Consider the following 129,040-nt stretch of genomic DNA (forward strand, 5'->3'; position numbering starts at 1 on the left):
GTTGATAGTAAGAGGCAACAGAAAGATTAAGCTTGTTTAATCATTTGAAAAAGACATATCAACAATTGGAAAATATTGATTCTATTATGAATTACCTGAATATGGATGCATTGTAATTGCAACAGTAGTTCAATAAAGATCTATAAAAGTCTATGTTTCCCATGTTATTGTTTCTGCTTTCCTGTTAAGAGAAGGGAAACTCATGTTTATCACTGCCCTATTTAAAAATTGTTTTTCCTAATAAATTTACATCCCTGATAAAGACTGTCTATTACCATATTCAACTTTCAGTCTTACATCGCATGCACGCACACATACATACCTGTCACTAACACACTCACATTCTCCTTCCTGTTTAACTGTTTCCCCAATGCTGTTATAAGGTCACTCTTCCTCCTAACTTCTTCCTACCACCTCAACATGCAGCTGATGTGTTTCTCCTTTACGTCTCGTCTGCAAATTGGGGAGGGTGTCTCCTAATCTGGAGCCCTACACAGTCTTCTTAACCTACTATAACTGGGAGAGAAGATAGGGCACAAGCAAATTTCTATTAAGCCACCTGTTCATATGTGCATGTCTTTGCACTTCTTTAAATTGCCCTTAAAGGAGCACTTCATCTGCGTGTGAGCTGCATATAACTCTCTGTTAAAGGTTTTGTCTCTCCTGTCCTAAAAAAACAAAAAAAAATTCTGAAATGTTTATTATAGCACACTACTTGTTTTTACAACACATTTCACCTTGACATCTAAGCACAATAGTAAAAATGTATCAGAATACATTAAAAGTGTGAATGCTCTGCAATAAGCTGAAGGATATTTTGTTTTGCTTGCTCACTTCTCTCTCTCTCTCTCTCTCTGCAAAGGAACACATTTTTCAAAATACAAGCCTTTGGCCTCCATCCAGCATTACTCCTGACTGGATCTCTTCCAGCAAGAAATGCCATGAATAAGATGCTGTCATGATGGGACACTATAATATAAGCATCTTGGAGTTTGCAAACAATGTATTAATATAAATTAGTTAAAAAATAAAATTGGTATTTTAAAAATCAATTAAAAAACTCTGTACTGCATCATACTTTTATCTGAGGATAAAGACCCTATATATCTTCTCTGATATGCACATTTACTCAGAAGGAAGACACACTGTGTTCAATAAGCTTCCTCCATCAGTGTGTTTAGACCTTGCCTTGGATTTCTAGACTGCATTTAATGACTGTCTATATTATAGCGATCTTCTACAGTGCCTATTCCCTCAGGCATTTGATAAATACTGCACATGATTATTAACTCAAAGTGCTTCACAAACATTAACTAGTACTCACAAAAGGAAAAATTGTGGAAAAATTGTAAGTTAAACAAACTCTAAAAATGCTTATTCATATATTGAGAACCTTCCTTTTCGGAATTGTAACACTCACGTATAACACTGGTATATAAAAAATATTTGTAAGGAGTGATTATAAATCAGGCATCATAACACTTTGTTGGGACTGAGCCTACATATATATGACTAGAGGGTGTGTTATTATCTATTTATTACAGGTGGCATCAACTACTCTAGAGATATAGGACCTTACTTGCATCTGATTAAGTAGGCTCTGGTCCACAAAAGCTTATTAAATAATACATTTGTTAGTCATTTTTGCTGCAACAAACACAGCTACAGCTCTGGAATAAATTAGTATTATTGGTAATCTTTAGCCTGATCTATGAGACTGGCAAATTCATCTCTCTGTCCATTACATGAAGAAGTGTCAGAGACTGATTAGATGCAAAGGAGTAGTGGGAACCCCCAAGGGAAGAAGACTCAGAGCCTAGGGAGTGTTCATAGGACAAGACTGAGTGGTCAGAGAGAGAAGACTGGGGACAGGTGTTGGAAGCTAAAGAGGTAACAGGGCTCAGTGAATAGGGAGAGTCTGCGGCAGAGAACAGTCCAGACTCAGAGGGAGAAACTCAAACAGGAGAAGAGGGAGGCCAAGAGGCAGAGAAGAATCAGGCTGGTGAAGAAGCACAAGTATCTCTCTATCCTGTTGAGGTAAGCTCCTCTCACTCCTGGTCTCCCAGAACCAGGAGAGGCATAAAGTGGGAGAAGCAAAGTCAGGCATGAAGGCACAGTCTCAGATTGTTTGAAGATAACCCTGGAGAGGGGGGAACTTAGGCAGCTATGGGAGGGGGCAGGGATATTAAGTCTCCACAACTGCTTCATAGGGACAAGGACCTAGCAAAGAGTTGCTGTGCTCATTAGGGCTGGGCACTCCTGCACAGATTCCTTTTTTCCTAATAAAGAGTTATTTCCACCTCCTTGGTGTGCTTTACTGCTGGCTCGCTCCTGACAATGAGTTTTGGGATGGTTGGAGAGAATATGCATCAGATTCTCCAGTCATTTTTTAAAAAAAATATTTTATTTAGGATTTTCTTGTTTTACAGAAGTGTAATGCCTTGTATTTTTTCCCCCCATGTAACATTTTTACAAATCCGTTTCATTTGTTGAGGCATTAGGGGGAGAAGAAGAAAAAAAGGGGGGAAAGAAAGGGGGTGGAGGGAGGGAAGATGGATGGGGGTGGGGTCAGGTGGTGGTGTTTCTATTATGCTTAATGTATGTAGAGTTTGGTGTCAGCGTTGTTTGTGTTGTTCACTTGTGTTCCTTTGGTGGTGAGAGAGTTTGGGGTTGGCCTAGGGTGTGATTGTTTGTTTGTGATTGGCTGTGGTGATCTTTGTTTTCGTGTGTGAGTGGGGTGGGTGGGTGTTTTGCATCAGGTTAGCCATATTGATTTGTATGCTGTTGGTGGATTATTGTCATTGTCTTGTTGGGCTGTGTATGTGATAAAGGGGAGCCATACCGGGGTGAAGGTGTCTTCTTCTGTTTGTCCCCGTGTCAGTTTCAGTTTATTAGTTAATTTTTCTAGTAGGGCTGTTTCCCATACTATTTGGTACCATTGGTCCATGCTTACTCCTGACAGGTCTTTCCAGTGTCTGGTTATGGTGTTTCTGGCTGCTGAAAGTAGGTGGGTTATGAGTTCTTTGTGGTGTAAATGGGCGTTGTTGTCTTGGAAGATGTTTAGTAGGGCCAATTCTGGGGTGATATCTAATACTTGTTTAGTTATTTTACATATTTCTCGTATGGCTGTTGCCCAGAATAGTTGGATTTTGGGACACTCCCACCACATGTGGAGGTATGTGCCTGTGGAGGTGCACCCTCTCCAGCATTTTGGTGAGGTTCCTGGGCATATTAGCGCTAGTTTCCTTGGTGTTAGGTACCACCTGTAGGTGAGTTTCAGTGTGAGTTCTTTTCTTTTCGTTGATATGGATTTAAAGGGAGGTTTAGACCACATTCTGGTCCATTGCGTGGGGTTAATCTCATAGCCTATGTAATTCTTTCATTGTTTTTTGATTGCGTCTAGGGGGTTTGTGGGATTTTGGAGTAGTATTTTGTATATTGCGGGTACCGTCCCTTTACTGTTTCCCTTTGTTGTTAGGAGGAGGTTTTCGAAGGTTGTCAGGGGCCTAGTTGCTGCTAATTTTACTGTTGGGTTGTTTAAGAGGGCATGTAGTTGGTGTTGTGTTAACCAGGGCATTTGGGTGTCTTCTAGTTTGTCTTGTATTTCTTGTGTTGACAAAGGTTTGTTATTTTTATAAAAGTCTATTAGGCGATATAAGCCTTTGGTTCACCAGGTTTTTTATCTGGAGGTTTTGTGCTGCATGGTGGAATAATGGGTGGTACACCAGGGGGATTAGTGGGTATGGGGTTGGGGATAGTTTGCCTATTTGTGTTTTCCATGCTTTGAGCATGGTCTGTGTGTACCTGTTGAGTGTTGTGGGAATTTTCTTTAGTTTGTTTGGGAGGAGTGGGTATGCTGTGGTGCAGGTATTTTCAATTGTGTCCCTCTCTAGGTGTACCCATTGTTTTGTCTCATCTTTGAGTATATATGGGATTATATGTTGTATTTGGTTGGCAATGTAATATGCTTCTATGTTGGGGATTCCCCATCCTCCTTCTGAGGTGGGGAGGTGCAGGCATTTGGGGCTTATTCTTGGTTTTTTATGTGAGAAGATAAAAGAGTGTAGTTTTCTCTGCCAACTGCGGAGTTGGGTTGGGGGTTTGGAATAGGTAGGTTAGTTTTGGGAGTGTGATCATTTTGATCATGGCTATTTTGTCTGAGAGAGTGAAATTCATGTTATTCCATCTCTTTAGGTCTTTGTTAATTTGTCGCCACAGGGGCTTGTAGTTGTGGAGGTGCAATTTATTGAGGTTTCTGCTTATTTGTACCCCTAGGCATCTGAACCTGGTGTGGCAAAGTTTTATTTTGGTGACCTTCGTGAGTTCTTTTTGGGTGTGAGGAGGGGTGTTGAAGCACATAGCTTCTGACTTTGTGAAATTTACCTGTAGGCCCGACACCATTGCAAATGTGTTGAGTTCTCTGATTAGGGAGGTTGCTGTGCTTATGGGGTCTGGTGTTGTGACCATTAGGTCATCTGCAAAGAGCCCTAATTTATAGGTTCTGCCTTTTATTTACACTCCCTTGATGTCTGTGGCTGCTCGGATGCGGATTGCTAAGGGTTCCAGAGCCAGGATAAATAAGAAGGGAGACAGTGGGCATCCTTGTTTCGTGCCTCTTTGGATAGCTATAGTATTAGAATCCATATTATTAGTTCTGCATCTTGCTGAGGCTTGGGAGTATATTTGTTTGAGGATTTGTAGGAAGTCTCCAGTCATTTTTTTAATGTAACAAATACAGGGACTTTGCCACAGGCCATTGCTGTAATTATTTCTTGTCTTTCCTCAAGCCCCATCATTTTTTCAAAAGCAGCTGAAGAATCCAATGTAAGGGCATCTCCACCCCAGCTACATCTCCTCTTGTCACGCCCTTTTTGGACATTTATGCTGACATAGATAGCTGAACTACAAATTTGCTCATACAGATGTGAGCATCTTAGAGAATGTGTTATCAGAAGCATTTTACAGAGGAGTCCTATACATGTTTCTTTATAAGGAAGTCCCATTACAGTGGATGCTTGGGTTGCGAACGTGATCCTTGCAGGATGCACGTTCGCAACCCACAGCGTTCACAACCCGCAGCGGCGTGTCTGCACATGGGTGGGTTGCAATTCAATGCTTCTGCGCATGCGCGACTGCCGAAACCCGGAAGTAACCTGTTCCAGTACTTCTGGGTTGCGGCGGTCCGTAACCCGAAAAAACGGAACCTGAAGTGTCTGTAACCCAAGGTATGACTGTATGTCAGTGCAATGTATCCCCAAAGTCCCAGGTCAGTATTCTGCAACCTTATTCCCAAGTTAAGTGGGTAGCCTCAATGATCAACAAGGGGTATAGGGAAAACACATTGGTAACTCTGTGTGTGTGTGTGTGTGTGTGTGTGTGTGTGTGAATAAAAATAAGAAGTGTGCAATTAAAATGCTTGGCGTGTGCAATTCCTGCCTGGGAGCTGAATGCCTGGCACTGCTGTTGCCACTGCTGCCTCCCAAGTTGAGTTAGGTTCACCTTTGGCCAGTCTCTGTCAGACCACGAAGGCTGGGGGTAGCTTCTTCCCAGGCCCTTGTTTGGTGGTATAAGGAGGCACTTCTCTTTAGGATGGGGGCACTCAGAGACCAGGGGTGGTGGCAGCTGCTGCCCAAAGGACTCCCAACGAGAGAGGAGAGGAGAGGAGGCACAAAGAATGCAGTTGGTTACGGGAGCCTTGGACACAAAAAGGTTGAAAACCTCCAGGTTAAAGAGACACTTTGCAATCCAGAAAAAATGACAAAGATTTAACTTTTTTAAAAGGGCGCTAATCAAGCATCTGAAGAACTATGCAGTAACTGAATATTTGAGGATGATAATAATAAGAAAAATAAAGAACTATCAGTGCCCATTAAATGTACAGAGATACCACAGGTTAAGTACTTAATTCATTCCGGAGGTCCGTTCTTAACCTGAAACTGTTCTTAACCTGAAGCACCACTTTAGCTAATGGGGCCTCCTGCTGCCGCTGCGCCGCTGGAGCACGATTTCTGTTCTCATCCTGAAGCAAAGTTCTTAACCCGAGGTACCATTTCTGGGTTAGCAGAGTCGTAACCTGAAGCATATGGAACCTGAAGCGTATGGAACCCGAGGTACCACTCTAAATAGAAGTGAAATGCAGGCAGTTCTGTTTTTGTTTTCTGTTGAGCTGAGTAGTTGGGCTGTGTGTGTCAGTCAAATGTGACAACAAAGCTGGCTGTGGGTTTTGTAATTAGATAGGGCTGTGTATATAGGTTTTGACTGGTAGAGAGAATATATATAAAAAGCTGGGGGGGGGGGGAACCAGCAGAGCTTCTTGTATTCCCCTCTCTTCAGTGTTAACAGGAGAGATGCAAGTTATGGGAGCCTTGAGGGGGGATGGGGTAATGGAGGGGGCGGGGAAACCAGAGCAAGGCCTGAGAATTCTCATCAGTCCTCTGCTCTATTCAGCAGCTCTAACAGGAGGATGCGAAGCCTTTGTAGCTACAAATGGGATAAGAAAAACAGCAAGAATAAGCTTGAGAATACTTAGGATTTTGCCCTCTTTCTCAGGGTTAATAGGTACACTGGGTAACTGAGATGTAGAAATTGAATCAGTAGAAAACAAGTCTTCAGAATGATCACTGTTTTTGCCCCTGTCTCCCAGCTAGCTTAATTGGAGGATGCAAAGCTCTGGTAGAAATCCAGAGTGAGGATTTGCAGAGTGTACTGCAAAGTAAAATGTGCAAGAAGCCCGGCCAGATTCTGAATTTTCTTTATCTGGGAAAGAGACTCAGGATTATCATTCCATGTGGGTGGGAATAACATACCCAGTGGAAAGGGGTAATGAGAAAACTATTTCCTTTGGAAAGACAGATCATTTAAAACCCCATTTTAAAAAAATAAGCTGGTTTAAACTAAAGGCCGAAAAAGTGTGCTATATGCTGTAGTTCTGCCAGAATGTGATTTCCACAAAAGAAGGAACCTATGTAACTGTATACTTACTGTTTGACAAAGCAAGACTTCTCTGGATTTGATTTTGGTGGACAAAATGCCATAGAAGTAGAGCTCAGAACTTCTCTTTTGCAGAATCAACGGAAATGAAGGTGTAATAGGAACGATTCTCAGCTGCCCCATTAATCGCTCTGCGGCTCTGTTTAAAAACAATACTTTTAGAAATTGTAAACCACGTGTTAATTGACATATATTTTAGGAGGGGAAAGCCTGGGGGGCACAGTCATCCCCTAAAAGTTTTTCATCTGGTCTCCTGCATATCCTCTGATCCCAAGGACACTCACTGCTACTTACTCCCAAGTTGAGTCACAAGCAAAAGGCTTTCTAACCTACTCTCTGTCAGCATATACAGCAAAGAAGGCTTTGGCATGGCCCTCTCCTTATTATGCACCTTGGTGACTCTCTCCAGCGAGCAAGCCAAGATATTGGGAAATGGTAGTGAGCCTCCGAGATGCCTAAGGAAAGGGCTCTGCCAAAGCTGCTGTTGTAGTTTGTACTGTGGAGACATTTTTAAAAGAGCCCTTTGTCTCCATCTAAGCCAGGCCTGTCCAAAGTCCGTTTTGGGGGCTTAATCCGGCCCGCCGGTCGGTTTAATATGGCCCCTGTGGCAGTTTATATCTTGGGTTAAAATCCTAAAAAAACCTCAACATCTTCAATCCTAAAAGAAGCTCAACAGCTCCAACCCTTAGAAAAGCTCAACAACTTTGGTCGGCCCCCACGGCCCTTCACTTCATCAAATCTGGCACTCTTTGAAAAAAGTTTGGACACCACTGATAAGCCCTTGGGCATGAGTCTATGAGCAGAGCCAATGTCACTGGCTCTCTGTTGAAAGCTGGCCCAAGTTTTACAAATCTTGTTGCCCACCCAAGTTCTAGTTAGCACTTCCTCCTGAAATATCCACCAACTTTTCAAATCCCCCTTTCCCTTCAGCATTTCCTCTTAAATCCTTCACTCTTGTCAGAACGAGAGCTCAGAACCAGATGCAACACAGCGAGAAATGAATGTCTGAATTGGAAGCAGCACCACTAGCTTCTTCCTATGATTCCTGTGTCCTTCCTGTCCATATTTTCTGCAAATTAATCACCAAAGGCTGCTGATTCCTTTGTTCTTAACCCACCCACCCCTATCTCATCTACAAGCAGGGTCTTTCCCGCTTTCCAACTTTGCTCCCCATCTCCCTGCTTCACTCCAGTCCTGCTTTCAATTCTGCGACGTCATCACTATTTCAGAGGACAAATTTGCTGCTCTAGCTATATCTGTACACTTGAGGGAAAGATCCACAGAAATGAAGGAATATTTCCCCTAATCCTGAGGGTGTCTACAACGAAACGTTTTCTCTCTCTAAAAAATGTGACCGCAGGCACACTTCAGGGCTGTTGTCAGGGCAGGGCTTTGGAGCCAAAGTTTAGGGCAATGTGCAGGAGATGCCCCCCACAAATGGAGCAGGACTGGCTTATCACAGTTTTGAAGGTCTTATAGTCCAGTGTCTGCTGTTATTTATTTAATTTCTATATCACCCTTCATCTGAGGACCACAGGGTAGTTTACAGTATAAAAACCCAAGTGCACAGCTTCCAGGGAGCTCTGTACTTAACAGGATGGTTGTTTCATAGGTCAGAGAATGCTTTATAAAACATAAAGGGTCAATTCTTAACTCAGTTGGGCTCTTGATATTGCTGAGGTGTTTTATGAAGTGAATTCCAGGATTCACTGTGGGGTATGGGGGGGGGGTTGTTGCCTTATTTTCAAAAGCCACACTTTAAAGCTCTTGTGGTGCGGCAATAATTGGGGAAGGGGTCAAAACGTGTGTGTTTTCCCCCAGGTATTTATTTCGCCGCAAACGTCCGTGTTAGGTTGGGCAACAGAAATCTGAGGCGGATGCCCCGTGACTGAAAACTGGGGCGCCCTCAGTGTGTGCGTCGGGTGGAGTGGGGGGGTTGTCTGGCTGAAACTGGCACATACACATGGCTTACTAGGAGGACTAAATGAAAGGCAGGGAGCAGGCGCCCCCTTTACTCTGTGTAAAGAGGACAGGCTCGAAGCTCCCAGGCTCGGCAGAGCTTGGCGCCTCTGAAACTCAGTGAGAAGCGCCCCCGGCTAGGGAGTGGGGGTGGGGGAGGGAAAGGCTGTTCCCAGCTCCGAACCGCGTTTTCCCGCTCCCTCCCCTCCCCTCTCGCTAAACGAGATATTCGGCTCTCTCACTCCGTCGTTTGTCGACTGTATGCCACCGCCGCGGCCGGGACTCGTTCCCCCCGCCTCACACACAGCATATTTACACGCACAACTTCGTTTTTCACGCCGGCCGAAGCGTCCTTCAAATCCCAGAACGCGCCGGGCTTGTTTTTCGCTCGTCCTAACCCTCGCAAGGGGATGAGAAAGCGAAGGCTCGCGGCAGTGAGACCGGGGGGACTACTTGACGTGGTTGCCACAGTCTCGGCGGAGGGGTTTTAGCGAGAGAGAGCGGCTGAGCGATACTGCGGCTCTGCTCAGCGCTTCCTGGAAACTCCCGCTTAGGAGCGGGTGGGGCGGCCAGGAGGGGGGCGGGGAGCACGTCCTACACTGTGAGGGGAATGGGCGGTTAGTCAGTCAGTCAGGTAAAAAGCGAGCCTGAGCCCAGAGGGCAGCGCAAGAGTACAGAACTGAAAAGTAATCGTCACAGGGGCACCACATACAGCGCTCAGTGTCTGAACAACAAAAAAAAGACCACAAAACCCGCACATTTTAAAGGGAGTACAGATGTACACTTGACCTAAAAAGAGAGCAGAGGAGTTTGGTATCTGTCGTCCAAACAGGAACACAAAAGACACCCCCTTCATAAGGGGACAAAAAATCCGTTTACAGAACACAGCAGGGGGGAAGGGCAGAATGACCCCAATAACACTTTTTTTTAAAGTCAAGGGGCGCAGAAGCACTGCTCCCAAGCGGAACCCCAAACCCCGAAATTGGGGTGGGGCGAAACGAGGAACCTTTGTTGTCCACGGAAGAAAGCCCACTCCTGCCAATCACAATTTAAAAACAACCCCATGGGCGCGTGTAATTCTCACAACTCAAAAACGTGACGGGGGCAAGTGAGGGAGGGGTGAACCCCGAATCGTGAGATAGTGGAGCGCCTTCTCTGAAGGCGAGGGGGCGCCCAGACCACTAAAATCTAAGGCAGGTCGGCTTTTGCTTACTTCCAAACAAGGAAAATCTAACTTTTCCATGGGTGTGTGTGTGTGTGTGTGTATGTGTGTGTGTTTCAGAGTCTGCTGTAGCTTGCGCCACTATCCCAAATGGAGAGTTAATTAAACCCCCCCAAAGCTGGAAAGCGCACAGCAGCAGTCATCCCCACCTCTCCATACTCCTACAGATTTAGAAAGGGCTAGAATAAGGGGCAAACCCGGTTCGGTGTGTCCCCCCCCTCCCCGCTTTATCTCCCTTTATTTATTTATTTTGCTACTAGAGTGCCTCCCCCCCAACCCCCACACACTCCTCTTTCTCAGTCTCCTTTCTGAGACCTTCAATTTATCCCATCACCAAGCTGCATGTCAGCTGGGAGGTGGGGAACAGGCTCCATAGCAAGCTGCTGCTACAGCAGCATCGCAGAGGGTTAATGGCAGAGCAGAGCTGGAGGATGGGGGAGGGGAGGCAGGGTTTGTAAATGGAAACATTGGTACATAAGCATTTAGCACAATCAGGAGGAAAAACGGCCCAACTGCAGGGAAGAGAACAAAAACTCTCCCTGTGCTGCCCCCTGGCGCCGGTTCTTGCAAATTTCCCTTAGCAAAAGGGAGAAAATATGTATATGCGTGTGCATTACTCCAATTAAACTGCCTTCTTTCTTTTTGTTTGTTTAGCTACTTTTATTTGCATGTGAAACAGGCCAAGCACACAGACGAACTCCTAGATTGCAGGCAGGGTTATCTCAAGTTCAGATTCATGTTAATACTATTATGTGCACATTCCGTAGTCACAACAGGGGCTTATCTGGTCATAGGATCAAGGGTGTAAGTAGGGAAGGAGGAAGCAAGGGTGTGCGAACTTTGGGAAGAGAGGGTTTTTGGGGTGGGAGAGGGTGGTGCTGTTGTGAAAGCAAGAGAGATAAGAGTAGGAACCACTGGTTAATTTATCAATAAAAGACTATGTGTGGCTGGGGTGGGGAAAGCTTGTCTGCACCTTCTCTGGGCACTCCATTATTCATATGTAGCAGAGCACAATTATGGTATTTAAAATAGAAATAAAAAGAAATTGTTGTAGATGGACCATCCATCAGTTCCCATAGCACCTAGACCACTGTTTGCCTAAGCAAAGAGAATATTCCTCAGGAAATGCTTGCAGAGCAAATAGCTCTGCTACGCTTAGCAAATGATGCCAGCCATATCCTACACTTAGTGGCAAACAATCAAATCAAGAGCTTCCTTAACTTTGTCAGAGTGGACCTCTCCTAGTACTAAAAACAAACACCAACGAGGAGGACTCTTGTGTCACATTAGACTAACAGATTTATTGAGTAATAACAATGGTTTTTCACATTACATGTGTTAATCGACACCGACATGGTTGGCCCTACCATTAGGCAGACAGAGGCACCTGGTTTTGTGTGTTATGAAAGGGCAGCAAATTGTTAGTTTTAAAAAATTTATTATTCTGTTTTTACTGCCTGGGAAGGGAAAGAGGCACATGTGATTCTCTGCCTCGGGTGCCAAAATATATGCCTTGACTAGGGGAAGCAGTATTTGCTTTCTGCCTCAAGCAGCAAAATGCCTTGGGCAGCTCTGCTAACCAATGACAAGATGTCTGTGTTATCAGCAGCTATTTTTTTGTGAATGGCCCCTGTTAATTACATAATTATCACCACCTCTGTACTTTTTGCATTCAATTTCCCTCTGACTTCACTGTTTATAATCCCCTCCCCCAAACTTCAGTCTATGTATGTGTGTGTCTGTGTGTAATGTGTGTGTGTGTGTAAAACTCAAGATTTGTGCATCTGATAAAGTGGGCTGTAATCTATTAAAGTTTAAACCATAATAAATTTGTTAGCCTTTAAGATGTCACAATAGGCTCTTGCTTTTGCTGGAAAAGATTTTCGCAGCTATTGCTATGCAAACCTCTTCAAATGTACGACAGACAATTCAGGTAACAGTATAAGCTCAACCCAGACCTAGGGCCATACATCCAACCTCAGCCCTAAAAGAAAGGAAGCAGGGTTATACTTTTAATCCTGGACTTCCCTGGCAACTGTCCATGGCTTCCACATTGAGAAAGACTGATTAAAAGCAATTTCAAGGGCTTCTTACTTCTGTTACTGAAGGACAAACATGGTACAAGACACTCCCCCCCATACACATTGTTTTGTTTTGTTTTTACTTAAAATAGGATCATTATCAACCCTCTTCCATTTCTGCCAATGCTGACAAAGGGAGGCATTAAGCTAACACCAGTGCCAGCAGGGTTCCATGCATTTGCTTCAGCAGATTCCTGTTTAATAGAGCCTAGCACACTTTTGGTGCTAAGTAAATGTTAAAATTGTAGCAGTCATTCGTAGGTATAGTGTTTTCAGAGGTTGTCAATTGCTTGCATGTTCTGAATCTTACTAGAGTATATCTACAAGTGGTACCAATTTGTCTGGACATAATATTGCCTCACAAGAATAAGGATCTGCCTTGTATCATGTCAGTCCAACAGTCCATCTGGCTCCTTATTGTTTACGCTGACTAGAGGCAGCCCTCCAGGGTCTTAAGGGAGGGATCTCTCTCAGCCTCCAGAGTTGAGAAAATGTAACTGAAGATGCTGGAGGTTAAAACAGAGCTTTTACACATAGAAAGCACATGCTCTGGTACTAAGTTATCACCTCTCCCCTCTCTACTTAAAACCAGACAACTTTAGTAGTACAAATTTTCCCCTGTGGTCAGCGTTCCTTGCTTCTGCCAGGCCTTCTCCATGCCATTCTCCCTGGTTTTCTCCTACCCCCGAAAGTCAATTGGCATTCTGTGCCCACTGAGCATATTCAGCCCACACTGTTCTAGTTGGGAGTTTTATGTTTTTTGTTTTGGTCTCTCTCTTTTTCTTTTTGTATTTTTGCAAACCGTGAAGTTCTCCCAAGCCTGCGAATATCTCCCTTTTATACATGGGTGGTGCCGTTTTGACTACGTAAGGATCCAGAGAGAATGAATTTGCTATTAGCATAGTATAATGGATACAATTTTAAAATTCTGTACCCTTTTCTCATTTTCAAGCAGTCCCTCTCCATGCTCTCAAAATTGTTATGGCAATTCTGAAAGCAATAGAAAATGAATCTTGTACATCTCTTGTCCAGCTACTAGATCTTTTCATCCTGGACTCTCAAAATATGGACATGACAGTGACTTAGTACAGCTGCTGAGAGCAAGTAAAGGCATAAATAGGATGGAAATATGGAGTTTCTCTTTCAGATACTTGAAGCGCCCTTAAATCCGGGGAAAGGGATTCAGGGTAGGGGGAAGGCATGTGTCTGAAAACAGAACAAATCATATTTAAGTCACTTCTCTCTTCACATGTTAACAATTTCCTCTTCTTCCTTTTTTAACTAGACAAAATGAATCCAGAAATGATCAGCTGATAAGATCTCATAAGATGTAAGAAAGATTCTCTACTTTCTTTGTACTCACCCTTGCATTGTTGGATTTCCTTTGAATGTGGAGGGCACCACATAGACAATGATAATCCATGCTATAAGGAAAATTACTCATGCATTCTGTACCATTATTTAATAATTCACTATTACTTAATGTATATTAGAAGTTAATGCCTCATAAATGTAGCTACTTTTTTTTTTAAAAAAAAATCACTCTCCAAGTGATCTTTCCAAGATCTTGGGTATGCATGTAGAGGACAAACATTTTAAGGTTTTGACAAGTTTGGAGACTGATGAAAGGGCGGGTGGGGGGGGGGAGATGTGTCCTTGTTGTAATTGCAAGGTAAGTGTCTCTTCCTCTCTGCTTTCCTCTTCATGCTTTAATCATTTTGACACCAGGCTGTACAGAAGTAATTTAAAATTAATGTGATTGACACTCTGTGGATAGCAAGGCCCAATGCAGAGCTCCACCTCCTATACAGGATGGCTCCAGTGCAGCTTTCAATTGGCTGTCAAGCTTAAGGCAGCTGACACAACACCTAGCAAAAATACAGCAAACAATTAATTTGCTAATTTCGTTTTCTCTTTAATTTGAAACCAGAAAATTGTCAGCCATCAGGTCAGAAGCATAGTAGCTGTCTAGTCTCGGGATTCTGTGTTGAGAGAGCACTTGCCGTGTTAGTTGAAGCAGGAGAATGGAAGCCAGAAAAGTAGACAGCTCAGATATCCAGACAGATGAAGGGCAAGCTATAAACAGTTTTAATAGAAATAAATAACATTTAAGAAGTCTAAACCAGTTATGTACCCAAGTATTGAAAGCAAGGGAAGAGAGACAATTGAGAAGCTTGAAACTGGAGAGTTAGAGGTGGAAAGATGGGAGAGACAGAGAGAATTTTATACCAAAATCCAGGACAGACAAAAGGAAGGACTTCTTCACACAGCACACAGTTAAATTATGGAATGCTGGTTGGCTACTGTGAGAACAGGATGCTGGACTAGATGGGCCACTGGTCTGATCCAGCAGGGCTCTTATTATTGTCCTGTGTTCAAAGGGGCTGGCCTGATGTGGCATTGAGGCAGCCTTTCACGGAACAGGAAGCAAACTGATGGCTGTGTGTTTTATCGCAGGGACAAAAACCTTTTATCCTTTTACTTCACATTCCCTTCTAAGACTGGGAATAGGAGATACTCTGGCAGGTCTACCCTCTTCCATGCTAAACTTGGAGGACTTCAAAATAAGAAGTGTGAACACACTAAAACAATGTAGATCGCCCCAACACTACTAATTAAAAAGATACATTGGTAATTTTAGAAGTGGTGTATGGCATGCCTTGTTTATATACTGCCTTTTAGTCCAAAGCCCCATGAATACTGCTTTCTCAGTGAGCCATGAATGCTGGCTATGTTCTGTCTCTAACGCAGAGGCAGCGTGTCTCTGAATGCCATTTGCTGGGAATCACAGATGGAGAGAGTTCTGTTGCACTCACATCCTGCTTTGGGCTTCCCAGAGAAGGCACCTGGTGAGCGACTGTGAGAATAGGATGCTGGACTCTACTGCTATTTGCTCCTGCTTCACCACCCACAATACAGAATCCTCTGTGAGGTTGCACAACTAGCAGCTTCATCACCAATGTAAACATTAAAGTCCACACTTAAACCTTCCCCATTTTTTTCCAAATTCTGTCCGCACATTATTTGCATTCTGCAATTTGTCATTTACTTTGTTGGTAGACTTTATGACAATCAATGGCTGTGTCATAGCCTAGCAGTGAGGCTCAATAGTTAGAATACCAGTGAATATGTTGCCTTGGTTGATGAGGTAGGGTGGGATGGGAGGGCAGCAGGCTCACAGGTGAATAGATAAAAAAAAATTTAATACACACGATAATACTCACTGAAAACATTGTCTTCTTGTCCATCTAAGCACCAATTTGGAAAAAGACTGGGCAGGAGGCAAGCAGCATTACTACAACAGATGAATTAATAGTTGCATTAAATACTAGTGTGTCTGGGTCTTGAAAACCTCAGTGAAACTTCAAATATATTAGGAGCGGGGGAAACCAGTTCGTTATGTTTCAGCAACACTGTTTTCCACTGGGTCCATGGAAACTAATTTTCTAATCAGCAAACAATAAAAAAGCAGCCTGAGTGATTCCCATCCACAGTTTGGATTCCAATTCTATCAAGGGAGGAAAAGCCAGCTCAATTCAGTAAGGCAGCACTGAACCTCTAATTGACATAATTGAGACAGACCAGCCACTGGATTGATAGGGCAGAGAAAGGGAGCAGGTGTCCTGATCTGAGAAAGAAATGGAAATCCAGGACTGCAGCATCCCTCTTATTCCATACTCTTATAGCAACTGAAAACCCTAAGATGAGTTGATTCACAATGTAATGAAGTCAAAGGCAAACTGGCAAGAGTCACCTAGGCAAGGGTACTCATGTTGTCCCCAAAGCCTATTTCAACATTTGTGGGTGTTGCTGGAATAAATCCATATGCTGTGTGTGAATAATGCAGAGAACTTCCCCTGGCACATCTAAAGCACCAGGCGAATTTCTCACCATGTTTTATTTGCAACTAAGATAGTATTTATTCTGTATTAGCTTATATCGCCCTTGGCTCTCATTTGTCTCCCCAACTACCCTGCTATGTAAGTCCAGCGAGTGAATAGTCTTTAATTTTCCTACCCCAAGAGTCCATCTTTTGTCTCTTGCCTTATTTATAAAAATATTTGTACACCACTTTTAATTAAAATATCAAAGCAGTTTTCAAAAATCACATGTATGTACGGTAAATACCATGTAAAATTGGAGATCATATAACTATTACAGAAAAATATTTTCTGAATTTCTTAATAAGCTTGGTGGCACAGAAAAGCTTTCAGCATACGTCTGAAGGTTAAAACAGAAGGTGCCTGCTGAATTTCTACTGGCAGAGTGTTCAATGGGATTGGGCTGATTGTACTAATGGCTCAGTTTCTTGTTGCTGTCATGTGAGCCTCGCCAACTGGGGAAACTACTAACACTCCTGCAGATTATCTCAGTGAATGAGCTGGGATATAAAGGTTTAAGTGGTCCATAATGCACCCTGGACCGAAATTGCGTAAAGTTGTAGATTCATACAAGGACCTTGAACTTGGCTTAGTAATAAATGTGCAGCGAGATATTTTAACAATGGTTTCACTCCCTTCCAACTCTACAATTCTATGATTCTATGTTGAAAGCCGTGTGTCCTATCAGTAGTCTGGCCACAACATTCTGCACCAGCCATGCTCATAAGTCCATCAAGATAGGAAAAAAACATATTGTCCAGCTTGTGTCGCTCTTACATCACATTAAAGGAATTAGAGAGATGGTAGCGGTGCATTTTTTTTGTAAAACATCCCTGGTTAGTCAGTTGAAGGTGATTTCTTTTCACCAATGACAATCAGATTGGCAAATTCCAAGTTAAAAAAAAATCAAGTCAAATTTTGATCGGTTATGAATCAATTAATTACACCATGCAGCTCCTTCATTCATCTAATTGTCCTGGGCTTTGGGTAGAAGGAAGACTAATCTAAATATTTGCATAACATGGAGTGCTATTTACATAAGAGTTTTGGTATAATTTGCAACAAAAAGCTAGACATTTTACTCAGAAGTAATCCCCAGTGAGGTGAATTATGTTTTGTCAGACCAAAAGATCATTTCTCCCTTGTAGAAAGATTGAGAAGCAATCACAGTACAGAGATTGCAAGCTTTCAAGAGTTTTATCCAATGTGGCATTAAAATTTAAAACTCAAGGCTATTTTAAACAATTTAAAGTAAGCAAATGATTTAATACACAGCAAACTGAAGACAGCAGGTAGCTGGGAAAACAGTTCACTTAAAGGTCTACTAAAACAAGCAATGCTTTGACCACTAAAATAAAACTGTTTCCAGTATATGCTTATATGTGGCAATGAGGGCACCAGACTCCATTTTCTTTAGGTTTTTAAAAAATGTTTGTTTGCAATGCTCAAAGGATAAGAAGTGTGCAGAGAGGTGAAACCTACAAGCTGCAGCCCAATGTTAGCCAAGCCCTGCTCCTTGCATTGCTTTCTAAAAACAGTTACTTAGGGGAACACCCTGAAAGGTATGGTGGTGAAGCCCCTTCTAGCCCTCCTCTAATTCAAGCACTGAACATCGGTTGATCTAAAGAGACAGCTTGAATAAACAAACAGTACTGATGCATACTGCTAAAGAAACACATGATAGAAAGATCCAGGTAGAGGGGGCATGGAGGTCCTTCACATAGAAAAAGGGGTCAAATCATGCCCCCTTCCAGCCTTCTAAAGCTGCAGCAAAGGGAGCCATCCCCAAACATAGAGAATGATTCCCTTGCCTGCACTTCAAGCACTTGGAGATGGAATATTCTCATATCTATCTATCTATCTATCTATCTATCTATCTATCTATCTATCCACACACTGCAGAAGTCTCACAGAAGGACATGGTAAAATAATGGGGGAAATTCCTATTCTGGGTTAGCTTTGTTTCCAATGACCTGCACAGAGTCAGGGCACAATCTGGAACTTTGTTCTCATGCACCATGCTGATGCACCACCACTACCTTTGCAGGAATGCAGACAGCCAGATCAGACCTAGAAGATGTCAAAACGTACCTGACAACTAGAGAACTGCAAACCAACTACTTTCCTGGCTGCAAGTTTGGCATTTGCTCAGGCCCATCACAAGAGCATCACCCAGAGAACAGAGCCACAGGTTTGCAGTTCCTTTCAAGGAACTATTAAAATAGCTTCTCCCACCTCCACCGAAAGCACCCAGAGCCCAAGGTATAATAAACAAATCATGGGTACCAGCACAGTTTCCTCTGGTGCTCTGTTTACTCAAATGTTGTGGATAAGACAAATACCTGGATTTATGTGGATTATGCTATGTTCGAAATAGCACTGTAATCCAAGTAACATAGCCTCTTCTACTTTTTCTTCTACTATTCCAACTTGGGGTGCCTGGCCTGGTGCATCTTCCATCCATGTCTGAAAGCCCCACATTCATCAGCACAACTCCTCTTGCTGTAGAACAGTGGTGTGGAAGCCTTTGTAGCCTGAGGGCCACATTCCCTTCTGGACTACCTACTAGGGGCCACATTCTAGCAGGGCCAGAAGCAACAGCTGATAGAGCAATGAAGTTAAACTTTGCCTTTGTCCAGTAAGCTAGTTTCTACACACACTTGCACATTCCTCTTAAAGCTCCATCCAGACAAGCAGGAGGCATTAGAATTCAAGAATACATTTCAACCAAGCAAAAGCAAGGGTGTGATGTGGAGCAAGTGAAGGAAGAGTTCTGAGGACCAGGCAGAGAGGCTGTAGGCTCTCTACCCTTGCTGTGGAGCCTACTACTGTGTGGCATCTTCAACTGGCAAGAGTTAAATGTGGCTTGGCACCCCTACCCCTCCAAAAGAGCAAGAGAAACTAATTTTGGCTATCTATGATATTTACAGAGGGTAAATGTGTGTGTACCAGTAAGACAGGAGGATAAACTAGCCCCTAAATGGTGACATGCATTCTAATGAATTGGTGTTATCTGATATTTTAGAAACTCTGATGTGCCAGTTATGTTAGTTCTTTGATACTACTGTGGGAAAATAAATCACACACAAAAATGAGATTTTTGCCATTTTCTCCTCCTTACCCTGACCTCCATTTAGTCAAATCTAGGCTGGAACCATTCTGAACATGGGGATAATTTCGCTGGACTGGCAACTGCTATTACTTCAGAGCCACTGTACACAAAAAGTAGTCTGACTGCTAGCACTGGCCTAGATAACAATAGGAGGAATTAGGGCTTGGGGCTGCGTATAAAACAAGGCACAGTATTCTGACACTGCACTTTGTACGAGTGGAACTGGTGGTAAAAGGTTGCAGTGTATCCTTCTCCAAACAAGAGCGCTGCTGTTCAAGATTCCAACCAGCCATTCCCTCGGAGGGGAACTTAATTATACTCTTCCACACACCCCTGCTTATTTTCTACTTTGTTTTTAAAATTAATTATACAAAATTCTAGCACTAGAGATATAATACAGAAATACATGTAATTCATATATCAAATATTTATCTATCATAACGTTTACATCTCTAGATCATATATTAATAACTGAACCTCTATTTGACTTCTTTTCTAAGGAAGGCTGTGTACACACCATACAAAGAATCCTGGGAACTGTAGTTTACCCCTCAGAGAGCTACAGTTCCCAGGATTATTTGGGGCAAGTCATGTGCATAGTCTGTACACTGCCTAATACTCAGCATCTATATTGAAGCAGTGTTAGCAGCCACAGTGGCATATAACAGCATACATACAGTACGTTTTTATTATATGACCTCAGGGTTAACTGTAAGTAGAGGTTTCTTTTAGTTACAGGGTGTTCAGAACTAAAAATAATAATAAAACCTCTCTACCCCTACCAAAAATCTTCAGACATCTTTTAAAGTCTTCTGACTAATTAAAGAATCCTCACCCATTTTCTAATACCAGCCCTGCTTGAGTCTGATGTCACTGAAGTCTGCTTCTCCATCCACAGTTGTTCCAGGATAGACTGGTAATGTGGTTAAAGGATCTATACAATTATCAAATGCAGGTTGAGATACTGAACTCATGGACTGACATGAAAGGTCCTCCCATCTGCTGCTCAGTTGTTGCTGGCAGGGACTCCTATGCTTTTAAATGACTGACACAGGCAAAATTCGAGCAGGTGTTGTTTCCTTGCTGCATCCCAGTTAAAGCTCCATCTGTTGAATTTCTGCTCTGACAGCTGGTAAAAATACAGGAAACTTGGGGTAGGGTCAGGGGGAAGGATGTTAACACTCTCCAGTACATGAAGCTGATTTAGTAGGGTGATCTCAGATCAAGTTCTGCACAGGCCATCTTCAAAGCACAAACTCGAGTCTGGAAGCTCCTAGACACTGCATTGTTTTATTATTTAGATGAGCTCACCAGTCTGTTCTATGGGGAGTTAATCAGGGACAAGAGTGGGGTCCTCCTAATACTGTTATTTACAAGGAAGAGCTGCCAAGAAAAGATGCGAGACGCAGCAGCAGCATGTTATATATTAGTCCCAGAGGTGAAGAGAAAGCAACAAATGGAAGCATTCAATTCTTATTTGACCAAAAAGCTCTTCTGGGCACCAGTTTGTTCAAGGTGCTGGTTCTTTCCTTGAAAGCTTCAAGTCAAGATAAGGAACCTTTTCCAGCCCAGGAATGTCAGTGTGGCCAGAGGCAATGGTGGCTGGGGAAAGTAGATGAGATTCTTACTGGTGTATAGGCGGCTATATTCCAGCTATGCAGAAGTCAAAGGTTTCTACACACACACACACACACACACACACACACACACACACACTCCATCTCTGTCCAGGCAGAATTCAAGGACACATTCCAGCCAGGCAAAAGCAACTGAGGAGGGTGAGGAGCAGGCCCAGTGAGGGGCTACAGCTTGGGGAAGAGTTTAGAGATCTGGAAAGGGAGGACAGTTTTTGGCCTCTGGGACTGAGGTTCCCCATTCCTCCTCTAAAAGGTCTGCATTCAGGATAATAAGGACTATCTCCTCCCATATGAACCTGTTGGAAAGGATTTTACGCTCTGCTGAGTCAAAGGTCCCAGGGGGGAAGACCAGAGCTGCGCAAGAGAAGCGTGCCGGACCCCTGGACGTAATTGACCCCCACAACAGAACCTTCCTCTTAAAGATGTGGGGATAGGGATTCAACATTTCTATCGGTTTTGGAGGCATGAGTATTTGGAACATGGGAGAGGGTCTTCACCTATATTGTGGAACTGATGTGAGAAGTGAACCAGGCGGGAAAAAGCACAACCAAGCAGAGGGAGGCAAGGTATGGGACGGTTCAAGCTCTCCTGTTCTGTGCAGCCCTTTTAATCAAAGTGAATGGAATAGCCACCCATGGCAACCTGCTCTATGTTTAGTTTAGACTAAACTGCAAGAGGTCTTTGAAACATTCTCCAAGAAATTCTAGGTAGGAACAGCAACACGAACACACTACCCTCTCAGGCGTTCTCTAACACATTATGATTACTGGAGATTAAGAGTATGCAAACCATGCACAGGAACAATAAACTGGGATTACAATAATATTACCAATAAGGAATAAACTAGTTCGTCTTCACACTAGGTGCAATGTAGAAGAAACCCTACAGCACAACAAGGATGGACAGGGGAGTATGAAGTCAACCAGTAAAAAAACTTCAACTGCATGGTATGCTTTATTTGAAAATTCGGACAGAAACCCTGAGTTACCAGCCACAGAATCAGTTAAATAATAAAAAAGAAGCTGATTTTTTGCACTTTGCATCATGAGGCTCTGGATTGTGCTATTTGATAGAGAATTTTTAAAAACCAAAGACAACCCCCCCACCTAAAAAATGATATTTTCACAGTGGGAAAAGTTTTCTTACAAGCCCATTGCACGTTCAAAAGCTAGATATAATCCGGCAGAGGTCTAGGAGTCAACTGGATTCAAGGATATAGAAAAAGGAGTAATCCCAGAACCTTGCAAGTGGGAGAGTGTCCATGACATTGTGATATCCAAATGGGGAAGGGGGGGGACAGAAGAAGAGAGGAAAGTTTGAAATCTTCTTGGATAGCAGCCATGTGGCCTGGAGGATAGGAAGCATGAAGTTCAAGAAGCTCATGCACACAATAACTCATAGATTATGTAAAAGAGAGAGTCTGCACAAACAGAGCGGATCCTAAGAACAAACAAGCCACCCCATTAGAGTGACCTTGGCTGTACCAGGCTTGCGTTGCAGGGGCATCAACTTGGCCAAGGCGCCTTTTTTTGCAAGTGGAGGAGATTGCCTGTGTCACTAGCATCACACCACGGACTGCTGCAAGTTCAAATTCTGTCTTTCACCTATATAGATCCCTTTACAAATAGTCTCTCTGTACACTTAAAACAACAACAACAACAAAAAAGAAATCCACAGGGATAGCAAGAGCTAGTCTTCCCGAAGGCACTTGGCCCTGATGTGCATTTGAGGAAGTGCTTCAAAGTGGACTTCTAGCTGGGGTGATATTTTCCGGCTCCTTTCCAGAGCAGCTTGTGCAGAGTAAGGAAGCAGCACTGGCTATGCGTGTGTGTGTGAGAGAGAGAGAGAGCCCAACATTCCCATGTCACAGTGTGGTAGACGGGAGCTTCTTGACTCGCCTCTGAGCCAAGAAGGAAAACTCGATGGGTTTCAGCTGGGGTCCTGGCTTTGAGTTATTCAGTGCGGAGTACGTGGCAGCCATAGCGCCCTAGGAGAGAAGAGCCACAGGTGTTTGCTTAAGTGACACACACAGAGAAACCCTCCCCAATACCTCACCAGGAGCCTGAAACAAAGCCAAGCCAGTGCTACTTCGGTAAAGTATGAATGCGCCCAATAAGCTTGCAGACACATGCATTGTACCAGGTAGGCTTCCTCGGCAGCTGGAATTGGCTGCAGTCTCCATGTTGAACATACATTTGAAGCAAGCCCATGTAATGTGTGAAACAGCCTCCCGCAAAGGGGTTGCTGTTGTTGCTTCTGAGAGTAGTCCACAGTGCCTGTTCTTGAGAACGAGCTCCTTGGAGTGGTGCAACCTACCACCCATATGCATGACTCCTTGCTCTGCTTGACTGGCTACGTCTGCCAGGAGAGACTGGCTATGCCATTTACAATGCATTCCCCTTGTACTGTACAGCAGTGTGTTTCCACACCCAGTTCTAGGTGCTGGGATTTGACATAAAGCAGGGACAGTGGACCTGTGGCTCTCCCAATGTCATTGGGACCTACAACTTTCATCAGTTTTGGCCACTGGCTATGTTGCCTGGGGCTGATGGGCTTTGTGGTCCAACATCATGTGAAGGGCATCACATTGGCTAACCTTCACTTAAATGGTCTGGGTCCAGTATGCCTCAGGGAACATCACCTCCCATGTGATTTTGCATTCCTTCTTCCCCAAATTTTGAAATCTGCCAGGGAGTCCCATCCCTTAGCGTATCTACTAGGAGCAGGACCTGCTCACAGTTCCCATAACAATGTGGACCGACTTCCTCTTTGTCTTATTTCCTGGAGGATTTGGAGAGAATTGAGAGCTGCTCAATAGAAATCATAGTGACTGTTTATGATGCTGCTTTTAATGTAGTATATCTTCGATGCTTTTTCATGTCTAGCAGCTTTTTGGCTCTATTGGTTCCCTCTACTCCTCAGCTGACATCTAGCAGCTGCCATTCCAACAGCCTGCAGCAGACAAAGATGGAAGCTGAAAGAGCAGCTCCATTTGGCTCATCCTCTTCCTGTTTCCATTCCAGCTGGTCATTAAGAACTAATATGTACCTACTGGAATTGGTGCCTGAGTTTGCGTGGTTTCCTTTTCCCTCCTCACCTTCGTTCCTTTTGTGACATGTCTTTTAGATTGTAGGGACTGCTTTGTTTTTATTGTTATTATATAAGCAGCTGTGGGAACATTTTCAGCTAAAGAGCAGATAAACACCCTTCCAATATTTTAAATGAATAAATAAATATCAATATGACCAATGTGTTATATGTAAGGTGACAATGCAGGAAGCACACAAATCCCTCTCCCTCTGCCACCACCTCCCACTCAGATTTGTACCTTTACAAGCTGTACATCCTGGTGATTTAACTGGCTCTGGGGCAACTTGTCCTTCTGGGTTATCCACAAGTGCTGGAGGACTTGCTTGGCTGTCAGGCGCTGATGAGGATCAACGTGGAGCATCTTCGATACCAGGTCCTGCAACAAGCATTCAGAGAATATAGCTGCTGTATGCCTTTTTCACCTGGGTGACCTATAAATTCACAGATTTTTGACTGGCTGATTAGGCCCGCACTGCTATTTCTCAAGTTCCTGGCTATATTTATTTGATGCCTGTTCCCAGAATCTGACTTTGGTTGTCTTATAGAAGAAAGCGTACCCTTGATTGCCAGGTGTAGACCTCTGTCTTCTACAGAGAGTAAACTTTGTTTCTTGTGCATCTGGCGACTTTTAGAAGTACTTAGGGATGCCCCCCCATCTCCCTCTTTCCTCCTACCCTTCTTATTGTAATAGCTCTTCTATTTAATCTACACTCCTATACCATTCCAAGTACCCAGTGGTGGCAAGAGGACTGCATAGATTACTATCAATCCATAGGGGAAATTTCTGCATTCCAAAAAAGACTGATAACAAGATCCCAGTCCATTGTAGGAATAGGTAAGACAGAACTTCCTGAAGTGTGTGTGCTGCTTTGATTCAAGACCCCAGCGGCCAACAACCCAGCCACATTTTTGAGGGTGGACACAGATGACCTTCGCTAGGACCTCTTAACTTCCTGCCCCCATTGATATTGCCTTTGCTGTATTAATTTCAGTGCCTGCAACAAAAAAGCCCCTTCTCTGTTTAGGCAAGCCTATCTTGACATGTAATCTTATTTTATTATATGTATTTTAAAATAATGGCTGATTTTACGTATATTTTCATAAATTTCAAGTGAACTTGCTTTTAACTTTTGATTTTGTGAGTTTTTCTTAATAAACATTAAGCAGTTATGGGTGATTAAGTGGTTTATAAATCCTGTTGATTAAACAAATAATTTTAAAAGCCAAATAATGTCACCCTTTTTCATACCTTTAGAATCTAGTGCTGACTAGATTCCAGCCACCATCGGCCTTGGGAATCCAAAGGGTGTATAACTATATATTGTTTTAATTAATTTGGTTTTGCCATTAACATAAAAATGGGGATTTCAGGGAAGGGAATTGGGGCCGACCTTAGAAAAAGACTTTTAAGAATAAGTATTGACGTATAAAGATTGAGGTTTTTAAGTTAAAGTTGGTTAATTAAATTGATGGGGTGAAATTAGAAAAAGATTTTTAAGAATAAGTATTGATGTACAAAGATTGAGGTTTATAAGTTAAAATTGGTTAACTAAAATGAATTAGAGAAAATATGGTAAAGTTTGGGGACAAGAACTTGCTGAGCTAAAAATTGGAACTGGAATACAAGAAGGGGAGGTGTGGGGAAGTCAAGGAAATTGGTCATTGACAGTAAGAAATGTGAACTTTATGTGTTTTTAATTGTTGTTTTTCTTTTATTTTTTATGTTTTTTCTTTATTTTTTGAAAATTCCAATAAATATCTTTAAAAAAAAAGATTCCAGCCACCATCTCGCTTCACCCTTCAGTGCCCTGGATGTTCAATTATTCTGGGGCATCGTGAAGGAAAAAATGTCTGCCGCCCCCACAATGAAACATGGCAGTCACCAGGCCCAATATTTGGGGAAATACCAGAAGTCTAAATTTCTCTTATATGACACACTGAACATGTAGAAAATTATTGCCATTACCATGGATGTTGGTGGGGTTATTCATGCTCCAAGCCAAATTATAATAATTGAGGGATAGTCAACTAAGTTCTACTCAAGACTCATTGAAATGAATGAACATAAGTTAGCCATGTCTATCAACTTCAGTGGGTCTGCTCCAAGTAAGACTAGCATTGAATACCACACCCTAAGGTCTGGGCAATGAGGTCAAGAAACTCTGCAACCAGGACTGAACATCCAATACTATTTTGGTAGACCTGCCCATTTTATGTAAAAGCAGTCAGTATCAACATCTCACACACATCTCTGCCCATTTAAGATCCGCATGTTTTATTCTGAAAGGCAGGGAGGAAAAGATGGAGCAGAAGATGCAGGAACGAGGTCAGGATGTGTTACAGAATGGGAGCAAGAGAAGCAGAAGTCACGGAGAGCATTCAGGGAACAGGCACCACAGCCTTGCAAGCATTGCCTGAAAACCTTTCTAACCACAGAGTTTGAAACTAGAAAACAAAAGTGAGCAAGGAGATGTTCTCAGGAATTCAAGTGTTGCTCCACACAAAAATTCTGCAGAGAACTGAAAGGGACCAATAGCTCTCCAGATACCATGTTAATGACAAGAGCAAGGTGCAGGGGTCACTTCTCTGCAGGACAGGAATTCCTTCCTTTGGAGTCCAGGGATATAGCAAGCCCCTGCCCCAAGCCAGAAGAAGGATGGCAACACCCAAACTCCACTTTGAACACTGGCACTCAGGCTTACCTTGGCTGCGTCTGAAACTGTGTCCCAATTCCCCCCTTTGAGGGAGAACTTCCCCCCACCTATTCGCATGAGGATCTCCTCAGGGGTGTCGCCAGGCCCATTTGCAAATGGGGTGTACCTGCAAGAGAGGAAAAATAGTATTTTTATTTTTTTATTTTTAAAACTGCAACACTATGGTAGCAGATGGAAAGGAGGGGTGGTAATCCTGGAACAGTGGAAGGAAGGAGGTAAGGTTGGAGATGGGGGTGGGGTGGGGGGTGGAACTAGCAAGGGACAAAGAAGTGGTGCTAAACTCCTAGAAGACTTCAGCAGATATAAAGCTTTTCTGCACAAGTTGCTTTTTTGCAAAGAAAGGGGGTAAAAAAATACCTCCACGAAAGCTGGGATTCTCAGGAGAGACAGATAGACAGACACAGTCTCCACACTATAAGATGTCATAAATCATTGTAATTATGACCGTGCAATAAGTCAAGAGTGCCTTATTATAAGCTGAATTATATGCTCTAGTCTGTCAATGATTGGCTGGGTGTAGAAGATTTTGCCGCAGGGCAAAGGGTTGGCCAGACCAACCTTCAGGTTCATTATTGCTCTACAATGGTTAATAATATGCTCACATCAGTTTTTAAATGTACAATTCGTAGTAGCAGTAACAACAACAATAACAACAACAACACTATACCCACAGCAGTTTTTCTAAAGCTTAGAAGTATTGAAAAAGAATGGGTGGCACCATATAAAACTGTTTTAAGAGGTACCCACCAGCTGGAAACAAAGAATAATCTTTTAATGGGAGTGCCTCAAAAACAGTTCCAGGTAGGCCCAGTTCTGCGCCAGGTGATGGGAGCAGCGAAGCCAAGGCTGAGTGGAAGTGTACATGCTTGGAATGCAGAAGGTCCCAGTTCAGTTCCTGACTCTTTGCCAGAAACCCTGAAGACCTACACGGCCAGTCAATACTGAGCTAGTTTGGCCAATACTCCCACCTGGTATAAGGCACTTTCCTATGATCCTATGCAGTTCAACCTATTTATTATGTTACTAAGCAACCCCTTCCTGCACTGGGAGTGGTGGTGGGGCACTCATGGAAGCTCATGAGATCTCACTGGAACCCAGAAGCTGCTGCTGATGGTGTTTCTCTGCTGCTGGAGGCAGGTGATCTGTTGTGGGGTGGGGGTCAGATCTGCCACCCCCATGCACCTTGCTATAGAAACAGATTGCTTCATATTGCCTCATTAAAAGGATGGCACACTGGGGATCTCCACTGAGCACTGCCCAATCTCCATAGCTGCATCCAATTGCAGCCACTGAGCCATTATCTCATTCCTCCAGTGAACCCTGGGTAAAAGGGTCTTCACGATTTGGGATTCCTCACCCTCACCCCATTTAGTGTATTGCTCCCCCCAGCCCCATGCTCTTTGCCTCTTCCCAAAATCATTGGGATTCCCATCAGGCCCTACATTCTTCCTTCAACCACTGGGACTCCTGAGAAACACCAGAAGAGAAGGACACTTTGTGCATTCAAGGAAAACGCTGACACCTAGTGGTTAAGACCAGTTCTGGGACACCCAAGCTAAGGGTGTGGCGCACCTTCCATTATTTTTACAGACAGAAGAGAATATTATTCCACAGAAATCTTGGGGACCGCTTGGCTATCATCAGAAGGCACCTGATGAAGCAGCCTCACTAGGGCTAAACAGATCAGAGTGGTAAGTGCCTTGAGCCCTATCTACGTCACCAAGTCCCTCTGAAGGGAGGCAGGATACAGTCGTTGACATGCATCTAGTTGTAAGGTTAGGGCCAGCCAATGACATTTCACTGCCTCAGGTGGAGCAGCAAATGACATTCTCTTCCCCCACCCCAGTCAAGGTAGTCACACCCAACACTGATCAAGTTGTTTGGCACCTGAAGCAGAAAATCTCACATGCTCCTTTCCCTCCTAGGTGGTAAAACTGCAACAATAAATTAAATAACTAAACAGTTTGCTGCCATTTCATGACACCTGATGGGGGGAGGGAACACCTCACTCTGCAAAAAGGCAGTTTGTTGCTGGAAGTGGAAAAAAGATGGAGTCCCCACACCCCAATTCCAATCCCAAAAGCTGACCAGACTGGTAACTGATTCTAACTGCAGCACAGGTGACAAAGATAGCAATCCAAATACCCACATTTGAAAGCAGCAGGCTGCCAGGTGGACCAGGCTGAATGGTTGGTGTGTGCCACTACCGTCCGCCCTCCACACCCCATACCCAGCCTCTGTTCCACAAGGCAGCTGCCTCTCTTCACCTAATGTCTTACTCTGTAGGCTGGTCCTACTCTGTCCTGCTATTTGCTGGAGATCCAGGACAGTTAATAGGCATCCATCTAGAACCAATAAGAAACTTGGGGCTGCAATGTTTAATGGATCGATTTGATTAGAAACTCTTTAATCATCTGAAAATGTGCATCTGAGTAAAACTAAGTAGCATCTTTTTAAAAAATCATTCATACAAATGCTCATAAAAACTGCAGATGGCAAGCAGCACCCTAAAATAGGCATTTTATCTTCTTATAGAGGACAGAACAACTCTTATTAAGATGATGTCAGCTACACACGTGTGTATTCATGTAAAAATGATGAGTATATGCTTCTTGCTTTGGAAATACTGTTTTTACCTAAATCTTTAATGCTTAGCCTCTGACTCCCCTGCCACTTTCCCCAGGGTAACCCTTTCAACCTTCCTCCTTCCACCCAATGCAACTGCAAACCCCCCTTTTCACTTACCCAGCACTATTATGAAGGTGTTCCTCTCTCTTATTTTACCTCCATTTTTCACCTTCAGCTCCATTCCCATGCCTCCTCCTCTTGTTTCCCCCAGCCCTTCCAAGGAACCCGGTGTGATCCTTGCTCCCCACCACCACTTTCACCAGCCATCTCTGTTATCACATTGATCTCTCTCCCCACTTTCCCTCACATGCAAACACAGACTAATATTTGCCTCCCCCAGTCTCCTTCAAGAACCCCCCCTTTAACCCCCCCCTGCCCTCTTCCAGCAGCCCTATATCGGCTATCAACCCTCCTCCTGGACCTACCTTCTTCCCTCCTTGCCATATTCCCCCAAATGCTCCCATAGCTTGAAACGCCCCCTTCAACCCCAGGCACTGCCACCTGCCCTCTCCCCAATTCCTCCTCCTCCTCCTCAGCTTTCTTCCCCCCATCATTAGAGCCCTACAATTCTCTCTCACATACACCTTCACTCCTCCCCCCATATTCCCCCTCAGTCCTCCAAATACCACATTGAGCCCCATGCCAGTTCCACCTGTCTCAGCCTCTGCCCAGGCCTTATTTTGCCACCCCCCACAGTCATTCACCACCACAGACATGGCTCCCTCCTTTTTCCTTCTCCTTCCTGTGCCTCCTCTTCTCCTCCTTCCTGACCTCCACCACCATGGGTGATGCTGTCCTTGCTCTGCCAGGGAGCTTCTCTAAACAGATGGGATCCCAGCATGGCTGCTTACTCAGGCTGCCTACTCTTCTCAGTCCTCCACCTTCTGTCGTGGTGCCTGGCTGTCTCCCGTCTGCTTCTCCCTGCCCTGATATTAACCTGCCCCCACTTGCTTCTTGCTTCTCTTCCCCTGTCAACATGCTGTTTTCGCAGGGCAACCTCACCCTGCCCTGCCCCTAGAACCTTGGTAAACAGCCAATGAAAACATTGTGATGATGGACTAGTGCAAATATTATATAGAAATATGTGTGCATGTGCGCACATGTGCACGTGTGTGGTGTAAAAAATAATAATCATACAATTAAGCAATTAAATTTTTGCAGGGAGCTAGCATGGTGTAATGCTTAAGAGTGATGGATTAGAAATAGGAAGGACTCAAATCTCTTGCTCAGCCATTAGGTACACTGGGTGATCATGGTCCACTCATTCGCTTCTAGCTCAACCTACCTCACAGGGGTGTTGTGAAGGTAAAAGGCAGAGAGAGGACAACCATGTATGTCCCCACCCTCTTCAGCTCCTTGGTGGAAGGGTGGGATAAAACTGTAATAAATAAATAGGGCTGAAAACCTACTGTTAACCAAACACAATGGATGCTGGCACCTACCCTGCCAACATTGTGTAGAGGAGGATCCCTAAGCTCCAGATATCACAGGCTTCATCATAACCTTGTCGCTTCAATACCTAAATGAGATAAGGACCAAGAAAAATGAGAGAGAACATCAGGTCACATCCATACCACACATTTAAAGCACTATTATATTACTTAGAATGCTGGTAGCTGTTGCTTGTTAAGGATGCTGAGAGTTCGTAGGAGACCCCTTACAAAGCCACATTTCCAGCGTCATTAACAAGCTACAGTTCCCAGGATTCTTGGGAGAAAGCCAAGTGGCACAGGAGTGCTTTATCTCCCCAATAAGAATGAGAATGAATGCAATAAGAAGTGGGGACAACTTGAGCTGGTAGCCTCTTCCCTGTTCCTTTGGCTCTAAAAAGAAAGTAGTGAAGAGAAGAACACGAGTGGATTTTATCTGTTTTTAGGCCTGTAGCATAATGAACTAAAAAGACATTGCGTCAAACACACAAAAGCCAAAACTCAGATGTTTAGGGACATGTGTGTATGGTGTCTCACAGCTGAGTCTCGGAACACATTTTTGCCATACAGCATAGGTGGATCTAAGAAACCCAATTTTGCCTGCCAAAAGTTTAAAAGAAGCTATGGCAAAGCCAACAATTGGCCACCATAACTACTGTATAAAGAACAAGAAGATTTTTTTTCTGGAATAGTAGAGAGATAATCGATTATTTGCTGATGGGTGGAGATTAATACTCTGCATATTAGCTTTCTGTGTTTGCTTTAGCAGCCCAATGGATTAGACAAAATTTCACTGAACAACATGGGGTCCAGTGTGCTGGAGACGACTGATGCTAAATTGTACCTCAGTACTGTTTGCATTTTTTGTGATGGCCAATGTTTTTTAGCAGATAAATTTGACTGCCTGCCTGATGCATCTGCCAAGCAGAGCATACAACCACCAGGGGTCTATTAATCTACAGAATATAATTCTGTCATATTATAATCTGCAGCGCAGACATCTTGATATCATCTAGTTTGTTCTAGGCCTAAGATGATTTGGTGAAACTGGCTGTTTATTGGAAAGGCAATTCTGGTCTGTGTTGAGCAATCAAACTGTGTGTGAACCTGTTTAGCAACAGTTAGGCCAAGCGGGGAAGGGACAGCTAGCAGGTCAAAATGGAAGTGTCCACGTCAATCAATGTAAATGTCATATTTGTACAATAGCTAGCAAGAGGCACCATCAGTACAAGGACACATTCCTGCTAGACACAGTGGAAATCTGCTTGTTTGCACCTATATGCTGAAATGCTTGAGAACAGTAGAATGAGTGTATTTTGCAGACTATGGCAGCAATAGATGCAGTGAGGCTCATGAGCTACTCACCTCTGGAGCCACAAAATTGGCAGTATAGCAAGGGGTCATGAGGAGCCCATTGTCTGCCCTCAGCTGCTTGGCGAAGCCGAAGTCACAAATGCGAATAGACTCTGGGTTGCCAGATTCATCTACATAGAGGATGTTGCTAGGTTTCAAGTCTCTGTGGACCACCTGTGAAGGCAACAGTGGAAACCACAGGTTATTCCCTCCGGTCATGGCTGCCTTCCAATTTACAAACAATAGCTATGTATTCGCTTATACCTTGGTTTTTCTGTTCAAACACACTCTAAGTTTCATCCTTCTGACACCAGACAAATACCTTAATATCTACCAGGCGATTTAAGGCCCTAATTGGTTATGTTGCTTCTCCCCTGTTGACACACTTGCTTCTTTGCAACTGGATGAGAGAAGGAGAGATCTCTGCAGCATTGGCAGGCTTCTCCATATCTCCAACTTACGCCTTGCGAGTGAAGATATTCCACAGTCTTGCAGATCGTGTGCAGGACAGAGCTGGCCTCCCTTTCAGAGAAGCACTTCTGCTTGAGGATCCGATCCAGCAGCTCCCCTCCTCTCATTAAGTCCGTCACCAGGTAAACATGCTTGCCATCGTCATACACCTATCAGATGGACATGTTTTAAAGAAGTTACTATTTAACTACACTCCTGAATCCTTTTATAAGCATACAGAGTGGAATTTACGACCAAGTTATCCAGCTTCGCATAGAGTCCATTAAAGGGTAGGAAACTGCACAGGGCAAAGTGTGTCCTGCACACATTTGCTCCACGATGCACACAAAATTTGGTAACGGGGACAAAATTTGGCTTTGTGATGGGCTTTGGCGTTGTGATGCCCAGTCCATGAAACTAGAGAAACTGCTGCATCTGATCCAGCAAAGCACAGCTGGAAAAAATACAACCTGCATGAGGGCACAGTGACTAGTCTCTCAGAGAAAGTGTCCGTTTCATACTTGTTCCCAGGCATCCAGAAACATTGCCATTGCAAGGGCTGCAACAAAGGATATTCAAAGCTATATTGGAGTGAAACATCAGAATTCACTTGCACACGGCTATGTAGACACTATGAAACTTGCAAGGCCATTACTTTGCAAAAGGTTGGCTGCGTATCCAAACTGGATAGCACAGAGGGAGAGAAGGGACACAAATTTACATGTTTTTAATGGAAGAACTACAATTTTAGTTCCTGAGACACATGCAACCCACCAGCAAGCAAGGCCCTGAGTTTCCAATCAACCCTATTCTGTTATTACACTCACATCCTTCAGGGTGATGATATTTGGGTGCTGTCCATACCGTAGGAGTATCTCAATCTCCTCTGAGGGATCCTGCTTACTCTTGTCAATCACCTGCAAGAAGGTACCTCACTTATTGCAAAGCCACATCAATTTAGCATTTATATCACATGAGTGTTCAAAAACACTTCGCACACATTGGCTCAGTAATTGTTCCAACAGTCCTCTAGCATTCTTCCCATACTGCAGACTGAGGCTGAAGACATAAGACAGAGACAGAGAGGGCAGCAGCAGCAGCAGCAGCAGCACAAATGCCCGAAGCCACCTGGCAAATCCATGGTGGTACTGAGATTTGAAATCTGAGTTCCCTTAACTACTAGGCTGCACCAACTCAGGTCCAAGGTCTTGCTGTGCAAAGAGAAGGTTGGGACTCTGGAGTCTGATGCCACAAGGCTTAGGATTTAAGAGCTGGTTGCCAGCCTTGGCTCCTCCTCTCCGCTAAAAAAAAGCACCTGCAAATAAAAATCCCCTTCAACGATGTCACGAGATTTATTTTTTTAAAAAAGGTACAGCTATTCATGAGCAGGTTGACGAGAGAGGTTGTCTGACCTTGACAGCATACTCTGTTCCCGTTGCCTTGTGAATGCAGCGCTTGCACACCGAGTAGGAACCTACGCCAATGGCCTCCTTCACCACGTAGCCGTCACTAAACTGGTGGTTCTTACCATGCAGTTGCTGGAAGTCAGATTGAGTACAAAGAGAAGAGGAGGGGGAGAATTTAGGCTGCTTCAGTGGGCCAAGCTTCCTATGCTGACTGAGGCACACAAAGGGCTTCGGTCTCTTTAATTTTTTTACTTCAAAAAGAGGCTGTAGGCTGTGGGTGTGTGGAAGACCCAGACCGGGACTCCAGGTGAGGTTTTTTGGGGGGGAGGTTTAACCTTTGCTCTCCAGAATGATTTCCCCCATGAACATCCTTCCCCAAAACTGCTACTTTCCTCTGAAAGTCCCTGGTTCAATAGGGCTGGGAAAAGAGCCCGCCTGAATTCCTGGAGAGCCCCTAAGCTAGATGGATGGTGACTCTGTGTAAGGCAGTTCTGAAGAGACCATTTGCGTCTGACGAAAACTGCCTCTAGGCTGTGTAATGTCTAGCTTATCTTTTGAAATGCATGCCATTTTGTAATGTTATTTGCTTTGGAAATGGGGGGTGGGAGAGACCCAAGGCTATAATTTTGGGAAGGCAGCTTCAATTAAGTCCAGCTCTACTTCAACACACTGCAGGCCCACCCCACCAGCTCTCACGATGCTTGTCTGCGACCCCCCCCTTACCTGTACCATAGAATGCAAAGGCACTGGTGGGGATTTGGCCTTCTCATCCTCATTCAACCCCGTGGCCACAAAGCTGAACCCTCGGAAGAGCTGATGGGCCCCTGCACTAGGCGGAATCCCAGGGGAGTCTGCAAAAGGGGAGGGAGGGAGGGAGGAAAGAAGAAAACTAACTGTATTGAAACAGCAGCTTGTTGGCAGGCGGCTGTTTTATGCCCCCTCCGAACAATCAAGGCGGCCCCAAGGTAAGGACCATCAAGCGAGAGCAATCCAGGGACAATAAAGTTTTCCTTGATTCCACCCGCCATGTTGGAACAGAAACAAATGAGAAGGGCATTTCACATGGTTCCACTTTTGCTAGGCTGTAGCATTTGGGGAGAGGCAGAGGAGAGAGCTAGATGACAGAATACTCCCTTTTAGATAAGGTCTCTCTGTACATCCCAGGATGCTAATTTTATTAGACTTTCATTAGCACACAAGGAAGATTTTCATACTGGAAAAGCAAATGGGAAACTTCTGATCCTGCAGATGGGCATGAAACATCAAGCAAAACCCATCCACCAAGCTCCCAAGGGAGAAAATATGCAAAGTTCACTGCAAACAACATCCCAAACTGAACTTGGGCATTAAGCATTATCTTAAAATCAAATTCAGTGCTTCTTTTGTGTCCTATTAACAAGCAGTTGTATCAAATGGTAATTTTGATGGGTCTACACTGAGTAGAATTTAGTTGGGTATAACCCAACATGTCCAGACATCAGGGTTTAAAAGGCCAGGGATGGGAAATGTGTGGCCCTCCAGATGTTGCTGGACTACAACTCCCAACAGCCCCAGCCAGCATGGCCAGTGCACAGAGAAGATGGGAGTTGTAGTTCAGCAACATTTGGAGGGCACTGTATTTCCCATTCCCAGTTTAGGCTTAATGCAGCATCATGAGACACCTCTCTTACTGTGCCAAAGTCCAAAATACGAACCTTTTGGCGTTCGTGAGGTAAACTCTTTGTCAAAATAAAAGGTATCATCTGGTTGGCCAACGGCAGGTTTGAAAGGTGGCTTGATTTCTCGGCGAAAGAGTTTCTGCAGAGTGAAAAGGTATACACAAGGGGCAGCTGAATCCATTTCACCAAATAAGTCATTCCAAAAACTGAGACACAGATGCACCAAGAAAGCCAAAAGGAGGAGGAGCAAAGCAAAATTCGGATTAGAGGCCTTGTTCTCCCCCAGGTGCTAACCTGAATCTGGAGCACATCAGTTTGGAAAGGTGGGATCACATGATGAAATGCTCCTTCGTGCAAAAACATAATCTTTATGTGAAGCAGGGGTGGGGAACCTTTTTGGCTTTGTGGGCCTAATCTTTATCCCACCCCACTGCCGGGTCAACTGTGACAGGCAGGTCATCCTGCCCATTTGTCAATTACCTGACATCATGATGATAGCAAATCATCTGTCGAAGTTAACCTGTGGGGATGGGTCTTTGCCAGTGTGTTCCCTGCAGGGTATGTGCTGGCAAAGCAGCACCCAGCAGGATTGAACCCTGCCCATCAGCTGATGTCACATGGGCATGGTTTGGGGGAAATGGCATCACGGGACAACATGGACTGAAGTTGGCTGCCATTTTGTATACAGAGAACTGCATAGACCAGAGTTAGGATAGCAATTGGTTGGCTTTTTAAACTGAAAGGAGACCACCACCCGCAGCTGCTCTCCAGCTATCTGCATAATTTTGGGGAGCCACAGAAGTTGCTTTCAGGATCCAGAATTCTGGTTCCCTTCTCCGGAACAGCCAACATGTCCAAACTAGCACCTATCACAGCAAATCAAAAGCCATAGCTGTACTGTTTACCAGTTACAGATGTGAATTTTAAAGAACTTGCAAGACTGAAGAGAAAAACTGAGAGGAAAAGAGTGGTACTCACATTCCAGTCAATAGTGGAATAGAAAGGGTGGCGCTTTATTTCCTCAACACCATCTGAGCCAGAACCTGAAACAGAAAGACACTATTTTGTTTATTATGCTGCAAACTGTCCTGTGACTTTCTGGCAAAGGGTCGTCTATAAATTTCTAAATAAAAAAAAAGTAAACAGAGTATCTTGGTGGCTTGACTACATGGGCATTTGATCTGATTCAATAGGGGTCTCCTGACTGTATTGCTAACATTATCACAGCAGGAAGGGATAATCTGTGGCTGTCCAGATGTTGTTGAAGCCCAGCTCCTGCCAGAATAGTCAATGACAATGGAGTTGGTAGTCCAGCACTATCTATCTGGAGGGTCACAGGTGAGCCACCCCTGCACTGTAGCTCTCAGTTTTGAGCTAAAGCATGAAATAGGAATGGGGGAAGCATCCTTTGAGGATTTCACACCCCCCCCATTGATTTGCATCATACTGCTGATGCTAGGATAGCTAAGGTGCTATTTCCCCCCGTATATCCCTGCCTGGCAACTGTGCTCCACAGATGGAGCACTGCTGGGAGTGCTGCATGCCCCAGAGATGCACTTTGTACTAGAAACCAGGCTTTTAGTGTTGTGGTTCCAGCCCTGTGGAATTGGCCTAGCGTCTTGCTGTTTAGGTAGATACTGAATACATTTTTGTTTAAGAAGGCATTCCCTGGTGTGTGACCCACTCATTTTATGGAACTTTAACTGTACGACTGAAGAAACGGTTTCATTGTTTTTAGAGTCTGTATCATTTGTGTTTCATTTCATTATTGTACACTGCTTCTATAGCTTCTTGCTGCCAAGCAGCTTATAAATCTGCAAAACAAACAAACAAACCCCTCTGAACCCTAATAAAGTTTTAATTTCACAGGAGGATTTAAACTTTTTGTGCCAGTGAGTTCTAGCAGCATTGTGCCATGTCGCTGAAAAAACTCAATGTGCATCTGACTACCGATCTGTGGCAGACTTTTTTGTGTCAGGGATGTGGTTGGATATAAAGCAAGTCGGGACATCTTACCTAACCTATTGGCTGGGTTCCTCTTGAAAAGGGCTCGCAGGAGACTCTGCGCTTCAGAGCTCAGAAACTGGGGCATGCCCAGCTTTGCTCTAAACAAAAGGCAAAGAATTGTGCAACCAACCATGAGTCACAGAGAGAAAGAGAAGGCAGCAAACAGACTGTAGCATCTCCATCTCCCCAACACACCACTGCCCTCTGCTGTCTTTCCTCTCACAGCACAGAGCCAAAGGATACAGTGTGCTCTGTCATTTCCACATCACAAACCTGGGCTCTTGAAATGGCAGAGGGGACACAGAACTATGCTTCCAATGCCAGGGTGGGGAGCCTCCAGTCCATGGACTAAATGCGGCCCCCCAAATCTCTATATTTGGCTCTCAAGTCTCTTCAGAAGCCACACACCCCATTATGGCCCTGCCCCAAATCCTCCTCCAGTGTTTTCCCCTTGCCTGGAATGTGCCCTTCAACTGTGACATCACCTCTTCCTTGCCTGAATGGAGAGAGGTCTATAAAGAGCTGTAGAAACTGCAGACTTTTCATGGCTGGAATTTAGCCTGTTGTACGAAAGCTAAAAGCCATACCTGAGATTCTGCCTGCTTATGCCTCTGACCCTGTCTATCACTGGCATGCAGACCCTGAAAGGTTGGCCATGAAGGAATGCAGCCCTCAGGCTACAGAAAGGTTCTCCATCCTTGTTCCAATGGCATGGCTTCCAAGCGCATGCAGCAGAGATCGGCAACCGGCAGACCCTGGGTCCAAACCACCCCCTGCACTCCCTTTGGCCCACCCCAGGATCCACTCCAGGGAAGACCAAGGAACAGCCTCTGTGACACTATGCAGTAAATCATTTGGTTGTACTGGGCAAAGGAAGGCCTTCCTTGTAAACGAGTTGCTGGCTGAGTCTTTTAGCGCAAAGCAAACCCTCCGCAGCTGTGTGGTCTTACTTGAGAATGAGAGTCATTGTCTCCTTCCGGTCCTTCCCCTGGAACGGCAGGGCCCCCGTCAGCATCTCAAACTGCAAAGGAGAGCAAGCAAAAGTATCACACTCATGAACCAGGGGGCCCTGGAGACAACCTTCAGTGGTGCTTAATGTTACATATCCCATCATCCTTTTTCATGGGCCATGCTGGCTGGAGCTGGTGGAAGTTGTAGCCCAGCAGCAGCTGAAAGGTCCTATGTTGGCTACCCCTGGACTGGAGAGACCGAGTAGGAAAAGTGTTGGGGTAGGTTTAAATCTTTGCTCAGTCATGGGCCTCCCTGGGTAACCTTGGGCGTGTTGCCATCTCTCAGCACAACCAACCTCACAGTGTTGTTGCAAGCAGTATGCTCAGTTCCAAAAATAATTCCTCCTTGAGGAGAGGGATTCAGTGTTCAATAAAGAGGCTGATTCTGTTGGTGCTGGCTGGCCAGAAAGAGGGGTAAATGGTGGCAGCCACCTCTCACCTTCCTGGACAATGGCAGCAGCACCACCCACGGCTGCTCTTTACTCTGCCAACTGAAGATGAACAAAGGATGCATTTGATAAAGTGACCTCCATGACAGCTTAGACCAGCCTTTCTCAACCTGTGGGTCCCCAGATGTTGTTGAACTGCAACTCCCATCACCCCTAGCTAGCAAGGCCAGAGCTCAGGGATGATGGGAGTTGTAGTCCAACAACATCTGGGGACCCACAGGTTGAGAACCGCTGGCTTAGACCAAAGAAACCTGTTCCACAAGGCCCCCTGTGCTGTTTTCACCCCTTTTTAAAAAAACAAACAAAAACCTTAGCAAGGCCAGTTTTTACATTTAATTGCCACAAGATGGCAGCACTTCTTCAGCTAACTCCCACCCTCACTAGCAGCTTCCACACAGCCAAACAGTGATTTTCAAAATGCTTCCCTACACCCTCCATTCCTGAGCTGATGGAAGAGGTCTTGGGTGTGGTATTGAGGGTCCTTAGGGCGATTGTCCTACTGGACAACAAGGTCGATGCTACGGCTATCTTCTTGGGGGCATCCACAACGCCTTTTCAAGGGCCCAATACATCTGGCTAGTGGATCTGAGGTTCTCATCAAGAAGGCTGGCAATCTGGATGTGGAACATTCCTCTCCCGACTATTTATTTATATATGTGTTTATAAGGCTGCTTTAAAGAGCAAAGCTCTTTCAAGGTAGCTAATATAAAATATAAAATAATATTATCAAAAAACAACCCCCGAACAGTGGCAAAACTGCAGCATAAAATTAATACACAGGCCAGGGTCATTCTATACAGCAACCTTCCTCAAGTGGGGGCCCTCCAGATGTTTCAGACCAAAGCTATGTGCTGGCTGAGACCGATAGGGGTCATAGTCCTAAACATCTGTAGGTTGCTGAAGGTTTCAATAAAGACTAGGGAGGGACTCGTCTATTTAACTTCACATGCCTGTAACATTCCTGCTGTACCAGTCCCAATGGGCATTTACTGCGATAGCAGTAAATCAGCAACACTTTCCTGTCACAACTGCATCCTTGCAATGCCTGTCATGAGAACTCTTTCCAAGTGGTATGTGGCCTTCTTCAACTTAGGAAGCAAGCAGATGTCAAAAGAACCTTCAGAGGCCCGCTATGCCTTGTTCACTAAGCACTTAAGAGCCGTCTTTCCTAGCTTGCGTCCCTTCCAATGTTGTTGGGACTACAACTCCCATCATTCTTGGCCATTGGCCGTACTGGCTGGGTCTCAATGGGAGTTGCAGTCCAATACATCAGGTTGGGGAAGGCAATGTTAGCTGCCATGACAGCCTCTGGGCGGAAGAAAGAAAGAAAGAAAGAAAGAAAGAAAGAAAGAAGAAAGAAAGAAAGAAAGAAAGAAAACACTGTACCATTAAAATCCCGTACGACCACCAGTCAGCGCTCTGGGTGTGGCCTTGGCGATTCACCACTTCTGGTGCCATGTACTCCACTGTCCCACAGAAAGAGTAGGCTTTCTTCTCATGGTCAATGGCTTCCTTGCTCAGACCAAAGTCTGCAAAAGGGGTAAGAATTTGGGGACGGTAGGGGGGTTTGGGGATAGAGAGATAGAGCGATAGAGAGAGCAAAAAGTAAAATAAATGAGCTGCTTGCTTGACAAGACAGAGAGAAGCAGTTTATCATCACATTCAGGAATCAATCAACTTTTTAGGGCAGGCTGTACCTGTGAGTTTGATATGGCCTTCGTCATCCAGGAGGATACTGCGATGAAAAGAGGGAAATAACAAAAGGTGAAGAAACAAATAGAATAAAATCAGCAGAACACAAAACACTACATTAGATACATGCCTACGTAACCATCCTGTCAGTGCAAGGATTTCTGCTTGTGTGGTGGGACTCCCCCCACCCCTCCTGGGCTCTCCCCAAATCTGCTCTGGAGTGTTGGGGGGGTGAATCCAGAGCAGATTTAGGGGGGATGCAGGGGGAAGGAGGGGTAATACTTGCACTGGCAGGATGGTTACTTAGTGCAACACTGGGTACAAGCCTTATTGCAAAACAGCTTGCAAAACAGAATTCAACTGCATTCCATCTCCCACATGACCCATTAGCTAGGTGCTGGCTGGTTAATGCTCTTAAGTTCTTCTACAACTCAGCACCATTTTATGTTCACAAGCCAAGCTAGAAACAAGCTTGGCCCTCTCGCTCTGGAATTAGTCCCAGCTGCCTTCTTGGCCCTACAGAAGACAGAGCACTGGGGCAAGTTGTGACAGAGGGGAAGGCCAAAAATGATGCAGTACATGACATTTCATCCTGTCCTCCCCACCCCCACCCTCAAAGTGCCCTTGACAGAATGATGGTCTGCTTAGGAACAGTTGGCAGCCCCTGACGCCTGGTGTGGTGGGCTTCATCTCTGCTCAAACCAAGAATTTGGGGTCTCATTTGAAGAGGAAAAGCAGGATTCCAGGTGTCTCCACACCAGTCGTTGGGTTTCTGAATAGCTCTCAGATTCCACCCGTCACCCCCTGGACCAGAGTTGGTGGCAAGTCAGGTCAGAGTTGCAAGGTTTCTGGTGACGTGCCTGACAAGCTGTACATTCAGGAAAAGGGGAAGTGCATGTAAACACCAGCCTGGATCAGGGCCTGCCTGAGAGCCAGGAAGGGGTAGGGGCATACTTCTCTGGTTTGAGGTCCCGGTATACGATTCCCAAGCGGTGCAAGTGGCCGAGGCCAAGTGCCAGCTCTGCAAGGTAGAATTTCACGTCTTCCTCTGTGAACATTACCTGGGAGGAACAGAGAAGTCAGCTGAGGTCAGGAAATGCAGAACTAACACATCATGTGTCTGTTAAGACTGTTAGGCAAGCAAGTACTATTGATATTCCATGTCAAATTCTGTAACTTATAAAGCCTTACAAGGCTCATGACCCCAATACCTCAAGGGCCACCACTCTCCACATGAAGCAACCTAGACTCCGCAGTCTTCATCTGAGGCCCTTTGCCTTGTGCCCCCTGAGGGAGGGGTGACATGAGAACGGGCCTTCTTAGTGGTGGCTCCCCATGTATGGAACGCTTTCCCCAGAGAGGCATGTCTGGCACCATCACTAACTGTAGATGCCAGGTAAAAATAGTGGGGTTGTGTTAGATCAGTTTCTTACATATATTACTTGTGTGTTTTAGGTTGTTTATCCTTGTTCTTAATGTTCAATGCAGCTTTGAGTTTCCTTTTTCTGAAAAAAGTGACTAATAAATATCAATAATAATATTCTTTTTCTTTTTAAAAAAGAAAAAGAATTGCAAGTTTCTAGACCTCACTACTCATGTAGAGAAATGGCTAAAAAAATGCACAGATGTCGGTAAATCTCAAGAGAGGGCAGGCCAGGTTCCAAAGAAGTAATTGTGCTAAACTATCCCAACTTATTTTTTTGGAGGGATGAGGCTATTAAGCTCTTTGAAGCAGCATCTCTGAATCTGGATAGACATAGACAGATATAATTTATTCTTGCAGTAGAATCTGGGTTCCATTCCTGCACAGCTTTTTCTTAAGCCCCAGGAGTCACTCTTAGTGTGAATGTGATGAGCACATACAGCTCTGTCAAAGATCCTTTCCCATTCCTTTCCCACCGTATTAAAAATATACTTCATTGCTTCAATTCTACAAGCAATTCTAGTAAATGCATCAATTTTAAAAGCACATTTAGAAGTTGCTAAGCAGCAGTGGGTGGGGAGGGGGGGGAACAGATTTGGAATCTTTGTTTGAAGATCATCTAGTTGTTGTCCTCCTGGTGTCACATGCTTCCTTGTTCTCAGAGCAGTTTCCTGTTACCCCATTGGGGCCTCTTCTTCCCCACACTTCCTGCCAGCCTTTCCCCCTCCTACTCCAAGGTAACCAATCGCTTTGCTCAAGCAGCTATGGTGTAACAGGAGATAATGTGTTACTGTTTTGTAATCCTTTCTTGCTCTGCTTGACAAAGAAGAAAAAAGGGGTGGGGGGCGAGGCTTCTTGTCTTCTTCCAAAAGCCTGCTTCTTCAAATGCCAAAACTTACAGCATCCTTCCTCTCCCAGAAACTGGCTTTTGGAATTCCAAGCCCCTCCCCCCTTTAGTGCAGAGGAAATGGCAAATGGACCCACTGTCGTAGAAGCTCTGAAGACAGTTGGAAACCAGGGAACAAATTAAGCTGGAACAATATTGTCAAATCCACTGCTCTCTCCTTCCCCCTACTGCATTGCCTCCCAATGCTGACACACAGTCTCGCAATCTTCCTCCTACAGGTCTTAAAAACGTGACAGTCTGCATATTTTGAGGCAGCCTAAGTCGTCTGGAAACAGAATTGCTGTACCTTCTCCTTACTCTTCCCTCTATAGTCTCTCCACTTTGTGAGTTTGGAAACTAAATTGATCACTGCTGATCAGCAGCCATGAAATCACTGCCTATCAGCTGATGAGTAATGATTTCAGGCCTGCTTTCTGCAGGGATCTCCTATGTGATCAAGTCTCCCACATGGATCATGCGGCCAGTCCACTGCATCTCTGCCTGCCCACCCCCTACATTTAAAGCACCTCTATGCCACTTTAAACTGTCATACTTCCTTCCTCCGAAGAATCTTGGGAACTGTAATTTGCTAAGGGTGCGGAGGGCTGTTATGAGACCCCTCACAGCACCAATAACAAGCTACAGTTCCCAGGATTCATAGGAGGAAGTAATGATTGTCAGAGTGGTATAAGACTGCTTTAAACGTAAGGCATTGACGTGGCTTAGGTGAACAACACCTAAGCCCCACACCTGATCCTCTAACATTGTAGAGTCTGCAACATCCCCTACAAGGCCTTGGGGAGATTTGACCAGCACTGCCCACATGTTTTCATAGGACTGGCAGGACTGGCTAGGCATGGCAAGCATTTGCTTATGGCAAAACTATTTTTAGAGATAGAAATAAAGTAGCAGGCTATCCGAAAAGTTCAACTCAATGCAGTCTGCAAGCAATTCTGGATCTCTGATTGCTGCTTTGAGGCAGCAAAATGTATTTTTCATCTTTTGCCATCCTGAGGGTTAGAAACTTGCAGGTTGTTTTTCCTTCAAAGATGAAAGGCAAAATGAGGGTTGATGCATAAGAGAGTCTGCGTGCTTGTGTGATGAGGTTCTCAAGCTGCGGGATATACAGTGGTACCTCGGGTTACATACGCTTCAGGTTACAGATGCTTCAGGTTACAGACTCTGCTAACCCAGAAATAGTACCTTGGGTTAAGAACTTTGCTTCAGGATGAGAACAGAAATCGTGCTCCGGCGGTGCGGCAGCAGCAGGAGGCCCCATTAGCTAAAGTGGTGCTTCAGGTTAAGAACAGTTTCAGGTTAAGAACGGACCTCCGGAACGAATTAAGTACTTAACCCGAGGTACCACTGTACATGGGCTCAATTATATTTCTTCAGCATTTTACAGTTCCAAGAGAAGATCTGGCAGACTTACTGGGATCAGCATTATCCCCACTGCATAGATGGGCAACATACATCAATGACAGCAGTAGAGACTCTCATAACCACTTGCACACTACCCTATTGAAAGCCCTATTCTGGCATTAATGCTCCTGTACATGGGGGCAGGGACAGGGCCGCATGCTGAGACACCCCACCGCTGCCATTGCCCCCTCCCTTGTTGTCCACAAGTACAGTGTGAGCATCTGCGGAGATGGGTATTTTTGCACATGTACGGCCTCCCCTCCTGCAGATGCCAGTGTACTTCCCTGCAACATGTGGCAGAATGTATGTGCCGTTCTAAAGAGGGCTGATGTTTGCTCATTACTTCAGAAAACAGCCCATCTCCATTATATATGCATGCATTACTCCAAGGAGCTCAAAGTCGCTTTCATGGTTACCCCTAGTTTAGCCTCACAACTGCTCTCTGAGGTAGGTTAGGCTGAGAGACAGTTACTGGCCACCCACTGTGCTTCATGGCTCAGCAGGAGTTAGAGCTAGGATCTCCCCAGACCCAGTCCAACACTCTAACCTAGAAGGTAAGCCACACATCCCCACACCGCTGCACAATACCTGCACTGCACAATTTTTTTAATTCCCCAGCATCTAATCAGATACAGCCAAACTGCCCATGAGCCACATGGTGCATGCATGTACTCACCTCTTTGGAAAGGCGCATGAAGAGGTCTCCTCCTCTGAGGAAGTCGAGGATGAGGTACAGCTTCCCTTCCGTTTGGAAAGCTGAGATGTGAGATACAGAACAATCAGGATCCCCAGAGCTTGCCAGCGGCTGGAGGAGAACCTAGCCAGCCAAGCCTGAGCATAGCTGTCAACTTTCAGATGTGAAAATAAGGGATCAGCAGCCTCACATATCCCGGGGACAGTCTACAGGATATCTAACAATCTGGGATAGCAGCGGGAAGCAGCGGGAAACAGTGCTGGAATAAGGGAATTTCCCGCAAAAAAGGGAAGGTTGACAGCTATGAGCCTGAGCAATGTCTCAAGTGGTTAAAGGAGCCTTAGGCACACACAAGGACAGTTCCATGTTGACTGGGGCTGATGGGAGTTGTAGTCCAAAACATCTAGAGGGCACTAGGTTGGGGAAGGCAGCTGTTCCTTTGGCCCTCCCCCAGAAACAAAGTGCCCCACATGAACCATTTAACCAGGTTTCAAACAGGATTGAAGTGGGCTTCTGGTCCCAAGTTAAGGGGAATTACCGTATTTTTTGCACCATAACACTCACTTTTTTCCTCCTAAAAAGTAAGGGGAAATGTCTGTGCGTGTTATGGAGGGAAAGCCTACGGGTGGCATGCCTACGGATTTTCCTCCTCTAAAAACTACGTGCGTGTTATGGTCGGGTGCGTGTTATAGAGCGAAAAATACGTAGATAGAATCAGCGCCGACTAACAAATTGTTTAATAGGTGGGGATAACAGAGATTTGGTTCAGAAAGTGGAAGAATTTCAAGGGGTGGGGAGGGAGGGAGATGGAAAGAGACAGAGAATGCCAGAAGAAAGGTGAAGTTTTGCACTCACCATAGTGGAGTTTCACAATGAATGGGTGGTTGACTTCTACTAAAATGTCTCTTTCCATTTTTGTTCTTACACGATCACGCACTGTCAACACAGAAAGCTCAATTCAGACATATCACAACTGGAAAAAAAGCACCCAGCATCAGCTCTGAAGACTGAGTCTCAACCCAAAGCTAGTCTAGGTCCACATCAATCTGACATTTAGCAGGGGCAAGTGAGCACGAGGATAATGATGGCCAAGGATGACGTGCGCCTGAAATGTATACCCTGCACCACAACTTCCTGGTTCATTCAGGTTCCTATAACAAAGTGGGGCTCGTTACCTTTCAGGGTGGCTTTCTTTAGGACCTTCATGGCGTAAAGGTGGCCATTGTCCGGTGGGGTGATTTTTCTTACGAGGAAAACCTGCACAGAGAAAGGCCAGGACAGAAAGAAATAGAGAGAGAGAGAGTCACACTCAGTAAAAAATCAGTGAAAGGAGCACCTTGAAGTTTGGAGGTGGGGAGAAGTCAAATTGTAACTGTTCCCTAGTGTTTTCAAGCCAATAAATTAAGTTGACTGCAACTGCCAATTCCAACACTGGATGGGGCTGCTCTCATCTTAAAAACAAAAAAACAGAACCCAACAGGTCTGTCCTCTGCATTTTGCCATGCTGCACCCTTTCCGCAAAACCCCAAATTGTCTCTACCTGTCTACGCATAGAGATAGGATAAGTTGAGTGTGACAAGCCTTTCCTCAGATTCGAAGGCCTTTACCAGGAGTGGAGAACTGGGCTGGGTCCTTACCTCCTCCATTGCCTATGGGACACATTTGACAGGTGGGGCAGAGCCCCCAACCTGTCAGTCACTTGACATCACAGTGATGTCAGATGACCTGTTTTTACCCACACTGAACAACAGCTGATTGTTGGCGCTCTCAAACACTGCACACAGAGCAATGCAGGTGATAGGGCTTTGGCACTTGCGCAGGGAGCTATGCACAAGCCCTGACAATCAGCTGATCAACAGAGTCTGGGTGCTTTGTAGAAGCCGCAGCCCGTGCAGAATGTGTCAGCTTGCCACTGAATTTGGCAATGCCATCTCTGTGTTTGCTCCACACTTTTGGACTGTGTTATATGAATGCTGCAATGGAAGGTTAAGTACTCCATTTATAAGAACAAAATGGCCTCAGGCCTGACTGGGAACCCAGCTGCCTGCCCTGAAAGGAAGCACTGCTTCTAAGTGTGTGTGTGTAGCAGCTGAATGGCAAGGTGCTGTGTACATGATCAGAGGTATTACTACAGTGGTACCTTGCAAGACGAATGCCTCGGAAGACGAAAAACTCGCAAGACGAAAGAGTTTTTCGTTTTTTGAGTTGCTTCGCAAGACGATTTTCCCTATGGGCTTGCTTTGCAAGACGAAAACGTCTTGCGAGTTTGTTTCCTTTTTTCTTAAAACCACTTGAAGAGGTGCAGTTGCGACTGACCATGCTTCGCAAGACGAAAAACCGCGCAAAACGAAAAGACTCGCGGAACGAATTAATTTCGTCTTGCGAGGCACCACTGTACTTTACTTTAAAAGAAGGCATGAAATGTTGAGTATTTCTGCCACCACTGGCAGCCACCATTGAAATAAATGAAACTACATGGGCCAAGGGCTATAATCCTATACAACAGCCATTCTCAACCTGGTGCTCTTTAGGTGTGTTGGACTACAACTCCAATCAGCTCCAGCTAGCATGGCCAATGACAAGGGATAATGGGAGCTGGAGTTCTACATCTGGAAGGCATTGGCTCAGAGAAGGTTACTATCATCATCATCAAACCTTTTATAGGTATCACATACAAACATCCAAAACAAATCAATACAGAATTACCACTTCCCCAGTGGCACATTTGCTAAAAGAAAGGAGGCAGAGCAGTCTATCGTCACACCTCTAGGTCTCCAGGGAGATCAGATGTCTGCAGTGTATTTCGATGACAAAAAACCAAATAGAGATATTTAGCCAATAACTTGGTAAGCTCCTGATCATTCCCCAGTAATAGAAAATCTATGACCTCCAACTCTGGTTTCCATTTGGGGATACAGAGTTGATCTAGAAATTGCTGACGGAGATCAGCATAGTTTACAATTGAGAACCATATGTGTAAGGGTTCCCACCAGGTAGTCTTCACATGGGCAAGTTCTTTCTCCTTCCACCCTGCCTGAGAACCTTCCCCAAAGGAGATTTGATGGATTTGAATTAAACCTGGCCAGCAAAAATGCCAGGAGGTTACTAGATATATTACCTGGGAATAAGTCCACTGAACCGAATGCAGCCTACTTCCGGAAACACACATACTGCTGAAGACTTTGTAGAGCAGCCTTTCCCAACCAGATGCCCTCATACAACACTAACCACCCTTGACAATTGGTCACACTGTATGGGCCTGGTGGGAGTTGGAGTCCAACAGCATCTGGGGTGTACCAGGTTAGAGAAGGCCATAATAAAGCATGAAATGATGGGCTCACCACAACAGTCATTTTTGTGTTGGCAAATGTAACATGCAGGTCTAATCTGGGGCCCTGTTACTCCCAGGCAAATTTGTTCCACTACTAGACTCTGCACTTACAGGATCTTGTCTCAGATGAAGCCAGAAATCCTAAGCTTCTAGTCCACACAGAGGCAAAAGATCTACAAATGAGTAGGCAGTGCCTACTGACCAACTGGAAAGTAGAAGCCTTGGCCAGAGCTTCCAACAAATTAAAAAGCTAGGGTGTGTGCATAAATGTGCCCTTGTGTCTGCCTCCACTCTAGATTCCCTGCAAAAAGGACAAAGGCTGCACCCAGACTACTTCATCCAGAGTATCAAAAAAAGTTTGCACAATACTGTAGAGCACACATCCTTTTCATGAACTGGGTTGTAGTTCTCTTGAGAGTGCGAGACACACATTTTCCTCTTCATCAGCTCAGCTAACAGACGCCAAAAAGGTGAACTCACTTTGCCAAACGAACCCTGTCCCAGGACTTTAAGAAGCTCAAACTGTGATGGATCGGCCTTCTCAGACCCCTCTTTCACAAGGTATGTGATGGTATATTCTTGGACAGAGCCTTCATTCTAAAATTAAAGAGGAAAAAGAAAAAAGGAAAAAAAAGGTTAGCTGGTCCCACAGACCAGAAGACCGCTTGCTTTAAAAAGAACAATCAGACAATCAGAGACTATACAATACTTTTGGGCTTGCAGAAAGCAGCCTAATTCTCTCACCAATGTCAGAATCTCTTTACGTTTTGCTGCCACTGAATAGCATGAGAATCAAGGGTCAGTCTGTCTGTTAACTGCTTGCTTGATTCCAAGCAGAGGTACTGTCAAGGCAGGACTTTGGGTCAAGAAACCTGCCGGATTTAGCAGAATGCACAGCAGGGGTGGTTGAAGTTAAATCAAGTAATACACATTAACCATCTTTAAAAGCACCTGCTCTCCCTTCCCAGTAAAACCATTAAGTTCAGAGTCTAAAATTACTTAACTGCCCCATTGATTCCAAGCACAAAAATATGCTTGAGCCCATCATGCAAACTCAAGCCAACGAGATGTTGGTGGTTGTGCACAAAATCCATCTTTGTGCATTTGTACTGAATTGCCAGCACTCAGCAAGCAGTGCAAGTGTATGAAGTGCTATGAACTCTTACAGTGTTTGTATAGGGATTTTCCTATTATAATCAAGGGACATGCCAAGGTCACATTATATTTATAATACGTAGAAGACATTCAGGTGGGCAAGGTGCTGGCAGCTGCAACATGCATTCCTTTGGTGAACAGCAACACAATGGAGAGTGGCGGTCTTTGAAAGGAGCTCCTATTTAGCTGCCTCCAAGTGCGGTTGGACTCCAACTCCCATCAGCCCCTGTCAGCATGGCCAATTGTCAGGGCTGATGGGAGTTGGAGTCCAACAACATCTGGAGGGCTGCGGTGCTTAGCATTTATCTCACTTCCTGCAGTTGAGGAGACCAGCTGCACATCCTTTACGCAAATGCAGGTAGCTGCAAAGTGAGATTCGACAGCACACGAGTCTGAGTCACTCACAGCCTTGAGAAATCCAGAGTTCCATAAACAATGTCAAGACACTGCGGGATCTGTCAACTCATACATTACATGGACACTGCCCCACCCCAAGCATGGCCACAGTTTACAGTGAACAGGAGCAAAGGGCCTTGGCTCCAGGAAGCAGATCTGGGCACAAGTTCAGGAGGGGCAATGTTTGGACAGCTTTACGACTGGGGCCAAGTAAAGCTGTCCAAACATTTTGCATCAGTTAAGCAGATCACTGAGGATGGTGTGGGTGGAGAGAGAAGGGTCAGCAGCAGTTGCATGCACAGCTATCTTGTGAGATACCTAGGGATGTATCCAGGTTGGAAGGGACCTTGCCAGGGCACTGGAACCTAGCAGCTGCCAAAAGACAGCAGCTTTGGAGAAACTGCTGGGAGAAGTCAGATTGAAGGGAAGGGGAAGAGGGAACAGGGATGCATGTGTACAGGTGTGAAAACCTCCATTCAGGCAAGGAAGAGGCATTGTCCGAGTCCAAGGATGCAATCCAGCTAGGCAAAAACAATCAAGGAGGATGCACAACATGGCCTGTCAGGGGCATGGCTATGTAGGGGTTGTGGTCTGGGGAGAGACCAGAGGCCCAGATAGAGGCTTGAAAGGCCATATTTGGTCCCTAGGGCTCGAAGTTCCCCTTTCTATGATCTAAAGAAGCCACCAGACTCTGGCTTTTGCCTCAGTGTCGTGCTTCTGTCTGCAGGAAAGCTTTCAAGTCAGCAGCTTGGTGGCTTGCAAACACTTGCTGTTTCCCCACAATTAACATATGCACTCTCCCCCCCCCCCGCTTCCCCTCCCACGATATTAAGCACTGCAGTACATTTTGCCATCTACTCCCGTCGCTTTTTGGCGGGTGGCAACGAGTGCGAATGTTTGCGCCACCAGAATTACCCACCACCCTACAGCAAACAGGCTTGTTTGTTGCAAAACAGAGTCAGTGTGGCTGGCACATGGAGGAAGCAGACCCCCACCCCCAAAGCCATCTGCTTAGCTACATGAGCAGTTCTGGGGAAGAAAAAAAACCCAAGGAGTCTGTCTGCCTCTTGGCAGCCTTGCCCGCCCCCCTCAACTTTCCTCTTCACTTCAGGGGGAGACTGAGGAAATGCCAATGCTTGAAACTGGCACCGTCTTGAGACGGAAATATCAAACAAGAGACAGACTCTGTATCAGAAACAAGAAGACTGAGGAAGCAAACTCAGATGTCACATTTACAGAGGGCTGCAACCATGGCATGGTAACTGATTTGCTTGGCCCATGGCTCAGTGGTAGAGCACATGCATTGCATTTAAAAGACCCCAGGTTAAATCCTCAGCTTCTCAAGGCACAGCTGGGAAACACTCCCATCTGAAACTCTGGGGAGATTCTGGCAGTGTAGTCTATACTGAGCTAGATGGATCAATGGTCTAACTCAGAGGAGGGCTATGTTTCTATTTAATGCAGTTCTTTATGCAGAAGTATGAGGACTAGAATCTTAACTTTATTTTAAGGGGAAGGACCATAAGCTCATGGGAAGAGAGCACACGTTCCGCACGCAGAAGGTCTTAGGTTCAATCTCTGGCTACTCCAGGTAGAGCTGGGAATGTCCCCTGTCCTGAAACCCTGAAAACCCACTGCCAGTCAGTGTGGGAAATATTGAGCTAGATGGAACATAGATCTGAGTCATTTTAAGCAGCTTCCTATGTTTTGTTTACAAAAAGGAAAAATTGTGGGTGGTACTCAGTATAAAAAACGTAAAGGTACTCAGTATAGTCCTACCCAGAATAGACTCCCACAGCCCCAGCCAGCATAGCCGCAGATGATGGGAACTGTAGTCCAGGGACATCAGGAGGGCCACAAGCTCTCCACCTCGGCTTGTTCATTATTTATATTTGTGCAGCTCAGGGTAGATGGGGAGACATTTGACTCAGTTTGTATTCAAAGGCGAATCTATCGAATCTGCACTTTCCAAAACAATACGAGAACTGAAATGCAGCTATCCTTCGAAATCCACATCTTTCCAAATTTTGCAATGCAGCTCTCCAAATGACCAAAGTCTTTAAAAAATGCTGTATATCTGGGGAAATTGCTTGCAAAAATTTGAACATTAGTCAAAACTTCATATAATATGTGTTTGTTAGGATAAAGTTGCACAGACATGATGGTGAATCTTTAAAGATGAATAAACTTTTAAAAACAACAACTACTAACAAATTGCTGCAGAAATGTAAAGTGCTGAATTTACGACAGGAAAAAGTAAGAAACCGAGAGAACCGAAATGGAGAACCGAAATTTCCCTTTGTAGCGGTAGATAGCATCTGCTTTGCAATGAGAAAAATCCCAGGTTCAACCCACGGCATCTCTGGATAAGGTTGGGAAGGATCCCTGTCTGAAATGCCGTATAGTCACTGCCAGTCAGTGTGGACAATACTGAGCTAGAGGGACCAGTGGTCTGACTCAGTAGAAGGCAGCTTCCTGCATCCCTCCTTTCTTCAACAGGACTCATATGTACAGTTCCCATTCCTGGCACTAACCACACCCAGATCTGCTTTTTTCCAACAAGCTGGCATTTGGACCAGCCAGATGATGAGAGTACACCCAAAGGAGAAGAAAAAGCCATCATCCATGAAGCTGCCGCGCTGCTACGGCTTACAAAAGCAAATAAGCACAGCTAGAACAGACTGTCCGCCAGGCCAAGCCAAAGTACTGACCGGGTTGCTGAGGTTGCTTGCGGGAGGCAGCGGGAGGCTGCAAGGCTCGGGGCGGCGCTTCCCGTTGATCCATAGCGTTAGGAAGGCAAGGATGCGAGGGAGCCTGGGTTCCTTAGCCACACTCATCGTCCCACTCTGGCGAGAGCGGCACATCTCTCATGACAAGGTCCCCAAGGTCCCCTAAGGGAGCATGGCTGGTGGCTGCAGGCAGACCATCAGCTGGGGCGCACTCTGGGTCTCGCAGGGGACCAGCCGCTGATACATGTACTCAAAGCCAAGCCAATGGGAAGCAGGGAGGTAGGGCCGCCTTAAGAAGCAAAGCAGGTTAAAAACAGCACTTCCGGCCCTCCCTCAAACCAAAACACTTGTGGTTAGTTCACTTTAAACACCTTCAAGCTTCTTTCATGTTCCAGTTCCACTTTTTCCTGTTCAAATGGAAGCCTCTCCCCTTAATTCTTGTAGCAGGGGGCGTGGGGAGCCTTTTTTTCAGCACGAGGACCCCATTTCTTTCATGAACAGACTTCTGGAGGGCCACATGGTGATGGCAGGTGGGCCCAGAGGCAGAAGTAGGTGGGAAAATTGATAGGAATCTAACCTTTATCAGTAGGCTACATTCTAGGCAGGCAAAGGTCAGGTTGTTTTTCTCATTCTGTGTACATGTGTATCTATATTTGTGTTTGTTTATCCATATTTATTCATTTCGCAAAAATTATATGCCACTTGATTCTTAAAAAAAGACTCAAGGTAGTTTACAAAAGAGTAAAACAATGAAAATTGTCAATAAAAAGAGTAAAAAACCAACTTTTAAAAACATTATAATAATAGTCAAAATCAGCAATCAGCTAAAACCAGTTTTTACACACCTCAACGTTCAACTTGCCTGGATAGGCTTTCCTAAATGAAAAATATTTTTAGCAGGCACCTGCCTGATGTCAGTAGGCAGGAAATTCCAGAGCGTAGGTGCTCCCACACTAAAATATCAATTTCTTACAATGCGGAACAAGTTTTATGTGGCGCCTGTAACATATTACATATACACACCTTATCAAGTCATTAGCCTGTAATACTGTAGTGGATATAATTTAGAGATCCACTTTCTCTCTCTTGTTTTTTTCTAAGTGCATGAAAGTGATTGTACAAATAATAAAACCCAAAATAAATTGTTCACTAAAATCTCAGTTTTGGTCCACATCAAAAATTTTCGAGGGCTAAAACTTTATTTGTAATACTGTAATTTCAAGATGCAGAACCGTAAAACGGCCCCCAATTGTTGGTTTTCGCTACCTACTTCATTCATGAAAATGGAAATATGAATTGTTCGTAACAGGCAGCTGATGTTCGCTGTGACCCCTCAGTCTGGGTGTTAGCTGTAGCCCTTCAGTCTGCAAGAGACTGAAAAGTCCGCCATGTTTGATTTTGGGGATTGGGTCATATTGGTGAATTCGTTGTTATGTGACTAACAATGCCGTCCTATCATCCCTGCTTAGATAACCTATTTCCACCCTTTCAAACTTCCAAACTTCGGTTCACGCAGAGTTAAAAGCACAAAGACAGTATGACCTCAAAAGGAAAGAATGAGAAAGACAGCTTACATTAACTCAACTCAAATCTTGTACAGAAATAATCAGCCCATCTCCCAGTATCTGCTTGTGAAGTAAGGTGAGAACACAAATTAAGACATCTCTCCCAAACAGGTGTTCCGCAAGCATGCAGTTTTTACCTTATCTGCTGTGTTCACATTGTCTCTCTCTATCCAAGTGGTGTTCCGTTTTGCCTGCAAAACAAAATGAGAAAATAGTGTCTGAGCAGGAGGTCTATGGAACCTGAAACAACAGCAACACTTTCTAAATATGTTCATCTGAAGCATGGATATCAAATTGTGGACATAGCCAAATTGATGCTGTTCCTCTCAAGTGTCAAAAGTATAGCACAAACAAAAGGTTGTGACTTCCATGCTCATCAACACATAGTACAATTATCTACTGAACCTTAGGTTTCAATTTTTCCTGGTAAAATTCCCAGTTCATATTGATATAGTAGTAGTAGCAACAGCAGCAGCAGAAAAAGAATGGAAGAAAGAAAGTGAATCTTTCTTTCTTTGTGACAAAATCAGTTTGAATCATAGAAGCACCAGGCAGTGAGCAATGCTAATATGCCACAAAAAAGTTTTACATACATATTTGTGTTCGATGGCAGAATTTGGATACTTTTTGGTACAGTGGTACCTCTGGTTAAGAACATTCGTTCCAGAGGTCCATTCTTAACCTGAAACTGTTCTTAACCTGAGGTACCACTTTAGCTAGTGCTTAACCTGAGGTACTACTTCCGGGTTAGCAGAGTCTGTAACCTGAAGTGTATGTAACCTAAAGCGTTTGTAACCCACTGTTCTGGGTAAGGGCCAACAGGTTTGTATACTCTTTACAGAACAGTGGCAGACAAGTCATGGAGTAATTCCATAGTGACCAGTGTAAGATCCTTTACATAATGTTTTGTGCTTTAGTTAATATTATTTGAACTCCATTTAACAATAAATTATTCGTCTGTTAGCTGGCATGATTAACTCTACAAAAATAATCAACAAGAATACCACAGGTAGCTTAAATGTCTTCTTTTCATTGTGTTTTTAAAAGATGTGACCAATGTAACAGTTTTGCAACCTCAAGAATTCATTTGGAACTTGGATGAGTAACTTTTTCTGACCAACACAACACGCTCAACCAGCATAAGTTCCATTGTCCTAATCTCATCCAATTTTGTTCCTAACGTACAATTTCTTGTCAGTTCACCAAATGAGAAAGCAAACTATCAATACAATACAGTGGTACCTCGGGTTAAGTGCTTAATTTGTTCTGGAGGTCCGTTCTTAACCTGAAACTGTTGAAGCACCACTTTAGCTAATGGGGCCTCCTGCTGCTGCCGCCGCGCTGCCGGAGCACGATTTCTGTTTTCATCCTGAAGCAAAGTTCTTAACCCAAAGTACTTACTTACTTACTAAAGTACTCTTACTTCCGGGTCAGCGCCAACGATGAATGGCGGAGTTCCTCCAATCGGAGGAACGGGCTCTGTGGAAATTGGGTCTTCCCGCCGCGGCGAAGGCGGGGGCCTGCTAGAAATCCCAGGCGGAGAAGCCTGGGACATGGGGTTCGGCAGAGCACCAAGGGCGCCTCCTCTACTCAAGAGGAAACCCCTTTTCGGGGCTCCGGAGTGAAGTGGGGTGAGCAGCGCGGTGCTGCGAACCAATCGCTATTTCCATGGAGGGAAGCCGCGCAGCCATCGCCGGAGAGCGCTGACTTTTTCCTGATGACATTTGGACTCTAAATCAAGCACCCGTGAGTAAAAACGGAGAATTGGATTAAGAAATTTGCAAAATTTATGAATTAGGCACAAAGCGGGAAGGTTTAAACAGGAAGTCCGCCTTCCGCTTTTTGTATATAGACTGAAGCAAAGACCTTGCAACCTAATAGCCTGGAAAACTGCTTTAAAGTTGGAAATTTCCTGCATTTACAACCAATAAAACCCCCTTGAAAGCAGGAGAAAAGGGGGGGGGATTTGACTGTTTAATCCTGCAGAAGGAGAGTAAAGGAATTTAACTTTCCATCGTCCCAAACCTGGGGACGGGGTGTCGGGACAGAAACTGTTTGAGACGTCCATTGATTGAAAGTGGAGCATTTTGACAGATAGTTAAAAAAAAGAGAAACAAATTAACTTCAATGCTACTTTCTGCATTTCTGCTTCTTAAAGAAACAAAGTATTTGAAATCGAAAGGATTTGAAATCGAAAGTAATCTCCTTTGTTGGATATATTTTAAAAATGGATACAAATAGAAATTGTGTCCCCTAGAGGGAGCCTGTCAGTTTGTTGTTGCAGCTTACTTGGAGACTCTACAGATGTGAGATTTGGATCGTGGGACCAGCCGTTTGACCTTGACCTTGAACAGAAATGTGTTGGAAGGAAAGTTTGGTGTCTGCCCTTGGCATGACTAATACTTTGCTGGAGCAGCTGCATGAGAAAATGAACTTGATGCACGAAAAATTGGACTTGATGAGTGCTGTGGCCAGTGAATATGGTTTAACAGGGAATAAGGATAAAGAAGTTATACAGCGATCAATTCAGGAATCTGGTTTGACAAGGCAAGTCCAAGGGCAGATGGAGAAGGAAGAGGCAGTGATTACTCCTCAAACAACACAAATGGAAAGATCCAAAGTCCTGCAGGAACAAAAGTCACTGCGTTGGAAGATTGAACTTGGAGAGTGCTGGGAAGTATTTGAAGTCAAGGAAGCTTTTAACTCTAGTGGGACTATGAAACAGGTGAACAATTATCTTCTGGATAAATATTTTTTGGATTACAAAGATGAAGACAGGGAGTGGGACTTGGGGGAAGGGGCCAGTCTGATGAAGGAAAATGGAAACTATTACCGGATGGAACCCTCCGGAGACCCACTCTCCAAGAAACCAACAATAGATAAAGAAGTGCGTAAGCACAAGCAAGAACAAAAAAATTTGCAGAAGGGGCCTAGAAGAGATTTAAGGGCCTCGGACATTAGAACACCAGATTGATGGACTGGATGTAATGGACAGAAAGGACTGACATGACCCGAAACCAGGAAGAAGGGACGTTGGATAAAAATTAGAGATATCAAGGGAAATTCTTTTGTTAATTTTGGAATTAGTGCAACATTAATGAAATATGAGGGAATATGCTGGAAAGGAACTAAATTGGCTTTAGTAGAAATGATTTAAGGAGATATGTATGAATATGATGTAAATTTTGAAATTTTAAGATTTTTAAGATAAGATAAGGTTTAAGAGATTAAGGTAAATTGAATAATAGATTATTTCAAAAGATGGAAAGGTTGTGTTGATTAATAAATAAGATAGATTGTGAAGATTAATCATTTAAATTAAAATTGAGAAACATGGGAAGAATTTGCTGAAATAACGAATTAAACTAGAATACAAAAAGGGAGGTGTGAGGAGGTTCAAGAACTAAGCAACTGAAAAGTTGTAATCTGAGATTTGTATTTTTCTTCTTTTTTGGGGGGGTTTCCTTTTGTTTTATCTTTTGCTGTATTTTTTTCTTTTTTCTGTTTTTCTTGTTTCTTTTTTTGTGTCTATGTATTGATGAAATTTTGAATAAATATCATTTTTTTAAAAAAACAACAAAGTAATATTTCTGGGTTAGCAGAGTCTGTAACCTGAAGCTATGTAACCTGAAGCGTATGTAACCCGAGGTACATTCTCTGTTTTCTTTGAGAGGTCTTTAACTGAACTTTATAAAAACTCTGAAAAAAATTATCAACCAAGTAAAACAGCTAAAATCATGAAACAAGTGTAAAAACAAATCCAAAACAGTTTCATATATGAAACAATCAAAAACAATTCCAGGTATAAAAACAGTAGCAATATTTCAGCACAATTTCACTTTTAAAAAACAGTTAAAATACTTCCAATGCAAATTCAGACTGGGATAATGACCTCCACTTAAAAGGCTAGTTGGAAGAGGAAGGTCTTCAATAGATGCTGAAAAGATGAGAGGAAGATAGTGCCTGCCTCATTTTCAAGGTAAGGGAATGAAAGTCCTGATTCCTTAGTCTTTATGTCCAACTGTCTGTGTGTAAGAGTTAGGAATTGCTCCTGAGATCTTGTACTAGCACAGGCTGAAACTCAAGTAGGAATCCTCTCTCAAAACTTCCCATTTTCATTCCTGCAGCATGCATCCACAACAGAAGTTAATTGTAAGCACTCTTGATGTGCTCTGTAATAAAGCACCTGTTTTGCATGATGAAGGTCCTGGGTGCAATCCCGTAAGCTTTTTGGTTTAGAGAAAAGGCAAGAAAGAGGTGATTTTATAGAAGATCATAAAATTATGCATGGCATGGAGAAAGTGGACATTGAAAAGTTATGAAGGAGGGAGAACAACATGAGGACCCGTGGGCATCCAATGAAGCTGAATGTTGGAAGATTTAGAACAAATAACCTGACCTTTAAGGCTGGTGGGACAGAAGGCAGCCAGCCCGACAGTAGCTGGAGGAGCCAGAACAGCCTCATTAATAATAATAATTTTTATTTATACCCCGCCCTCCTGAGCCAAGACCCGGCTCAGGACGGCTAACACCCGGTTAGCCAATTGATTAAAATACAACTTAAAAACAAGATTAAAATACACCATTAAATACAACAAGATTAAAATACAACATTAAAATGCAGCCTCATTTCAGTAGAAACTCAAATCAAAAACTTTTTGGGGATGAAAACGTCAAATCTTCACCAAGGCCAACTATCCAGACTGGTCCTATGTGGGTCAGAAAAAAAGCCAAGGATGTCCCCAAACAGGAGTTCCATCACAAAAGGAGAAAGGAAAAAGGATTGAGGGGAAGGGGATCAAGTTGATTCCAAGCCAAAGGCCATGTGGAACAACTCTGCCTTACATTCATTCATTCTAGTTTTGCCCCTACATATTGAGTTCTACATGGGGAAACACTGAGACTAAGGATGAGGAAGCTGAGCACCCCCCAAACTGGATGCATGTAAGAAGGCAGGTGAGGACTGACATGGGCAGACTTAGGTTGGCGGGGCACTGCTGCCAATGGAGTAAGGATGTGACTCTTTCATCTTCCTGACTCATTTTAACAAATGGCAGGGCCAGCCCAGACAGCAGCAGATCCAGTGCCAGTCAATAAGGTTCATGGCTGAAAAGGGACTTGAACTCCTCGCCCCCCTAGTCTCAACCCAACCACTCCACCAGACTGGCCCTGTGTAACTCCAAAGTACCATGTGCATTGATGGCATAATAAACAAATTAAAAAAATAATGATGATGAGTGGAGTAATTATTATAATGTTGCATATAGGTAAAAGGCCTCTCTGCCTGTTGGCATTTAAAGGACACTTGTCTTTCAGCCGCATCGTGCAAGGAAGGGGACGACGACGTGCAACCAATTTCATTTTTATTTTGTAAATTACTTCATCTCCTAGATGCTCTGCCTCCACAACTGCTGAAGTGCAAAAAGGAACACATCTGAAGGGCATGTCTCTTGAAAAAGTTTGGATGTAACGACACCACCCCACCCCCAAGCTGATTTAAATGTGCACAGATTAGGATAAGCTCTTTAACACACTTTAAAAACAAACACAAAAACACAGCAGAGGAAATGAACCAAATAAATGCTCAAACCGCAAACCTCCTGCAAGCAGGACTCTCTAAGTGAACTGTAAAGAGTCCCTTGCAAAAGCTGTTCTTACTTCCACTTATCTCAATCTGCAGCAAAGTCTCTACAGCTGGCAGGAAGAAGAGGGAACCATTTCCGGAACAATTGGGTTTCTCTGAGCCCAGGCCGAAAAGAGAAGCCGCAAACTTGTAACCGGGAAGTACCGTATTTTTCGCACTATAGGACGCACTTTTTCCCCTCCAAAAATGAAGGGGAAATGTGTGTGCGTCCTATGGTGCGAATGCAGGCTTTCGCTGAAGCCTGGAGAGCGAGAGGGGTCGGTGCGCACCGACCCCTCTCGCTCTCCAGGCTTCAGGAGAGCCCCACCGCCAGCCCCACAAGCTCGGGGGACAGCGGGGAGGCGGAACGCCGCCATCCCGCTGTCCCCCGACTTGGTTAGAAGGCTGGCGGGGGGAGAAGCCTGCTCCTCCCCGTTGCCAGCCCTGCAAACTCGGGAGACAGCGGGAGGGGCGCAGCGCGCCATCCCGCTGTCTCCCGAAATGGCTAGAAGGCTGGCGGGGGGAGAAGCCTGCTCCTCCCCGTCGCCAGCCCCGCAAACTCAGGAGACAGCGGGAGAGGCGCAGCGCGCCATCCCGCTGTCCCCCGAAATGGCTAGAAGGCTGGCGGGGGGGAGAAGCCTGCTCCTCCCCGTCGCCAGCCCCGCAAACTCAGGAGACAGCGGGAGAGGCGCAGCGCGCCATCCCGCTGTCTCCCGAAATGGCTAGAAGGCTGGCGGGGGGGAGAAGCCTGCTCCTCCCCGTGCCAGCCCCGCAAACTCAGGAGACAGCGGGAGAGGCGCAGCGCGCCATCCCGCTGTCCCCCGAAATGGCTAGAAGGCTGGCGGGGGGAGAAGCTTGCTCCTCCCCTCGCCAGCCCCGCAAACTCGGGAGACAGTGGGAGAGGCAGCGCGCCATCCCGCTGTCTCCCGACTTGGCTAGAAGGCTGGCAGGGGGGAGAAGCCTGCTCCTCCCCTCGCCAGCCCCGCAGACTCGGGGGACAGCGGGAGAGGCGCAGCGCGCCCTTCCCGCTGTCCCCCGAAATGGCTAGAAGGCTGGCGGGGGGGAGAAGCCTGCTCCTCCCCGTGCCAGCCCCGCAAACTCAGGAGACAGCGGGAGAGGCGCAGCGCGCCATCCCGCTGTCCCCCGAAATGGCTAGAAGGCTGGCGGGGGGAGAAGCCTGCTCCTCCCCTCGCCAGCCCCGCAAACTCGGGAGACAGTGGGAGAGGCAGCGCGCCATCCCGCTGTCTCCCGACTTGGCTAGAAGGCTGGCAGGGGGGAGAAGCCTGCTCCTTCCCTCGCCAGCCCCGCAGACTCGGGGGACAGCGGGAGAGGCGCAGCGCGCCCTTCCCGCTGTCCCCCGACTTGGCTAGAAGGCTGGCGGGGGGAGAAGCCTGCTCCTCCCCGTCGCCAGCCCCGCAAACTCGGGGGACAGCGAGAGAGGCGCAGCGCGCCATCCCACTGTCTCCCGACATGGTTTGGAGACTGGCGGAGGGCTTCCTCCTCCCCCAGCCCCGCAAGCTCCCAGAGCGATGCCAAAGCTGCACGCAGCTTCGGCATGGCTCTGGGTCCCGTTCTGGGGGAGGGAGAAGCTCGGGCTTCCCCCGCCCCAGCCCCGCGCCTGGCGGGGGGGGGGATAAATTTCCCCCCCTTTATTTCCCCCCCCAAATCTAGGTGCGTCCTATGGACCGGTGCGTCCAATAGTGCGAAAAATACGGTATCTGACCATTTAAAAGCTGAAGAAGAAAGAGCAAACACTAATCCAGTGCTGATGCTGCTATACTTATGCAGCGTGGAGCCCATCCAAGAAGGGTGTCAGTGGTGAGGTGCACAAACTGCCTCTTGCAGGTTCAAGGGGGTTCCTTGCTGAAAATCCATTGCTCAACAGCTCCCCGTGCTCCAATTCCTAAGACTAGCATAATAATGTGGCGCTGACTGAGGAGATCAAGGTCCCAATTCCCACTCAGTCATGAAGGCTCTTTGGTCATCACACCAGGAGCCACTTGCTATCTTCTTCACAGGGTTGTGATGTGCGAGCCCAAATAACGAGTTCTTCTGTTGTAACCATAATAGCCCTTGATCTAAAGCTTTGCCTCTGTTAGGAAAACCTGGGTGTAGTTTGAATCCAAAGGGATTCTAGTGAAAAAAAGGGATAAACAACAGCAATCACAAGGCCAAAGACGGGCCTTAGCCAAGTAGTTGCTGAATCCTACCAACCAAGGCTAGATCCAATGATAATCCACACATGCCTTGTCCGCCAAATAATGCAAACTGTGCAGCACTCCAAATCCTAACTTCCCCCTCCCCACAGGCAGAATTCTCCCTCCATACAACCAACAAGCAAATATTTTGACAAGCACCAAGGCTGAAGCAGAAGGAGCCAGCAACAACCTCACAGACCCAGGGAACAGTCTGTTGCAGTCTTTGGCAACCAGGTGCCCCTCGGATGATCTGGATAACTCCCATAAGACCCAGCTCGTGTGGCCACTCTAGCTAGGGGTGATGGGAGTTGCATATGGAGGGCACCAGGTTGGGCAATGCCGGTTAACTGATTTGCTGTGCTTCTTCTGGTAGGCAAAGCCCTGCTCTCAAGAAGCTTTCAGGAGACATGTATCCTGCACATCCCCCTTCCTTTAAGATAAGAAAAGGTGTGGGTGTGTGCGCATACAGTCAGGGGAAGCACCCTTCTTTTCTTGCCATTTCACCCGCTTCTGTATCTTGCAGGTGGTTTTGGAAACAGGATGTTCATTTGTATTCCAAGATAAAGAGGAACTAGCTTCTTCACAGCTTATTTAGATGGTTTAGGTTTGGGGTTTATTTATTTTTTAAGGTGGAAGGAACAGTATGGGCAAAATCCCCTGCAACTCATTTATGAAATACATGCTAGGCTTATCGGAAACGGGAGCCAAATTGACAGACAGAGGTAAGTGCAGTTCAGTGGTGCAGCACAGGCTTGGGGGGGGGGAGTCAATCCCTGGATAGTCGCTGCCAATCAGTGCAGACAGTACTGAGCTGGAGGCAACAATGACAGCTTCTGATTGATGTTCCTCCTTCCATTGATCCCTCTAAAAGGAAAAAGTGTACCCTGCATAAATCAAGAAAGATACGCTTTATTGTTTCTTGTGCAGTATTTTGTGCATCCATACCACTAAACACCTACATTTTAGTGCAATTCACTTTCAGGAAGGAACAGGAATTGGCCTCAGTTTAGTGTACTCCAATCAGCAGACCCTTCTCCTCCCCCCTTGGGCTGTGACAAGTGCATGGGGCACCTACCTAGCAGTCCCCTGGTGTCAATAGCTGATCTGTGGTGTGGAGATGGAGAGGTAAAAGATCTGGTCTGCCAGGCCAAAAATTTTCCCCACCCTTAACTTATCCCCTCCATCTTCATGGTGGCACCTGATACATGGCACTTTACCCTGCAGAACGACAGCTCTAAGCAGGCAAAGCCAGGTGCCATTTTAAAGTGCCAAGCCAGGAGAGCACCAGGTTGGGAAAGGCTAACCTAGAGTTAAATACAACTAAATCAAACTCAGAGTAGATCCACTGGAATAAATAGTCCAGAGCCTATTGATTTCAATAGATCTATTCTTGAGTATGATTTAGCTCAATATCACCCAGTGTAATTACCATTAGGCCAAATACAGCCTACTTAAAATCCTTTTAAGATGATTTTGTTCTGCCATTGAGAACAGTGTCCTCAATCAAGGCAACTAACGATCATTTCATTAGATTAAAACAATGTTTAAGACAGCACTATTAAAGCAGATACTTAAGGCAGGTAGCAAGACTGATCTAAAAGCCATGAAAAGCCCACAGCCCCAGCAAAAAAGAAATGCTTTTATTCAGTGCTGAGGAGAAATTAAATTTGGTGCCAGGCAACTGGGAAGGGAAGTTTCCAAAAGTCAAGGTGCCACCACAAGAAGCAGCCCAGGCAGTTGACCCTTGAGTCTGGCTACTAGACCAGCTGACACCTATAAATACCCACTTCTTCTCTCTCATTCACTCACACAAAGGTATTCCTAATAATAACAATGATAATAATAAATGGAATAAACCTGGCTGAGTGGCAGAGCACTGCATTCAGATGGAACACGTTCAATCCTGGCTGCAAAAAATATCTCATCATTTTTAAAATTAAAATTGTCCCTGAAAGCAGCTTGCAACCATTAAAATACCCACTATAAACAAACTTCAGTATTACAAAAAACTAAAACAGTTTCACAACTCCAACAACAATATTCCAAACCTCATCCGGTGGCTGGGACAGCAGCAGCAGCAAAAAGTACTTAGCGATGGCCAGTGAATTTGTTTGAAAAGCCTGAAGTGCAGGCAAAGGTGGAAGACTTCTCCCTGCCAGAGACCCTGGACACACACTGCCACTAAGAGGAGACAACATGTAGCTAGATGGACAAAACAATGTCAGCTGGTATAAGGCAACGTCGCCCATCCCTTTAGTTTAGAGGGCCTCCCTAAAATTCTGGACTTTCCAAAACTTAGAAACAAATTCTACAACAATCTAGCAACAATCTACACTTAAAAGTTGCCCACAGGCCCTCAATTCTCATCACACATCCCTGGTAATCTCTCAGGCCTTCTGCCCCCTGCTCCAAGCAGACAAACCAGCAGGGGGCCAAGCTGTGTTGTAAACAGCCTAGCCCAGCCCAGCCCAGCCCAGCCCAAACAACCACAAGGGATCATAACACTTGCCTTGGTGTGGAAGAGAAGCCTCATCATCTCTGTAGCTCTAGGAAGTTGTTTTCCCATCGCCTGCTAGCCACCTTCTCCTGAGCATGGACGCCAGCAGGGTTGCTCTGGGCAGCAGCGCTATGTCATCTGGGCATATTTTGGAACTTTCCGCCTAGAGGAAACTGTGCAATTTCCCCACAGATAAACCACAGAGTGCTTCTAGCATGCAGCCCAGCTGATGAATCAGAAAGGTACTGAAAGGGCAAATGACCTCGGGTGTGATCCCTAATGTGCGTCGTAGATAGGAATAAGGCAGAAATGTGAATCTACCTAATTTGCACATTTCCAAACAATATATGTGCACCAAAACACAGCTTTAAAATATTGGCCTATAAAATTAACACTTCTCTGCATTCAAAAAGTGCATATGCTAGGGTAAATTGTGCATACAGAAATCATATATTATTGAGAATTGCACAGAAGGATGCACAATATAAGGGGAAATTGCAATGCAAAAAATGTGTATATTTGGCAAACTTGCACACAAAGATGTATCCATTAAGAGATGTTTGAACTGACTTGCTGATGAATCTTCATGAGGACTTTTTTAAAAAATCGCAAATTGATGTGGAAACGTGGAGAGCTGACGACTCCCACACAGTTCCCCTGTATCGACCACCTAATCTTAAGGTGTGTGTATGAAAGAATGAATGTATCATTTGCAGAAAGTTACTGCCATTCTGAAGCAGCCTTCTTCGCAATAACATTATGATCAGAGACAGGTACAGATGACATGCTTCATAGCAGAGGAAGCCAACATGGTGCGGTTGTTGCTTCACAACAACTCCTACTTTCTCTGACCATCGCCCAGGCTGGCTGGAGCTGATGGGAGTCAAAGTTTAACAATGTCTAGAGTATCACAGGTTCCCCATCCCTGCCTTACATAGAGATGGGATGGTTACATATACATACAGAGATGGGAGCAAACAAGGGGTGCAGAGAACTTTCTAGAGAAAGTTAAGATTTGATCATCATCTGGAGAATCATCCTGAAGCTGGACTTCAAACTATGCAGGGAATCTCAAATGTGTTCCAAGGAACTCTTCTGTTCTGCAAAAGCTTAGCAAGGGCTCCTTAAACGAGAAGTTAACAGCAGATACGCTTCTGCGAAAAAGACACCTCGCCCACCATGACTGAACTTCCTCCACAATATAAAGGCACTGAAGCACTGGGTGTATTCTAGAGAACACCGAGTTCATTCATAGTGATTGCAAGGTATCTCATCCATGCATCTGCTTCGTGTAAAATCTCAGGTTCAATACCTAATACCTTCTGTTAGAAGGATCAGTAAGCAGGTGGTGGGAAATGCTTTTCTTTGCCCGAGAACTTGGAAAGCCACTGTCAGTCAGGGTTGAACCATAGTGGGCTAGATGAATAAGTAAGTCTGATCTGGTGCAAGGCAGTTATTAGCATCCCTTGAAAAGGCCTGTATGGGGTCACATGGGACTTAATATGCACTCTAAGCCAAAGAATCCATCATAAGCATGAATAGAAGTTCGTCAAGGTGAAGAGGATTCCTTCAAGGTACAGACTTTGAAACCACTACAGTACAGTAGTGGATAGGGCCTTGGAATCTCCTCCTCACATTCAGCTGTGATGCTCACCCTTGGCGCAACCACGGGTCGCTCACTTTCTTCCAGCCTAAGCTACCTCACAAGCTTGTTGTGAAGGGTGCACTCAGGACAAATTCTTACCTGACCGAGCTTACAGGAGGAAGGGTGGGATCCAAGTGCAGTATGCCCATCATGAATTTGAAAGCAGTTGGAGTGAACCCGTGGCCCTCCAGATGTTGCTTAACTAAAGCTCCCATCATCTCTGACCACTGGCCATGCTGGCTGCGACATGGAGCCCAGCAAATCCCTGCCCTAATGGGGAATATCATACCCTCCAACATTTCTCCAATGAATATAGGGGCATCCTATTCCATAATAATGTTACTATTTATACCCCAACCATCTGACTGGGTTGCCCCAGCCACTCTGGGCGGCTTCCAATATATATAAAAACATAATAAAACATTAAACATTAAGAAAACTTCCCTATTTAGGGCTACCTTCAGATGGCTCAGGGGTTGGATAATTCCATACCCTCCGACATTTCTCTGATAAAAATAGGGACGTCCTAAGGAAAAGGGGGACATTTCAGGATCAAATCAGAAACCAGGACAGCTTCTGTAAAAGTGGGACTGTCCCTGGGGACACTTGGAGTGTCTATAATCTGTTGAGGGCAGGGGCTGTGTGCTGGTGCTGGGCAGAGCCAGAAAGGATGATGGGTGGAACTAGAGGCAGGGAAAGTGTTGTGGATTAACAAATTGGGAAGAAAGGTCACCCTGACTTTAATTTTTGCTGTGGCTACAACAGAGCAGAATTCCCAAATCTAGGCAGACCTGCACAGCAGTAGGAATGGAAGATATATATTTTTCAGTTTGCTTTAAATGGCAAAACTTACCTAATTTGAACTTGTCAAAACAATATGCAAACCAAAACACAGCCATCCTTTGAAATTTTTCATTTTTTCTTATGTTCTAGACTCCCACTTGAGTGCTTTTTTGTATGTGAATTTTATTTATATGTTTTCTTTTCCAAAAGAAAAGAATTGTTGTATAAGAATGGAAATTGATACGAGTGTATAACAGAAAATCCCACTTGAGTGCGTTGACTGCAGTTGCTTTGCTGCTGCTTACTGATAAACTCTCTGCAGTAATACAATACCAGCATGGAAAAAGAATTTTGGCTTGAGCCCTAGACAGACCAGATGCCTGACTGCTTCTCTGCAAGTTACAAACTCTGTCCAAATTCACTCTCCTCTCCCACCCACTACACCTTTGCAGGTTGTGTGAAATAGCTCTTGCGCTACCTTAGCAGCTGCTAGGCTAACAAACACAAGCACCAGTTGATTGGGAGATGTTCTGATCTCCCAGCAGAGTTGTGGATCTGTGGAGACGGAAAAAAGAGAGAGAGGCAAGCCAGCTATTCTCCTATACAGAAATCAAATGCATCCTGTAGAAGGTGGCTAAATCAGTATTGGTTACAACCAGAGCACGGATCAGAATATCATAAACAGGAAGCTGCCGGTGTGATAAAAGCTGTTCCAAAACAGCAGCTGTCTCTTGCACTATGCACTAGAAGTGGGCTTCTGGCCTCACTCTGAAGGCTATATATAAAAAGCCTGCACATGCAGATCATAACACACAAATAATAGAATCAAATAAATGTTGGTCTCATTGTGGTGTTAACCCAAATGGAGTGCCTTCTTCCATACCAACATGCTCACATTTGCCAAGGCCTCTTAGGGCTTCCTTGACATCTAGAAATCACAGAATGACACCACAGGATCCTGGTTATGGAATGCCCTCCCCAAGGAGATTCCCCTGGCACCCGTATTCAGGCTAGAGTACAATATTGTATTCTCCAGGGTGTTTTAAACAAATGAAGCTGCCTTATGTTAGACTCAAACCATAACTTCATGTACCTAAAAACTTTAGCATGCAAAGCATGTGTTTTGTCATTGAGCTACAGTCCTTCCCCACAAAATGCCTGCAAAATGCCTGCACAGGACATACAAGGTCAGACCTTTGGGTCCATGTAGCTCAGTACTGTCTGCACTAACTGGCAGCAGCAATCAAGCATTTCAGAAGGAAGACTTTGCAGCCCCACCCACAGATGCCAGGGACTGAACCAGGAACCTTCTGCCTGCCCCCTTCACTCACTCTCCAACAACTCCTTCTTTTTTTGCATCCTGTCCAGTGGGCTGCTGGGGGAAAAACAGGTGGCTCTGGCCAGGGGCCCAGGCTCCTCCCACCCACATGAAAATTAGACCAAGGGCCACAGGCAGCCTTTGAGCCAGAGCCCCACCTCCCACTGCTGTTTTGTAACATGGATGGCAAAATATGGCATTCCCAGTATGGAGAATGTGAGCCTTGCTGTGGATAGTCAGAGATGCACTTCCACCTTCTTATGTGTGCACTGAGGCTAGGTTCTGGGAAGAGGTTGGCCACTACAGCCTCAATATGTGGCTATGACAAACACTGATGTATAGAGATATCCATGTGTGTGCATGCATGCACATGTAGGGAAGCCACAAGAGCCAAACATGCACAGTTACTCCAGGCACACCCTACTGTTCCCTACGCAGGCATTTTTATGGCTCACAGCCCTGGAAAATGAATAGCATGAAGCTGTATCCAGAGCTGCATTCAAAGTTATAGCCATTAAAACGTGGGGAGCGAGCAAAAATGTGACATCTCATTTGTAAACAATTTGGACAATTATCATTTCATATTTAGGGGATGGGTGGGCAAGGCAAGTCTCCAGACAATATGAAACTGCTCAGCGAGACAGAATTACTGCTGTATTGTGAAAGGTCAATAAAAGATTGAAGGAGAACTTAAGAACTTGTGAGAAAATGCTTACACGGAGCGGACACACACATCTGGCTCCCTTGCATGCTTTGATACACTTTTACTGTGTGCATAAGCAAGTGCTGCACGCACAGACTTGTGCTGACACCATTTTCTTCTGGAAAATGATAAGAGCTGTGTTTAGGCGCAACCAGCACACTTGGCACAGTTCACAGCGGTAGCTTTCAAACTTTCAACCTTCAGGGAACACTGTCAGTTATTGCAACACACTGGGGTTCCTCAGAAGAGGGCTCAGAGGAGTACACTGGAGCAAAACAGTTCTTTGGCCAAAATTTCATTGTCCCCTCAGTGTACTGAGCACATCCCTCAAAACAGGTCTCTGGCATCAGAGCACTGCAGAGGAAGATCAGCAGAGATAAACAAGTTCTCTTTCAGGGAATGTTGCCTGCTGTTATTCAAACATTTTGACCGAAGAGGAAACGGTTGATAAGGTATCAAGAAATCTCAAAGTTCCCCGGAACAGAGTTTCTAAATCAGTAGCCTGAAAGAATAATAGAAGAAGAAAAACCACCCAAGGAAAAAACCCAGAGAAGTTGGGGTGGTGGCAAAAGCCAGGAAAGATAACCAGTTTGGGAGATGCCTTAGAAAGCTGTGTTGAAGAATCTGAATTTAAAAATTAGCCTCTGATTCTCACACCCTCTGCACATTTTAAAGCCTTTTATTTCTATTTTTGCAGAAGTGTGTGTTAGTAGAACCTAGATCTTTCTTTCTTTCTCTTTCTTTCTTTGTTTTTTTAAACTACAAAAGAAACCAGAGATTGAAGTACCCTACTTACGCCTAATTTATTTTGTATTGCATGTACGAGTAAATATTTAAACACCTGCCATGATCATTTACCTAATCGCGTATTAATAAGGGAAGGTGCAGAAAATTATTGCAGCTGGGCGGCTTTTTGGCCCGGTGGGCGACATCGTTCTCTCTTCACCACTGTGGCAGGTCAACTTTGACAGGTGGGAGGGACCATCTACTAGGGAAGGGCGATAACAGCTTTTCAACATCGCGGTGTATCGCAAGCCAAACACTGTGGTTTGGTGACATACCACAATGTTGAAAAAACAAGATGCATTGGCCTTTGCCTGCGAGACACTGGGGGAAACTGCCCCAGCTCACATGACAGCTGAGGCAGCTTCCCCCAGGTGTTTGCAGGCTGGGACAAGGCAGCTTGTTTGCGCAGCTCAGCTGGGGATCGGGAAAGTTCCCCCTCTCCATCTGAGACAGCCCCCAGTGCTCTCCCTGCTTGCCCATGAGCAAGCAGAGCATCGTGGGCTCCTTTAACTGCTCACTGCGGGGAGCATCAGATATGGGGCAGGTGACATGATTCATTAAAGAGGTCTGTGGGCCAGACCTCTTCCCCACCTCTTCTTACACTAACACTGGTTGGACAAGAAGAGATACAAAATGGGCAAGACAATCTCTTCATCTCAAGCTCTTTCAGCAGGGATGAGGAGTGGAGTCTCTTTAGATGCAGCTGATGGGAGTTGGGAGTCTAACAACATCTGGAGGGCCGCAGCTTCCCCATCTCTGCCTTAGATGAAGCCAAAACTCTGGCCATGAACAGGTTGGGTGGGTGTGGAGAAGGTTTGAATTGTTCTGCCCAACAGTAAAGCCATCCTGCAGACAACCACACAACACAGGTTCACAAATGAACAAAAGGTGGTTATTTATGTCTCAATCTCTCATTACAAGGAAGATAAAGTTGTCACAGGAAGGAAACCCTCTTCCGGAAGGTGTGAAGTCCAGGAGGCTGCAAATAGACACTGCCAGTTGCTAAAGAGGAATTTGGCAGTGTGTGGATGCCTCATAAAAATGAGAAAATCAATTTAGGGGTGGAAGTTGCCGGCCCGAGCTAAGGGAAAGCAGGGATACGTTCCATTGAAGTGCACTGGGTCTTTCACCTTGAGCCCCAAGTTAACTGACAAAGGCAGGATTTTTAAAAAGACACATTAAATTTGTCCCTTCCTCCTCCTAAATTTGGCTATTAACCTCCATGATCCATAGTAACACACAAGCAGAAGCTGGACCATTAGGGCAAATGGGGCACTGTTCTATCAACTGCATGCCTACTTACAACCAGTCCGCGGGTGGCTCTGCCTGTCATTGCCTCTGGCTCCAGCGAGTGCTTGTCTCCCTGCAAGCTAATGTGCTCATGTCCTATGAGAAACCTGCAAGCAGGACATAAGCACATTAGCACACTTCCTGCTGGTGCTCCCCAGCAATTTCTGTTCAGAGGTAGGCTGCCTCCGACGCTGGAGGTAGGGCATAGCCATAAGGACTAGCCACCATGATAGTCTTATCTTTCATGAAATTATCTAAACCCTGTTTAAAGCCAACCAAGCTGGTGGCCATCACTACATCTCATGTGAGCAAATCCCGAAGCTTAATTTTCTGCTGTATGGCATATGAATGGGGTTTGTGAGTCCTCCCCCCCCCCCCGGCAGGAGACTAATCCAGTAAGTTAAGGGATGGTAAAGCCGCAAGACCGAGTTTCAGGTTAGCAAATAGCTGCAGCAGGAAATAAGAACGCCCTCTGCCTCAACCACACTCTTACTCTTCTGTTTCATTTTAAACATTTAGATTCCAGACTCCTTCACATTCCACACCTCTGGTATATTTCTAGGGTGTGCAAAAAAGAAAAAAAGAAAAAAGGAAAAAAAGGTCAGAAACCTCAGCCAGCTTCGTTATATATGCAACAGAATAAGGTGGCAGAATAGACTGTACCACTTCACACTGTAGTGGGGTGGTCATATTTGCACATGCTCCCCTTTAAGCGGAAATTCATCCCAGCTCTTTTCTTCCCTATTGTGCTGCTTTTCTATTTTCAGTAAAGTTTTATTGTGTTTTGTTTTTAAAGAAAGAGCATTCACGGGAACCCACCTTAGAAGCTACAAGCTGAAGTGGTGCAGCCCATTCTATCACCTCAGTCCCATCTCATTCTCCTGCATGTACAGCTCAGGCCAGTGTCTGTACTTGCTGGTAGGATTAAGCAAAGTGCTTTTGTGGTTTAATGCAGAATGAGTTCTCAGAGTTGTAAAATTCCTTGTGCCTCTTGCAACAAGAGACACATAATTTGCATTTGTGCTTCCCATTTGCTGGGACTGACTCTGGTACTTTTGGGCCCTAAGAGTTACAAACTCAGTGCTCAGGTACCTCCTGCAAGGAGCTGACAGGAAGCAGCAGCATCTTGCCCGTGGGGCTGCCCTACTGAATCATGGGGGGCACATATCAGAGGCAAAACACCTGCTGCTCATATCCCCAGCCTGAAGTTCAATCCCCAACACAGAAAGATCTGGTAAGCAGGTTCTAGGAAAGACCCTTTGCCTGAAACCCCGAGGATTCACTGCCAATCAACGTAGACAATATGGACAAATGGTCTGAAGTGGTATATGACAGATTCCTATATTCCCAAGCAATGCTCAAAAACTGTCAAGGACAGATGCTTTCCTAGGCCTAGAAACATGAGTTTACATTCAGATCAGGTCCGGGGGGGCCTTTGGCCCTCCAGATGTTGTTGGACTAAAGCTCCCATCATGCCCAATGACTGGCCATGCCAGCTGGGGTTGATGGGAGCTGGAGCCTAATGAGATCTGGAGGACCACAAGTTCCTCACTTGTGAGCAATGGCTTCTCTGTAGGTTAGGATCCCAGCAAACAACAAACAAATTCCCCGTGTGCTTTCGATGCAAGTTGTACTAACTGCATAAGCCTCAAGGGGGCATGATAACTCTGTGGAACAAAGGCAGGTTGTGGGGGGAGGCAGGGGAAATAGGGTCAACTATTTCCAATGCAAGTCCTAACAGTCCTCCATTATTCCCTGTTTAAACAGCCATGGATGCTTGACGTTGAAAGGACAGAAGCCAGAGACAGCAGCAGCAGTGAGAAAAAGAGTAATCTGACACTCACAGGAAGCACAAAAGAGATAGGTTGACTAAGTCAGCTTCGGGCAAAGAGTGTGGATTTTAGGAGCGGTTAAAACGCTGGTCTACTGCACTCCCCAAAAAGATGGTCTTCCATTTTGGTTACACAATATGCTTGAATTAGTGCCCATTACAGTCCTGCAGAGGCCACCCCAACACCAGAGGGAAAAGTGGGTGGTACCATCAATGCTCCAACAATATCCGTCCCAAAGAAAAGAGTTTGAACATTTACTTGTCTTTTTTCTTTTTTTTTCTTTTTTGCACACTTGCACTTCAGTGCAAGAATTAAAAGTTGACAAAAGGTAAGAGGTAGCTGTTGAAAAAAGAAGTGTTGGGGGGGAAAGGGACTGTACCACAGAACATATGATAGGAAAGGTGCCAGAGACCAATGCAGGTAAACACTCTGTTCATGGACTGGAAATGGAAGTGGGCTGAACTGAACCTCCCGCAGGACTTTAAGCAGTTGTGGTCAGCCGCAGGACTGGGGGCCAAATGCAGCCTCCAGCTCTCTCTGTCCAGCCTTTGGTAGTCTCCCCAGGCAACACCCCTCACTGGTCCACTCCTGAGTGCTTTTGCTTGGCTGGAATGTGTCCTTGAACTGTGATAATGCTTCTTCTTTGTCTGGCTGGAGGAAAGAGAGTGTGTATGTCCATGTGCAAGGGAGAGAGAAAGAGAAAGAGAAAGAGAAAGAGAAAGAGAAAGAGAAAGAGAGAAGGACCAGAAACAATTCACTTGCATGGCTGGGGTGTAGCCGATTCTACAATGGTAGGAGACGCACCTATTCCTCCCCACAGTTCTGCATCTGGTCTGCCTATCATAGGCATGTGACCTCCAGAAGGTTTTCCCATGAGGAAACGGAGCCCTCAGGCTGAAAATATGTTCCCTACCTCTGCTTTTTAACTTTTAACAAGAGTCCTATGAATTCTGGACAGGTAAAAAGCAACCAGCTGCTGCAATCAGAAAATGCTGGAGTGAATTAGGATTTGCATTACTTGCCCTTAAATATACCACAAAGCAGGGTTGTTGTTTTTTTAATGATTGCCCTTCCACCCATGTATTTAGCCATTCTTGTTTTATCTGTAAGTTGTCTTGAACCCTATCAGGGGAAAAGGTGGGGTATAAATCAATTAATATATACTAAGAATAATCTTAAGAGATGGAAGGACAAAACACAGGAAATACCAGAATGCAACAACTGGACAGCAATGTCACCTGGATTTTCCTTTTTTCCTTTTTTCTGCTAGTTAGCAGGTTGTGTACTGTATGTTAGAAAATAGCAGCTCTCAAATAGAAGCACTCAAAGATCTTCAAAGGTGTTTTGATGCCGGAGGGAGGAAGCCCAAGTGGTTAAAACATTTAATAAGCTAAATAATTGACAATTTGCAGCCCTAATGATAACTCCCAAAACTGCTGCCTGAGGAAAGTTATGTATGCCAACCCCAATGAAACAAAAGCTGCAAGGGGAAAATAAAAAGGAGTACCGCTGCCGCAGTCTCTCCCAGTGAGGTCACTGAAACAGCCAAGGTACAGTACCTGCTTTAAAACAAAGCTCTGCCTGTTTCTCCATCCAAGACCAGAAGTATTCTCCAAGCCCAACCTAGAGACAGAGCAGCATCCTATTTCAGATAGAGGCCTGTCATGCATGTACCATGCAAGGCTGAAACATTTTTTTCTCTCCCCAAGGAACTGAAATATACCATTAGGAATATCCCACTGGCTATATAACAATTTAAGCGATGGGCAGCCCTCTTGAATCCTGGAATAATTCACCTGCATAAGTCAGTTGCTGTAGCTGCTGCTGCTGCTACTACTACTACTAGGTTGTATTCAACATTACTTATATTCAGATTAAACCCACTGAAATGAGTGGGTGTGACTAGTGTACATCAATTAATTTCAGTCAGTCTACTCTGGGTAGAACTTAGTTGGAAACAACCTATTATTATTAATTAGTAGATTTCTACAAGCATTTTAAAATACAATATTAAATCATTAAAGTAAGTGACACTTAAGAGAACAGGGTGGGTTAAGAATTTAATTTGTTCTGGAGGTCCGTTCTTAACTTGAAACTGTTCTTAACCTGAGGTACCACTTTAGCTAATGGGGGGGGGCCTCCCGCTGCCACTGCGCCGCCAGAGCACGATTTCTGTTCTCATCCTGAAGCAAAGTTCTTAACCTGAGGTACTATTTCTGGGTTAGCAGAGTCTGTAACCTGAAACATATGTAACCCAAGATACCACTGTATGTATCTCAAAGGTCAGGGTAAAAGGCGCATTTTCAGAATAAAAACCCCGACTCTGGGGTTGCAGCGCTCATCTCACTTTATTGGCCAAGGGAGCCAACGTACAGCTTCCGGGTCATGTGGCCAGCATGACTAAGCCGCTTCTGGCGAACCAGAGCAGCGCACGGAAATGCCATTTAACTTCCCGCCGGAGCGGTACCTATTTATCTACTTGCACTTTGACGTGCTTTCGAACTGAATACAGTACAACAAAAAGTACACAGTGATGGTGCCAGATGCACCTCTGTGGGCAAGAAATTACATAGCTGAGGGGTTTCCACAGAGAAAGTTCCCTCTCCACAGTAGGAAGGATAAATATTTCACTAAAAAGTGTTATCCAAGAGTTTTTGTTTGCAGAGGAGAACAGGAGGGATAAGCTATCTTTAGGCTTATGGATGCCACTTTTCTTTTTAGAACTAGAATTCCCAGTGGTCCACTGATGTGTTTTTAAACGGATATGCAGGATCTCTTAGCAATAAAGCCATATGTCGTCTTGTGCTCTGTGATCCCAAGCAGGGTTTTAAAAGCAGAATTTCCAACTGCAAACATTCCCATCAGATGCACAGCTGAATGAACACAAAACATACTTTGCTCCTTGTTTACACCCTGCATCAGTGGTGGTTTCTTCATAGGAGTCAGTAGTTCTTATCACAGAATCATAGAGTTGGAAGCAACTCGCAAGGGTCATATGGTCGAACCCTCTGCAATATCTACTATACAGCAGCGATTCATTGATGAATCTGCCATAACCCAGTAACTTAACAGGCACACAGAAAAGGATTCCTTTAAGGATGTGCAAGGATGTGATGAAGAATTAACTGCCCAAAGGTGCAGCAAGCAGAGATTCTGGCCAAAAAGAAGAAAATGTTTTAATATGCTTGGATAGTTGACTGAGTGCATTCTACCCTTACAAATTTTCATACATGCTATACCTGACATGTTAAGTGCTTCATAAGCACATATGTCTAACATGTGAAATCTACCCCCCACACAATGCCCATTTTACAAATTGCACACTATCAGCTTTCCAACTGCACACAATTTTTCCAACTCCTTATTTTGTGTCCAACTGCACGCGAAAAAACAACAACTCCAAACCCTTTATCCCTTTGCTTAAGGGCAAGTCGTGCTTTGCTGGATTAGACCAGCATAGTTTACGCTTGTCCAGGACTCTTTGCAAGGAGCCCTGAGGCCAGCAGATGCTGGGCCACCTCTCAGCCTCCCTTCGACCCACACCTGAGCTACAGAAAGTACCCTCAAACTGGTATGCAGCTGTGGCCGCAGATGGGATTACGGAATCATGTGCATGTATGCAGATATGGAATGTGACAGCAGAGTCATATTCCAGCCCATAAAAGAAATCTGGTGCCTTGATGGCTGCAACAATAGTGGCTGGCCACCACATATTGAGAAACCATGCACTAAAAGGTTTCTGGTAGTACTTTTTAATTGTGCTCATCACTGAACAGACAAGCTTGAAAACCTGACGGCAGCATGTCTAAGAATTAGAGACCAGGGGGCAAACACAGTCATCATGCAATTTAGATGCTAAAAGCTTAGGAAGTTGCCTTCCATCGGAGCAGACTATTTGTCTCCTCTGACTGGCAGAGGGTCTCAGGCAGAAGTTTTTTTCCTGCTCCTTGAAGAAAGAAAAGACTGGAGATGCTGGGGGTTGAACTGGGACCTTGTCTGTATAATGCAGGTGTATGCGCTCTCTCTCTCTCTCTCTCTCTCTCTCTCTCTCTCTCTCTCTCTGAAGAAGTGTGCATGCACACAAAAGCTCATACCAATAACAAACTTAGTTGGTCTCTAAGGTGCTACTGGAAGGAATTTTTTTACTTTGTTTCAACTATGGCAGACCAACACGGCTACCTACCTACCATAGGCTAACTCTCTAAGCTATGGTATCTCCCCAAGCCCCATAAGCTCATCTCACTGATACTCAAGATTTAAAGCGGGCAGCGCTGGAACAGCAGAAATGTGGCAGGTGCAACAGGTAAATGAAGATGGCTTTGACTGGTTTTTTTTTATTTTTGGCAGGGGAGAAGCAGGATGGGTTTGGAGAGTGGCCCAACCATTGGCACATTTTGTTTTCCAGGGCCAAATAACCCTACAGCTTGACCTTAGACATCCAGAAACTTAAGGCAGCTTTAAGTGCAGAGGCAGACATATAGGGAGGCCTTGCCGGTGTTAAGCATGAGAGACAAGCCATGCATGACCAACAGCAGCTTCTGCACAAGGACAGGCCACATCCTATGTTGCACCCCCCCCCCAGCACGGACATTTACAGATGCTAGAATGGAGGCAGCTAGATACTGGGGGTGGGGGACACTGATTTGGTTTGTAGCACTGAAAAGTTAACTCATGCACCTAAAATCTGTTTCTTTCTTTGAAATGTAGTTCTCTTACATCTTCTCCATAAACAGAGGGGTGTCAGGGATTCATCCTCCACCACCTTTCCATGACCCTTTTGTAAAGATACATCACACTTTTGAAAGTATTTCTATTATAATTTAACTTTATAAGCAGGGACATCGGATATAATCCCCCCCCAAAATAGACCCACATCCCACTCTGTGCTTGCTTTGTCCAAGGAAAAATGGCCATTACATAAATTAGTGACAACTACAAACAAATATTAGGCAGGCTTATCAAAATCAATGTTTTAGCTTCATTTACTAAATACAAGTAAAATAGACATGCTAAAATGATATCATGCCCTAGGACAGAAAATTTCCCCGTGCAAACTGAAAATTTTCTGATGCAGGTTGCCACATCACCACTTATTATTCTTTGGGGCTATGGCTTTAATTGTTTTTGTTCTGTCCTCTTTTATCCACATTTGCTTTTTAAACTCATTTCGTCATATAGCAGTGCGTGTACTTGTAATGCAATAAAATGAAACATGTAAACCACAACATCAAAGAGAAACTTTATGCTCCCAGCACGTTTATGAATTTCACATGTAAGGAAATGTAACAGTGAAGGCACTTATGATGTCAGGTTGATTATTTAAAGCACACACAGGCCCCATCTACAATATACATTTAAAGCATTATCACACCACTTTAAAAAATTGTCATGGCTTCCCCAAAGAACCCAGGTCCTGGGACCTGTAGTTTGCTAAGGATGCCGAGAGCTGTTCGGACATCCTATTCCTTGCACAGAGCTACAATTCCAAGAGTTCCATGGGAAGAAGAATTGTTTGTTGAACTACTCTGGAAATTGTAGCTCTGTGAGGGCAATAGGGATCTTCTCTCAGCACCTTTGAAAGAACTACAATTCCCAGGATTCTTTGGGGGAAGCATTGACTGTTTAAAGTGATATGATGGTGTTTTAAATAGGGTCAAAGTGTAGGAGTCCCAGGCTTCCAGTTCAATATTCATGAACTTCATTTCAGTAATCCATACAACCATCTTGGAAGATAGGCCAGTATTATTCCCATGTCAGAGACTGGAGGAGCACTGAGGTTAAGACACAAAAGTTTGCCTAAAGCCACCTAATGAGTTTTGGTTAGGGCAATAATCTAAAGGAGAGTCTTCCTGACTTCTAGCACTAATGTTATTTCAGCTCTACAATGCCAAACTAAGAAAGCTTCATTGCCCACCACAACCCAGCAAGTGAGGGAGATTAGAAGAGAGGCACAACACAAGGGGAAAAGGAAACACTCAACCCTGAACGGTGAAGGAAGGAGTCACCTTTCCAAGAAGGAAGGGGACACCATTCCAAGCAAGAATATCCTTCCTTGCAGATGTAAAGAACCTTCAACACATAATCCATGCTGCAGCTGCACTTAAAAAAAAAAAAGCAGTGCAAGAAAGCAAACAGATGCAAAGGTCGATATTTTTGTTCAGCCACCGCCCTGTATACACAGCACCAACTAAGGCAGATTTTCGAAAACAGAAGACTCCTCAGAGCAACCACATTTGCTTCTGTCAAAGTCTATCATCACTATCACCTTCTACTGGTGACTGAACCCAGGAGACAGAATTAAGTTTATTGTTATCTATCTCGTAAAAATAATAATCACAGCACAAACCTATACATGTCTACTTGGAAGCAAGTCTTAGGGTGTTCAGTGGGGCTTACCCCCTAGCAAACATGTCTAGGATTGCTGCCTCACTGAGGATGGAGCCAGAAAGATGGTAGTGAGGGTTCGCCAAAAGCAGCCAATTCTTATACTAACCTGCATTATGTTCAACACACAATAAGCGGGCCGCAATCCACTGCTACATTCATCATATTTTAGACTTCACCGACGCTTGCAAGCTTAAGCGTGTCCAACTATGCCAAGCCATGGCCATAATTTTTCACATAGCACAGATACCATCTGTGGAACTCCCGGTTACGAGGTGTAAGCATGCTTAACCTTCCTAAAGCTTTTAAAACAACAGTCACTCTATAACTAAAAACAGGATTACTGAAAACAAAAATCATTAAGGCTGGGTACATTTCCCTCTCATGCTTGAGGCTGTTGCTGAACTTGAAGCGGCTCAAGAAAACACAACAGGAAACAGCATGTTCTAATATTACCCTGTAATTCTGCAAGAATATATTACATCTCATCCCTTGGTTAACACACAAGCGTGATGTAATAACTGTCAAAAACATTTGGGAAGGAACAAGCCAACCTCAGGCAGGAGATACAGCTTGCCTCCAAAGCAACTATGCTCAGGCAAAGTTTATGTAGCAGCAACAGCCAAAAAGAGCCCAGAGTTAGAAACTGTGGGAGAACAGGTTCTTCATTAGATGCACCATCAGCCAAAACCAGAACAGGTTTTGCAGTATTAGTTGCTTTTATTTAAGACGAGTACATAGAAGGACAGAGTTATAGGACTTACTTGCAAAGCAGTAGCCACTATAAAGAATGTAAGAAGAGCCGGCTGGATCAGGCCAATGGCCCATCTAGTCCAGCATCCTGTTCTCACAGTGGCCAACCAGATGACTGTGGGAAGCCTATGAGCAGGACCTGGTGGATGAGCACTCACCCCTCCTGCAGTTTCCATAACTGGTATTCAGAAGCATTACTGCCTCCAACTGTGGAGGCAGTAGTGGAGCATAGCCATAATGGCTAGCAATAGCCCTCTCCTCCAGCGTACCTTCCAACTCTGAAGATAATGTAAAAAAAACCAAAAATCTTGTGCATCAGGGTCCTTGTGCCCCAAACAGCAAGACTTAAGTGATGTTTAAATTGAATTAAAATCAACTGGACACACATGAAATTGTGATTATCAGCTTGTCCTGTTAGGCCAGGCAACATGCAACGGGGGGGGGGGTGTGTGTGTGTGCAGGGTGGGGCTGGGGGCTGGCAAAAGAAGCGGAATTGCCATGCTAAGTTGCACCCCTGACCTATACATGTTCATTTGAAGGTTTGCATACAACTGAACATGCCTGTGGTTCTCTTTGCACAACCGGGAATCCTGAGCTGTACACGTTTATAAATCCATGTGTGTAAGTAGGAGGTGGAGACTACAACTGCAATCCTGCTCCCTCCTCTCAACATGTGTGCATTCATTCCATGCTACACATCATCTGCAAAATGGTTATTGATTTCACTGGGGCTCAAAGCAGGAGCAATTTCTGCTGGGTTGGGGCCAAAGTGTTTTCACACATAACCTCTCTCAAGTCCAAATTAGACCATAGTATTGCAAATGCTGTCTTGCAACACTGAGATCTTAACTGCAAGAATTCAAACCAACGTGATTTCTTATTGCCTATCTTAAGCTTGATCTTTTCATATAAAGAAGTCTGAAATCTCTGCAATATTTATACGTGCACATTGCCAATTCTCCACAATTTAAATGCATCACTGACTGAAACCCAAGTCATTTATTTCTGCCATAGGAGATATGGACAGACTCACTAACCTCATATTCTTAATTGGTAACTAATTACAAGATAGTTGTGGGGGTTTTATTTTCTTTTGGAAAAGACCTTTGATCCAACAGCAGGAATTGGAGGTTGAAGTGCTCTTTTAATCCACCAATAGGAGGCTTTCCCCTCTGATTAATCCAATCATTCTGGTATATAATACATAATACAATATATGAAATACGTAATCAATTAAGAATTGAAAATGGTATGAGACATTATTACAGTGGTACCTCGGGTTAAGTACTTAATTCGTTCTGGAGGTCTGTTCTTAACCTGAAACTGTTCTTAACCTGAGGTACCACTTTAGCTAATGGGGCCTCCTGCTGCCACCACGCCGCTGGAGCACAATTTCTGTTCTCATCCTGAAGCAAAGTTCTTAACCTGAGGTACTATTTCTGGGTTAGCGGAGTCTGTAACCTGAAGCGTATGTAACCTGAAGCGTATGTAACCCGAGGTACCACTGTACAGTTAGATTCTACCTTTCCTCTAACGAGCACCAACTGGCAAACAGTGTTGGTGTCCCACCTTTTATCCTCACAACAGCCCTGTGAGGCAGGTTAGTCTGTGAGATCGTGACTGGCCCGACATCACCCTGTGGGCTTCATGTCCAACCTAGGCCCCCATCTGCACAATACATTTAAAGCAGCATTAAACCACTTCAAGCAGCCATGGCTTCCCCCTAAGAATTCTGGAACTTATTTAAGGGCAGTTGAGAGTTGCTAGGGCACCCCTATTCCCCACAGAAAGCTACAATTCCGAGTTTCTTGGAAGGAAGGATTGTTACACCATTATGGGAATTGTAGCTATGCAAGGGGAATAGGTGATGGCGGATGGTGCTATGCTTTGAAGACCCAGCTGTCAAGACTGCACAAAGTGCAGCATGGGACTGTTTGAAAGCCCTTTTGCAAACAGCCCCACCGTGCTCTTTGAACCTCTGGTTCATAGTGTCAAACTAGGACCCAGGAGGCCCAAATTCAAATGCACACCCAACCATGTAGTTCACTGGGTGACCTTGGACCAATCGTTCTCTCAGCCTCACACCTACCTTACAAGGTTGTTTTAAGGATACCAACAGGCAGGTGGGGGGGACTATGTATGCTGCTTTAAGGTCCCTGGAGGAAAGACAGAATATATAAATCTGAGAAATCGAGTAGACAATAAGGAGATTGACTGACATTCTTTGCAAAAAGGTCATCATTTGCTTGTAAACTGAAAATATTTCTTCCTTCCTTGTATCACCCACTTTTTAAAAAATAAAATAAAAACTTCTCTCTCCAAAAGATCATTAGACAACAAATTATCAATTGAAGCAATACACTACTAGATTGCTCCTGAATTTTTAGGAGACTGTTATGGGATTTTCAGGACACCAAGAACCTGTGGCAGCTCAATGCATTGTTACAAACAGCAAGAGAATAAGTTTGGAGTGCTTTCAAGACATCCATCCCCCAGCCCACCCCTGGCTGTGCAACTAAGCTATTTCCACAGTGCCAGAAAAAGCTAGCTGGTTATGAGGAATGCAGGGCTCTGAAAGCTGATCCTTATTCAATTATTAATTGAAGCCTACGGCTCTGAGAGAGAGAGAGAGAGAGAAGGATTGATATATTTGTTTAATGGCACCAAAGAGTTTGCCATTAGCTGGGGCCCATTCTTGGCACGGGACAGTCAAGAGTTCTGGGAGGAACTGATGCATGTGTCTGAGAGCATAGCAACATAAAGAAACAGTGGCTGTGCAACACACACACACACACAGAGAGAGAGAGAGAGAGGGAGAGAGAGAGCGCAAATCTGCATTCTTTGCAGTTTCATTTTCCTCCTGCCATGCTCACCCTGTAATATGGCTCGGAGGTAGGTGACAGTGACCCAAAAGGATCACCCATGTGCCCTTCTCAACCACAATGTTTCCAAGGGTGTGTACTGAAGCTATCATGGGTGTGCCGTATTTAGCCTGTTGGGTAGACTGTGTGACCCTGGGGGCTGAGGATAGCTCAGTCGGAAGACGAGTTCTACATGCAGAAAGATCCAAGGTCCAACCCCTGGTACCTCTGGTTAACAAGAAGCTCAGATGGCACAGCTTGGAAAGCCCTCTATCTTGGGGAAGTGGCTTCCTATCTAAGCAGGACAGCAAACTTCCAAACTGCACTGATAAGCCAAAAACCCCTGTTTTAGGAGTCACTCACACAGAACCCTAACAACAACCATTTTATTTATATGTAGACTGTGTGCTCTCCCAAGAATCTTGTGGAAGATGCAGGCGTTCCATGGCAAGATCTTCAGCAGACAAGTCCATGAAGAAATGGTTCCCTGAAGAGTGGGCATTTGAAAACACAGTATTGCATATATGTTTTTATCCTACACTTCCTTCAAGGAGCCCAGGACAGCATATATGGCTCACCCCTATTTTATACTCACAGCAACCCTGCAAGGTAGATTAGGCTGAAAGATGTTGCGTGGCCCAGATCCCCTTGCTTTGCTAGTTGGTGCTTGCAGACAGGGCCATGTTGTCTAGGCCAGGAATGAGAAATGTGTGGCCTGCTAATTGTTCCTTGACTTCAACTCCCCTCAACCCCACCTTGCCTTGCTAATGGTCAGGGATGATGGGATCCAGCAATATTGAGGCGGACACACAGATTTTCCATCCCTGATCTAGGTCACACTGATGTCTAGCAATCTAGGCAGTACATCACAATAGCTGTGGAGAGCTAAAAATGCTTATCAAAGAACTCCAGCACTGTTCAAACACCAGTGCTCAATGGCTTCCTCATCCATACGGGACTGAAACAATTGCAACTGCAAATGGAGACCCTTCAACCTGGGACAAGGAGTCCCAACAGGGCTGCGTGCTACTGACTTTTTCTTAGTTCTGTGGGGCAATGAAACGCAGCCTGGCACTCCCTTTGTTCTAGGAATGTTTCCCCAAGGGCAGTTTGAAGCAGCAATGCAAGACTTAACATAAACTGGGGAACAGGCTTGCCTGAGATCAGATCTTTAGGCTGGTATTTTAAAGAAGTTTGTTACTTACCCTGAGCCTAAGGAATAAGGTGGGCTAGACCTTTTTTAAAAAACAAAAAAGGAAAAGAGGAAAAGAGGAAAAGCTGGAGCAACAGAAAGCAACAGAGGTCTCAGTAGCAAGCCCTTAATATTTTGCTAATCGACTGCACAGACTCTAGAGGAGTCATGGGATGCAGGCAAGCTAGCAGATTTGCCAGTTCATAAGCACTAGCTAGGAAACCAATTTAGCTAGCTTACAAGCCTATAGCTCTACCCATCCTGCTCCCCCGCATCACGGATAACATTGCACTGGCAAGATCTAGCCAGCTGTTTTCAAGGAAAGCCTTCTGACCAATTCAGCTGCTTAAAAACAAAAAATGTTTTTTAAGATTAGAGCATCTGATACCAGCAAGTGATTGGATTGCTAGGAACTTCTTGCCCTCTGTCACCAGAATTTATGCTATGTCTGCAATTAAAGAGAGACAGGCACCCTTTCCCACTGGAAGGTAGGTCTGGCATGTAAATGGGACTCCCTGACCTGACCACCCAACACTGGAAGCTGCCAGTTGTACCAGGTCAGAGCATCTGGCCCAGTAGTGTGTACTCTGACTGCCAGCAGCTCTCCAGGGTTGAAACCAAAGGTCTTCCCCATGTTATGCTGCTTTTAATGGGAGATGTTGGGGGTTGATCCCGTGACCTCCTGGATGCAAAAACTTTGCTCCACCATTGTAATATGGTTCCTGGATCCTACAACAACCTTTTTTTATATATATTAAAGAATTTTGATTGCAAAGTAAATACATCAATAACAAGCCATACATAAAGAATAATATAAAGAAAAAAGAAAGGAAAATGCAAAGAAAAGTAGACAATAAAAGAATAAAGTATAATATTTCAATACAATACACTATTTTACAAAATAATAATAGTAATAGACTTCCATCACTCTCACAACACTTCCTTTCACATTTCATATTTTATCTGTATTTCAGTATTATCATCTTAATATATAGATATGTATATGTATATATACATATACATATACTTAATATATAGATATGTATATGTATATGTATGTATATATTAATATGTTTCCTCTTTTCCATTCACAAGGTCATTCTAGACACAGCCAAATTTTTACATTAGAACCTTGTCTTTCTAAATAATCATTCAAGCACTTCCATTCCTTCTTGACTGTATTCATTGGCTTTAATCTTATTACATCCATCAATTTGGCCAGTTCCAAATATTCACATAATTTACATAACCTTTCCTCTTTGGTCGGTACTTAGTTACCCTTCCAGTACTTAGCCACGAGGATTCTCGCCGCAGATGTTGCGTACAGAAAGAATTTATTATTTTCTCTAGAAATATCACTATTCAGTATTCCCAAAAGGTATGCTTCTGGTCTTTTGCTATGCCTTCAGGGCCACTTTAGGTGCGATGTTGATGTTTGTGTCTGCTACCAGTGCTGACTGGTTATTTATCAGGAGTTAAGGTTGTGTCGAACCCTGGAGGTTACAACTGTGTGAGTGCGTGGATGGAAGTAGTTTTACATTCTCCAGATTGAGAGCCTGCTCTGGTATAAAACTGGGCGTCTCCCAGATGAGAGATGGAGGAATGTTAGATGGTCTAGTGGGTGTGAAGAATGAGCTCATCTATGCTTCAGAAATGGGGTGAGCATCTTACAAGACCTTCCTTTGCAGCGTTCCTACATATATTGCAAACTGTTTCAAGGCCTTCAGACAGTCTCTAAATGGAAATCAGAAAATTAATAAACCAGTAAGCTAAGCATCTTTAGAGGCAGTCTTGCAACATGGCAGGGAAATATGGCTACCTTTGGTGGTAGATCCTGGAGGCTATTAAGGGCAACAAACTTTGAAAGCAAACAGATCTGACCCATTGAACTCAATGCAAAATGAGAAGTTTTGCAGCATATGAAGTGAATTGGAGCTTGAGCTACAGGAAGACTTTGTTCTGACTCATTTCACTGGACCTTGTGCAGGAAGACAACATGCCAATATATTGGTCTCCTTGTTAAAATTAGCAGGAAAGGGGGTGTTATTTGGGTTTCAATTAAATAAAAAATAATTTTATTAGGCAGAGGTTTTCCCCACTAAGAAGTCTCCAAAATATGATGAAGACATATTCAATTTTGAAGTTCAAGTCAGCTATCTTAGAGATTAAAAGACTACAACTTTTTTTTTAACTCTGCAAGTTCAGAAACGTACAGACAACTTGAAGCCCAAGCACTGTGGACACACAGAACTTCAGAAAAGCTCAGAGAAAGAACAGTCGATAGCTAGTTTCACAGTCAACATCACCAAAATGCTAAGAGGGAAGAGGTGCATGAAGATTGTTTTGAGGATTATCCACCACCTTCCTTGCTTTTTATGAAGAAAAAAAAAATCAAAGTCAGAAGCTCCTATTTCTAAAAAAGAAAGAAAGGGTGTCAAGCTAAAGAATGCTGCCTGGAAAAACTACTAACCAGATAAGAGACATTTGTGCACAATTTAAAAGAAAAAGTTAAATTCAGGCCAGGAAGCAGGCAAACATCCTACCAGAACTTTGAAAGTTCATTTTTCAAAAGAACTAGTTTTAGTTTGACATGTCCCAAAAGGAACTGGTTCCCATTCCCATTTGTCTCTTTACAAAACAAACTAGTTTGGGTTCATGTTCAGTTCACAGATCAATTCAAGTTCAAACAAATGAACCTGAGCAAAAAGATAATAATGTTCAGCATTCAGAACATTACAAGCTGCTGTGCTGAAAGGATAAAATATACAGAAGATTAAGAAAACGTCAAAACACAAACACGGTGGAATGTGAATTGTTTAATTTACATTCCCCAACAATAATGACCTTTAAGGTTAAAGACCCAAAGGAACTAGAATTTGTTCAAAGTTCTATCCCAAAATGAACTTATTTCACATTCATTTCACCAGGCTGTTATGGGAATTACTCACAGGTGTAGTTCAAAGATTTTTGAAGTAGGCAGTGCCCTTGTGGGCAACCCACCTATGGCACTGCTTCTGCTGCTGGTGGAGAAGCAGTGCTGGCATCAGCTCTGGTTTCAGGCAAGATTACGCTGATTTCTTGCGAGAGCTCACTGAAAATCACCATGATCTCTCCCAAAACTGGTGCCGATGCTGGCGCCATGTCTCACCAGAAGTGCTGATGGTAGCAGAGCAAGGCTGCACTTCCCATTTTGCCTCAAGTGGCAAAAAAAGATACACCACCTCTGTCCTAGTCTTAGGGGAAAGAAATTAAAAGACCCTTCTCTCAGATACAGCAAAAGGGGCTGCCTATGCTTCCTCTATTTTCAAGTCACTTACAACTTAGGAAAAGAGGTCAGTTCAGTCACTGGTCTTCAGCTGTTGAGTCCGGACCCACTACTAGGTTACGGCTTGATCCAAGGTGGGTCACAACCAGAGCATTACCACCATGCAAATATATGGTAATAGACTGAGAAATGGGTCCCCAAATGCATATTTGGGTTAAAAGTGGGTGTTGGGTTTGAAAAGGTTGAAGATACCTAGGTTGAGTGATGGTGAAATTTGTAAATTTGCACCTTTTCCAAGTGGGGGAGGCCAGCCTACAACCTTCAGTGTTGTTGGAGTAGAATTTCCCCATCTCTAATCATTGATCATGCTGGCTGGAGCTGTTGGGCATTCTGGAGGGTATCACATTGGCTACCATGCTATACAAATCCTCTCTGAGGCTGGTGCTGTAGGACAAAGTGCCCTCTGTACAAGTCAGGCGGAATCTTGTGACGCCCACTAATCTACGATTTCAGGAATAAAGTTAGAAAACGGAGTTTCAGTGACTCAAAAGAGATAGGAATCTCAGCCTTAAAGAAAATAATCCCTAGTCAACCAAACAATATTTTAAACGAGTGGGGGTGGGGAATACTTTTACACAGAAGTCAGGCAGCTGTTATTAATGTGCACAGACAGTGTCGGGACCCACATTCTCAGCAAATCCAAAATGCTAGCCACCATTTCCTCCAGCCTCATCTCCCTTTCTGAAACCCCCTTCTGATTCAAGAAATCATAGAATTGGAAGGGCCCCAAGGATCATCTAGTCCAAACCCCTGCAATGCAGAAATATGCAGCTGTCCCAAACAGGGATCAAACTTGCAACCTTGCCATTATCAGCATCATGCTCTAACCAACTGAGCTATCCAGGCTGTCAGTAATCTGAACATCTAAATCATGGAACCCGAATAAGCCAAGGATACAACAAACTGAGTTTGCGTTCATTTTATTCAGACTATCAAGCACACACAAAAAAACCTGACACTAAGCAGCTACAGAACCACTGGCTTCCAAAGGAGAATTAGAACTGTGGTATAGAAATTTTGTTAAATAAATGAAGGATTGCTCCCCCTCCCCTTCCCAACACAGCCCCCTGAATACTGAATAAATTTGTGAGTGGATTTTTGAACCTTGCTATGAATCTTGACAACCCATCCACATCAAAACTGAAAAATCTTTCCTGATTTCTCATCATCACTCATGACTGCAGTTGTTACTAGCTTTCTGCAACCAATCCTGAACCTTTCCTCAAAGTTGTGCTTCCGTTGCAGGCAGAGTGCATTTTCCAGGTGCTGCATATCTTAGCCAGCCCACCACCCTCCGTGAGTGAAGTCACACACAAGTAGTTCAAAACTTCTCCTTGACAAAGGCAAGGCAATTCAGTGGGAATGGTGGAGATCCTTAGTTGGTTAAAAAAGAAAGAGTGAATCAGGTAGTAAAAAATATTTGCGATTTGAAAAGGCAAATACCATCTCTGTCAACACACCTTTTGGGGAGGCAGGGGGAGAAGCAGTAGATTAATTAAAGCCACAGACTAATCTATCACTAATTTCACTCTCAGCTGTGCTGGAAAAAAACACACCAGACACCAAAGTCACATAGAGGAAGAGTCTGGAAGCGACGCCATAGTGAAACATCCAAACCAGCATTGTGTAATAAAAGCACAAAAAGATTCATGTGTGCGGTTTTACCTTCGGCAGAGCTCCCTTTTTTCCTTCTGGAGCAGCTTGTCCATTCTGCAAAGCAAAAAAGCCAAACTTCCCATTAGTAACGTGTCCAGCAGCAACCATCCCTTGCTGAACAAAAACAGCAATGATCTAAACACCGCTTGATGATCTTAACAGGCTCCAGGCATACTACAAGCCCTAGCATCTTTCTTCAAAGCAGTTTACAAAATGAATAAAGCAGTTACATTATAAGTAAACGAATAGTTAAAAACAATTATTTAAAATGTTCAAAAATTAACTGGGTTTGACAATAAGCTAAAAACTGGATTAAAACACATGCCGACATTCTACATGCCTGGATAGGCATGCCTAAGCAAAAATGTTTTCAGCACGCACCAAAAGGAGTACAGGGAAGGTGTCTTGCCTGATGTCAATAAGCAAGGAGTTCCAAAGTTTGTGTGCTGCCACGCTAAAATATTGATTCCTTACAAATGTGGAATGAGTATCATATGGTACTTTTAACAATGCCCCCTCTCTCTATACAGCTATTCCCAAGAGACCAGGACCATGTAACAAAATACACAAATGTGAAGAACACAGTTTTAACCCAAAGTGATATTGTACAGCAGTGGTGTGTTATGGAAAGGTAAAGGTACAGGACCTCTGGATGGTTAAGTCCAGTCAAAAGTGACTATGGGGTGCGGCACTCATCTTGCTTTCAGGCCAAGGGAGCCGGTATTTGTTCACAGACAGTTTTCTAGGTCATGTGTTTTCTAGGCATAACTAAACTGCTTCTGCCGCAGCGGAACACCATGACGAGTGCCAGAGCACACGGAAACACCGTTTACCTTCCTTCCACAGTGGTAGCTATTTATCTACTCGCACTGGTGTGCTTTCAAACTGCTGGGTCGAACTGCTTTCGAACTGCTGGGTTGGCAGAAGCTGGGACAGAGCAACGGGAGCTCACCCTGTCACACGGATTCGAATTGCCAACCTTCTGATCAGCAAGCCTAAGAGGTGGAGTGGTTTAGACCACAGCGCCACCCACTCCCATGGGTGTGTTATGATACTCTTTTCAGTGCACTAAGCAAATCCTTTCCTTGCTGATGAGAAGAAAGAGTTAAACGTAGTTCAACATCTTAAGGATGACTCAGCAGAAAGTAATCTGGGTAGGTGTGCCATAGGTAGCCAAGGCAGCTGCCGGAAGCCCCTTTTATCAACACTTCCTCCCCAGGCGCCAGGCAAGAACAAAGTCAACCAAGGAGAACAGATACAGTACTGCCAAAGTGGGCAGTGGCTTCTCACATCCTGGGTTCTAACCAGAGATTTATTGCAAAGCTCTTAGCCCATTTTATTTCAACACTTATAAAGCCTTGATTCCAACAGCAACTCATTAAGGAAACAAATATATTTATCAGTTGCATCATTTTCTACTCCAAAAATCCCAAACAACATACACCTGCACTTCTAATTTACATGAAAAACACCTTAACCAAATCTGGAAGTGGAAAGGCAACTCGGGTATAAATTCTTGAAGTTACAATTCAAATGTATACTGCATTTTTCCGTGCATTAGAGGTTTTTTGACTCAAAAATCATGTTAAAAAAACCTGGGGTAGTCCTATACATGGATAATGGACTGGAGGGGAAGCTGCGCCTGCCAGCCAGATGGTTGGCAGGCGTGCAACTCCCCCCCAAGCCGCTGTGGGAGGCGAGCGCTCTAAGGAGTGTTTCCCGCAGTGGCATGGAGGGGAAGCGGCCCACGCTATAGGGAGCTTCTTGCCCTCAGTGGCGGGGGGGGGGAGTGGCTGCCCACTTTGCCAAACCCCAGCAACGACCCTACTGGGGTGATGGTGCGCATGCAATTCCCCCTAAAAAAAGCTCAATAGCTTTGGGGCCTTCTCCCCTCATTTTCTTTAAATTTAGACCCCAAAATAGGGGGCGTCTTATACATGGGGGCACCTTATACATGGAAAAATATGGTAGTGCTATCTATGTTGCTTCTTGCTGCATAGAAGAATTCTCACTGATTTTCAGTGGTGACTCTGGCTGTCTTGTCCTCCCTAGAAGCACCCCCCAATCCAATCCAGGAGAAGAACTGGTAACAATGGCCACGCTCTCACTGTACAGTTAGAGCACTATTATACCATTTTAACAGTCATGGGCTGTGGTGTGTTAAGGGTACTGACCTCACTAGACCTACGATTCCCAGCACCCTTAACAAACTACAGTTCCCAGGATTCTCCAACTTCGTTAAAGTGATATGTATTTAAATGTATGGTTTGGGTGTGACCCAAGCTCACAATATGAGGTGAAATTCAAACTGCAGACTTGCCAAGTCTACAGCTTAGTCTCTTAACCATTGACTATGCTTTATTTCACCTGCAATGTAAGAAAGCAGTTTTGCCAAGAAAGATTCACCCCACAAACCATACCAGAGATTACCAACTGTCCCCCCCCCAAAAAAGGCATCTCTCCCACCAATAAAACAAACTCAGTTACCCAACCAAGCCCAGGTGGGTTACATAACTTCCCACTTGAGGCTGCTGAATTTGGAGAAGATGTTTATCTGGGGAGAACTGCTGGTTAAAGCTCTTTAATTCCGCATAATCCTCCATGCAGACAGAAAGCAATCTGCTGAACTGGACCATGGAAGCCAAAGAAAGTTCTAAAGCCAAGCAAAGGGGATCCCTAGGGATTCAACACAGGAAATATGAAACCAGACTGCTGCTGCTGTTGCCATTAAGAATAGCCGTGCCATCAGCCATGGAGCACTGGTCAAGCCTCAGACCACTGGGAAAGGGGAGAAATGGGAGCCTGACAGCTAGAGGAGACCCCAACCATGGGATGATCTGAAGGAGGCTAAGCAATAAACCTTTCTCCCAACTTCCTCCAAGAAGTTGATTAAATCACAGACTTGGAGGTGGGCCTTTTAGGTCACCTAGTCCAACCTGTGCCCCAATGGAATAAATCCAGAGCTAGAACATCACCAACAGATGGCTTGGCTGGCCTATGCTTGAACACATCCAGTGATGAAAAGAGCCCATCCACCCAATTCAGCAACAAAACAAAACAAAAACTAATTTACTAGGCCCATTAAAGCTGCGTACACACTATACATTTAAAACACTTTCTCCTCCAACGAAGAACCTTGGGAACTGAAGTGTATCTCTCAAAGCTATAATGCCTAGCACCCTTAACAAACTACAGGTCCCAGGATTCTGCCAGGCGGGAACTGCTTTAAATGCATGATGATCAAGGATAGTCCATTGTAGGACAGAGCACAAGGCCCTACCAACAGCATGATTTAAAGCACATGGCTTCCCCTAAAGAATCCCAGAAACTGCAATTTGTGTTGAGATATGTATGGTAGCTCTGGGAGAGGTAAAGTACAGTTCCCAGGAATTTTTAGGGGGGAAAGCTATGTGCTTTAAAATATATATGGTGTTCATGTGGCCCAAGTCTTTGGCCTTTTCTATGTGAGTCTCACTGTGCACAAGAGATCCTGAACATTCAATTTCTGGGGTAGGTGTGTTAGTCTGTTACAGCAAACATGCACATATACACACACAAATTTTGTGACACCTAAGAAGAAATGCAACACAAATGGGAAATCCAAAACAGAATTGGTAGTAGGAACAAAAATCAATGGTGTACTGTAGACACATCCAATGAAAAGAGGCAGCAGATCTTAATGTTTGATTCTCAAAAGGAATTAATTCCTTTTCTTCAAGAAGGACTAGCAGGGTCCAAAAAGCATTGCATCAATAGGTAAAGGTAAAGGACCCCTGGATGGTTAAGTCCAGTCAAAGGCAACTATGGGGTGCAGCGCTCATCTCGTTTTCAGACCGAGGGAGCTGGCGTTTGTCCACAGACAGTTTTCCGGGTCATGTGGCCAGCATGAATAAACCGCTTCTGGCGCAACCAATGGAACACTGTGACGGAAACCAGAGTGCACGGAAATGCTGTTTACCTTCCCGACACAGAGGTACCTATTTATCTACTCATGCTGGTGTGCTTTCAAACTGCTAGGTGGGCAGAAGCTAGGACAGAGCAACGGTACCTCATTCCATTGCGCGGATTTGAACTGCCGACCTTCTGATCAACAAGCCCAAGAGGCTGAGTGGCTTAGACCACAGCACCACCCATGTTCCTAAATTTCTGTCAACCCCATTGGTTTCTGTTCCTACTCCCAATACCTTAAAGAGCAGATTTATTGTAGTCACAAAATTATCTCTCCTTTTCCACCAGTTGCAATTAAAAGAGGGCCGCAGCTCAGTGGTATAGCATCTGCCTGGCATGCAGAAGGTCTCTGGTTTGATCCTTGGCATCTCCAGATAGGGCTGGAAATGTCCCTGGACCTGAGATCCTGGAGAGCTGCTAACAGTATATAGACCGTACTGAGCTAGGTGGTCCAACGGTCTGCCTCTGTATAAGGTGGCTTCCTATGCTAGAGGCAAAGGTGGCTACCCAGTGGAGTTATTCGGCAATAAACCTGTTTGGTCTTTAAAAATTACCAGAAAACTCGTTTTATGTTCATTTAAAATGAAGCACACAAATAAGAATTTCCAGTGGATTGTGTCCTCTGCTAATTAGAGCGTGTTCATGCAGGGGTTGGGAATTTGGATTTCCCACTTTGGGTGCCAAAATGTTTGGGTCTGGGCCCTATTTACAGGTGTGCAGCAGGGTGGGTTGTTGCTATTTTAAACCCACATTTGTTTCTCGGAAGGGGGAGGGGGAGAGAGAAAAAACTGGCTCCCAATTAACACAGAGAGCTTTGCCTTAAGAACCCCTGAATGTGGGTCAAAATGCAACACTGCCTATGGGGGCATGAGGGAATCCACTTTCTGTAGAAATAATGTGTCCAAATAAGCCACTTAATATTGGAGAATTGGGAAGTTTTAATTAATTTTTATTTATTTTTTCAAGTGTGAGGGTTGTGTATTTCATGAAAAGCAAATTCATTCCAGCTTGATATCACCTGGGGTTGGTTGTGTAATTTTACATCAGCTACACTGCTGTTATATTAGCATAATAAAGCGTCAGCATGGTTTGAAGGCTGTTTAGCAGATTTGAGGACAAACTCATTTGATTCCTTTCCCCCCCATTGCTTCCCAGTCATTGTTATCAATAGGTTTAAAAAAACACAAAAAAACACACGAGCCTTGGGAAGGTTGAAGCATTCAAATTAACCATACAATGAGACACTAGGAAATAAATAAGGTTCAATAAATCCCTCAACTATGTACTGTTTCCTTACTGAAAATTAGCCCTCCAAAGGTACACCCCTTTGAATGGCTTAGAAAAGAACAGCTGTACCGAAGCTCACCTGGCTTGCCACACTACAGTTTGCCACTGCTGCTGTCACCAATAGCAAGACCCAAACTTCAGTGCAACTTGTAGCATTAATCATAATTTACTAGTGCTAGCACAGTCCTTTGAAGAACCCCAGGGGAAGAACTCCCTTCCACTAGTGGAGACAATTCTTTTATGTCTCCCAAAACACAGAAGATCTGCCTTATCAGGTCAGAAGATGAAGATTCTTCCAGCCCATATGTGGGGAACATTTTACAGCCCAAAGACCACATTCTGGACACCTTTCAGGTGAGTGGGCCAAGAAGTAACGGAGGGTGGAGCAACAACTATGAATTTTACCTTTGTAAAGTAGTGTAGACTTTATAGACAGCTCCCTCCATCCTACACCCAGACAAGCAAGAGGCTTTGTCAGAGTTCAAGGACAACATTCAATCCAGGCAAAAACACTCAAAGTGGAAAAGAAACAAGGTCAGTGAGGGGTGTGGCCTGGGGAGAGTTCCAGGGGCCAAACAGACAGATCTGGAGGGCCACATATGGCCCTTGGGCCTGAGGTTCCGTGTCATTGATCCAGTACTTTACTGACTGCATTTGTGCCAAACTCAGATGAAACTAATGAGCATTGCTACAACTTGTGGTAATGAATCCACAGATTGATTATGCATGGTCTGAAATATTAAGCATCTGGACAGCAGGCCAAAACTGATGACCAGAAGAATCACATAGTGCAGCTCAACTTTGAACCTTGCTCAATAGTTAGATGAGCAGCCACTGCAGCCAGCTAGATGTCCCCATTAGCAATCTGGCCACCACGTTCTCTACTAGCTGGAGCTTCCAAACCAGACCCAAGGGCAGCATTACAGTAATCCAGCCTCAAGGTGCCTAACACATGGACCACAGTAGTCAGGCTACTAAATGCTAAAGCCACCTTCACTAAGTTGGCACCATCCAGATGCTTTGGACTACAACTCCCAACAGTCCCACCCTGCAAGTTGAATCAAGAGATCTAACCCTTGAGATGGACACAAAACACATGCACAAACACGTAACTAGTCTCTAAACTGAATCATTAATACCTGAATAGCCTGGGAATTGCAAATACTGTATAACACTTCTCCCCCCCCCCCCAGCGCAACTGTGATAACACCCCTGCCTTGTGACTCACTGACACCCAAAGGTTTAAGAAAACCTTGTTAAGACCTTCATGGCAAGGATCCCAGAGCAATTTACATAACTGACATTCTGGTCCAGGGTTGCTACCTTTGGTGGGGTGGGCAGAGCTCCCCTGCCTCTCTCAGCAGCATATTTAGCAGAAATTCAGCAGGTAATGCCTTATCCAGCATGGATCAGGAATGCTGTACCCATCGGATTTCTCCCTGCCATGCAGAGTTATAAGTGCAGGAACAAAGATTTCTTTAATTAATTAGGGATGGATGGCAAGGGCATCTTCTGTCACTCTAGGGTCAGGCAGTGATCTGCAGTTTCCTGTGCCCCAGCTATGGGAAAATGTTTTTCAGCCCGAGGGCCACATTCCTCTCTTGACAACCTTCCAGGGGTGGTGGCTTCCCAGTTTAATAAATCTGCAGTGGAGAAAGGCATACGCACGAGAGCAGTCCACTATTTGATCACCCTCAGAAACTGGGTAAGTTCACCAATTCAGCAGGAACCACCTGCTCTCTTTTTTCTGGCATCTCTGCAGCCACCATTCCTCTTGCACCCCCTTTTTCCACAACAAGCACCCCAGGGGTGGAGAAATCAATTTGAAGTAGTTCAAATTGCTTGCCTGCCTTTCTCCTTTTGCACCTTCTCCTACAGCAGGCAACCCAGGGGGTAGAAAAATCAATCAGCAGCCTCTCGTCTCCTGCCAACATGCCTTCCCCCACACCTTCAGCTGCAGGCTGCATCTCTTCTCAGTTTAAGCCCTTCCCCTGCCCACCCAGGCTCTGGATCTCTCTAGCTACCCCTTCCTTTTGAGTGCCTTGCAGCTGAGCTCCTGGGTCACTCCTGACACCTTGTAGCATCTCACCAAGCAGGGCTCCTGCCTCCCAGGGAGTCACACTTTCCTCTCCACAGAGACTTCTCACATACTCTGCTTGAAGTTGTTTCATTTCACTGAACCACTGGTTCCACTGCTTTATCTGTTGCTTGATTTGCTGCTTGATTTGCTGCTGGATTTGGCCCAGTTGCTCAAGGGGTGTCACTACTCCTCCCTCCATTTTGGCTCAGGCACACCTAGTTCTCAGCTTCCGCTGCAGGAAACACAGATCCCACTTCTAACACCAATCTTACGTGCCATCCCAATTTCCACAAGCGGTCCAAGAGCTCAGGGGTTGCAGGTGCGCTTACCAGGATCCATGTTCCTTCGGGGACAGTGAAACACAAGAGAGACTCGTAGTGTCCTTATGTGCTTTTATTTGCATGTACAGTGGTACCTTGGTTTGCATACGTTTTGGATTACAAACACGTCAAACCCGAAAGTGCATGTCCCGGTTTGCAACCTTTTTTTGGATTACAACCCCTTTTTTTTCATTACGAACAAAAAAATTTGGGAGGTCCCATTGGTGAAAGCGCGCCTTGGGTTACAACCTGTTTTGGTTTACAAATGGACCTCCGGAACGGATTATGGTTGTAAACCAAGGTACCACTGTATATACAACCTACACCTAGATGGAGGGATTGCAAAGCACTCACATCCTATGAGGGTCTGGCTTCCCCCTTAAGGACAGCATTTGATTCAAAGGACAGCAAAAAGCCATTCGCTGGGTTTCTTAGTTTCAGCCTATCATCCCCAAATCGCATGGCGTTCTGCCACTCCTTCTCCCTAACTGACTTCAAGGAGCTCCCCCCCCCGCCCCCAGCTAAAACCCTAACCTGGTCTTTGTCTGCTACCATTGGCCTGTGCCTCTGCTACTCAAAGGGGTGGGAGAGGGCTCCACCTCTCTGCTGGGCAGCAGTATTTGCATCCCCAGACTGTTCTTAATGGTCCAGTACTCTGCTCTCTTTGTTTCTTGCTAACGGCCCATCTTCTTTCAGGTCACTTTCTGAGCACAGAAAACTGGTTTGGCCTGTCTTTTTGACACTGCTAGATTCAGCACCTGCCAGCTTCCCTTAATACTCCTGGCATTGATTTGTTCATTGTTATAACACATTTAGGGAAATCTGGTCCCCAACCCCCAAAAAACATCTTAACATCATAAATAGTAACATTTCTGGCCTTACAGGCATGGCTGCTTCATGCACAACTATTTGCTAGAATACAACTACCTATGCTGAAAAATAGCATTCCTGTCCAAGCTCTGCTTTTTGGCAGTTTCACATTATGGATTGTGCCCTGCCCCGGGGGGGGGGGGAGGTTTAGACCAATTCCTACATATCTTCTTGCATCAATGCAAAGAGTTTGTAGGAAAAAATCACTGCAAGTCCCAGGGCAAGTGAACAGCTCCCCGCCTGGGCCAATCCTAGGATTTTATGGCTGTAAGGGATCAGAAGGTCACTAACACCCACTCTTAAAGCAGATTATCCATCTATCAGCCCTGCCCACACAAACCAAGTTAACTCCGGTAATCCTGATCACACAACATACCGCATACAGAGAGCCAGAGGGAACAACTTATATTCAAATTCCCTCTGTGACTTGGCGATATGGCTCAGTATTTCTGGCACGCACAGGGCATGATCCCTTTTTTCCTTAAATGGTTTGCAGGGGATTTTTTTTTAAAGAGAGTTCAGACAGAAGGTACGGTATATCTGGAGCTGGTGGGGGGAACCATCACCACAACTTTCTTTCTCTTATACTGCCTCAAAACTGTTGTGTTATGGGGCAACATGCAAATATCTTTCATAAATATTATTTAATAGTTATTTAAAATTTAAATATTATTTAAATATTGCTTCTGGAGGTGGGTGGGGGGGATGGTTGAGTGTTGATCGTTGCTTCTTGTATAAAATAAAATAAAATAAATAAATAAAAACCTAGCGAAAACCATTTGTGAAATGTCACTCCAAATCATGAAATGCACAGTGGGTGGGTGGGGAATGAAATTCATTCCGTCTCCCCACGGAATTGTAATTCTTAAAAAAAAAAAGTAGGAGCTACTATAGACCTCTGATGAAAGATTTTTAATATCCACAAACAATGCCCAGAATTCTTCAGGGTGGGGTGCAGTGGGGGAAGCCAAGATTATTAAAACAGTATGAAACAAGACAGAGAATGTAAAATACATATGTACCAAGATCCACAATGTTTCTTAGTGTGCGTGAAAATGGAATTAAGGAAGTGGTGGTGACACAAGGCAAGGGATGATGAAAGCCAAAGTGCTTTGTTTTCTTGAAATACTAAGCGTTTGGCAAAGGGATGCACATTCAGCTACACAGCAGTTGTGAAGAAATTTCACTTATTATATTTTCTTGAAGGTAGCAATAAAGATGGAGCCAGGGAGGAGAAGTACTCCCATCATTATTCCCCCCCCCCCGCTATTTTTTACCAAGCCTCTCAACTTTTGTTTGCTGTCAACTTATCAAGAGAAAAGAGAAAACCTATTATCTCCTGCTTGCTTTTGGCACTGATAGAAATTCTGGATCCCTATGACTAAAAAGCAGGAGGATTCAAACAACTTAAATTCCAAGTTGTTTGTAACAAATGAACAAAAAAACCCCAACTATCACTCTGCATTAAATTCAAGCCCCATTAAACAGCCCTACTCAGAAGGCAGCCAAGCTGTGGCGCTTGCAGAACTGAGACCTCAGTCAGGAAAAAATGCACGGCTGCCTGTCCAGCAGGATTAATGAATAAATCCCAAGCATGACAAAAGCCTTGCATGTCACAGAAGCTGTCACTAACCTTTCTCCTGGTTACTGGAGTGAGATTCCTGATAACTAGAGTTAAAACAAACCCTTTGAATAAGAAAGCAACCAACCCACCCAACTCAATAGATTGCTACTCTCTGTATCAGGTCAGGCTGTTGGAATTGTATAGCACAGATGGAGCCTAAGTAGACCCACTATCCTGCCACTTTGAACCGTTATGGCTTCCCCCAAAGCATCCTGGGAACTGTAGCTTGTTGTGGATGCTGAGGGTTGATAGGGGACCCCTATTCCCTTCACAGAGCTACTATTTCCAGAGTGCTCTAACAGTCAGTCCCTCTTTCCCAGGGAACTCTGGGAATTGTAGCTCTCTGGGGGGGACTGAGCTATCCAGAAGCCCCAGAAGCCCCAGAGCAGTTTCCATGCTTCCTGACAGCACTCTGCCCGATTTGACAGAAACAATAAGAGGATTCTTTCTGTGACCATTCCCCCTCCCCGTCCCCCTGCCACAACTTGTTACTTGATGCTCTGGCCTTTTCCAGATAGCATGGATAGCACGCAGGGAACGAGGGACAAGCTGAACACAAAGCCTGACATAACACTAGGGGAGGCAATTAAACAACTGCGGAGTGATGTTCTGAAACAGAGACAAGAATGAAGAGTTGAAAGGGTCACCAAGCTGGAAAAGCAAATAGCTTCCCAAGAGTCTAGATAGGCAAAGACCTACATTTTCCAGCCTTGCGTGGCAAAGGTGGTTCCCCCCTTGGGTGTTGTTAGCTGTGGGCCTGGGAAATAATAATAATATTAATAATAATAATAATAATAATAATAATAATAATAATTTATTATTTGTACCCCGCCCATCTGGCTGGGTTTCCCCAGCCACTCTGGGTGGCTTCCATAGAAACCAAAAATACACTAAAATATCACAGATTAAAAACTTCCCTGAACAGGGCTGCCTTAAGATGTGTGCCCCGAATCTTTATCTGAGCACTCCAAGCATTATCAAGCAGGTAGTACACTTTAGGGGGAAACTGAACCAGTGTTGATCTTGACTGCTGGGTAGGATACTAATTTGGGGAAATAAATCAACTTAGGGTGTTATCCAGAGATTGGAGGAAAATGAATAGGAGTAACTGAAGGAGGGTTGAACTGATTTGGAGCAGGATCTGCTGGGAAATTGGGAGAAAATGAACCGAAGATGAACTGATACAAGGTGGGGCAAAAATTAACAGCATACCTGGGGTGATTTGGACATGAAATTACTTGGCTTGCTTTCTGTGACATTTAAAGGCTCAGCCTGCATCCATGCATATAAATTAGCACTTGCATGTTTTATGCATCCCCCCCCATGGGTTCATGCTCTTTTTTTTTTTTTTTAAATGACCTAATAATGTTCCTGCTCCCCTCGCCAAGGTGCCACCAAGACGCAGTCCTCCCCCCGCTGCACAGAGATGTCTAAATTTTTTGTAAGCTAGTAAATCTGCCTCCATGCCCGCATGTCAAAAGGAAGAGCTCACTGCTATTATGGACTGCCCTAGAACATTTCCCATAACACTTCACAGCATGAGTTACACTGAACTGTAATTCGTGAAGCTGGAATTGGGGGAATTCTTGGTGGAACCCAATCATGGGAGTTGCTGCTCTCAGCTACACTCTGAACAATGCTTGCACAAAGAGGAACAGATAATGTGAGAGCTGGAGCTGTTCTATGGCCAGTTTATAGGGTCATCAAAATCAAAGTGAGTTTATACCACCTGGAGCTGAAGATAGTGGGGATTCCATGTTTGAATGTTGTTGTCAGGGAATCAGGAGCAGGAGCACTGGGGAGAGAGGATTGGGAGAGCGAAGGGGAAGAATCTGAGGGCAGCGTAGGGGAGTATGACAGTGGCCCGAGAGATTCCATGAGCTTCTCCAGCGAATCAGAAGATTCCCAGAAGGGGGCGCCGATGGTCAGGGCAAGGGGGGTCCCAGGGGGGACGCACCAGAAACAAGGAGCCAGAGGGGAACCCCAAAGCAGCAGTGGAGGATCGGGACCAGTTTCCCCACCAGAGCATAGTGGGGGGGAGGAGTCACATGTGTCAGGGCCAGCGTCTCCTCCAGAGAGGGAGTCAGGGCTGACCACGCCTCCATCGGAGAGTGGGGGAACGGAAGGGAGGTCAGTGGCAGCTAGCCCCCCCGAAGGGGGAAGCAGTGGCAGCAGCAGTGAAACGGTCAGGAGGAAAGCTGCTGGCTGGGCGCGCGCGCCAAGTTCAAATGTGCAGGCGCGCGGAACAGCAGGAGACCCGGATGGGGAACCAGCTCCTAAAGCCCGCCGGAGGGAGGGAGAAGGCTCAGGGGAATCAGCGGGAGAAGAGGCTAGAAAGGGCGGAACCCCGGCGGGCAGGCGGACCCAGAGGAGGAAGGAGCAGCGGAGAAGGTGGAGCAAGGCTAGGATCTTAAATTGGTGTCAGGGGGGAGGAGACTCAGACGGAGCATCAGTGGTCTGACACTTTAGACGTGGGGCTGCGCGCTGCGGCTCAGGAAGTGAAACTGAACTTCAATAAAGACTTTTATACTTAACAACGAAGCAGCGTTGGTCCTTTGTGAGCTGGGACCTAGGGCAGCCCTGACAGTATGCTCCGTCTCAAATAAAAACCTCGCAGCGTGAGTTGGTGCAGCGAGGGGCAAGACTTGGTGTTTTGCGAGCTCACGAAGATAGGGAAAGATGACTACAGAGAGCCAGGTGAAAGAACTGCAAGAAGCAGTCACGACGCTTTACGCAGAAGTAGCAGCATCCAGGAAAAGAGAAGAAGAAGCAGTAGCGCTCTGCCGGGATCTGCAGGCCAGGTGGGACCGTTGGGGGAAAGAGGGGCTGCCAGGACCCAAACCGGAGGGAGTTGGCCTCGGGAAGAGGGGGGGCAGCCTGGTAGCCCACTTTGATGGGAACCTGCAGCAATACCCTAACTTCAGAGCTGACGTGGTTTACGCGCTCAATTTGCTTCGGAAAGACTTTAGAGATGAGGAAGAGAAGGTGGGCTTCATAATCACTCATTTGCATGGGGAAGCAAAAGCGTGGCTGCGGAATTTGTGGCGCGAAAAAGACCCCGCCCTCAAAGATTCCGATGCATTTATCAAAGCTATGGACGCTTGCTTTAAATCTACGGTAGATGTAGATATTGCTCGGAGGGAAATGCATGGACTACAGCAAGGGAAAGCGACGGTGAGGCAATGTCACTCGCGCTTTTTTGCCTTACTGAACGTGCTGGGCTGGGAGAAGGACTCTATTGCTGTCAGAGACCTGTTCTGGGAGGGGCTAAGTGGAGAGGTGAAAGATGAGCTGGCAAGAGGGGAACGACCCCAAAGTACCCAAGAAGTTGCCCAAAGAGCGTTGGCAATTGGTGTGCGCCTGGAAGGACGCCCTTGGAGCAGGGAGGAAGGACGTAAGGCAAGCACCCCAGCCAGGACAACCCCTTTCTTTCCCAGAGAGGCGGGGCGGGCGCTGTCCATGCCTCCTTTGGGAAGGGGAGAAGAGCCGATGGAGATTGGTGGTGCCAGGGCTCAGACTGCCAGCAGAGCCCAAACACCGGGAGCAGTCAAGGGGAAGGCTCCTAGAGGGACCAGGAAGTGTTACATCTGCGACAGTGCACAGCACATGGCCAAAGAGTGTCCCCAGAGGCTCCAGAAGCACACTGCAGCCTCAGCAACAGTAAAGGGAACAGGTGAGCAGCCGAAACAGCTGCAGGGGGAAGAAGAAGCCTGGTTGGAAACAGAGCCACTGGGGCCCAACCAGGCAAGTCAGTGAAGCAGTCCCCAGAGATTTTACAGCCCACAGACCCCCTCCCACCCAAACCAGTGGTGCAACTCACCGCATCGCTCCAGTTGCCCAATGGGCACACCATGCAAGTACCAATAACCATTGACTCTGGGAGCAACGCAGACTTTATTGGAGTGGACTTTATCAAGCAACATTGCATAGCACTCATGCCAGCCACGATGCCCCTAAACGTCGTCACGGTCGATGGCAGGAAGCTACTGGGAGGAGAGGTGGTACAGCAAACACCACCAATGGTGATGCAAATTGGAAACCACCGCGAAGTCATCAGCTTCAACGTCACCCACCTGTCGGACACGCCCATAGTGTTGGGTATGAGTTGGCTGGATAGGCACAGCCCGGCATTAGCATGGTACCAGCGGCAGTTGACCTTCTGCTCCTCCTACTGCGCAGAACACTGCATCCAGACCCGCCAGGAGGAGGAGGGGCAAGAGGATGAACGGCAGCTACACCTAGGCATGGTGCAAGCGGTACCCAACAAGTACAAGGAGTTTTTGGAGGTCTTCTGCGAGAGGGAAGCGGATAAGCTGCCTCCCCACAGGCCTTACGACTGCAAGATTGACCTCCTGCCGGGAGCGACGCTGCCGACTGGGAAACTGTATTCCATGTCTGAAGATGAACTGCAAGAACTCAGGGAGTTCATAGATCACAACTTGAAGCGGGGGTTCATCCAAGAATCTAAAGCAGTGGGGGGCAGTCCCGTGTTTTTCGTGAAGAAGGAGGACACGCCCCAACGGAGACTCATAGTTGATTATAGGACCATAAATTCCAAAACAAAGCCCGCAGCATTCCCCATGCCCAAGATCGACGACCTGCTCGCGACGGTGAGGAAGGGACGGATCTTCACCAAGTTGGATCTACGAGGGGCGTACAACCTTATACGCATGCGGGAGGGCGATGAGTGGAAGACAGCCATGTTTACACCTTTAGGCACCTATGAATATCGCGTAATGCCTTTTGGTCTGCAAAATGGCTCCCATACCTTCCAAGCTTTCATGCATCACGTGTTAGCGGGACTCCTCTACAAGAAGTGCGTCTGCTTCCTGGACGACATCCTGATCTTCTCGGAATCGCAGGAGGCTCACGAGAGGGACGTCAAGGAGGTCCTGCAGAGGCTACGGGAGCACAGACTTTACGCCAAATTAGAGAAGTGCCAGTTCGACATGACGGAGGTGGATTTTCTGGGCTACAAGCTGTCCGACAAGGGACTCGCCATGGACAGCGCCAAGGTCCGCGCGGTGTTGGACTGGAAGAGCCCGCGCAATCGGAAGGAGGTCCAGAAGTTCGTCGGCTTCGCCAACTTTTATCGCAAGTTCATCAAAGGATTCGCGAAGGAGACGGCGGCCATCACGGACACCCTCAGCTCCAAGAAGAAGAAGTTCACCTGGACGGACCAGGCGGAGCAGTCCTTTCGGAGACTCAAGCGTCTCTTCGCGTCCGAAGAACAGCTGCTACATGTAAACCCCAGCAGACCAATGAGGGTTGAGACGGACGCCTCAGACAGAGCGGTGGGGGCCGTCCTGTTGCAGCCAGATCCGCAAGGGGAATGGAGGCCGTGCGCATTCTACTCCAGGAAACTCAGCAAGGCGGAACAGAACTACACCATCTGGGACAGGGAGTTGCTGGCCATTCATGCAGCTTTCAAGGCGTGGCGGCACTTCCTCGTTGGAGCCAGACACACAGTGCAAGTCCGCACGGACCATAAGAACCTGGAGTACTGGCGCACGGCGCGGTTCCTGAACCAGAGACACATCCGCTGGGCGGAGTTCTTTGCGGATTTCGATTTCCGGATAGAATACATCCCGGGAGACAACAACGTCATGGCGGATGCACTATCCAGGAAGCCGCAGTATCTCGAGGAAGCGGCGCCGGTGGCGGCCAAGCACATTTTCGCACCGAAAGCGTGGGCGTGCGCTTCAGCTGCCGTGGACCTGGACGCGGTGCGTCGAGCGCTGCAGACGGATTCGTTCGCACAATCCAAGATGGAGGAGGTGCGAAAAGGCACAGCGAAGGACGACGAGTTCCAGATACGAGACGGACTGCTCATCCGCAAAGGGGCTCTCTACGTGCCCGGAGACGACCTCCGCGCGAAAGTCTTGCAGCAGCTACACGACGCGCCCAGCGCTGGGCACTTCGGCAAGGACAAAACGGCGGAATTAGTAACCAGAGACTTTTGGTGGCCCAAGGTGAGGGGAGAAGTCGCGGATTACGTCTCCAGGTGTGACACCTGCCAAAGGGCCAAGCCAGTACACAGGAAGCCGGCGGGTCTACTAGAACCCCTACAGACGCCGCTCGAACCGTGGGAGAGAGTGGCCCTGGACTTTGTCACAGATCTGCCCAGCTCGCGAGGCAAAACAGCGGTGCTCGTGGTCGTAGACATGTTCACCAAGATGGCGCACTTTATTCCGTGCGCGAAGGTGGCCACAGCGGAACAGACCGCCAAGCTGTTCATAGACCACGTGTTCAAAGCTCATGGCTTGCCGCGGTCCATCCTGTCCGACCGGGGTCGCCAATTCGTCTCGAGCTTCTGGCAGAAGCTGCTGGGCATCCTGAACGTCAAGATCAACTTAGCGTCGGCACGACACCCGCAGACCAACGGACAAGCGGAGAGGGTCAACGCCATCATGCAGCAGTACCTGCGATGCTACGCCAATCAACAACCCTCGACCTGGGTGGACTACCTACCGCTGGCCGAGTTTGCCTACAACAACACGAAGCACGGGTCTACGGGAGTGACACCGTTCTTCGCCAATAATGGGCGGCATCCCAGAACTTTCCCGGGGTTAGAGACGAAGGGGGAGGGGGAGCCAAGGGGAGCAGAGCACTTAGCAGCAGAGTTACAGGAGGTCCACGAGCAACTCCGAAGGCAATTGGAACTGGCGAAACACGCCTACAAAATGCAGGCAGACAAGCACAGGAGGGTCGGGGAGGACATCCAGGTGGGGGACTGGGTCTGGTTAGCAGCCCAGGCAGTGCCGGCCAGGACGCTAGCTAAGAGGAAGCTCAAGCACAAGCAGCTGGGACCTTACCAGGTCGCGGCACAAATCAATCCAGTGGCCTTCCGGTTGACACTCCCGGAGGGCTCCAGAATGCACCCAGTCTTTCATAGGTCAGTGCTCACACCCTACAGGGAACCCCACAGGTTTCAGGCGACAGGGAACGCGCCAGACACACTTAGTGAATCTCCGAAGAGGGAGGGGTCACGGAGGGCGACGCCACTCAACGAGGTCACGGAGATTTTGGACTCGAGGTGGGGGGAAGAGGGGGTGGAATACCTCCTCGCCAGGGAAGGTACCCCAGCCAGTGCCAACAGGTGGGTACCGTGCTATGCCGTGGAGGAGCACTATCTTAAAGACGAGTTCCATGCACTCTTCCCACACAGACCTATGCCGGCAGAGTTTTTCGACGACTGGCTCTTCACACCCACACTGTCAGCCAGTACGTTCCAGGGTTTTTCATCAGCTGAAGAGATGACGCCGGACACTAGCTCCTCGGAGGGGTCTCTCTCGGGGTTTGCCACAGACCGCTCCTATTGGTGGGACACTCAACCGGAGGTGGGGTGGCACAGGGAGCTGCTGCGGGGACCTTTGCAAGCAGTCTCACCAGAGGTACCCGGGGGAGGGGAGGACATGGACGTGTTGGGGGAGGATCCTGGATTCGAGCACATCAGCAGAGAGATGGACGCAGAGGAAATCGACGTCGATGAGCCCGTTGCGGTTGGGCCGGATCCAGTGGACCGGCTACACACCAGGGGGGAAGAATGGTATCCCGCACTCACACCCACAGGACTGGAGCACCCGGAACCCACACCCGAAGAGGGGGAGGGGGGAAGGGGGGGCTTCGAGGGGGGGATGGATGTCAGGGAATCAGGAGCAGGAGCACTGGGGAGAGAGGATTGGGAGAGCGAAGGGGAAGAATCTGAGGGCAGCGTAGGGGAGTATGACAGTGGCCCGAGAGATTCCATGAGCTTCTCCAGCGAATCAGAAGATTCCCAGAAGGGGGCGCCGATGGTCAGGGCAAGGGGGGTCCCAGGGGGGACGCACCAGAAACAAGGAGCCAGAGGGGAACCCCAAAGCAGCAGTGGAGGATCGGGACCAGTTTCCCCACCAGAGCATAGTGGGGGGGAGGAGTCACATGTGTCAGGGCCAGCGTCTCCTCCAGAGAGGGAGTCAGGGCTGACCACGCCTCCATCGGAGAGTGGGGGAACGGAAGGGAGGTCAGTGGCAGCTAGCCCCCCCGAAGGGGGAAGCAGTGGCAGCAGCAGTGAAACGGTCAGGAGGAAAGCTGCTGGCTGGGCGCGCGCGCCAAGTTCAAATGTGCAGGCGCGCGGAACAGCAGGAGACCCGGATGGGGAACCAGCTCCTAAAGCCCGCCGGAGGGAGGGAGAAGGCTCAGGGGAATCAGCGGGAGAAGAGGCTAGAAAGGGCGGAACCCCGGCGGGCAGGCGGACCCAGAGGAGGAAGGAGCAGCGGAGAAGGTGGAGCAAGGCTAGGATCTTAAATTGGTGTCAGGGGGGAGGAGACTCAGACGGAGCATCAGTGGTCTGACACTTTAGACGTGGGGCTGCGCGCTGCGGCTCAGGAAGTGAAACTGAACTTCAATAAAGACTTTTATACTTAACAACGAAGCAGCGTTGGTCCTTTGTGAGCTGGGACCTAGGGCAGCCCTGACAGTTGTGTACACAACAGATTCCTCTTTTCACATAGGAAAATACCACATGCTATATCATGTGGTACCACCCTACAAGCCTATCATGCTACCACCCTATTTGCAGGAAAGTTTTTTTTTATTAAATGCATTGGAATTTAAGAGGAATGGCTGTAGCTCAGTGGTAGAGGATTTGCTTTGCATGCAGAGGCCTCGGGTTCAATTCCTGGTATCTCTGAGTACGGCTGGCAATGCCTTCTGCCTGAAAACCTGGACAGCCCCTGACATTCAGTGTGGACAGTACTCAGCTGGATGGACCAACAATCTGACTCTACAAGGCAACTCCCTATGATCCTCCCCAAACATGCAACCCTGTACTTACTGCTTAAAGTAGCGCTCTCTAGGAAAAATACCAGCACTGAATTCTGTGGATTGTATAAAGCGTTCCCTAGATATGCAGAATGATGTGGGAGGGTGTGTTCACAATGTTTTGGGGCTGTGCCACTTGATGCTATGGTGGTAGTGATGGAAGCTTACGAATGCTTTGCACTTTAAAAAAACAACCCTCTGTACAGAAAACTAGCACATCAGAGAGAAAAGGTTTTGCATGCAGCTCCTCACCTGCAGTCTAAAGTAGCACAGTCCAGAATGCCCCCATACCTTTCCCTTGAATGGCTCTCACAGGCAGGCACCCTTTTACCGTCATGCTAATCCCCACACCTGTCATCTGCCACACTTACACAGAGCACAATCATTTCCCCTCTTCATACTCATCTCACACCAGGCAGGCAGCCAGAGTTTCCAGCTTCACCCAAACTGAGAATATAGATAACATTCCCCTGTTATGTGGTGAGTAAACAAACAAACAAACCCTCTTTCAGCAGTAAGGACATTAAAGAGGACCCCAAGTCCAGAGTAGCGAAGTCCCAATCTGTATGGAGTGGTGCCCTTTGGATTGTGTAAAGGATCCTACTCCAAAAGCTTAGTTAACCCAAGGGTCAATTCAGCCCTTAGGGCTACTGTTGTTTGTGACAGAAAAGACTGCCAGCCTTTACTTTAAATGTCACAGTATTTGAAGGGACTGAATTATTTATTTAATGAGGCAACATTATTCTTTTGAAGCAAAGAAAAGAATTGGAGGAAACCCACCTACCCCCGCAGGGCAGTCTGAGACAAACACAGCAGGGTGCATTTCTTCCTTTTCCCTTTACCTAATGTAAAGCTTAACCACTCCTTTGGTTATTGCATTGAGCCAACTGGTTAAGAATAAATAGTAATAGACAGAGAAAGTAGTGATGCCTTTAAACAGGCACGTGCTGGCAAAGGTTGGCAAAGCCAGGTTTGAACAGATCAATGGCTGTTCCAGTTGTGTGTGCGTCAAGCCAGTCCGCCTGAAAATGAACTGTGTATTTTGCAGAAAAGTCTTACAATAAAACTGCAGTTCTCATAAGACTAGCTGTATCTCAAACAACCAAAAATGTATTAGCATAAATGAGGTAATCAATAGGGTAAACCAGACAGTCAACAAAGGAGATAAAATGGGACATTCGCCCTCCTTGCTATCCTTTCCTTACAATACAAGGAATCAGACAAAACTGAAATCTACAAATAATGCCGCCCCACATTAGTGCTTCTAGGCTGGGTGGATAGGGAAATGGTGTGCAACATAATTATGAATATTACACACCCTTGTACATTTTGTATGCAACTGAAAAAAATCCAATGTTCTTTAACTAAGTAAGATGTCCGTTCGTCCTTCCTTCCCTCTCATGAGCCATTTCCTCTTTCTCATTCAAGAAGCACCCTGGGTGCCTTAATTAACATAAATCGAAGCATTGTTTAGGACAGGGATGGGGCTCTCCAAGCCTGGGGGCCAAATGCAGCCCTTTAAACTACTCTATCTGGCCCTTCTCAAGGCCACACCTTCTCCTAAGCCACACCCCTCACCAACCATACTTCCGACCTCATGTTATTGCTTGGCTGGAATGTCATTTGTTGCTTGCTTCACCCATGTTTTCCTCTGGTCCCACCCACCACTGGTATGTGGCCTCAGCAAGATCTCCCAGATGGGAATGTGGCACCTGAGCTGAAAAGGTTGCCCCACTCTCAGTGTAGGCTTCTAATTCTTCTTTGCTGAACATTCAATTCTTAATATTTATAAAAAAGGCAGAATGCTCATGCTATGTCAGGTTCCTGCTAACAAAAATGGCTGGCAGTAGCCAGTATGGGCCGCATAATCAACCCTGCTAGCTTCTTCTAGCCTTCACAGTAAGGAGACACTACCACTTTCCAGGCAATAGTCTCAAAGTCCCGAGTGTGTTTAACACTACTGAACCAACAGCCTAGGAACTCCTGGACACGCAGCCTGGGGCACTGGCCTGCAACTGGTGGGTCAGGACCCACTATTGAGTCATAGCCTGATCTAAGGTGAGCTGTAGCAACAGCACTACCAAACCAAAAATATGTGGTTAAAATAAAAGGATCCGCTGGTGGGTCCAGGTCTGAAAAGGTTAGAGCAGCCTTGTAAATAAGCTCACAAACATTACTAACCATGAAAGAACAAAAGTCTTGCTACAACACACCTATTTGGGCTAGCCCTCTGGAAATTGTTAACCTGTGAAAAACTTTATTAGCAGGCCGGCTCTATCATTAGGCAGAGAAAGGCAGCTGCCTTGGGCTAGAGTTTTAAATATAACCTCTTCAAAATAACACTACCGCTATGCCTTTCAGTGCTCCACCCTAAGGTTCACCTTAACAGAACAACACACACACCCAACACACCACCCACATAAAGCACTGATCAAGATTTGCCTTATCTCTGTCCTAAATGAGACTGAGACTAGGAGCTTACAGCATAGCCTCCAGATTCTGCATGGCAGCAAGCACACTGCGAAGCATTAAAGGAGAACTGTCAGGGTTCCTTGCAACCAGATCACCAGTATGCCATTTGCCAGTCAGCCATTAATCAGCCCAATCATATGCACATTTGATTCAGAAGGAAGTTAGGGCAAGCAGAAGGTCCCAAATTCAATCCCAGACATCTTCATTTAAAAGTTTCAGAGAGCAGGATAAGAGGAAAGCCTCCCTCTGCCCGAGACCCTGGAGAACCACTGGTAGCCAGTGTGGAAAATGCTAAACTTGAAGGATGGATAGTCTGAATTCTTCATATGCTCATGTTCCCCCTTTGGACCATGATACTGCACTAGCTCATTCTTGTGCATTACAAAAGGACTGCAGAGCCACCTTGGTATCCTAGCATGGGGAAAAGATTGAGAGACCCGCGACACAATCTTCACCATACATTTAAAGCACTCTTATACCAATAATGTTGGGAAATTGTAGCTTGTTAAGGGTGCTGAGAGTTGTGCCCTCACAGAGCTGCCATTCTTACAATGCCCTGCCTGGCCACTCTGGGAAAACTCTCAACACCCTTAACAAACTACAGCTCCTAGAATGTCGGAAGCCATGACTGTTAATGTGGTATAAGAGAAATATAATATACAGATGTGGCCCTGGTCTGCAGGTACAGCAGAATGAGAATCCTGAACTGGCAGAGAGGACTGTGCCACTTAAAGCACTACCTACCTTCATATAGGAACAGCACAAAAACTCCCAGCAGGTCAAGGGGAAGCAAGGCTCTGCAGAGCATTACCGTTTTATAATGTTCTACTTGCAAAAAGTTTCCCCCTGCCACATTGCAGGGTGGGAGAATTCAGAAGTGCATTCTGCCTGCGGTTGAAAGTGGTGTTAGTCCAGGACCAGCAGCCCAATACATTTTCCTGCCTGAGGTAAAGGGCAAGATAGCACCTTCTCATTCTTCATAAGAAGCCAACTAGATTTGCTGTCGAATTTTTCTTCAACACTGACAATGCCATCCAGTGAACCAGCAGGCAGCAGGCTATGATTATTCTTATAATAATAATAATAATTATTAGTTACCCTTCACTCTAAGATTCCAGGGCAAAACAAAAACACAATATTAAAAACAGTTTATAACAACTTACAATCACAGAAATAAGGTGGGTCCTAAAAAATATGCCACTCAAGTGTCAAAAGGCAGCATAAAGAGATGCTTCGCTGAAAGCTGTATAATGAAGATACCAGAAGTACCTCTGTGCTGAGGGAGTTCCACAACTTAGAGGCTGCCACAGATAATTCCTTATGCTGGGTCACTGCCACCCCCAAACTTCTGAAGGCAGTGGAGCAACCAAGATGGAGCAAGCAAGTGGAGCAAGCCAATCTTAACACCCAAGATGGTTTTGTAGGGGAGGAGGTAGACTTCCCTTGGGCACTCTCTAACATAGCCCATCTTTCCACCTCAGGCCTCTACCACTGCATACGCCCTAGGGAGGTCACTTGGGTGCTGCTAACGCAGCTGTTTGACTTCACGCTCAGAAGTGCACTCCATTGTCTCTAGAGACAGACAGATGCCAACAACAACTACTTGCATGTGTAGGCCAGATGCCTGATGGAGATGCCTGATCATTTGACCAAGGACATATTTAGAACCTTTCCACAGGCTTTCAGAACAGCACCTTTCTGTAAAAAATGCAGGGGCTGGCACCCTACCAATCCTGGTTTGCGGGACTGTCACCCAGACCATTCCTAGGTGACAAGCCAAGCCACACCATGACAGACAAGAACACAAGTTCACAGTCTCAAGAGCAAATGTGGGTTACTAAGTTTAGAATGTTTGACTAAGGTCCAAAACGGAGGTACAAATCCCCATTCAGCCATGAAATTCACTGGGTCATCTTGGGTAATCTTGGGCAATTCTCACCATCTCACAAATTAACCCACCTAACATGGTTGTTGTGAGGCTAAAATGGGCTATCCTGATCCCTTTAGTTGAAGAGCGGGATAAAAGTGTAGCGCATAAATACCCAGGACACAATTTCATTAATTTGGATGAATCACTGAGCCCTACTCAGCCTGGCTCACCCTCCTCACAAAGCTGTAAAAGCTTGCATTTGCATTCCTATGATAGAAAATGAATTCTAAATATATGGATTGAGAGTTATGTGGGTTCCTTGCCTTAGATGTTAAAACATTACCACTTTGGGGTGGGTGGGGAACCCTCCAGTGTGTTTAGACTGCTAACCTGCTGCTTCAGAGATTTGCAATCCAATCCCCCTCCCCACTTTCCACCTGCCTTTCTATTTACATCAGATCTTACCACACAGCTGTTTCAGACAAGCATTAAATAAACTCTATCCAAGTCAGGCCTGGAAGCCTCAGTTATTCATACCTTTGGAGCAAAGCTGGAAGCTGTCCTTAAAAATAGTTTGAGCCAGAAGTTTTGAGATTTCTTCTTTTTAAACACCTTTATAAGGCCCAGATGCAAATCCACAAGGATGCTATTCCTCAAGGGGGCAAAGTTACAACAACCTTGGTGTGGCAAGCTAAGATCAATGCAGTGCATTAATTCCTCAACCTCAGGGCAGAATGAATAAAATCCCCTCCAGGATTCTTAATGTTCAGACTCTTCCTGCTCTGCTTAAAGAGAATAACTCAATCGTGTCACGACAACTGGAAGTCTGCTTGTGGGCATGTTCAACCGCGGATCGGGAAAAGCAATCCTCTCTCTTCCTTCCCGCCCCCCCCCCCCCGGCCCTCCTTCAACTCTTTTCCAACCGGGGAAAGAAAGAAGGAAGGAAGTACCTAACCATTAGCTGCAGGTCTCCGACGTAACATATAAAGCTACACATTGATCGGCCCAATGATGCGGGTTGGGTTACTTTTTAATTGCAGGAAAGAGCTTTTTCTGCAATAGTTTCCAGGAGATGCAAGCAACCGCTTTCATTGGGCCAAAGGACAAAGATAACGAAACTTATACATACAATCAAAGAGAATCCGACCCGCTTCTTCACAGATTGTGTGTCAACCTATGTAGTGACTTTTGCATGAAAGGGGCGGGGGGGGGGCGCTCGACACACTGCCACCCGCTCCCCAACTCACAGCAGCCCCACGACCCAATCCCAGCCTGCAAATAAGAGAGCTGGAACACGCGCGCTCTCGGTCCTTTGCGCGGAGGCGCAACCAGGAGACAGGCGCAGACGCCACTCCTTTGCAGGCAATCCTGGAAAAAAGTCACCAGGAGACCTTCGCCCTCCGAGGGAAGGCAGGCAGGCGATGCCCCACCGCCGCCTCCTTCGACTCACCTAGCGCCCCCCTCCCTCCCTCCTCCGGAGCCCCACCGCCGCCACCTCTCACCTCCGCGTCCAGCTCCATGTCCACCAGCTCCATGTCGGGCCAAGGTTCCGCTCCCAGCTGGGCAAGCGGCATTGCGGCTGCTTCCTCGGAGCCCCGAGAAATGCTGCAAGTCCGGCTAATAGGGGATCTCGATCTCTCCTTCCTCCGCCTCCAGCCGCGCTTCAGGCTTCTTTACGCGCGCTGCGGCGGAGCTGCGAGTAGGGCGGCCGGGCAGTCAGGCGCTGCGCTCTACCACTGCCGCCCTTCGCCTCTCGGCGCTGCGGGCTACTCGGGCGCCCGAAGACTTTCTGCGCCGCCGCTTGTTTCCCCCGCTCCACCAGCACACTCAGCGTCGGGCTCCGCTCTCCCCGGGAAGGAGGAGCTGAATGCCGGCCCCTGGCGCCTTATTGGCTGCTCGGCCTAGCGGGGAAGGAGAGGGTGGCTCCTCCTCGACTCCGGCTGATTCTCCGGCCCAGCCCGGGGCCCGCAGGCTCCGGGGAAGGGCGGAGAGGAGCAAGAAAGCCCACCTCCTCGCAGCTGCTCCAGGTAGTAGTACCTCGCTTCCCGCAGTTCCTCCTCCAAATGCTCCCGCCGTCGTAAATCCCCGATTAAGTCATCCATCCGCAACCGCGGCCGCCGCTCTGGCGTCTTCATCCTGCTGCGTGCGATCCTAAGCATGCTTGGTAGAAAGTCCGTTGCCTGCCTCCTGCCCGCCCATCCACATTAGATATCATGGGACTTACTTCCGTGTAAAAGGGCCAAGGAGTGCGCTGTTAGTGGCAGTTCGATCCTAGCTAAACCGTGTTTGCAGGAAATCAAGTCCTGTTGAATTCTTGGGTGGTAGAGACACTGGGTGTTACTCTCAAGTAAGGAATCTTAAGTTTGATAACCGCGTAGAGCCAATTACCAGCATTCATTCCCTGTTAACTACCACGTTTTTTAATGACTAACATGCATTAGCCTGCAGTCCTGTACAGATTTACCTGGGAAGTCATTCACATGGGACTTTTAAATAGACATGAATAGGATTGCACTATTCCTGTAGGGCAGCCTTTCTAGCACACTACTGCAGCTGGAGTTTATGAGGGCTGTAGTCCAAAGCACCTGGAGGGCACCAGGTTGGGGAAGGCTGATGTAGAGCTAGGAGAGTGGGGAGGAACTTCTTGCAGCTTGAAGGCCACATGACAATGGGTGTGTGTGGCCAGTGGCAAAAGTGGACAAAATGAATGCAAATTTTACTTTTGTGCAGTAGGCTAGTTTCTACAAACACTCCTCTCTCTCCTCTCTCCAGGCAAGAAATAGGCATTATCAGAAATCAAAGACACATTCTGGCCAGGTGAAAACACTCAATGAGAATGCAAAGCAGGGCTGGTGATGGGTGTGGCTTCAAAGAGGGTGCAGCCTGTGAAGAGTCGCAAGAGGCCTGGCAGACCACATTGGGGTCCTGGGACCTGAGGTTCCCCATTCTTGGGCTAGGATCAAGTAAAACAGGATCTGAATCCCTGCTCAGTCATGAAGCTCACTGAGTGATCATGGGCCAATCAGTGTATCTCATCTTAACCTGCCTCAGAGGGTTATTGTAAAAATGAAATGAAAAGGAAAACAGCCATGAATCCTACCGTTTCCCTGGCTGAACGTTCTTGAACCCTGATAATGCCTCATTGCTTGCTATCCAGCCTCAGGACTGTCCCCAGAATGCCATATTTGCCCTGCTGCATACCCTCCTTGTGGTTTTGCCTGGCTGAATGTGTTTTTGAATTGTGCAGATGCTTCATCGCTTATCTCTCTCTCTCTCTCTCTCTCTCTCTGTGTGTGTGTGTGTGTACAAATCATTTTGCATGGCTGCAGTGTAGCCTACTGTACAAAGGTAGGAGTCACATCCTTGCTCTGACCACCACTGGCATGTGGATCTTGAAAGGTGTCATACAAGGATATGTGGGTCTCAGGCTGAAAAAGGTTCCCTAACCCTAAGTACCCCCCTGGTTTTCCTCTGAAATCCTAACACAGGGGTGGGGGTGTGTATGTTAATCCTCTTTGACCTGATGGCCACACTCACCCTTGGCCAACTATCTGGAGCATGCACACCAGTAGCAAATGAGACCATCCCACATTCTCACACACATACACCCTCCGTAGCAGATGCATGAAGATCAGTTCAAGAGGGCAGTTTTTGCCCCCCCAACCATTCATCACTTTATCAGTCTGATGACCATAGACGAAATTTGCATTCCCATCAGGGTGCTGGGTTGGGCAGAGGTGCTTAAACCTCTTTGTCCATCGGAGGTAGTGGAGGACAGAGGTGCCTGGCGTGCTCTGGTCCATGGGGTCATGAAGAGTCGGACACGACTAAACGACTAAACAACAACAACAAGAATATGCTTGGGAGGTGGCAGAAGTTAGCCACCCATGCACTAAGGACTAGAAGCATGATAGGTCTTGTGGAAGGGGTTACCCTGTATCTAGCCATATTATTGCAGTCACATGCTGGCTTTCCCAAGTCATCATGAAACTGAATGACCACCACTGCCTTTGAGCACCAAGCAGACTTTATATGAAAAGTATTTCCCACAAGTTAGGGCCCTTCAGATTCTTGGAATGTGAAATGCTGACTTATTTTTAAAGAGGCATGCCATGCCAAAGCTTTGCAAGGCCTGGACCTTCATCAATATTTCTAGCCAACAGAAGTGGCCAAAATGTCTTTGGTTTGGTTATTTAATTGCTAGGAAATCTCTGACCCAGAGGTCAGGACTGCCCACTGTAAATGTGGGAAATGTGTTAAAAATAAAACAGCTTCCTTTTTATTTATTCAAAAGTCACCAGATAGGTAGGTGCACAGTAACCAGAAGGAATTGCACCACTGCGATGTCAAGGTCACAGTGGGAGGTTAATGGCCAACATCCACAGGGATCATGTGTGCAGCATGGCAAAGCATGCCCAATACAATTTAAAAACTGGAGGAAAATCTCTGCTGTTCCTTCTTCGCCCCCTCATTAATAGACTTGCCGCAAGTATTTCATCCCAAGGAAATTGGCATATTGACAGCATACCTGACAACGGTAATGGGAAATTAAAATATCAGTAGTTTTAAATATCTTAATTTAAATTGCAAGTGAAGTATGACACCCTTGTTCTGGCACATCAGAACAGCATTGGTGCTACCAGAGCAAGACTTAGGGGCAGAAGACTAGGGCCCCACTCAGCAGAATGAGCTGGAGGCCCCCCCCCCAAATGTTGCAGGGCTGGCTTATCACAGTTCTGAAGCAATACAGACATTACCCTCTGAAAAGCCTCCCCACCACAACCACTAATAGTATTAAATCTGTAAGTCTAATATTATGTAACTGCATCACTTCTGAACAGTGCCAGAAGGACCAAGCAAAAGGGCAATACATTTACACTATAGTATTATACAAAAATGGAAATAATCCAGTTGTCAAGTTACCTGTGGTGACTACTCAGGATCGGTTCCAGGGAATCAGGTAGGAAACCTTGGCAGATCAGAATAGAATTTGTGCCTTTCCTCTTGCAAGCAGTGAGTAGCAAATAGCCACTGCACTTACTTACATACATGTAAGTTTTACGTAGAGGAGTTGAGGTCTACAAAAGAAGGGGGGGGAGAGAGAAGCAACATTGTGGAGTGTTCCTGTTCAAGATTCCAGCTAGCCATGCCCTTTCCCACAGTACTCCATGCCATTCCCCTAAGGGCTTCCATCTCTCCCCCTCAACAGATGCTTGCTGTTGTCTGCCCACTGAGCATTCAGGCCTCCTTAGGCTGTCTCTGGAACTCTCCCACTGCTTCTTTTTCTCAAGTGTTTTTGTACTTCTGCAAACCTTGAGGTTCTCCTAAGCCTGCCAATCCCTCTCTCTTGTGCATGGATGGTGTTGTGTTGGTTACGTAAGAATTAGCTCTTCAGAGAGTGAGTTGTCACAGATTGTGCTGCGTTTCATTTATTGCCATTTGGCCCCACTTTCTTCTTCATATCAATGTGTATCTGTGTATCTGTCTGCTAACTAAGGATAACACTTCATGCACCTGGCAAAGTTGGCGCTAGTCCACCAAAGCTTCTGTTCATCTTTAAGGTGTCGCAAAATGCTTTGATGTGTTTGCTGTAACAGACTATCCCCTCTCAAAGCAACCTGTTACTGTGAGCTTTGCAGGTTACAAATGTTTTTCTCGTGTTTCCATTGTTGCTTCTGAATGTGTAAAGTACTGATATGAGCAGAACGATGCCAGTTTGGATAGCTACATCATGACATGCAGAGAAAAGAGGAATAATGCTGCCGGGGGGTGCCTTTTCAGTAGCACCTTCCCTGTAATGAAATGATGATATGCAATGAACCTCTTGTAGAGCTTGTGTTTGCTTTTCATGGAGACTAAAATGAACCAGCTACAGCAATAACTAACAAAAAAAAGAAGAAGAGGGAACACAACAGGAACATTGCTGCCATTCACACGCACGTCTGCTCCTTTGATGTGAACAGAAAGGAAGGAACAGCACTTGGAGACATCAATGAATGCAATTTTAAAAAAATGAAAATAACAAGTGACACCAGCTGCTGCCTCTGGAGCAAAGTAAATGAAATTCCAGGATGGTATGACTTTAAACAAAAATGCAAAGAGTGAAGGGTCATATAAATCAGTATGCTTGGCAATGCCTTGTAAATTGTTGGTGTGAAGATGACAGTTGATAAACTCATGGTGGAGAGTTAACAACAATCATTTCATCTCCTGCTTTTGAGTTCTTTTCCAATTTCCCACTCCTCTAACATATACAGTCGTACCTCTACTTACGTATCCCTCTGGATACAGAATCTTTGGATTAGAGCCACGGCAAACCTGGAAGTGTGTACTTTCGGGTTTTGCCGCACGCGCATGCGCAGAAGCGCTCAATCACGTCATGCGCAGAAGCGCACCTCTATTGACATAATTTTCGGGGTGTGAATTATGTTCATATCCAGAGGGTCCACTGTAAAGCATATTGAAAAAGAGGACAGGGGTTTGTGCACCTTTATTAGCTATGTAGAAGAGTAGATTTCAGTGGTGTATCACCCCTGTAAGGCCTCACTGAGGATGGATGAGAAATCACCCTCTTATGTAGTCTCCTATTTTTATTTTAAGACATCTTGCATGATGTAGTGATGATGTGTGTGATTATAAAGGAAGGAAGAAGCAACCTATCTACTTGTGCATTTTTCACCATTCAGAAAATCCTGAACAAGACACGTTAGCACTGTACAAAGAGCCCTGCTGGATCATACCAAAAGTCCATTTAAGTACAGCATCATACCACTCGCAGTGGCTAACCAGATTGCTTCCAGGAATACCACCGCCTGGACAGGAAGGCAGTAGTCGTCTCCAAATGTTGTCTGCCTCAGCAACTGGTATTCAGTGCAGAGGTTCTCTGTTTAGCCATGGTGAATGTGATGGCCTGGTGCAAAAAAGGATAGGACTCATGCACCTTTAATTATAGTGTAGAAAAGGGAATTTCAATAGGTGGTGTTTGTCTGACAAGTAACACCTGCATTATCCTCTCTTCTACATACCGGTAATTATTAAAGGTGCAGGAGCCCTGTCTTCTTTTGCACCTGGAGAGCCTAAAACTGGTGACTAATAGCCATCAAAAGACGTAGGAACATAAGAACAGCTTGCTGAATCAGGCCAATAGCCTATCTAGTCCAGCATCCAGTGACCAAACAGATGCCTAACATATCCCCCATGATTCCCCCTTTAGTACTCAATACATCACATTCTAAAGCAGGCTTCTTCAAACTCAGTCCTCCAGATGTTTTTGGCCTACAACTCCCATGATCCCTAGCTAGCAGGACCAGTAGTCAGGGATGATGGGAATTGTAGTCTCAAAAACATATGGTGGGCCAAGTTTGTTCTAAAGCAAAGGCAGAGAACCCTTTTCAGTCCAAGGGCCACATTCCCTCATGAGCAACTTTCCAGGTACCACATGCCAGTAGTGGGTGAGGCCAAAGCCAAGAATAGGTAGGAACAAAAGCAAAAATGGGCAGAACAAAAGATATGACTATTACCTTTGTAGAGCAAGCTTTGTTGTTGGCATCCATCTGTTTCAGGAGACAATGGAGGAGTATGCCTTTGGAGGTGAAGTCAATCCATTGGAGTTGCATTGCCTGCTGTAGCTGTAGAGACTGATATGGGAGAGACATGTTTTGTTGCAGCTGGGGCAAATGAAGGCATCCAGTTGTGCTGATGCAGGTGTACCATGGCAATTCTTCTTTCTATACTTCTCCCAGCAGTCATTCCTCCCCTAGTCGCTGCTGTGGATACACGATCTGACTGATTGTCTCCAGGCACAGGAGCAGGCTACATTCCATTTACAAACATCTCTCAATCCAGGCAAGCCAGAGGTATTATCAGAGTTCAAGGACACATTCCAGCCAGGGAAACGGATTCAAGAAAGGAGTGGAGCAGAGCCTGGAGAGAAGGGCCTGACAGAGAGGATGGGAGGGCAGCATTATATATGTGGATCAGATATTTCTGTGCACTAAGAATTCCCAACTCTTATTCCTAAAGAAATGGGAAGATTGATTGGCTCTTACAAAAGGGAGGCAGAGTTGGTGAGGCTGGCTTTGAAATGGCAAAACCTGACCAAGTTATACTTCCCAAACCACAAGTTTCTAAAGCAAGTGAAGTGGCACATTCACAGTCTCGGTATCAAAGGAGAGAGTCTAAGAAATTAAAGTGGCAATGCTGAAGAAATGGCCTCTCTTCCTGGGGAGGGCAGAGTCAGTTTCCTAGCTCATTTTCCAGCCCAGATAATAATTACTGGAATCCTCTGAAACATTCAAAAATGCATTCCCACTGCACGTGATTGATGCTATCAGCAAGCAATATTTAATGCCGGAGGTCATCCAACAATGGGGTTCTTGTTTACAGGCCCTTGGCATTTCACCACTGAAAATAGGTACGCCACTTTGACGAGCAAATAAGGTGCTTCCACAAGTGGAATAGCGCTCCTTTAATGTGTTTCATGTAATATATCACCTTTAAAATATCAGTTTCTCAGCAGAACCAGAGCAAAAGATGCCAGGAAAAGCACATGTTTACATTTGAATGATCAGGTCTGTAGGTCTTCTGAGGGAAGGAGCAAATACACAAAATTACTATTGCTTAGGATGTAGAATCTGTTCAGTCTACAAAAACTGTTTTGTTGGGATAATTATAAGCCCCAACTGTTTGAATTTCCAGTACCATCTGAATAACCATCAAAAACATTCAGTTGTTCTTCATGCTGTATAAATTGCAGGAGTTGCAACCCCTGGATCCCATGGTATGGTCTGAAGGTACAGTGGTACCTCGGGTTACAGATGCTTCAGGTTACAGATGCTTCAGGTTACAGGCTCTGCTAACCCAGAAATAGTACCTCGGGTTAAGAACTTTGCTTCAGGATGAGAACAGAAATCGCATGGCAGCGGGAGGCCCCATTAGCTAAAGTGGTATCTCAGGTTAAGAACAGTTTCAGATTAAGAACGGACCTCCAGAACGAATTAAGTTCTTAACCCGAGGTACCACTGTATGTGGGATTATCACCTGGCTGAAGCTAAGCAGATCTACGCCCAGTAAGTGTCTGGATGGGAGAACTTCCAGAAACTACATATATGCCATCTTGGTCTCCACAATGGAAGAAAAGTGATATCTAAACATTAAGAAAAACAATAAATAGAATAATAGAATTCAGCTATCAAGGGCAGCATCTGGGGACAGAAATTTTATCCTTTGAATTTCCATTTGGAGGGGAAGAAAAGTTGTCCTCCTGATTGCTGACCAAAACCTGGGGGGGGGGATCAGTCCAAGAACTGGGAAAAGAAACTCCTAAATTGAACACACGAAAGTGCCTTTTCCTGAGTCATACTAGGGATTTTCTCTATGCAGACTACATGTTCTTCCACATACAGTCTATTCATGGTTACTCAAAAGTCAGTCGTAGGTTCAAATGATACGGGCTCCCAGGAAATTCAATAAAAGACTTTAGTGAGTCTCTCATAAGTTGAAGCTTTACTTCCCAGGCCCTTTCCACCAACATCTACTCCTGTACTGGCATATGGTTCTGCCCAGATATTCTGAATTGTGGGAAAACTCAAGAGTTACTTAATGAGAAAGATTAAAAATCTGTGTACATAATTATTGCAGGTTTTGGGCACGTTCCTTGTTGTATTTCCACAACTTCATTTGTCCAGATGCAGAGTGAACAGTTCTCAGACTCTTAATATACATACTCTCCTGCTAACAAATAACTGGTTCGTTTTTCATTTTCCAATTCTATGGCATAGGCACGGCTGTACATGCGTACCAAAAACATTGCCATAGATCACATAATTCATCAGATGTACAAATCCTGTGCAAAGAATAAATTGTACAAAGCCAGCTGCAAAAACCCTTGTGGGAAAATGTTGTGCCTGATTTAAAAAAGAAAAGAAGTACAGTATGACATCCCCAGTGATGTCTCCAGCTTAAAGCAATCTATTCAGCAGCCTGAGGCTGCAGATTTAAACAGCACCAATTTATTTCTTGACCTGTCATAGATTCTGTGGTGCAGCTTCTTGCAGAAACTATTACACCAGAATCTACTACAACATGGTTATTTCAGGGAGGTTTGTTCCCTTTCCATAAGTTTTAATCCATTATTGAATCTCTTGCTTAAAATCATAGTCAGATACAGAATTCTTGAAGTATGTGGGGGTTTCTTCTGTGCTGGAAAATGTTTTCAGCTGTGTTTGATCCATGATTGCGTATGATTGGTAGCTTGTCCAAACAGCAGACCTGAAGGAGTGTCTCTACGCCCATCACTCAGCCCAGACAGTGAGGTCCTCCTTTGAGGGTCTCTTAGCTGTTACCTCACTGAGAGAGGTGAGACAGAAGGCCTTCTCAGCAGTGGCACCCTCCCTGTGGAACACCCTCCCATCAGATGTCAAGGAGATAAAGAACTACACAACTTTTAGAAGACATCTGAAGGCAGCCCTGTAACAGAAAGTTTTTAATGTCTGACGTTTTACTATGTTTTTATATGCATTGTAAACTGCCCAGATGGGTGGGGTATAAATATTTATTATTATTTTATTTTTATTATTATTATACCACCACCCTCTGGACCACTCATGGATCACCCCAAAATGTAATTCCAAACAAACAACTGCATGGATTGTTTTGATTTCCAAAGCATTTTGAGATGTTAAATATTTATCAAAGAGGGAATCTTACTCATTCTTAAAACATGGCTCAGAAAACTCTTATAGCAGCTATCAACTCAAGAAGGTTATCTGAATCATGAGAATGAAAATGTGAATTTTCTAAGTACGGTAAATAGTTATTCTTTTCTGCCAATTAGCACTAACATTTTTGTAACCCAGAAAGCACCTGTCTTGCACAGCAAATTTGCAAGTGGAAGGCAAGGGATGGGAAACGAATGGCACTCCAAGTGTTGTTGGACTCCAACTCCCAGCCAGCATTATCAAGGTCCAAAGATTATGGTAGTTGTACTCTCAATAGCAGCTGGAGGGCACTGCCACATTGGCGACCCGGGACTAATCATTTACATGAGTCAGCCTCCCCCAACCTCCATATGTTGTTGGACTGCAACTCCCATCATTCCTGATCATAGGTGACACCTGCTGAGGTTGATGGGAGTTGTAATCCAAAAGATCTGGAGGGCACCAGGTTTTGGAATGTTGGCATAAAGCAACTTCCATAAAAGATGGCTACGGGTGGTTACAAAATTAAAAGTGGATCCCAAAGCTGGTCCGGGGTTTGAAAAGGTTGACCTGTACTACCTTGAGCAGTACAGAGGTATCAGGGCTAAGGTGTTCATGTTTGGCCCTGGATACTTTCTACTGCAGATAATACATCTCACCACTTGGGCAGGATCACATGAAAAATGCACAAGAGGGAGGAGCCAGAGGCACATCAGCTCTTCATCCCTTAGTTCAGGTTGGCTAGGAGCGAGCATGAAAACCTCACTTTATTTACCATTCCAGGAGCTTCCTGATGATCCCATCCAGTCCTTTGCACAACTGAAGGGCACATACATGTTCTGATTGTTTGATATATATATATTTTGTAAACTAACCCAGGAATATGAATGAAGGGCAAATGTTTAGCCTAAATAAATTAATAATACGACTCCACTCTTGCTCTCTTGCCTCACCCTCCTATCTGACCCAGCTCCTGGTCAGTGGTATAGTAGAGGGAGAATGCAGTTCCAGGTCTTTTTTCAGAACAGGAGCAAAGACGTCATCTGCTGGAGCACCAGGGTAATTAACAGACCCCAAGGAGACTTTCAGGTTGCTGCTGCTGTTTTAATCATTGTAGTGGGTTACAAAAGAGGCCATCAGAAGACGAGACCAGTTTACTATTCTGTGACTGTCAGCTGCTTAATAAAGTTGGGTATTCGGATATTTGCTGATTCTGCTCTTTAATGTGTGCATATAATGGATCAGTGCAGCTGCTTGCATCTTTTGGACCATTCTTGGGGAGTTGGTTAAGGGGCTGTTATGATGACCTCCTGGATGTCAGTGTTTTCTGTGACACCTCTGCTCTTGAGTAAGAGTTAGCCTGGTACTAATGTACTCTTTAAACTGTTTACAGAGGCATTAATGATACATACAACCTAACATCAAGTTCTTTCATTAAAAGACTTTAGACTGGTTTGGAGAATCACCTTCCGGGTGACTAGTAACAAGGCACATTCAGTTTCAGGCTTGCATATCTCCCCCTCCTATAAGGTGCTGGTGGAGGCTCCCGAGGGCAGGTTGTTCAAACTGCCAGAGGGGAGTTTATCTAATTTTACTACGAGTTGTTCATTCCCCCTGCACCTAGCCCTGCAAGTGTTTCCCTTGTTCCTTTGCCCTTCTGCTCTCTTTGTGGCTAACTTTTGGAACATATCCTCTTTCTCTAGCCACATTTTTCTCTCCCCCTGCCCAGTTCAATGACTTGGCCTCCCCACCCCACCAGCAAAACCCCAATTTTGCAAATGTCCAGGACTCCAGTGCCTTCGCTTGAGAGGTCCTAGCAGCCACAACATGTAGTAAGGGACCCCTCCAAGCTGTGCTCTGACCCATCCCTATCAGATAACCAAGGTGGCTGCAACACTACATAAAGCTCTCAGTAAACTTGTTTCAACAAAGGCTAGAGCTGAAGTAAATCTCAATGAGTCCTTTCCTCCACTCCATCTTTCCCAAGCTCCACCCCTCTGGCCTGAAAACTGGATCTTAAAGGGCTAATCCCCTGGCCTGAGTACTTATTTGCTTTGATGTGGCCTTCTATCCGGAGCATTTGCTGTGATGCTCTGCAGGTGTGGCAGTGTGGGGCGCACTCAATTCATCAGGTGAGTCAGGCCCAGGGGATACTTCTGTGGGTGTCCTGTATCGGACGCTAGACTACCAGCTTGTTGGAATTACAACTGTAGGACCCCTTCACCTAATAGTTTATTATGTTGGCTGCCAATCAAGAGAAGTTGGTGGAGGTGTTGCTTAGCAACCAGTCAGAATGGCATGATCCTTGCTGAGGTAACTAATGTGCTAATTGGCTGTACAGTTCTTAGGGAGTTTCCCCTCTGTATATTTAGCTGAAAATCATGCTACTACCAGCATGGCCTGAATTAAGAAAGACAAAACCTCTCTATTTCTCCTCATATCATGTACTGTTTTCTTAAGTTTACCCAGTAAAGCATTATCACGTTCTTTTCTCTCTGGATTCTACCTGCATTGTTTTAAGTGACTCTGCTAACATAGCCTAGGTTCTATGGGCTCAGGACCACCAGCTTCAGGCTCTGTGGGCTCTGAATCAGTTAGCACCAGGAACCTGGTTCCCAGACAGTGGTTTAGCAGCCCCAGACGTGACTTGCTCTGAGATCAAGGCCAGCACCACGGCAGGCTGTGGCACCTGACCACATATTTAAAGCAAAGTTATGAGTGAATAGATTGGATCCAAGAGCATTAAAAGAGAAGATAGAAAAAAAATCACCCTTAAACCAGATCTGCCTTGCTTAAGCAATGCATTTGACAGGCAAGCCTGCAGTCCTAAGGGGCCACGGTGAGGTACCCAGAGTGTTTGGAGTTCTGTGCAGCTGGAATTTCAAATATGCTGGCCATCATCCACCATGCTCAGTTAGTGCAAGGAAGAGACAGGCAGCCTCTTTTCCTGTTTGAAATGTCAAGCACTCTGCAATGTTTGGAAATAAATCGAGACCCTCATTGCTCATTTCTTTCCATCCAGGAAACGGGAAATTTGTGGTATAGGGAGGTGAGGGAAGGATGATGGTGAGATTGTAGCCATGGCAACCAGCAGAGATGACCTCTACTGCCTGGGCGCCTCTCATTTGATTGGCTAAGCTCTCAAGTGAGATGGGTCTCTTTCTGCTTTGTGGGTATATATTACCTCTGGCTCAGTTGCCATATTTTTGCAAGTTTCTATGACAAGTAAAAGCTCCTTCGAGCAGATTTATGGAGCTGAAGTAGAGAATTCTCAACGTAGGAAGATCAGACAGGATGTGGTTGGAAGGAACATTGTTTCTTGAGCCTGGTTAACCCTTTTAAAAGCTGCTTTGTGATTGTACCACTTGAATGGGCTTTGAACATGTGGGCATTCCAAGGGACATCTGTTTCTAGTCTTTTCCTACTCCCTGCACTAGTAGAATGTCCAAGCAGACACAAGAAATAAATCAAGTTAGAAATGCACAGCACCTAATTTGATGTTTGATAGGAATTATGATATATCATTGTGATGTTCCTGGGACCTTTTGAAAGGCTCTGTCATCAGGTTGTCCCTAAGATTAGTCTCTTCCATCAATCCAATTAAGTCCAAACATTCCTTGGATACCAGCTGCCACCACCTACTGATTTGGAGAGAGCAGTAGGAATTTCCCTTGGAAATCTGACTTGGACCCAGTCCCATTTAAGAACAAAAGAAGAGCCCTGCTGGATCAGACCAATGACACATTTAGTCTAGTGTCCTGTTCTCACAGTGGTCCTCCAGATGCCTATAGGAAGCCCACAAGCAGAACATGACTGAAATAGCCCTCTCTTCACTTGCAATTCTCAGCAACTCTTACTCAGAAGCATACTGCCTCTTGCAGTGGAAGGCAAGTATAGGCACCGAGGCTAGTCACTTCATACATGGGATGAGATATATCTGCTTTTGAAATCCCCCAGACCACAACACAGATCATTACATGTCAAATTCTATTTTGCTAATATAACACTTTCCAGAGTTTAAATGTTTTATCCTAAAAAGACTACCTCTATCCCTAGCTGCTATCCTTACTCTGTTTACATATTTACTGACATCTCTCTCGAATCCCATTCCCCCCTGCCTGTCTCCAGCTGTCAGTTTGCCATTTTCCTAAATGACAATTTCTACCAGTCACTTCCTCTAGCTCTGTCCAACATTCTGCTCAGCCCTGTCAATCATTTGTAACACAATGTTTAAATTATCAAGTGGGGTGGATTACGTTTGTTTGGTTGGTTGGGGATACATTGGGCTGGAGGCTGGAGGAATAATGTTGTTAGATGATATATGAAATATATCTATAAACTAATTATAAATACAATCATCATGGGTGTATGACACAAGCACAGAATTTGATCTCTACTCCTTATTGACAGAGCAAAGTGAAGCCTATTGGGTGAGACCAGGATTGGTGCATGTGTGTGGATGAAATCCCTTCTTTCGCAGTTTTCCTCTTTAAAATTACTTTCCATCCTCCAAGGCTGCTACTTACCCTTGTAATGTTTTGCAAATAGCTCCTTAGGGAGATTTCAGTTTGGGAAAAGGTACATTGCACCCTCGAGTGATGTGGTCACCATCCAGACTGGGTCTCCACAACTGCAATGTTCTAGTTGGGGCTGATGGGAGTTGTAATTCAAGACATCTGAAGGGTACCAATTTGGGGGAAGGCTGTTCTACACACTAAATAATATGTGTTTAAATGAATAGACCTGTGTGCTAGCTCTTTGTGCCAAAGCCACAAATGTCTTTGTATAGAAGAAGCTGACTTGTGTGGATGACATTGTTTTACTTTTGATAACAAGGTATATAGTAACCATAACAGAAGATATGCAGATGACACAACCTTGATGGCAGAAAGTGAGGAGGAATTAAAGAACCTTTTAATGAGGGTGAAAGAGGAGAGCGCAAAATATGGTCTGAGGCTCAACATCAAAAAAACGAAGATCATGGCCACTGGTCCCATCACCTCCTGGCAAATAGAAGGGGAAGAAATGGAGGCAGTGAGAGATTTTACTTTCTTGGGCTCCATGATCACTGCAGATGGTGACAGCAGCCACGAAATTAAAAGACGCCTGCTTCTTGGGAGAAGGGCAATGACAGGCCTAGACAGCATCTTGAGAAGTAGAGACGTCACCTTGCCAACAAAGATCCGTATAGTTAAAGCCATGGTTTTCCCAGTAGTGATGTATGGAAGTGAGAGCTGGACCATAAAGAAGGCTGATCGCCCAAGAATTGATGCTTTTGAATTATGGTGCTGGAGAAGACTTTTGAGAGTCCCATGGACTGCAAGAAGATCAAACGCATCCATTCTTAATGAAATCAACCCTGAGTGCTCACTGGAAGGACAGATCGTGAAGCTGAGGCTCCAGTACTTTGGCCACCTCATGAGAAGAGAAGACTCCCTGGAGAAGACACTGATGCTGGGAAAGATGGAGGGCACAAGGAGAAGGGGGCGACAGAGGACGAGATGGTTGGATAGTGTTTTCGAGGTTACCAGCATGAGTTTGACCAAACTGCGGGAGGTAGTGGAGGACAGAGGTGCCTGGCGTGCTCTGGTCCATGGGGTCACGAAGAGTCGGACACGACTAAACGACTAAACAACAACAAAATGCTTTTCCTGTGACTTAAACCTTGATTATAAATAAATAAAACTAGGCCTTTTAAACCTTACTTAGATGCTTCACCCTCCCCCAATCTGAAATTATCTTCCCCCCTCCTAGGTTTGTTTCAAATGATTCCTGGCCAAGGCAGAGCAGCAAATGACCTTTAGTCAAGGTGAACAGTACCCAAAGCTAGTCAAGTTCTTTACGTATTTCATTC

At 45.4% G+C, this 129,040-nt stretch overlaps 1 protein-coding gene and 1 long non-coding RNA gene across 8 annotated transcripts; one reads left to right on the forward strand and one right to left on the reverse strand.

The window, feature by feature from the left end:
* Positions 1–9,541: 9,541 nt before the first annotated feature.
* Positions 9,542–16,197, forward strand: LOC128418712 (uncharacterized). The gene is made up of 3 exons (XR_008331748.1): positions 9,542–9,635; positions 13,538–13,582; positions 14,183–16,197. It is a non-coding gene; the product is annotated as an uncharacterized LOC128418712 (long non-coding RNA).
* A 6,167-nt stretch (positions 16,198–22,364) lies between these two features.
* Positions 22,365–120,420, reverse strand: RPS6KA1 (ribosomal protein S6 kinase A1). Of its 7 annotated transcripts, XM_053398678.1 has the most exons (25): positions 120,010–120,420; positions 117,413–117,567; positions 89,226–89,270; positions 71,227–71,320; positions 54,508–54,561; positions 49,006–49,122; positions 46,370–46,451; positions 46,050–46,130; positions 45,177–45,256; positions 41,724–41,830; positions 40,775–40,812; positions 40,464–40,606; positions 38,569–38,639; positions 37,628–37,716; positions 36,590–36,654; positions 35,648–35,750; positions 34,677–34,804; positions 33,960–34,085; positions 33,375–33,464; positions 32,559–32,717; positions 32,110–32,271; positions 30,757–30,833; positions 26,675–26,792; positions 24,211–24,348; positions 22,365–22,869 (listed from the first exon to the last, which is right to left on the reverse strand). In XM_053398678.1, the coding sequence occupies exons 1-25, from the start codon at positions 120,142–120,144 to the stop codon at positions 22,747–22,749; spliced, it is 2,580 nt and encodes an 859-aa protein (XP_053254653.1). In that variant the 5' UTR covers positions 120,145–120,420; the 3' UTR covers positions 22,365–22,746. The 7 variants fall into 7 exon arrangements, with proteins under 7 accessions (XP_053254653.1, XP_053254655.1, XP_053254656.1 ...); XM_053398680.1 differs by lacking the exon at positions 117,413–117,567 and having other exon boundaries at positions 120,010–120,148; XM_053398681.1 differs by lacking the exons at positions 117,413–117,567; positions 120,010–120,420 and adding an exon at positions 113,992–114,577.
* Between the last annotated feature and the right edge of the window lie 8,620 nt (positions 120,421–129,040).

This window comes from Podarcis raffonei, chromosome 8 (assembly GCF_027172205.1).
Source record: "Podarcis raffonei isolate rPodRaf1 chromosome 8, rPodRaf1.pri, whole genome shotgun sequence".
Taxonomy (NCBI): domain Eukaryota; kingdom Metazoa; phylum Chordata; class Lepidosauria; order Squamata; family Lacertidae; genus Podarcis; species Podarcis raffonei.

Bases quoted from the DNA above. Each gene is read 5' to 3' on its own strand.
- RPS6KA1 (XM_053398678.1), bottom strand. From the start codon at position 120,144: ATGTCTCTCCCATATCAGTCTCTACAGCTACAGCAGGCAATGCAACTC. The intron at 41,831-45,176 runs GTGAGTACATGC...TGTTCCTCCCAG, and splicing joins TCATGCGCCTTTCCAAAGAG to GTAATGTTCACAGAGGAAGA. The intron at 37,717-38,568 runs GTAAGACCACAC...CCTTTTGTTTAG, and splicing joins ACAATGACTCTCATTCTCAA to AGCAAAGCTGGGCATGCCCC.